Genomic DNA, 111,695 nt, shown 5'->3' with positions numbered 1-111,695 from the left:
ACCCCGGATCACACCCTGAGCTGAAGGCAGATGCTCAACCACTGAGCCACCCAGATGCCCCTTATTTTTATTTTTTACTTTTTAAAGATTTTTTTAAAAAAATTTTAAGTAATCTCTACACCCAATGCAGGACTCAAACTCACAATCCCGAGATTGAGAGTTGCATGCTCCTCCTACTGAGCCAGCCAGGTGCTCCTAGAAGTAAGATTTTTAAGTAAACTAGAACATCATGTTTAGTACATATAAAAACGGGATTTGAAAATTAACTGAGGTATGTAACCTAGTATCATAAATACCCGTTTAAATAACTTGGTAATGCTACCATAATTTGGAAAGTTATAAGATTAAGTTAATTAAGTTGTATTGCTTGGTATTACATTTCCTTAAAGATTTTTGTATGGCATATTGATTAATCCTTGTGAAATTATAAACATATATGCCTTTTTTTATCACTCCTGATGTCATTGGCATTTTACTTTGAACCACAATAATAGAGAATAACTATAGTTTAAGTGTATTCCTCTGACTTAGTATAAGATTTTGAGTATAAGGGATCCCTGGGTGGCTCAGTGGTTTAGCGCCTGCCTTTGGCCCGGGGCGCGATCCTGGAGTCTCGGGATCGAGTCCCACGTTGGGCTCCAGGCATGGAGCCTGCTTCTCCCTCCTTCTGTGTCTCTGCCTCTCTCTCTCTCTATGTCTATCATAAATAAATAAATAAATCTAAAAAAAAAAGATTTTGAGTATTAAAAAAAAAAAAAAAGATTTTGAGTATACATCCTTCCTGACTCTCTAATGCATCTAGTATCTAGAGGATTAGAAAGCATCCTGGGATTTGTCATTGTCCCTCCCCCCCCAGCCCCTGGGAAAATACTAGTGATCTTCAATTGTACATGTTTACTTCTTTTGCTTATTCTTTTGTTTCTTAAAAAAAAAAAAAAAAAAAAAAGCCCCCTGCGGTTGACACTTGCAAAGCTTTACTACTTGTAGATCATTATTGATTTTTTTTTTTTCGGAGAAGAGCTTAGCTGTAAGATATCTGTCTTTTGTTGCCACTTAAAAAAAATATTTAGCCAATTGGCATCTTCCTAATTAATATGTTTAATAATATCACACAGAAATGGTAGTTTCTTAGTGTCGGAAGTAATTAAGTTTTTACTTAAAAATATCAAGGGCGGGGATCCCTGGGTGGCGCAGCGGTTTGGCGCCTGCCTTTGGCCCAGGGCGCGATCCTGGAGACCCGGGATCGAATCCCACGTCGGGCTCCCGGTGCATGGAGCCTGCTTCTCCCTCCGTCTATGTCTCTGCCCCCCCCCCTCTCTCTCTCTCTCTGTGACTATCATAAATAAATAAATAAATAAATAAATAAATAAATAAATAAAATTAAAAAAAGGATCTGCCTTTAAAAAAAATATCAAGGGCTTGAAATGTATATGGGTTTAAAACTAGTGTATAAACAGATGTATGTGCACCACCATTTGTACTAAAAACAGCAAGAAGGTTCTGAGACAGCTAGAACGGGGTTAATGAGAATCAAAATCTGATTTAGAAGTTGGGGCATTTTGTTAAAAGTGATGTATTGGAGACATACTCGAATATAATTACTCCTTTTACCTGCCCTAATCTCTACAGCCAATGTGGGGCATCAAGCCCCATATTGGTCTGTCTGCTCAGCAGGGAGCCTGCTTCTCTTTCTCCCTCTTCATCCCCCTGCTTGTGTTCTCTCACGCTCTGTCAGATAAATAAATAAAATCTTAAAAAAAAATCTGTTCCAGTTGTAACATTGAGTTTTATATGGCTTCATCTAGTTTCATGGCTTCAAATACCACATTCTTATACATTCTATAAAATACAAATAGACAACTTCTATTTCTCCCTTGAACTCCAGACTCACGTATCCCCAATGTGGCATTAACCTCCTGGATATATAGTAGGCATTTATTTTTTTAAGATTTATTTATTCATTCATTCAGAGAGAGCGAAGAGAGAGGCAGAGACACAGGCGGAGGGAGAAGCCGGCTCCATGCAGGGAGCCCGACGTGGGACCTGATCCCGGGTCTCCAGGATCACACCCCAGGCTGCAGGCGGCGCTATACCGCTGCGCCACCGGGGTTGCCCTATAGTAGGCATTTCAAACATCACATCATTATACCAAATCCATTGATTTTCTCTCCATCCCCTGCCAAATTTGCTGCTTCGACCCCTTTCTCTACAAGATAACCACAACCCATAGCTCTCTTGAAAGCCTGAGAGTCATCTTTATGCTTCTCTTTCCCTCACAGTTCACAGCCAATTTATCAGTATTTGGAGAGCTGCCTCTGGAATGCATCCAGAATCTGACCACTTCTCAGTGTCTCCATGTTTGTTTGATTTTTAAAGATTTTTATTTATTTATTCATGAGAGAGAGAGGCAGAGACACCAGCAGAGGGAGGAGCAGGCTCCATGCAGGGAGCCTGACGTGGGACTTGATCCCCAGACCCAGGATCACACCCTGAGCCAAAGGAAGACGCTCAAGCTCAACCACTGAGCCACCCAGGTGTCCCCAGTGTCTCCATGTTTAAGTCATTAGTGGTTTCCTATTTCTCTGAGACTGAAACCCACACTTGTTACCTTTAGCCTACATACAAGCAAGGTAGAATGGTTCTGATATATGCTCTCCATTATGTCAGGCATCAGCCCCGTGCCTCTTTTGCCCTGGGCATGGATTGTACTGCTGCTACAGATGGGCAGGAAGGCACAGAGGAAGAACAGAAGCTCCTCAGTTTCTTTTTTTAAAATCAAATTTATTGAGATGAAATTTACATACAGTAAAATGTGCCAATTTTAAGTTTACAATTCAAAGAGTTTTGACAAATGTGTACATTCATGCATCAGCTGCCACAATTATAACCTAGAACTTTTCGGGGATGCCTCAGGGCTCAGTGGTTGAGTTTCTGTCTTTAGCTTAGGTTGTGATTCCAGAGTCCTGAATGAAGTCCTGAATCAGGCTCCCTTCATGGAGCCTGCTTCTCCCTCTGCCTATGTCACTGCCTCTCTCTCTCTATCTCTCATAAGTAAATAAGTAAATAAATATTTTAAAAAAGCACTCTACAACTCCTCTTCCTTAAGTATAAAGAAGTAAAATCGTAGAGGCATGTAAACTATGACAGCCTCTCTCTTAACTGCATTACAGCTTTGCATCAAAGCAGCACTTAACATTTCAGTATGTTCTGCTAGGTGAGTCATTCTCAATCTTAAGTGTACTTCAGAATCACCTAAGAAGCTTAAACATCCCAGTGCATAGGAGGCACTCCAGACCAAGTATATCAGAATATTGGTATGGAACACATGCATACGTGTGTGTATTTTTTTTTAAGATGTTATTTTTAGGTAATCTCCATACCTGGCCTGAGGCTTGAACGCGTCTCCCTGAGATCAAGAGTCACATGCTCTATAGACAGCCACCCAGATGCCCCATCATGTATTTTTTTTTAAAAGCTTCCAAGCTCAGGGAATGTTGAGAATCACTATAATTTTAGGAATATATTCTTAGCTCTTCTTCCTCTTCTCCACCAACTTAACTCCTACTCAATCTTCACATCTCACCTTAAAGGTCACATCCTCAGGGAACTCTTTCTAAACCTCTCCCTTATGCTGTAATCTCTCTCTCTCTCTCTCTTTTTTTTTTTTTTTTGTATTACATTTGCTTGTGTTTTTATGTCTATATCCCTCACTAACTTGTAAGCTCCCTGGATGTAGGACGGACATAACCCACACACACAACAATACATACCAATGGGACGCCTGGGTGGCTCAGCAGTTTGGCGCCTGCCTTAGGCCCAGGGCATGTTCCTGGGGTCTTGGGATCGAGTCCCACGTTGAGCTCCCCGCATGGAGCCTGCTTCTCCTTCTGCTGGTGTCTCTGCCCGCCGCCCCCCCCCCCCCGTTTCTCTCATAAATAAATAAATAAATAGATAGATAGATAAATAAATAAATAAAGCGTTTAAAACAAAAACAATACATATCAATGAATGAATTATAAATGAATGAAAGTGAATGGAGATGTTGGTAGCATCACTCAGCGCAGATTAAGGGGGACAGTATTATAGGTCGGGAATGCATATGGCGCCTCGGTAGCCCTTGGAGGAAAGACCTTCCCAGGGCCTGCAAAGCCAAGGCATCTTCCTCCACCGCACCAAAGCGCACAGACCTTCTAGGCGCTGCAGGGAAAACCCAGCCAAGGTCGCGCGCCTCTCGGCGCGGCCGGCGCAGTGCGGCCTCCAGCCCAGAGGGGGCGCTGTGGAGAGCCAGCAGCTTCCGGCCCGCTTGTCCCGTCTCTCTGCCGCGGCGCCCGCACGTCCTGTTTTCGTTGGCCGCTCTGGGATGGCCGCTGCAGCTGTCTTTGCTGCTCCCTCTTAGTGCTGCTACTCGCCGGGCTGGCCGAGGGCGGCGCGGCCTCCTTCTTTGTTCGGTTCTTCCGCACGTCGTCCCGAGGGGAGCCGCTGTCGGCGCGGGCGGCACCATGGGCCGCGAGTCACGGTGAGACGGCGCGCCTAGCGGCCGAGCGGCGGGCGGCGTCCTCCGGGTGGGGGAAGAGGCGGGAGTTGAGGTGGCGGCGGGACCAGGCCTGAGCCGGTGCAGCCCCACGTGCGGCCAGCGCGGCCCGGGGCCCCCGGAGGGGCAGGGGGGCCTCGGCCGAGAGAGTGGCTGTCCTTGGGCCGGTGACGGTCACTGGGTTCCCAGCACTGCCATGGCCCGTTGCAGCGCCTGGAGCGGAGCCGCCCCTCCCGGGGGTCAGTGATGGGCACCACGTCCCGCCATTCCCGCGGGGCCCACCGTAATCCCGCAGTCACTAGTGATCCCAGTTGAAGTTCTTAGCACTTCGCGTTTGCCACGTTTTCTGGGCGCCTGTTGCTGTCTATTTTAGTTCTTTGTGCGTGTCTCGTATTTTCCCAAGTCAGTCGAAAGGAGCCGAAGACTACATATTTTTACATCACCTACAACATTGAACACGACTAGCCTTTTAAGCAGGTTACAGTACATGCTTGTGGCATGGAGATTATTTCGCAGATAGATATCATATTTCTTTATTAGGTGTTTTCTATCCTATTAAAATTGTGGATTGGGGGGGAGGTCTTACTAGAATTATGGTATCTCTTCAAAACTTTAGATTGTTACGTGGTTTGGGACCTTGAGGCTTTTATCTTAGAGATGAATGTTTGCTGTGTATTTAGCAGTGAGTGAAAGGTCCTTTTTATCTGAGATATAAGTAATAAGTAAAGTAATAGTAGTTTATTGAACTACAGTGAACGTTCAGGGAAATGGACAAAGCTTAAGGATAGAGAGCGGGATGAAAATTTAACAAATCCATAGTCTGTGTAACCATCACCTGGATAAAGAGAATTTCTTTGTTTACAGAGAATCCCCGTGAAGATCTTCTAAAATTTCCTTGAAGGCATTGCTATTTATCTGGCTATGCAGACCAGGAACCTGGAAGTGATTATTTATTTGATTCATTTTTCTCTCTTAACTGTCTAAACCCAGTAAGATTCTACACTCTGTTTTCACTCTTGCTCTCCCTGACTTAATTCCAGCCCTAATCATTTAGTACTCAGAATGCTACACTTGCCTCAAATTATCTTCCTGTGATCTTGCTCTTCTAAAAATTCCTCACACTGCCGCCAGAGTGATACTTCTAGAATAAAGATTATGCCATTCCTCTCTTTTCATCTGCATTGATTCTCATTGACTCCAGGATGAAGTCAGACTCTTCAGCAGAGCCTTTAGGGCCCTTCTCAAGGAAGCCTCTTATAGCCCCCCCACCCCCCTTGTGCTCTAGGTTAATTCGAGAAGTTATGAAAGGCTCAGAGGTGGGATGGAGCAAGGTGTTAGAGAAATAAGAGCTAGTTTGCCTACATATATAGGTGTCATGAAGAAAAGTGGTAGGAGATAGGTTCTGGAAGGGAGTTGGGTCCAGAATGTGAGTGGATTGTAGATTTAGTTTTGAAGGTAAGAATTTGAGAGTCTTTGAAGGTTTTGAGTAAGAAATGTGTACGTATGTTAATATAATGTGGTCAGACCTCTGTTTTACAAAGATTACTGTAGCAGCAACGAGTAAAACATTTCAGGGAAAAGGGAATAGAAGTAAGAAGACAGAGATCTTCTAAAATGTCCTAACTAGAAAGCTCTGATGTGGAATAGTGACAGTGAGAACTCTGAGGAGTTGATAATAGTGTGCAGAGAATTTACAGAAGTGAAATTGGTGATACTTCATGTTCTATTAGTTGTGTAGAATGAGAAAAATACTGAAGGTAACTGATATTTTGAGCCTACTGACTGCAAGTTGGGATGATAAATGGCTTGGGGAGGCAAAGGTAGTAAGTTTGGGTTTTACACACTGAATTTCAGGTGCTTGAGGGATGATGTGGTGTGCTTATTCCCTAGCCATCTTATCCATGTTTATTGCTTTAAGTAACCTTTGTATACTGATGATTCCCTTCATCAACTCTGGACTCGCGTTGCAACTACCTACTTACATATCCATGGGAATGCCTAATATCCTGATTCCCACCCACCCCCCAACATGTGTTCCTTTAGGCTTCCCATCTTAATAAATAGCAATTTTATCTTTCTGCCCAGTCCAGCCACGTAGCTCAGAAACACTCATGAATTCTCCCTTGCTGTCACGCTTGGCATTGAATTAATCCTTAAATCAGGCAGTTCTAGTTTGAAAATCTCTAGATTTTGACACTTCCTAGAAACTCTCCACCTAACATTCGCATCCAATCCACCACTTTCTTACTTGGATGATTGTGTTAGCATTCTGCCTGTTTTCCCTGCTTCTGCCCTTGGCTTCAATTTGTTCTCCCCTCAGCAGCCAGACCAGTGCTTTAAAAATATTACTGAGGTAACATTACTTCTGCACTTAGAATCTTCGTAACTTCTCAACTTACTGAGAGTGAAAGAAAAAATCCTTAGAATCGCCTCTAAGGCTCTACAGGGCCTTCCATGTTTGGCTGCCCTACTGTATCTCTCACCTCATCACATGGCACTCTCTCTTGGTTGTTGAGCCTTAGCCACATCTGCCTTCCTTGAGCACACCAGTTTCTTGAGCACACCAGTCAAGCTTCCTCCTCAGGGACTTTGCATTTGCAGTACCTTTTGCCTGAAAAGTTTCTCTCCCCTGTATCTTCAAGGTTCCTTTTATTTTCTTCAAACCTCTGAAATATCTGTTGATTGGCAAGTTTTTCTCTTACCACCTGGTATAAAATAGCAAACCTCCTGTGCCCCATCGTCTCTCTCTTCATTTACTCTGATGTGTTTTTCTCCATAGCACCACATGATGTATTGTGTATTTATTGCTTTAGTTGTCTCTCATCTCTTCATTTACCAGAATGCAAGTTGCTTAGGGCCCTAAGGCAGGAGTTTGGTCTATTCTAAAATTTTTGCTGTTCTTGCTTCCTTTTCAGTATAGTTTTTTCCTGTCTACACAGACTGTAGATAGCTACAGGGGTCATTCCTTTCCCCAGATTTTAAGAGTTGATGAATAAAAAGTCATTTCAGTGTTTGTCTGTTAAGATCTTTCGGGGAAAATCTGAGTAATTAAATATAATAGAAGCTACCTGTGTTTGCTAAACTTAATCTTGAACTTAACATTCTAGCCACTATCGAAAGCGATCGGCATCAAGGGGGCGCTCTGGAAGTCGTTCTAGAAGTCGCTCACCCTCAGACAAAAGAAGTAAACGTGGAGATGACAGACGGTCTAGAAGCAGAGATAGAGATAGAAGGAGAGAGAGGTCTCGTAGCAGAGATAAAAGAAGATCTCGGTCAAGAGACCGGAAGCGCCTGAGGTAAGACTAGTTTCCTAAAAATGATAAAGTGGGCCTTCTCAGGTAAATCAGGCTTCTTCAAAAGTGGAATTTAGTGGCCCCTTTGTGGGCATTCTCCTTAAACCCAGTTCATCTGATGAGGTCCAAAGGTGATTTGCCTGAAGCAAAGACTATTAAACGGTGTTGTAAGTTTGGAAACGTTAGGCTATATTTCTTGTAATCCAAAGAGAATCCCCAGAGTCCCCTGAGAAAGGTTTTATTTTATTTTATTATTTTATTATTATTATTTTTTAAAGATTTATTTATTTATTTATTCATGAGAAACACAGACACACACACACACACACACACACACACAGAGAGGCAGAGACACAGGCAGAGGGAGAAGCAGGCTCCATGCCAGGAACCTGATGTGGGACTCGATCCCCGGTCTCCAGGATCACACCATGGGCTGCAGGCGGCGCTAAACCGCTGCGCCACTGGGGCTGCCCTGAGAAAGGTTTTAAAAACAAGTGAAAGGTAAGGTAATATGTCATCAGGGCTGTTCTGTTCTAATTCTGTCCCAAGAGAGCTGACCACTGTGTTCAGAACAGCCACTGTTCTGAGGCAACAGGAGAAGGAAAAGGGCAGAGTCATCTGCAATCCCTGTTTGCTGTTTAACACTTTAAAGAAAAATGGGGGGTCCCTGGGTGGCTCAGCAGTTTAGTGCCTGCCTTCAGCCCAGGTCCTGATCCTGGAGTCCCAGGGTCAAGTCCCGCATTGGGCTCCCTGCATGGGGCCTGCTTCTCCCTCTGCCTGTGTCCCTGCCTCTCTCTCTCTGTTTCTCATGAATGAAAAAATCTTAAAAAAAAAAAGAAAAGAAAAAAAAAAAAAAAGAAAAATGGCTTTTTTAAAGCTTTTTATTTTTAAGTAATTTCTTTACCCAACATGGGCTCAAACTTATAACCCTGAGATCAAGAATTGCATTCTCTACAGACTGAGCCAGCTAGGCCCACCCGGCCCACCTGGCCCACCCACCTCCCACTTTTTAATTTCTAAAAAAATTCTATTTATTTTTTTTAAAAGATTTTATTTTTAAGTAATGTCTGCACACAATGTGGTGCTTGAGCTTGCAACCTCAAAATGAAGAGTTGCATACTCTACCAACTGAACCAATCAGGCAACCCTGTTTGACACTGTTTTATTTATTTATTTTTTAAGATTTAAAAAAAATTTTATTTATTAGAGAGAGAGAGAGAGAGAAAGAAAGAAGCAGGCTCCATGCTGGGAGCCTGACGTGGGATTCCATCCCGGGTCTCCAGGATCACACCCTGGGCTGAAGGTGGCACTAAACAGCTAAGCCACCGGGGCTGCCCTTGGTAGTTTAAAAAACTATTTTAGATTTAAACAAAAGAACCTCCTAATTTTTATTTTACTTTCACTTGCTTACATATTCCTACGCATCGGTCAAGCAACTGTAACCTTTCTAGCTGTTGAAAACATTGTAAATAAAAATAATCTTCCTCACACCAAAAAATCATTTGATAAGTTTCTTATTATTATAATAGGAAATAAGACAAAGTTATACATGTGCTATGAACTGATCACAGAAAAAACTGTCTTTTTCAAACATCGGAAGAAGAAATTGAAAAGGTATTACAGGGTACTCAGGGAAAATACTCATTTATGAAAATGTGCATAGTGCTAACTTAGTTTTGTATCATGTGGTGCCAGGAACAGTTTCATAAAATTCATTCATGTACTTGTTAAGTGAAATTGATTTTTTGGGATTTGGTCTTTGACTTTCAGGAGTGAAAGTAGAATCACAAGAAGAGCAAGAAGGATTTTGAGATTATCTAAGTGAATTCTCCATATTATATAGATGAGGAAACTGTGACCCAGAGAGTTGATCTGCCCTGTGTCATCTCACTGTCAGCTCTAGAATAGAAATTGTTTCCTAGTCTTTTTTTTTTTTTTTTAAGATTTTATTTATTTATTCATGAGAGACACAGAGAGAGGCAGAGATACAGGCAGAGTGAGAAGCAGGCTCCATGCAGGGAGCCTGATGTGGGACTCGAACCCAGGACTCTAGGATCACACCTGAGCTGAAGGAGGCACCAAACTGCTAAGGCACTCAGGCATCCCTATCTCCTAGTCTTAATTTCTGTGATCTTTCCTTTTTTTTTTTAAGATTTTATTTATTCATGAGAGACACACAGAGGCAGAGACATAGAGGGAGAAGCAGGATTCACGCAGGAAGCTTGATGTGGAACTCGGTCCCAGGACCCCGGGATCACACCCTGAGCCAAAGGCAGACACTCACCCAGGCGCCCCTTCTGTGATCTTTCCATAGCCCCATTGTGCCCATCCTTATACTTAGGTTTTGGCTGACTGAAATTTGGATTTTCTACTATAGACCATAGATTTTAAAAAGATTTATTATCACAGATTTGCTGTTTTTCAACAAATACCATTTTGGCATTAGTATTGTCATTTTTTTCTTTAACCACTTGTAAGAATTGGCTTTACTTGTTCCTTGTTTATCTGACTTGATGGTTAATTGAAATCTCAGCCTTTAATAATGGTAATAGTTAAAAGGCTTCTTTCAATACGGGACAGAACCATTATCTGAAAGAAATTCTACTTGGTTCATAGAATGAATGAAAAGTGTCCTCCTTTTAGGCGTTCCAGAAGTAGAGAGAGAGACAGAAGTCGAGAGCGAAGAAGATCTCGAAGTCGAGACAGGAGACGCTCAAGGAGTAGAAGCCGAGGCCGGCGATCCAGATCCTCCAGTCCTGGCAATAAAAGCAAGAAAGCTGAGAATAGGTAATGTTATTGTTGGACCATATCTCTCCTGCAGTTTGGGAACTGACTCTTCCTTATTCTTTCCTTTTTTAAAAAATTTTATTATTTATGAGAGACAGAGAGAGGCAGGCAGAGACATAGGCAGAGGGAGAAGCAGGCTCTATGTGGGGAGCCCAATGTGGGACTCGATCCTGGGTCTCCAGGATCACGCCCTGGGCTGAAGGCAGACGCTCAACTGCTGAGCCACCCAGGAGTCCCTCCTTTTTTTTTTTTTTTTTTTTTTTTTAATCTTTATAGATAATTACTCATTTTGTCTCTTATGAACTGTTGGTTGAATTTTTAATTATAAAGCTTATAATTCTATTGAAAAGTACTAGGTTCAATTAGTTTTAACATTCATAATATATTCTTTTATTTAATATCTACTGTTAATGGTCAGGAATGTCTTGTTTTTTTTTTTTTAATATTTTTTTCTTTATTTATTTATGATAGTCACACAGAGAGAGAGAGAGAGGCAGAGACACAGGCAGAGGGAGAAGCAGGCTCCATGCACCGGGAGCCCGACGTGGGATTTGATCCTGGGTCTCCAGGACCGTGCCCTGGGCCAAAGGCAAGCGCCAAACCTCTGCGCCACCCAGGGATCCCAGGAATGTCTTGTATAAATATCTTTGTAGGAACTCTTTTTTCCTTTTTTTTTTAATTTTTGTTTTTTAAATATTTTATTTGTTTATTCATGAGAGACACAGAGAGAGAGAGGCAGAGACACAAGCAGAGGGAGAAGCAGGCTCCACGCAGGGAGCCCGATGTGGGACTTGATCCCGGGACTCCATCACGCCCTGGGCCGAAGGCAGATGCTCAATCGCTGAGCCACCCAGTTGTCCCTCTTTTTGCTTTAAAATGATGATCTTAGCATTTCTGATGTTGGTTGACAACTTTTTAACTCAGGATGTGCATTGCTGAATTGCTCTTCAGGATAGGTGTGAACTTTGCTTGTGTTAAGTTAAATGTACATGTTTCCTTAGGATGCTAGTACCATTCAATTTTGAGAGATATATATCTGTTAGACATAGTATGTTTATCCTTTATGTTTCTCTTTTCAGTGGTTTGTTCTTTGCCTGTTTCTAAAGTGGTGACATAGGATAGTTGATATAGGAGTTTGTTTCTGTTTTCTCTATATTCCTCTTATTAATCATGAGTTTTCCTCATGTCATTAATTTTATTTTATGAATTTTTTTTATTTTACCAAGATTGGTATAATAATGCTCACTGAGATTATTTTGAATTAAAAATAAAATATAATTCAGAAAAGTGAATGAAATAAATGTGCAATCTATTAAATAATTATAAACCAATATCCATGTAACCATTACCAAGGATAAGAAATACAACATGTATCTCCAGAAGCCCTCCATGTCCCTTCTCTAACTCAGCTCTCTACTACCCCAGATAAAACCACTCCTGACTTTTTTTTTTTTAATTTTTATTTATTTATGATAGTCACACACACGGGGGGGGGGGGGGGGCAGAGACATAGGCAGAGGGAGAAGCAGGCTCCATGCACCGGGAGCCCGACGTGGGATTCGATCCCGGGTCTCCAGAATCGTGCCCTGGGCCAAAGGCAGGCGCTAAACCGCTGTGCCACCCAGGGATCCCTCTGACTTTTATACTCATAATTTCTTAGTATTTTTTTTTATAGTTTTACACCTGTGTTTACATCTGGAAAAAGAATTGTTTAGATTTATATCTTTTTTAACATTACCTGAATAAGTCACATATTCTTTTGTATCTCTGTTGATTATTGTTTGAGACTTATCTGTGTTGCTTACAACAGTTTATTTTCATTGCTGAATGCTATTCTGTGGCATAAATATACCACTGTTTATCCATTCTACTGAGGTAGGTGTTTGGGTTAACTTTTTGGCTATTGTGAACATTTTTATATATGTGTCATAGTATACATGTGCATGAGTTTCCCTAAGGTGTATATATAGGAGTGAAATTATTTGGTCGTAGAATAAACACAGCTTCATTTTTTCTTTTTTTTTTTTATTTATAAATTTTTATTTATTTATGATAGTCACACAGAAAGAGAGAGAGAGGCAGAGACACAGGCAGAGGGAGAAGCAGGCTCCATGCACCAGGAACCCGACGTGGGATTCGATCCCAGGTCTCTAGGATCACGCCCTGGGCCAAAGGCAGGCGCCAAACCGCTGCGCCACCCAGGGATCCCTTTTCTTTTTTTTTTTAAGATTTTATTTGTTTGTATGAGAGAGAGAATGAGTGGGAAGGGTAAAGGGAGAGGGAGAAGCAGATTCCTGCTGAGCAGGGAGCCCAGTGGAGAGCTTGATCTCCTGGAATCATGACCCAAACCGAAGGGAGACACTTAACTGATTGAGCGACCCAGGTGCGCTCCCCCCCCCCTTTTTAAATTTATTTATTTGAGGGAGAGAGTGAGTGTGAGCACATGAGCAGGGGGAGGGACAGAGGGAGAAGAATAGAGACCCTAGTAGGCTCCCTGTTGAGTGCAGAGCTCAAAATGGGCTCCATCCCAGGAACCTGAGATCTTGGCCTGAGCTGAAATCAGGAGTCACTCACTCAACCAACTGAGCCACCCAAGCACCCCAACATACCTTCATTTTTACTGTGTAATCCCAAATGCTTTCCAAAGAGGGCATACTAATTGTACTCCAGTGAATAGTGTGAGACTTGTGTTGCTCCATACCCTTCCCAATATTTGGTATTGCCAGTCCTTTTAATTTTGTTAATTGGTTATACATGTTATACCAGTATTGTTGTGCTTTTAATCTGTATTTCTCTGATGACTAATGAGGTTGAACATCTCTTCATATGTTTATTGGTCATTCGGATTTCTTCTTTTCTGAAATATGTTAAAAATCTTTTGCTTCTTTTCCTGTTGTAGGAGGTTTTTGTTGTTTTAAAATACTCTGGTTGTTTGTCATTTGTATGAATGGCACGTATATTCTCTTACTCTGTGGCTTGTCTTGTCACTCTAATAATACTTCTGGTGAACAAAGACATATGAAAGAAGAAATATTTCTCAGTTCATGTTATGTATTTAGAAGAAAGTAGATATTAAAGCCTGACAAGGGCAGTATGAGAGAAGAAAATTAAAGTCTATAATTAATCTAAACATAAAAGTTATTATACCGAATCCAAAAATATATAAAGAAAATAACTATGAACTAGTTAGATTTATTCCAGGAATGGATGGTTGATTTAACATTAGAAAATAAATCTCTTTAGGGGTGCCTCGGTGGCTCAAGTTGGTTAAGCTCCTGCCTTCGGCTCTGATCATGATCCTAGGGTCCTGGGATCGAATTCTGCATCTGGGTTCCTGCTTTGCAGGGTGGTGTGTGTCTGTCTGCTTCTCTGTCCTGCCCCTCCTCTTGCTTGTGCTCTCTTTCAAATGAAGAAATAAAATCTTTAAAAAAAAAAATCAGTGTAATTCTTTATTAATAAGATTCAAGGTGTGCTCGCGTCAGCAGCACATATACTAAAATTGGAATAAGATTCAAGGAGAAAAGTCATGGTTATCTAAGTAGATTTAGAAAAAGCTTTTCTTATTAACTTCAAAATATATTCATGTTTAAAAGTTCTTAGTGTACACGAATAGAAAAGTGTTTCACAAACTGATTATAAAATTAGAAATGCAAAGGCATAAAGAATCTTAAAGAACAAGAGAGGAGGGCTACTAGATATTAAAACTTGTCATACAATTGTAGGAATTAAGTGTGGTTTTAGTAAGGATAGACAAATAGATCAGTGGAACCATATAAAGAGCCCAGAAACAGATCCCCACATACATGGTTATTTAATAAAAGACAGCAAAGAAAGCGTAATTAGTGGGAAAAAGTTCTTTCAATAAGAAGTACTTGGTGGGGGGGCACCTGGGTGGCTCAGTCGATTAAAAGTCATACTTGATATCAGTTCAGGTCTTGATCTCAGGGTTCTGAGTTCAAGCTCAGTGTGGAGCCTACTTTAAGAAAAAAGTGGTACTGGGGACATTTGCTACCATATAATGAAGTAGGATCACCTACCTCATTCTGTACAAAAAAGCAGGTTAAAGACCAAATTCAGGGATGCGTGGGTGGCTCAGTGGTTTAGTGTCTGCCTTCTGCTCAGGGTGTGATCCTGGAGTCCCAGGATGGAGTCCCACATTGGGCTTCCTGCATGGAGTCTGCTTCTCCCTCTGTCTGTCTCTGCCCCGCTCTCTGTCTCTCATGAATAAATAAATAAAATCTTTAAAAAAATAAAGACCAAACTTGATGGCATAATTGTAAACTATTTAGAAGTCTGTACTAGAAAATGTCTTCTTTACTTCTGGATGGCTTCATCAAATCTGGAAAGTGTAAAATGTACCAAATTTAAAGGGGGAGAAAAAAAAGACTGAATTGATTGCTTTCAAATTATTTTTTTTAAGATTTTTATTTATTTATTCATAGAGACACAGAGAGAGAGGCAGAGACACAGGCAGAGGGAGAAGCAGGCTCCATGCAGGCAGCCCGATGTGGGACTCGATCCTGGACCTCCAGGATCATACCCCAGGCCGCAGGCGGCACTAAACCGCTGCGCCACAGGGGCTGCCCAGAATTTTTTTTTTCTTATGAGATACCACACATAGGGGTGAAATGCAAGGCTTTGGGGGTTTTATTTTTAATTGTTTTATTTTTAAAGATTTATCTATTTATTCATGAGAGACACAGAGATAAAGAGACAGAGACACAGGCAGAGGTAGAAGTAGGCTCCCCACAGGGAGCTGATGCAGGACTCGATCCTGGATCCCAGGATCACGACCTGAGCTGAAGGCAGGCACCCAACCACTGAGCCACCCAGGCGTCCCATGCTGGGGTTTTAAACATTATATATTAAATTATCGTACAGAATGTTAATGTTTTCTTTTTTTTTATGATTTTATTTATTTGTTCATGACAGACAGACAGGCAGAGGCAGAAGCAGGCTCCATGCAAGGAGCCCAATGTGGGACTCAATCCCGGGACTCCAGGATTATGCCTTGAGCCAAAGGCAGGCACTAAACCGCTGAGCCACCCAGGGATCCCCAGAATGTTATTGTTATCATAAATTTCTTCATGTGTTAAATTTTACCTCTCAAATTTTTATGATATGTCTACTTTTTCTTGGCCAAATTGCCAAATACTTAATAATATTTGCAATTAATGTTATAGGATTAAATTTTCAACTTATTTCCAAGGTGATTATTAATATAAAAGTTAAGTTGACTCTTGGAAGTTTCTTACCTAAAAAGTAAAATGCAAGTCTTTAAATGTATTTTATTTTATTTTATTTTTTTTGAGAGAGACTTTGTGTATGTGAGCAGGGTATGGGAAGGGGCAGAGGGAAAGAGAATCTTAAGCAGGCTCCATGCTCAACACAGAGCCTGTCGTGGAGCTTGATCCCACTCTTCTGAGATCATAACCTGAGCTGAAATCAAGAATTGGACACTTAACTGACTGAGCCACCCAGGCGCCCTCTATAAATGTATTTTAAATGTGAATTTAAAGCACAAATAGATAATGTTTCTTTCTCTCTTTTTTGGTAGGTCTAGATCCAAAGAGAAAACAGATAGTGGGGAAAGTTCTAAAGAGAAGAAAAAGGACAAAGATGACAAGGAGGATGAAAAAGAAAAAGATGCTGGCGTATGTTTACTAACATGAATAATTGTATAGTATCAAATTTGTTTCTGTGATCACAAACTGTTGGGGTTTTATTATTGCTATTGATTTTATTATTTTATTTTATTTTGTTTTTTTTTAAGTAGGCCCTGCATCCAACATAGGGCTTGAGCTCACAACCCTGAGATCAAGAGCCATATGTTCTACCACCTGAGCCAGTTAGGTGCCCCTATATATTTTATTTTTATTTAATTTATTTTTTCTTAAAAGATTTTATTCTTTTATTTGAGAGAGAATGAGAGAACACAGCAAGGGGAGAAGCAGAGGAGGAGGGAGAAGCAGACTCCCTGCTGAGCAGGGAGCACAACGGGGGCTCCATTCCAGGACCTCAAGATAATGACCTGAGCCAAAGACAGATGTTTAACTGACTGAGCCATCTAGGTGCCCCATTTTTATTTTTAAAAAAACGATAACTTATAAAGAAAGAAACAGGTTAAGGAAAGAACAGTGAAAGCTGTTCCCATTAGAAAATTTTTTTCTCAAAAATCTTTCATGTCTATATACATTATCTGTTTTTACTTAACAAAATGTGACCGTAACATATATACTATGCTATACCTTGCTTTTGTTCTGTTTTTTTATTTATTTTTATTTATTTATTTTATTTTATTTTATTTTATTTTATTTTATTTTATTTTATTTTATTTTATTTTATTTTATTTTATTTTTATTTACTTATGATAGTCACAGAGAGAGAGAGAGAGAGAGAGAGAGAGAGAGAGGCAGAGACACAGGCAGAGGGAGAAGCAGGCTCCATGCACCGGGAGCCCGACGTGGGATTCGATCCCGGGTCTCCAGGATCGCGCCCTGGGCCAAAGGCAGGCGCCAAACCGCTGCGCCACCCAGGGATCCCCTTTTTTTTTTTTTTTTTTAAATTAAAAAATCTCTACTCCTGATGTAGGGCTCAAACTCAACCCCCAGATTAAGAGTTGAGGCTCCACTAACCCAGCCAGGTGCCCTGCTTTTGTTTATTTTTAAATTAACGCATTATTTTATCACCACATAAGGTCTGAAGAAGAATAAACAGCAGTAGACCCAGTATCCAACTTAAATAGATTGCCACACTGTTTTATTTATTATATGTTGGAGGTCTGTCCTCTGTAACTGCATAAATGATATAGCTCAATGTTTTTAATGTCTGCATAGTGTTCTATTGAAACAATGTAGAGAAATCACCTTTGATGGGATGGATATTTAGGTTGATTCCAGGCTTCGTTATGAATAGTACATGAATCCTTTTACGCATGTCTTTTGTGATTATAATATAGGTACATTGGTATCAGTGAAATGGCTTTATCAGTGTGTTGCGTTTGATGTTTTAAAAAATAGCATCAATTACCCTCTAAAAGATTTGTATACTTTTTAAGAGTTTATTTATTTATTTATTTTAAATTTTATTTATTAGTGAGAGACACAGAGAGAGAGAGGCAGAGACACAGGCAGAGGGAACAGCAGGCCCCATATAGGGAGGCTGATGTGGGGCTCGATCCCAGGACTCCAGGATCATGCCCTGAGCTAAAGGCAGGCGCTCAACTGCTGAGCCACCCAGGTGTCCCTTAAAGTTTGTTTATTTAAGTAATCTCTACGTGCAACGTGGGGACATTCAATGTGGGGCTAGGCTACTCTTGCCACCTCAAGATCAAGAGTCATGTGTTCTGACTGAGCCAGCCAGGTGCCTTAAGTTGTTTTTTTTTTTTTTTTTTTAATTAAGTTGGAAATTTTAATTCCAGGGTACTTAACATCCAATGTTATATTAGTTCCAAATCACCATTAAAATTGTGTGGTAGTGGGGATCCCTGGGTGGCTCAGCGGTTTGGTGCCTGCCTTTGGCCCAGGATGAGTCCCGGGATCTTGTCCCATGTCGGGCTCCGACATGGAGCCGGCTTCTCCCTCTGCCTGAGTCTCTGCCTCTTTCTTTCTCTCTCTCTATGTCTATCATGAATAAATAAATAAATAAAATCTTAAAAAAAAAAAAACTCAGGGGAAAAGCTTTAAAAAAAAAAATTGTGTGGTAGTGGATGCCTAGGTGGATCAGTGATTTAGTGCCTGCCTTTGGCCTGGGGTGTGATCCTGGAGTCCTGGGATTGAGTCCCACATAGGGCTTTCAACATGGAGCCGCCTTCTCCCTCTACCTCTGTCTCTGCTTCTCTCTCTCTTTCTCTCTCTGTGTCTCTCATGAATAAATAAATAAAATCTTTAAAAATAAAATTGTGAGGTAAATTTTCCTGTTTTTTTCATATATATTTTTTCATATCTATAATTATGGCATATGTAAATTATTTTTTAAAAATTTTATTTACTTGAGAGAGAGAGAGAGCAGAAGCTGGGGGAGGGTCAGAGGGAGAGGGACAAGTAGACTCCCCGTTGAGCACTGAGCCTGAAGCAGGGCTTGATCCCAGTACCCCAAGATCATGACCTGAATTGAAATCAGACACTTAACTGATCTAGCCACCCAGGTGTGCCAGCATATGTCAACTTTTTTTATTTCTATGATGCTTAATCATTAAGTTCCTGCTTATGGCTGTGAAAATGGTTTGTTGTCACCTTTTCAGAGTATTATTAATCATCTTGATAAGGTCTTTAGAATGGCTGTTTTTAGGAAACCTCCACCTAAAGACTAAAAGACCAAAACTTTTTAATCATGTTAATAAATCGCTTTCACTGACTCACTTATTTGTAATAGAAGATTTCTTTTTCGTGGAGGAAATTTTGGAGTTTAGAGGATTTAAAGTTGAGAATAACTAATAACTGGAATTTTGCTTGTTAATTTATCTAGTGTCTAGTTTGAGAAAGAAAGTGAATTCATGTGTGTATCTAGCTTTTAATTAAAATGTGATTAGTTTATTGTCTTTGAAGTCTGCTTTCTTAGTTGTAGATGCCTTTTTAAAAAGATTTTATCTATCTATCTATCTATCTATCTATCTATCTATCTATCTATCTATCTATGACACAAAGAGAGAGAGGCAGAGACACAGGCAGAGAGAGAAGCAGGCTCCATGCAGGGAGCCTGATGTGGGACTCGATCCCGGAACTACAGGATCACTCCCTGAGCTGAAGGCAGTAATCCCTGTTGTAGATGCTTTTTATTGTGATTTCATTTTGCTGGTATATTTTAAAAGATGTGTGATCTAAATCTGTTCTAATTTGAAGAATTTGTAAAAACATCTGTTTTCCCTTTTCCTTTTTTATAATTTGGACAATTTATTTGGAATGTCCCTGGAATAAAGTTAATCTTTTTTTCTCTGTATCTCTCATTTTCCCCCAAGAATTTTGATCAGAATAAGCTGGAAGAAGAAATGAGAAAGCGAAAAGAAAGAGTTGAAAAGTGGCGAGAAGAGCAACGTAAAAAGGCCATGGAAAACATAGGAGAACTGAAAAAGGAAATTGAAGAGATGAAACAAGGGAAAAAATGGAGTTTAGAAGATGATGATGGTATATTCATTTGTTAGACTAGTAGCCTATATAACAATTCATGTAGAATATTCTAGAAATATGAGTCATATTTCATGCTGGGAATTTTTAGGCCATTTTTTACTGTGCAAATATATAACATTTTAACCATTTTTAAACTTTATTTATTTATTTTTAAAGATTTTGTTTATTTATTCATGAGAGACACAGAGAGAGAGGCAGAGACATAGAGGGAGAAGCAGGCTTCCGGCAAGGAGCCTGATGCAGGACTCAATCCTGGGATCACGCCCCGAGCTGAAGGCAGACGCCCAACCACTGAGCCACCCAGGTTTCCCTAACCATTTTTTTAAAAAGATTTTATTTATTTGAGATAAGAACATGAGCAAGGGGGTGGGGCAGAGGGAGAGGGACAACAGAACTCCCTATTAAGCAAGGAGCCCGAAGTAGGGCTCGATCCTAGGGCCCTGAGATCATGATTTGAGCTGAAACCAAGAGTCAGAAACTCAACCAATTTAGCCACCCAGGTACCCAGATTTTAACCACTGTTAAGTGTATAATTTTTTGGCATTAAGTACATTCATGTTTTTTTCATCATCCATCACCACTGTCCATTTCCAGAACTTTTTCGTTACTCCAAACAGAAACTGTACCCAATAAAGATTTTTCTTTACTTTTTTTTAAGATTGTACTTAAAAAAAAAAAAAAAGATTTTATTTATTTATTCATGAGAGACACACAGAGAGAGAGAGAGGCAGAGACACAGGCAGAGGGAGAAGCCGGCTCCATGCAGGGAGCCCAGTGCGGGACCCGATCCCGGGACTCCAGGATCACACCCTGAGCCAGTGGTAGACACCAAACCACCAAGCCATCCAGGGATCCCTCAAGATTTAAAAAAATTTTTTAAATAATCTCTATACCTGATGTGGGGCTTGAACCTACAACCCTGATATCAAGAATCACATGCTCCACTGACTGAGCCAGCCAGGTGTCCCTGTACCCAATAAAAATCAATTCCCCATCTTGCCCTTCTCTCTACTTCCTATCTCTGGTAATATCTATTCTATGAATTTGCCTATTCCAGGTACCTCACATAAGTGTAGTCATACATTATTTCTGCTTTTGCATATGGACTTATTTTATTCACTGTTATGTCCTCACGGTTCTTCCATGTTGTAGCATGTATCAGCCTCTCATTCCTTCTTTATGGCTGAATCATAGTCCATTGTGTGTATAATACTACATTATGTATACCTTTTTTTCTGTTGGATATGTGGGTGGTTTCACCTTTTGACTTTTGTGAATAATGCTGCTATGAATATAGTGCAAATATCTCTTTGAATACCTGCTTTTGGTTCTTTTGGATATATACCTAGAAGTAGAATTACTGGATTCATATTGAGCTATTAAATCTCTTGTAATATTTATTAATATGTAAATTGTAGGTCAGCGTTCTATATTTTTTTTAAGATTTTATTTATTTATTCATGAGAGACACAGAGAGAGAGAGAGGCAGAGACACAGGCAGAGGGAGAAACAAGCTCCATGCAGGGAGCCTGACATGGGACTCGATCCTGGGATTCCAGGATCACGCCCTAGGCTGAAGGCCGGTGCTAAACCGCTGAGCCACCCAGGCTGCCCCTAGGGCAGTGTTCAATAAGGAATTACTGATTTTACTTTAGACTGGAGAGTTGGGTTCTTATGGGCATAGTCAATAAATAGCTTTTAATTTTTTACTACAAGTAAGAATGTTCGTAATGAAGGTAAATTAAGGGTATGTTTTTAGGTCCTTCCTGATTTTTCATAACTTGGAAGTATTTCCCTATCATATCTGATTTTGATTTTTAGGTTTTAGTGAAGTAGGCAAGTATGAAATTTTATAGGAAAATGGAAATTTGCTTCATTTTTCTGTGCAAAATACAGTGAATTTTTCAATTTTTGTGAAAATTTCACAGAGTGGTTTAAATAGATGAAGGAATTGTATTCTTAAGGGACAATGATGTCTTAGTTATGTGAAAAAAAGATTATCTTGAAATTAAAATGTGCTATTTTTTCCTGTGATTTTAAAAATAGGTAATTGAAAGAAAAGAAACCTATAACTTAGGAGTTTTTAGTCTTTTTTTCAGTTTACCTTATAGTTTATTATTATTACTACTTAACACTGATAATATGTTTTATTTAGAAACTCATAAATGTATTTGCACTGCAGTGTACCTGGGTTGATTGGAAGGGAGGTTGTTTGTGCAGTGAGAGAATCGGTAGTGGTGGGATGCAACCTGAGTATGAAGTATTTCCTTTGAAAACGTCTACAGAAAAGTGATTCTGCCATTTTAGATGATGAAGATGATCCTGCGGAAGCTGAAAAGGAAGGAAATGAAATGGAAGGTGAGGAGTTAGATCCATTAGATGCTTACATGGAAGAAGTAAAAGAAGAAGTAAAGAAGTTTAATATGAGAAGTGTGAAAGGTGGTGGGGGAAACGAAAAGGTAGGTCATTTTCTCTTATTTTTATTTTATTTTTTATTTTTTATTTTTTAAAAAAATTTTTATTTATTCATGAGAGACACACACACAGAGAGAGGCAGAGACACAGGCAGAGGGAGAAGCAGGCTCCATGCAGGGAGCCCGACTTGGGACCCGATCCCAGGTCTCCAGGATCATACCCCGGGCTGCAGGCAGTGCTAAACCACTGCGCCACCAGGGCTGCCCTTCTCTTATTTTTAAAGATTTATTCCTAATTGGGTAACTTGAATTATTGTAGTGACCTACTAGGGCTGGCTTGCCTAATTTTAGGAAATTATTTCCTCTTCCATCTCAGGAATGCCAGTACTTTTTCTCAGTACTGCAGATACTTGAGAGTTTTAGCTATAAGCATTCTTTGAGAATTAATTTTTTTTTTTAAGGATTTTATTTATGATAGAGAGAGAGAAAGCATGTATTGGTGGGGAGGGCCGGAAGGAGAGAGACAGGCAGATTCCCTGCTGAGTAGAGTCAGATGTGAGGCTTAATCCAAGGACCCCAAGATCATGACCTGAGCTAAAGGCCAAGGCTTAACTTACTGAGCCACCCAGGCACCCCTGAAAAGTCAGTCTTAACACCATCATCTTTATTTGGTATTTATGCTTGCTGTTGACTTCTCAGTAGGTCCTCTCCACATTTTTTCTTTTTTTTTTTTTTAAGATTTATTTATTCATTCATGAGAGACACACAGAGAGAGAGGGAGGCAAAGACACAGGCAGAGGGAGAAGCAGGCTCCATGCAGGGAGCCCGATGTGGGGCTTGATCCTGGGACTCCAGGACCAGTGGCCCAACCGCTGAGCCACCCAGGCGTCCCTTGTAGTAGTTTATTTTTTTATTTTTTTATTTTTTTTCCAATTTATTCATTAGAGACACACAGAGGCAGAGATGTAGACAGAGGGAGAAGCACGCTCCATGCAGGGATCCCGATTTAGGACTGAATCCTAGGACTTCAGGATCACACCCTGGGCCAAAGGCAGGTGCCAAACTGCTGAGCCACCCAGGCGTCCCCCTAGTAGTATTTTTTAAATGAACTATGTTACATAATTAGATTTTATATAAAATGATATAAAATGATAAAAAACTATTACACAGTATTAAATAAAAACTATATGCTATATAATGCAGTTACATTGCATTTTAAAATTTAAACAAATTCATAAAGAGAAAGCAGACTCCTTTTGTCTTTTTTTTTTTTTTTTTTAAGATTTTGTTTATTCATGAGAGACAGAGAGAGAGAGAGGTAGAGACACAGGCAGAGGGAGAAGCAGGCTCCATGCAGGGAGCCTGATGTGGGACTCAATCCCGAGTCTCTAGAATCATGCCCTGGGCTGAAGGCAGCGCTAAACTGCTGAGCCACCCGGGTTGCCCTCCTTTTGTCTTTTTTGTCACTTAAGTTAATTAAGTTAAGTTTTGTCACTTAACTAAATTAAGTTAATTTAGTAATTAAGGTAATTCAAATTATGAATTGTGATAGTTACTGTATTTCATTTGCACACAATTTGTTTTTCATTTTTACAAATACTTTATATATTCCTCTTTCATTTTAGAAGTCTGGGCCTACAGTCACCAAAGTTGTCACTGTTGTAACAACCAAAAAAGCAGTGGTAGATTCTGATAAGAAGAAAGGTGAACTGATGGAGAATGACCAGGATGCCATGGAGGTAATTCTTCATTAATTTTGACTTTGTTCATACTATACTAGAAGTTATTTATTAGAAAGCATTGATGGAGATGTACTTTCTAGTTACAGAAACTTCTGTTAAGAGGAATTCTTGCTATTCTCAACTGCTTTGTTGCTGAATATCCAGTGAATAGAACATTCTAGTATCTGACCTTTTTCTTCAGAAAAGAGGAAGCACTTTTTGCTTCCTCTCTGCCCCTCATCAGCTCACCTCAGGCATATAGGGTGGGAGAAGAAATAAAGTGACAGAATGAATTGAATTTCTTCCTATTAACCTGCATTATAAAGATTTGTGTGGAGAGAACTATATCAAAACTTCCTTAAAGCCATATTAGAAATATTTTGTCATTTTAGCTTTATGCTGTCATTAGGAGTTTCTGTGAGGGCCAAGAAAAAAGAATAAGTTGAAGAATTCAGAATGTAAATAAGTAAAAGCCAAAGAATATTTTCTAGGACAGGAGAATTTTCTTTATTTATTTATTTAAATTGTTTTTAAGAGATGAAGATTTTAAAATCTAGGAATATTGCCTCCCATAAGGTGAAATTAGTATTGGATTTAGCTTTTTACTTCTTTTTTAAATAGTATTCTTCAGAGGAGGAAGAAGTTGATCTTCAGACGGCTCTTACAGGCTATCAGACAAAACAGAGAAAGCTTCTAGAACCAGTGGACCATGGAAAAATTGAATATGAACCATTCAGAAAAAACTTTTATGTTGAAGTTCCAGAATTAGCAAAAATGTCTCAAGAAGGTAAAATCCTTTTATTAATGTATTGGCTGTTGTGGAATAGAGAGGGATATGCTTTGCTTTGCTCAGGAGGACTATGGATAGGTGTGTGTTGATGCACTAGCAGAGTCATTTGCATAGCTTACCTGAAGAAGTGAGAGAGGAAACTAGATCTCAAGAAGTCATTCTAGAGAGTATGAGCATCATCTCCAAAGATTCAGACCAGTCAAGAATCAGTGTAGCTTTGATTTTAAAAAATGAGAGTAATTAGTTTGGGTCATGTAGTTGAGATTTTTAGGGTTCAGAGTACTCTTCATTTGAAGTTACCAAATGAATTATTGTTAGTGTTTAACCTTCTAGGATATGAGCATTAGGAACCAATGTGAGTCTGTATAATACTGGTAGAATAAGGATAATCTGGGCAATTCTTGCTTGGAGAAAAACTGTATTACCTGCCAATCATTGTTTGTTATTGATGTTGCAATATAAGACATAATAAAAGCCATATTATAGAAATTGGAGTATTTCTTTTTGTTACCAGTTAGTGTAGCACTGATTGTATTAACCCTCCCTGAGCTGGTCAATACTTGGTCCTGTAGCTTTCTGCAGAGTTAATCTTCAGTAGCACTAAAAAAAAAGAATTGAAGATTCTTAATCTTACCATGCCTGAGTGAAAAGTAGAAGGCATTAATGGAACAATATTTAACAGTTTATAATCTGGATTTTGTTTTGTAGAGGTAAATGTATTTCGGTTGGAAATGGAGGGCATCACTGTCAAGGGAAAAGGTTGTCCCAAACCAATTAAATCTTGGGTCCAGTGTGGAATTTCCATGAAGATCTTAAATTCTCTCAAAAAGTAAGTGGTTAGCAATTATATACATATTTTTCTTTCTTTCCTTTCTTCCTTCCTTCTTTCCTTCCAGATTTTATTATTTATTTGAGAGATCACAAGAGGGAGCTCAAGAGTGGGGGGAGGGACTAAGGGAAAGGGTGAAGTAGACTTCCAGCTGAGCAGGGAGCCCAACATGAGGCTCAGTCCCAGGACTCTTGATCCAAGCTGAAGGTAGGCACTTAACCAACTAAGCAACTCAGGCACCCCATCTACATTTTTCTTTTTTTTTTTAAAAGGTATTTATTTATTTATTTATTTATTTATTTATTTATTTATTTATTTACTTACTTATTTATTTATTTATTTATTTATTTTTCATTCATTTATTTATTTATTTATGATAGTCACAAAGAGAGAGAGAGAGAGAGAGAGAGGCAGAGACACAGGCAGAGGGAGAAGCAGGCTCCATGCACCGGGAGCCCGACATGGGATTCGATCCCAGGTCTCCAGGATCGCACCCTGGGCCAAAGGCAGACGCTAAACCGCTGCGCCACCCAGGGATCCCTCATCTACATTTTTCAATGTCTTAGTATTCATAGTGGCTCTTTTATACAGTTAACTACATTACATTTTTATTCTTATAGGAAAACTTACTATTTTTTGTTTTTAAGATTTTATTTACTTATTCATGAGAGACACAGAAAGAGGCAGGCTCCCAGCGGGGAGCCCAATGCAGGACTCGATCCCAGGACCTCGGGATCATGACTCAAGCCAAAAGCAGATGTTCAACCACTGAGCCACCCAGGCATCCCTTACTATTTTTTTCTTAAATACCTTTATTGAGATAGCATATACCATGTTATGAAGTATACTCTCTCAATGTACAGTCCAATGATTTTTAGTATACCTACGGAGTTACACAGTCATCACCATAATCTAATATTAGAAAATGTCCTTATCCCAAAAAGAGGCCTATATCCATTCACTTCTCCCTTCTCTTTCTTTTTTTTTTTTTTTTTTTTTTACTGGGCTCCCCGGCGTGCCTGCCTGCTGGCCCGGCCCTGCTTTGCGGGAGCGGGGGGCAGGGGGGCCTCCCTTCTCTTTCCTAAGCAGCCACTAATCTGTCTCTAGATTTGTCTATTCTGGACGTTTCCTATAAATGGGATTGTACTAATGTAGTCTTTTGTCACCAGCTTATTTATTTATTTTTTTTAATATTTTATTATGCATGAAAGACAGACAGAGAGAGGCAGAGACAGGCAGAGGGAGAAGTAGGCTCCATGCAGGGAGCCCGATGTGGGACTTGATCCCGGGTCTCCAGGATCACGCCGTGGGCTGAAAGAGGTGCTAAACTGCTGAGCCACTTTGGCTGCCCAGTCACCAGCGTCTTTAACTTAGCATAACATTTTCAGTGTTTATCGGTGATGTAGAATGCTTTAATACTTTATTCCTTTTTGGCAAACAATATTTCATTGTTATGAATATACCACATTTGGACAACTTTATTTTGGGACTTTGGGAGATCCAGAGATCTCACTTTTTATCTTGTCTTCCTTTGGTTTGCTTTATAAGGCATGGCTATGAAAAGCCCACACCAATTCAGACCCAGGCGATTCCTGCTATAATGTCCGGACGAGATTTGATTGGTATTGCCAAGACAGGAAGTGGAAAGACCATTGCTTTTCTGTTACCCATGTTTAGACACATCATGGATCAGAGGTCATTAGAAGAAGGAGAGGGGCCAATAGGTAAAATTCTTTTCATTAAACTATTTCTTCAGGTAACAACTTTGTTGTCAGTTAATCAGAAAGACCTGATACTTTATAATGTTCTATTATATCAATAAAGATGTCTTTATGTACATTTCCTTTATAAATTTGGCACTTTGGGGCTGATTTCCCCTTACCAGCAGGTGGAGTGAGAATCTTCAGAGCTCTGGAGTGACATCTCAGAAGTACAAAAACAGCCTCTCCTGGCACAGCTCAATTTTTAAACTCTGACTCGGCAGGTAGACTCCTCGTGCATCTATCTGTTTATTTATATTGAGGTTTGTGCTTAGCGAGTATCATGGATCAATGAACTCAACGTAGAAGACTGTAGCGAAATATATTTTCTTTTTACTTTTGGTCTTAAAAGGCTATATAGTGCCAGCATTTCATTCCGGATTAGGTCTTCAGATTCATTTCTTCATTCATTTGGTAGAGATCTGTTTTGCACATTCAAGTAGGGTTTTGGAAATTTGTTCAGGTCCTTTCTTGGAAAAAGAGGGCACAACATATTCCTACTCTGTCTGTGCCCCTCAGACCAAGGTTGTTTCCAGAAGCCACGGTATGGCTCTGCAGCACAGTGAGTCACTTGATTATCTTTGCTCTGTGATTTGCAGTTGAGAATGATTTGCATTCTTTTCAACCAAGTATTTTCCTGATGACTGAGTGAGGCATTTAACTCTCATTTATCTTTTCTATAGCATGTTTTTAAAATCTACTTAAAATTATCATACACCACAATTTCTACTATTATAAAGCTTTTGAAATAGTTTTCAGAGGTCCATAAAACATGTGAAAACAAAAACAAACATTAGACTAAGAAATCTGAATGTTATTGCAGAGGTTAAATTTAACACTTTTAAAGCATAGCTTGTAGAATTTTGGTGGTTAGGCTTTTGACATATTTATCTTTTCAGCTGTCATCATGACTCCAACTCGAGAACTGGCTTTACAAATTACTAAAGAATGTAAGAAGTTTTCGAAGACCCTGGGACTTAGAGTGGTTTGTGTTTATGGAGGAACAGGAATCAGTGAGCAGGTAGTTATAAAAGGAACATTTGGTTTTTTCATTATTTAATAATGTAAATGTGATTTGTTTTAGTGTTTTGTATAGTCCTTGCTTTTATTTATTCATTCATTCATTCATTCATTTTATATTTTGCAGAGAGAATTGGGGAGGGGCAGAGGGAAAGGGAGAGAGAGAATCTTAAGCAGGCTCCATGCTCAGGATGGAGCATTTTGCGGGCCTCCATCTCATGACCCTGAGATCAAGACCTCAGCCAAAATCATGAGTTGGTTGCTTAATTGAGTAAGCCATGCAGGCACCCCCTTTGTATAGTGATTGCTTTTATTTGTTTATTTTTGTTTATTAATTTTTTAAAGGATTTTATATATTCATGAGAGAAGCAGAGATACAGGGAGAAGGGAAAGCAGGCTCCATGCAGGGAGCCTGATGTGGGACTCGATCCTGGTACTCTGGGATGATGCCCTGAGTCAAAGGCTCAGCCACTAAGCCACCCAGGTGTTCCATATACTGATTGCTTTTAAAATCTTAAAAAATAATGAGGTAGGAAAATAATAGGATGAATTATGCTAATGTTATATTTTAGGATCTTGAGTCTTTCTTTAAAAATATTTATTTTTTTTTAAATATTTAGTTTAGAGAGAGAAAGTTCAGGTGGGGAGGGGCACAAAGAGAGGGAGAATCTTTTTTTTTTTTTTTTTTTTAAGATTTATTTATTTATTTATGATAGAGAGAGAGGCAGAGACACAGGAGGAGGGAGAAGCAGGCTCCACGCCGGGAGCTCGATACGGGACTTGATCCCGGGACTCCAGGATCGCGCCCTGGGCCAAAGGCAGGCGCCAAACCTCCAAGCCACCAAGGGATCCCTGAGAGGGAAAATCTTAAACAGACTCTGCACTGAGCTCAGAGCCCACCGTGGGGCTCCATCTCATTTTCCTGAGATCATGACCTGGGCCGAAACCAAGTGTTGGACACTTAACTGACTGTGCCACCCAGGCGCCCAGGATTTTGAGTCTTTTTTTTTTTTTTTTTTTAAGATTTTCTTTCTTTATTCATGAGAGACACACAGAGAGAAGTAGAGACATAGACAGAGGGAGAAGCAGGCTCCCTGTGGGGAGTATGATGTTGGTACTCGATCCCAGGACCCCGGGATCATGCCCTGGGCTGAAGACAGATGCTCAACTACTGAGCCACCCAGGTGTCCCTTGTGTCATTTTTTTTTTCCTTGAGTCATTTTTATACCTTGTTTTTTCTGTTCCTCTTTGTCTTTCTTTGCTTTCTTTTTTTCATTTTACAGATAAAGAAAAGGCCAGAAAGGTTAGGTACATTGATCAAAGGTTTTAGGTTACAAATTAGTTTGTTCTAGACCGTAGGCCTTCTGCATTCTAGACCAGCATTTATTTTCTCTAATTCAAGTGACATCTTCAAAACGTAGTGATGAGGGCAGCCCTGGTGGCGCAGCAGTTTAGCGCCGCCTGCAGCCTGGGGTGTGATCCTGGAGACCCGGAATCGAGTCCCGTGTCGGGCTTCCTGCATGGGGCCTGCTTCTCCCTCTGCCTGTGTCTCTGCCTCTTTCTCTGTGTGTGTGTCTCTATGAATAAATAAACAAAATCTTAAAAAACAAAACAAAAACGTAGTGATGAGTGCTTTGTGTTATATTAGTTTTATCTGTATCCTTAAATAATTTCAGCCAGAATTATTTAATCATTCGTTTACTCTCTTTACTTTGACATTTCTTTTTTTTTTAATTTATTTTTAATTTTTTATTCATTTAAGAGAGAGATTGATAGTATGAGTGGGAGTGGAGGAGGGGCAAAAAGAGAGGGAGATGCAGACTCCCCGCTTGGTTGGAGAGCTCAGTCCCAGGACCCTGAGATCATGACCGTAGCCCAAGTCAGGCACTTAACTGAATGAGCCACTCAGGTTCCCCTCTCCAAGTGTTTCTTTTCTTTTCTTTTCTTTTCTTTTCTTTTCTTTTCTTTTCTTTTCTTTTCTTTTCTTTTCTTTTTTTTGTAAGATTTTATTTATTTATTCATGAGAGAGAGAGAGTCAGAGACACAGGCAGAGGGAGAAGCAGTCTCCATGCAGGGAGCCCGATGTGGGACTTGATCCCGAGTCTCCAGGATCACGCCCTGGGCTGAAGGCAGTGCTGAACCGCTGAACCACCCAGGCTGCCCCTCCAACTGTTTTCTAAAGAATGATAGTCATTAGATACTTCGCTATAACTAGAAGGAGGAAAAAAAAACAGGTTCTATGATCAAGTAAATTTTGGAAATATCACATTATGCAGTGTTAAAGTAGACTTTTTATTCTGCAGGACTTCTTAGTCTTTAATAATGAGTATGTTCTGTGATACTAGAAGAATGGGATAAATTGATATATATATATATTTTTAAGATTTTATTTATTTATTCACAAGAGACACAGAGAGAAAGAGGCAGAGACATAGGCATAGGGAGAAGCAGGCTCCTTGCAGGGAACCTGATGAATAATTCGATCCCAGGACCCCGGGATCACGCCCTGAGCCAGAGGCAGACACTCAACCACTGCGCCACTCGGGGTCCCTAAGTGATATTTGCTGAACTTATTTAAACGCAAAGTTCTTTCTGAGGAATATTTGCTGTTGTTGAGCACTTTATGTTTTCTAAGCTCGTCTTCCTTGGTTGTTTTGATGACATTTTATTGTAAGAAATAATATTTACAAAAATAACTTGATACATGCATGAATATTATATTTATATAGAAGCCAAAAAAAGTTTTATGATTTCTAACACATTCTCTTCTTTCCATTCTATTTCATTTTTAAAACCCTCGTTGCGACTTACATAATAATTCACTAGTGGAAGCAGCTCTCTACTGAAAATCATTGGTCTATATAATCGCTTTAAATACAACTCTCTCATGTTCCTTTCTTGATTTTGAGGAATCAGGTCAAATTAAAATTGGTAAAATTATCTGGTTTACATGGATTTGAAAGGTACAGCCCTGTGTGCTCATGTTGCCACTTCCTCTTCCTTCAGTAGTGCTCTAGCATTCCAAAGAACTGAGCAGGAAGCTTTGGGGTCTTTTAATCAGTCCTCACTGTCTTTACCTTATGGAGCTATACAAGGATCCTGGGCAGTATTTTCAGATCTGTTTAAATAAGAATTAGTGATAAATAGACTGTAATATTTAATCTTTTTCATTAGATTGCTGAGCTGAAAAGAGGTGCTGAAATTATTGTTTGCACACCTGGTCGAATGATTGACATGTTAGCAGCTAACAGTGGTAAGTCACGAGTGTTTTTTTTTGTTCTCATTTCTCCTTTTTGAATTCTGTACATTTTTTGTTAAATCAAAGCAGATACAAGAAATCACTAAAGTGGTTTTATATTTCTTCTTAAAGCTGTAATATCTTAAAATTTGTATTGCAACACATTTGTTGTTGTGAGCGTTCATATTGGAATTTAATTTACAACTTCTTTTGGGAACTAACTCCATCTGATCTTTTTAGCTCTTTAACATGGATTCTCAATCAAATTTTGGCCTAGCTTTGCTTTTAACAGGGGAGGGGTTTGGACTTTTTTTTTTTTTTTTTTTAAATTCTGAACTTTAGACTTTTTCCCCCACAGGAGCTAGTATTTTCTTATAATACTGGATAAATTAAGGTATTGCAGCTTCAAGAAATTTTATCTTTTATAAATATTGCATGTTTTTTAGCTCGTATGTTGTGCTTTGTTAAATTATTCCCTATCAAAACTGTTACTAAACTGTTGACATTATTTAACTTCTGTGGAGAAAGGCCCTTCAAGATTTATAGAACTGGGCTTCCGAGACGTAAGCCATCCAAGGTAGGTCATTTAATGCTGTTCCCAACCTTGCAGAACTAATGGGGGCTGCAGATGTTAGTGTGGAATACTTAAGTATTAGCATTTATTTTCGCTTCATTTCTTATTTTTTTTGAAGAAAATGCTTTCAAAGGTTTCCATTGCAGTATTCAGTATGTACATAATAGAGTATTAAAAACTGTGAGTAATGCATGTTTTTCATAGCATTCTGCTTGAATTTCTGTATACATTTACTTCTAATTCTCCGTGAAGTTGGCGAAGTGACATTGAAGTTGTTTGGTAAAATCAGTGTGCTTGTACAGTCTACAAAAAGTTTTGGGTTGAATGCTGATAAAATAATCCCTCGTTTTTTTCTCAATGCTGCATTGATTAAGTCTCCTGAAATTCATCTTGATTAATTTTACCTTTTTCCTTTATCTGTCTTTTGGTTTATATTGAATAACTATTTTATACATGTTTTTGCCAGGTGATTGATTCATCATTTGATAGAAATGCTTGTGTTAATCCTTTAGAAAGGCTTTCCTGTGTATGTATTTAGTAGTTTTCACTGGCTAAGAAACACTTTGCATCTTTTTAAACCAGTGGAAGCATTTAATAAAATTGAATTTGTTTATCTTTATATAGAAAAATGTATGTATGCAATACATTTGGTATTTAAAGTTTTTGTGTAGTACTTTAGTTACCTAATGATGTTGAATAGCTTCTCATTAATATCTTGACATGCCCGTTAGAAGCTTCTAACTGTATGGAAGTAGTTTATAAATTAATATAAAAAGGAGGTTTTCTGCATCTAAAATAGTTAGCACTGGAACTTGCTTTCCACACATACGCTGTAATCTCTAATATGTTTTTTCCTAGGTGATGCTGTCAGATAATGGCTGATGTGGCTCGATGCTTCATCTCAGTCTTAGTTTTATGATGTGTTTTGGAGAGGGCTGTTTTCTGAATTTTACAGGTCCTTCAGGCCCTATGATGGTATGCAAGAGACGAGTTTGACAAAATAAAGGGCCTCATATACCCATTGTCAGAAAGTACTTGCCATTAGATTAAGATCTTGTAGACCAAAGTTTCGTTTCACTGTTTAAACATACCTAACTTACCCCTCTGCTTAAGTCAGGCATTTTAGTTCCCTATACAGTTTTTTAAAGTTATTGGTAGTCATAAAATGAATTGTGACTGATTTTTAGTTTTCCTTTTGTCTTTATTTTTTTCCCTCATTTTAGGTCGTGTCACGAATCTTCGAAGAGTGACATATGTTGTTTTAGATGAAGCAGACAGAATGTTTGACATGGGTTTTGAACCACAGGTAATCATTAAATGTCTTAGTGTTTTGAACTGTAAAATAAACCTTGTAACTGCCATGAGAATGAAATGTTCATAAGGTGTTTGAGAACATATTGAATTGAAATAGATTTTTATGTTTTGAATTCATCTTAAAACTGGTTCAGAAAGTATTTGTGCAGGCTTTGCTTATTAGTCTTTTAAAGGTATCCGTGGTAAAATTAAAATTGGAGTGCTAATAGTAGAAGCTTAAGCTTTCATATTTTATAGTTTTTGTTAATGCTTTTAAATAAATTCCTTCAATTCATTCTTTTAATTTTCAGTATAGTACATGCTGTTTACATTCTCCAAATATAAAAACAAAGACCCAAGAGCATTTGTCTCTTTAGGTTTTCATGTTCCTCGTGCATTCTTTGCTCAGATACAAAATTTCAGTGATATAAACTTAGAGGGACACGTTAAGAGGTGGTATTTTTATTAATGAGATAAGGAATGCGAGTTATCAGTGTGCTATGGATGCCTCTCAAAATTTACTTTCAATCACAAACTGCATTAATTGAAATATGGGATATTAAAAAGGGACACAAAGTGATCTTTAGTCTTTTCAGTTTGTTTGGTCTCCAGAAATGCATTGCCTGTCACATAGTGACTGTATAGTGTTTAGATTTAGGAATAATCTAAATGAGAGATCTGGAGAGCACATAAGAGTAAAGAGGAGTGTAATGACCCCTGAACCATGTGAGAAATAGTTAAGGAAGTGAGGAATAATTAAGCTTGGAGTATAGGACTTAATAGCATCCTTTAACCCTTTGGTAAAAGTCTGTCACATGAAAGAATCATTGAGGAGTGGACCTAGGACCCGTTTGGGAAATTGTATGAAGCTGGGTCTGAGTATAATGTGAATAAGGGCTGGATAAACATTTGGACATGAAGCAGAGTACATTGTAGAAGGAGGGCAGATACTGAGTATGCTTTTCATCCATGAATTCAGATAGAGAGGCAGGGTGATCCATTTGTGGAAAGAAAGTAGAGGGCCTTGATGAATTTGATGATAGATGGGATCAGATCCCTTTAGTGTCTTTCCCAATCCCAGGAAATCTTAGACTTTATGGTAATATTTACAGTAGGTGTAAAAAAAAGTAGGTGTAGTAGTGATCGGGCCTTTATGGTCGATCAATTAAGTTTTGCCAGAGGGAGGTCAAAACATTTCCCATTGATATGCAGAGTGAATCATCCTTTGCCATTAGTGCTTACATCTTTCTAAGTACTCGAGGGAGAAATGCTGAGTAGTAGTTTATTTGTTGATCACTAAAAACCTTGAGAAGAAATTTTAGAGTAAGTTAATGATTATTTTGTGAGCTTGTAGTGTAGATTAAAAAAATGCTGGGTTTGGGTTCATTTCCACTATTTGAGTGTAAAGCAAGCAAGTAAAGGCACTCCAGTTTGAATCAAAGCTGGTTCTAATGAATGCACATGTGCATAATGGTCTTTATCTAAAGAAGAGTAGGCAGGCAGTATATCTTCACACATGATTTTGTACTGAAGAAAATAATGAAATTTGGGAACTAAATTAAATACATTCGCTGAATGTATATCTTTCTGAACAGTAAGTGTACATGTTGTGCAATGATATAGGCAGAAGGTACAGGACTCTACTTTTCTGTATTGACGTATGTAGGCTGGCAGGTCAAAAGACTTGAAGAAATCTTTGTGTATTGTTTTATTTTTTTTTTAATTTTTTATTTTTTTTGTGTGTATTGTTTTAAATTTAACACTTTCAAGCACCAAAACAAGAGTTTTTAGCATAAAGGATAAAAGGATAAGATGATAGGATTTCTCAAGAACACCACAAGTGGTACACAAGTTTACATCTATTTTAAACCTTATTATTTTTTTTAACTGACTAAAGAAAAACTTGTACTATCTAGTGGACATCATCCAAAGGGCAGCAACAGAATGTGAATAACTCCTTTCAGGTAAAACAAACAAACAAGCCTTCTTTTGGAACCAAAGACAGTGGAAGAGTAGATTGGGAATCCATTTGTTCTTGTATCTGAAATTGAAATCTATTAAAACTTAGCATCTGATAGGATATTAAAAAGTGTTTGGGTTTTTTTTTTTTTTTTTAAGATTTTATATTTGTATTCATGAGAGACACAGAGAGGGCAGAGAGAGACATAGACAGAAGGAGAGGAAGGCTCCCTGTGGGGAGTCTGATGTGAGGCTTGATCCTAGGGCCCTGGGATCACAACCTGAGCCAAAGGCAGACTCTCAACCATTGAGCCACCCAGGCATTCTTAAAAAGTGGTTTTCCATGAGAAATTGCCCACAGTTTCTGGGTTTGTTTGTTTAATTTAGTAGAAATAAAGAGTAAGAAGAAATTGATTAGATACAGAAGTTAATTGTTAGCTCGAGTTAGCCATAATGGGAGCTAGATATACATGATTTGGTGAAAGTATGTAAATAATATTCCTTTTAGTTATAAAATGTTATTATTGACATGTTCTTTTTTTATTGAGAAAGACAAGAATGTTTTAATTGGCCTAAATTTATTCATGCCTATGCCTAATACAAAGTGAAGGGAGCTAAAGATCCTGATGATATTTACTCTAGGTTTTTACTTTCTTTTTTCTTTTTTTAAATTTATTTATTTGAGAGAGAAAGCTCATGTATGCAGGAACAGGGCGGGAAGGGCAGAGGGAAAGAATCCCAAGCAAACTCCCTGCTGAGCACAGAGCCTGACTCAGGGCTCTATCCCACGACCCTAAGATCATGACCTGACCTGAAACCAAGAGTCAGAGGCCCAACCAACCAAGCCACCCAAGCGCCCCACCGAGTTTCACTTTCTTAAAAATACCAATCACATAGTAAAGTGAGACTGTAAATGTGCTTGTCAGTTGTACACTGCAAAGCACCATGTTTGCGTAAGTAATTTTAAGGAGCTCACTGTCTCATGAGAGATTATTGTAACTTTGAAGCTTTCTTCAAATTAACATCAAAAATAAGTCACTAGATGGATGATAAGACACTTCAGTGTCTGAGTCCTCTTTCTTCAGGCGACCGATGAAGGATTTGGTGCATAAGCAGTTACTGATGAATAAAATGGCTGCTCCTTAAGGAAATTGAGGCACTAAAAAAAGACAGAGTTTTGAAAGCTTATTGTTGAGTCTAATGTAATACTTAACATTAGAGGAAACATTCAGGTACATAATGACAGTTGACTACTCTCCCCCCAACACACACCAAGTTTTATTCCTATTTCATACTATACTCTAGTCCAGGGTAATTTTTACCAAACTACATATCAACATCTCAGGGACCCTATTCGTGATTTTAAAACTGGAATTGAGGGGCACCTGGGTGGCTCAGTGGTTGAGCGTCTGCGTTCGGCTAAGTTCGTGATCCCGAAGTCGTGGAATAGAGTCCTGCATGAGGTTTTCTGCAGGGAACCTGCTTTTCCCTCTTGCCTATGTCTCTGCCTCTCTCTCTCTGTGTCTCTCATGAATAAATACATAAAACCTTTAAAAATAAAAACTGGGATTGGGATATTTACATTGATGAGTAAATAAATCATTTACTTGGTAGCAAATTATTTTCTTGATGGTAAAGAAAAGCATTGCAGATCATCAGGAGAAATAGAAGACATATAATGTGTTAAGCTTTTAGAACATCTCTAAAAGGAGCGTATGCCAACAATCGAATTGAATTAGCAAAAAGTGAGAAAACTGCTACTTGGTAAACATAGTGACTTATTGGACTAATGAATTTAATTTTAGCTTATAAGTGTGAAAGGGGAAGTTTATGGACTTGGCAAATCACAGCTGACTTGAAGTATCTGTAGTATGAGAGAAGGAACATATTGAAAAGTTTCAGGAACAGCTTTTAATCAGTAGCTCCCAATCTGATAGCCAAGGCAATCAAAATGTATACCAGTCATCACTGAAAAAGTACATAATCATTAGAGTCATTCTACAGACATCTTCATGACCCTAAGCAGTAATAGATACTCAAAAGATAAATCTAAGCTCCCATGTGCAGTACATTGTTATAGGAAGCACAGGATTTGTAGCTTATTCAGGAAGGTTTCTGTGCACTATGACAAGAGGAGAGTTAGGTTTGCTTCTCCAGAAAACTTTAATCCTTTGATAGTGTCTTTCTGCATATAGTGAAAATTAAAGGTTATTTGTGAATATTCTAGGAAGGCAGGATGTGTATTACTCTTTGAAGAGATTTTCAAGGCCACAATGGGGCTTTAATATGAATTGTCTGTCTGGTCCTTGTTTCTACATCTATAAAATGAGAAGCTGAGGGACACCTAGGTGGCTAAGTCAGGCTGGGCATCTGCCTTTAGCTCGAGTCATGATCTCAGGGTTCTGGGAATGAGCACTACATCATGCTTTCGAGTCTGCTTCTCTCCCTGCTCCTTCCCCCACTTGTGCTTGTGCTCTTTCTGTCTCTCAAATAAATAAAATCTTTTTTTAAAAAATGAGAGGCTGAGACTAAATGAGCAGTCCTTTGACTTGTTTAGATAAGATACCTGAAAGTCACGATGCTTTGTAATGTCTTAAAAGATGGACACATTCAATACTATTATGTGAATTTGCAATGATACTACTGCCAAGTTCATATTATCAGACCAGGCATGGTTAATGATTCCTATTTTTTTCAGTAATATACTTTAGTCATTCTGAAAGGAATGTCATTTTATTTAGGAAATTAAAGAAAGGCATTGCTGATAAGATGACATAAGAACTAAGACCTCAGTAAAGTGAGAGGTTGAGCCAGGTGGGTATTTGGGAGAAAAGTGTTATAGGCAAAGAACCAGTACAAATGCCCTGACTTGGGAGCTTGCTTGGCCAGTGTCCCTGCAGTAGAGTAAAGGAGGGGGATTTTGGTAGGAAGAGAGTAGAAAATAAGTACAGAGAGAGGTTCTGATGGTGTGGTGAACATGTAAGACCCTATATGGCTGGGCTAGGAATTTGGATTTTAATTTGATGTGATGAGTTGCTATATTGGAAGGTTTTTTTGTTTTTTGGTTTGAACACACCACCCTGAGATCAAGACCTGAGCTGAGATCAAGAGTTGAATGCTCAACTGACTAAGCTATTCAGGCTTTTCTTTTTTTTTTTTTTTTTTAATTTTTATTTATTTATGATAGTCACAGAGAGAGAGAGAGGCAGAGACACAGGCAGAGGGAGAAGCAGGCTCCATGCACCGGGAGCCCGACGTGGGATTCGATCCCGGGTCTCCAGGATCACGCCCTGGGCCAAAGGCAGGCGCCAAACCGCTGCGCCACCCAGAGATCCCTATTCAGGCTTTTCTATATTGGAGGGTTTTGAACAGAGGAATCTGTCATGTAATTTTTTTACATTTTTAGTTTTCACAATTACATGTGCACATAGGTTAAATGGTGTCCCTCTGCTCCCTTCTCTTTAATCTCTTAGCTGATTTTTTTGGTATTCTACTTCTCTAAATGGTGTGCTTCTGTTTCTCCTTTTTATTTTTCTGTTTTTGATATCACTTACTGATTTCCCACAGGGGAACATAATTTCTGTTTTCCTTCTTCCTGTCACATTCTTGCATCATTTCTTCCCTTATTTTTCCAGTAGATTTTTGTTGCTGTCTTAATTGGATCAGTATATAACTTATGACAATCTAAATGTTATTCAGAGCTGGGCTCTGTTATTCAGAGCTGGGCATTATTTTTAATTTCCTCTATAACTTTTTGTTTTCTCTAGAGATAATCATCTTTTTATGTTTGTTGCCTAGGTTTCTTATATACTTAAAATTAATTAAATGCCAAACTCTGTAATATAAATCAAGTAGTTGAAACACACCAAGTTTTCTGTTTATTTCATCTTCCTTAAGGAATTTCTTTCTTCTTTTTTTTTTTTTTTTTAAGATTTTATTAATTTATTCATGACAGACACAGAGAGAGAGAGGCAGAGACACAGGCTGAGGGAGAAGCAGGCTCCATGCAGGGAGCCTGACGTGGGACTCGATTCCGGGTCTCCAGGATCAGGCCATGGGCTGAAGGCAGCGCTAAACCGCTAAGCCACCGGGACTGCCCAAGGAATTTCTTCAGAGCCTCTTTTTTTTTTTATCTTTTTTATTTTTTTTTATTTTTTATTTTTTTCTTCAGAGCCTCTTGACTTGCTCCAGTCATTCATGGTTTATTGTTCTTTATGCTTGACATACATCTGCCATCCTGGAATCCATCATTCTGAGGGTCCCCTTTGTTTCTCACTTGGTTAGGATCTCCAAAGTTCTATAATCCAAGAGTAAATCTTTTATTAATTAATTTTTTTAAATGGAACGCTTCATGAATTTCTGTGTCATCCTGTATCATTCCAATTTCTTTTTAGTATATGTATTAACTGAAGCAAGCACTTAAGTGATTCATTTTTATTTTTTAAGTTTATTTTTATTCAAGTATAATTAGCATACAGGGTTATATTAGTTTCAGTACTCACTGTTCAGTACAATATTCAGCAATTCTATACATCACTCAGTACTCATCATGGTAAGTGTATTCTTAATCCTCTTCACGTATTTCACCCATCCCCACACCCACGTACCCTCTAGTAACCACCAGTTTGTTTTCTGTATTTAAGAGTCTGCTTTTTTTTTTTTTAACTTTTTTTCTTTGTTTGTTTGTTTTGTTTCTTAAATTCCACATGTAAATGAAATCCTAGGTTATTTGTCTTTCTCTGACTGACTTCTTTCACTTAGCATTATACCCTGTAGGTTCATCCATGGTGTTTTTTTTTTGTTTTGTTTTGTTTTGTTTTGTTTTTTTAAGATTTTATTTATCTATTCGTGAGAGACAACAGAGAGAGAGGCAGAGACACAGGCAGAGAGAGAAGCAGGCTCCATGCAGGGAGCCCAATGCGGACCTCAATCCCGGGACTCCAGGATCACACCCTGGGCCAAAAGCACAAGCTAAAGCACTGAGCTACCCAGGTGTCCTGGTTTATCCATGTTGTTGCATATGGCAAGATTTCATTTAAATGGCTCATTTTTTCTTTTTTTTAAGGTTTAATTTATTTATTCATGTTATTTATTCATGAGAGATACAGAGAGAGAGAGAGAGCCAGAGAGCCAGGCAGAGGGAGAAGCAGGCTCCACGCAGGGAGCCCAACATGGGACTTGATCCTGGGACTCCAGGATCATGCCCCCAGGCCAAAGGCAGACAGATGCTCAACTGTTGAGCCACCCAGGGATCCCCTAAATGGCTCATTTCTAAAGATTGCCTTCTACCGACATAGGATTTGTGTCCTCCAAATTGATTTTCTATTTGCTTTGGTTTCTATATTCAGATCAGAGGCATTCTGTAGATGTCTGGGAATCTGTAGTTATCTACTTATCTTTAAGAGGTGGAGAAAAGGCAGCTTAAAATTCAAAGCTCTTTCTGCCAGAGCAGAACTTACTGACTACCTAAGTTTCGCTGTTGTGATCTGGCTGAGTCTTTCTTTTGGTTGGGGACTATCTTCTTCCTGTCTTCTTGGGCTGAGCAGACTGTCCCTGGAGAAATATTGGCTAGTCTCCGGCCAGAAATGTGAAGGCCTGTCTCTCGTTATGGGTTGAGAAAGAGGACTTGAGGGAGAGACGGGAGCCTCAGCGTCAAACATTATGTATTTACTAAATGCTTTTCTTCTTGGGATGTTATCCTTGCCTCATCCAGTCATGCTTTTTGGTTTATTCTCTCCAGAAGCTAAACCTTTAGGTTTTTGGCTAGGATGAGAGAAGGGCCCATTGCCTGGCTGAGTAGCAGTTACATAGAGGTTGGGTGATTTGATTGCTTCTTAAGCAGGCTTTGTATCAATTCTCCTTATTTTGAGACCCCACCTTTCATCTCCATGTAGGGAAAACAGCTTTGTTCTCAACTTTTCTTCACTGCTAACATGGGGCTCTGCTTCCTTGAGCTTGATTTATCTTTTACTGTCTTCATGATTTTGTTGCTTTTTGCTTGCTTTTTGTTTGTTTGTTTTGTTTTTTTAAGATTTTGTGTATTGGAAAGCATGCCTATGAACGAGGAGAGAGGCAGAGGTGGAAGAAGAGAATCTTAAGCAGGCTCCCTGCTGAGTGCAGAGCCCGATGCAGGGCTCCACCTTACAATCTTGAGCTCATGACTTGAGCTAAAATCAGGGCTCCACCTTACAATCTTGAGCTCATGACTTGAGCTAAAATCAATAGTTGGACGCTTAACCACCTGAGCCACCCAAGCACCCCTCCCATCTTTTATTTTTCTTTGTATGCCAGTACATTTGAAAGCTTTAAATTAAACAGACTCAAAAATAAGAACAGTGCAGTAGTCTTACATTCATTCTAGAAATCAATTTTTAATTTTCCCACAAGGAAACCACCAGTTCTGTTTCTCTTTTTTTTTTTTTAAGATTTATTTATTTATTTATGATGGAGAGAGAGAGGCAGAGACACAGGAGGAAGGAGAACAGTTCCTGTTTCTTATTAGCAAGTTCTACCAGATAGTCCAGGAATGAATAATTTTGTTCCTAATTATATTTTATTTCAAAGTATGAGGAAGGGTTAATATTCAACAATTAAAAAAATATTCAACAATTTATAAGATCATTGTAATCTTTTTAAAAACACTTTCTTTTTTTAAGATTTTATTTATTTGAGAGAGAACGCCTTGTGAGAAAGCACAAATAAGGGGGGAGGGGCGGAGGGAGAGGAAAAAGCAGACTACTTGCTGAGCAGGGAGCCAGATGTGGATACTGGGCTCAATCCCAAGACCCTGGGAACATGATCTAATAAGCAGAAGGCAGACTAGACTGACTGAGCCACCCAGGTGCTCCTCATTGTAATTTTTTATTTTTAAAGGGGCTCTCAGTCCTCATTCTATACCATAAAATTCCCCTATCTTAAATGTATAATGCAGTGGTTTTTGGTATACATACACATCTGTTCAGCTGTCACCACAGTCCGGTTTTAGAACATTGCCATCACCAGAAAGATGCCTTATACCTGTTTGTACTCGTTTCCTGTTGTACCCCAGCCTGAGGCAGCTGCTGATCTGATTTCTGGCTTCATAGATTTGCCTTTTCTGGGCATTTCTTTTCTTTTTTTTTTTTTTTTTTAAGATTTTATTATTTATTTATTCATGAAAGATGCAGAGACACAGGCAGAGGGAGAAGCAGGCTCCATGCAGGGAGCCTGACGTGGGACCTGATCCCAGGACTCCAGGATCAGGCCCTGGGCCGAAGGCGGTGCTAAACAACTGAGCCACCCGGGCTACCCTACCCGCCTTTTCTGGACATTTCATATAAAATTCAAGTGGTATACATCTAGCTTATTTTACTCAGCATAATGTATTTGAGGTTTGTCCATGTTATAGCATGTCTTTCATTCCTTTTGTGCTGAGTGGTTAGTATTGTCATATAGAAACATACCATATATTTATTCATGAAACATATTGGATTATTTCTGCCTTTTGGCTTTTACGAGTGGTGCTGCTGTGAACATTTGCATAAGACGTATATGCCTTTATTTCTATTGCATAGATACCAAGGGGTAGGATTTCTTTCATTTTTTTTAGAAGTTCTTTTTTTAAAATTTTTTTAAAGACTTTATTTGAGGGGATCCCTGGGTGGCTCAGCAGTCTAGCGCCTGCCTTTGGCCCAAGGTGTGATCCTAGAGTCCCGGGATTGAGCTCCACATCAGGCTCCCTGCATGGAGCCTGCTTCTCCCTCTGCCTGTGTCTCTGCCTGTCTCTCTGTGTCTCTCATGAATAAATAAGTAAAATCGTTAAAAAAAAAAAAAAAGACTTTGAGAGGTAGAAAGAATGTGAGGGGGGAGGGAGGCACAGGGGGAGAGAGAAAGAGAGAGAGAGAGAGAAAATCAGACTCCCTGATGAGCAGAGAACATGATGTGAGGCTCAATCCCAGCACCCTGGGATCATGACCTGAGCTGAAGGCAGATGCTTAACTGACTGAGCCACCCAGGTTCCGCCTAAGGGCTAGGATTTCTGAGTTGTGTGGCAATTTATGTTTGACTTTGTAAGGAACTGTCAGACTTTTCCATAGTGGCTATTTGATTTTATAGGCTAGTATAATATTGGTATCGAAATCAAAAAGTTAAGGTATAGTTTCATGTACAATGATACAAAAGCCTAAAAATTATATCACCCAATAGAGTAATGCTTAAAATAAACAATAAACCATACTGAAGTTGGTGTTCTTTTTTTTTTTTTTTTAATGATAGTCACAGAGAGAGAGAGAGAGAGAGAGGCAGAGACACAGGCAGAGGGAGAAGCAGGCTCCGTGCACCGGGAGCCCGACGTGGGATTCGATCCCGGGTCTCCAGGATCGCGCCCTGGGCCAAAGGCAGGCGCCAAACTGCTGCGCCACCCAGGGATCCCTGAAGTTGGTGTTCTTTAGATGTAAGGCTAGTTTAAGATTAGAAAAATCAAGTAAGGGACGCCTGGGTGGCTCCGTCATTTAAGTGTCCGACTCTTGGTTTTGGCTCAGGTCATGATCTCGTGGGCCCTGAGATTGAGTGTTTCATTGAGAGTCTGCTTGAAGATTCTCTCCCTCTGACCCTTCCCTCAGTTGTATGCCCTCTCTATGTCTAAGATACATAAGTACATCTTTTCTTTAAACAAAGAAAGATTAAGTAATATAATCCATCCTCTCAGAAGAGAGGAAAAAGCCATACATTATCTAAAATGTGGAAAAGGGGATCCCTGGGTGGCGCAGCGGTTTGGCGCCTGCCTTTGGCCCAGGGCGTGATCCTGGAGGCCCGGGATCGAATCCCACGTCGGGCTCCCGGTGCATGGAGCCCGCTTCTCCCTCTGCCTGTGTCTCTACCTCTCTCTCTCAATCTGTGACTATCATAAATAATAAATAAATAAATAAATAAATAAATAAATAAATAAATAAATAAATAAATAAATAAATAAATAAAATGTGGAAAAGGCGTTGATAACATTTTATGATTTAAAAATTCAACATAGACTAGTGAGGAACCTCCTTCCCTAATAAAAGGTATCTACAAAAAACTGTAGTAAATGTTATACTTAGCGGTAGAACTTTTAACATAAAAAAAGAAAGTAAGGGAGTACTTGGGTGGCTCAGTTGATTAAGCATCTGCTTTTCATTCAGGTCACGATTCCAGGGTCCTGGGACTGAGTCCAGCATCAGCCTCCATGCTCAGCAGGGAGCCCGCTTCTCCCTTTCCCTCTGTCTACCACTCCGCCAGCTCTTGCTCTCTTGCTCTCTCTGTCAAATAAATAAAATCTTAAAAAAAAAAGTAAAGTAGTTAACACCCATTCAACATTTTACTAGAACAGAAAGAGTATAATGTTTAAAAAGGAAGTAGCAAGTGTGATTTACAGATGCTGGGACTATTTTTGCAGAAGATTTAAAACAATCTACAGATAAGACTAAAGTTTCTGGGTACCAACTCAGTAAACAAAAGTCATTTACATTTCTTTTTTCAAGTTAGAAAATGTACTTTAAAAATAATTTACAGAAGCATGAAAAAATAAACCTGACAAAAGATATCTAAGATCTTTTGTAGAAAATTATGAAGATTTACTGGAAAACATTACAGAGGATTTGCAAAGTTATGTAAAGACCAAACAGTGAAGAGTAACCCTCCTGTGGAAGAGAAACAGGATAGTGTGCTTCTTAAAAATCTAGTTAATTCTTATTTTAGAATTATGTTTTCTTGGGTCTGGGTACCATTTAGTCAGAATGTTGTTATCATCTCCTATCTTATTTTCTTACTGTCTTCGCTGGTTTGTGCAATTTTTAAAAACAATCCCCGTACTGTTACCTTTTACAGCGTTTCTCAGGGGAATTGAAATAAATGTACGTGGTCAGCCAATGGTCTTTATCTGAGAGTACTGACACAAAAACCATCATTTTGGTTGCTGGATAGAGAATAGCTTGGGTAGGAGTAAAAGCCGGGAGATAGTTGGAATTAGCCAGCTCAGAGATGGTTGATGTTTAGGCCAAGAACCCAGATTTCCAAGTGCATTCGATAGGACTGTCTGTTTCATAGATTTCACATCGTTGATTGGAGTGAAGATCTGGTCTTAGAATTCTGTATGTTCCTGGCAAGACCTTCACCCTTCCCATTTTCCAGCCACTCACCACTATCTACCTTGAAATCATTATTGGGGCAGCCCAGGTGTCTTGGCGGTTTAGCACTGCCTTCAGCCCAGAGCCTGATTCTGGAGACCCGGGATCGCATCCCACATCAGGCTTCCTGTGTGGAGCCTGCTTCTCCCTCTGCCTGTGTCTCTGCCTCTTCTCTCTCTCTCCCTCTCTGTGTTCTTATGAATAAATAAAATCTTAAAAAAAGAAAAAAGAAATCATCATTATTAATGATTATTCGTTATTTCTATTTTTCTTGTTTATTCCAGTCATAATAAGACTCCTAGGATTTCTCCAGGGATCTATAGAGGTACCTATATCCTACTCCCTCAGCAATGTGTCCGCTTTAATTGTTCTCTTTGTTTCTGTTGCTCATATCAACCTCTGACACATAATATATATCTGTCTCTTCCTTAGAATAGAAACTCCCCGAAGACAAATTTTTATTTCTTTTTATTGAATATTCCAAGCACTTAGAGTGATGCTTGACACATAATAGTTGCTCAACAAAAATACGTTGAATAAGTGAAGGAACAGTGATACTAAGAGAAAATAGTTGTATTCCAGATAAAATTTTAAGATTAAGAATATTGATGGGATTCCTGGGTGGCGCAGTGGTTTGGCGCCTGCCTTTGGCCCAGGGCGCGATCCTGGAGACCTGGGATCGAATCCCGTGTCGGGCTCCCGCTGCATGGAGCCTGCTTCTCCCTCTGCCTGTGTCTCTGCCTCTCTCTCTCTCTCTCTCTCTGACTATCATAAATAAATAAATTAAAAAAAAAAGAATATTGAATTTGTGAATTAGGGGTGAGATGAGTGAAAGAGAGTAGTGACAGGTGGCTCTTCCATCTTTGCCCTAAATTTGTGGGTAACTCTAGATGCCATTCTTAGGAGGGGGAGATGAGTGGAACAATGAAAGGTAACAAGTTTCAAAGTCACTGAATAGATGTTCTCAAATTTTCCTTTTACTTGGTTTTGACATTGTATGGTTTTTGGAGACTATACTCACCATATTTATTTGCAAATATGTTCTCAGGTCATGCGCATTGTGGATAATGTCCGTCCTGATCGACAGACAGTTATGTTTTCAGCTACTTTTCCCAGAGCTATGGAGGCTTTGGCTCGCAGAATCCTGAGTAAACCCATTGAAGTGCAGGTTGGAGGCAGGAGTGTGGTTTGCTCAGATGTAGAGCAACAAGTGGTAGGTACAGTCTTTAGGAAATCCTCAATTCCCTGTGTGTTGTTTAGGCAATATATAATCCTTTGGGGATCATTGTGATGAAGGCACATAATTTCTAATGTTAAATAGGATACAGTTGCAGCCATTAATATTTTATCCGATAAACTTGAATATGCTGTTCCTTGGAACTGCATGTTTAAAATGCTCTTTTTAGTTCCTCCCACCAGAAGAGGTGGGGCTAGTGGATGGAAATGTTATATACCAATCTTACTCTTTAGTTAATAGGATATAAGGTCAAGAGGCAAGAGAGAACTAGATGATCGTTTGCCCACATTTGCAAGCCCCTTCTCTCAAAGTTAGAAATTTTTTTTGGTCTAACTGGTCTATCAGCTAAAATCAGTATTTTCCTACCCATCCCTAAGGATATAGCAACGGGTTCTCAGCCATTTGCCACAAATAAAATGAATATTTTTGTTTTAGAGATGTATTTGAATTTTTACTCCCTTAACATGGTGCAATTTGATATTTTCAGATTGTGATTGAAGAAGAAAAGAAATTCTTGAAGTTGCTTGAGCTTCTTGGCCATTATCAAGAATCAGGATCGGTTATTATATTTGTGGATAAGCAAGAACATGCTGATGGTCTTCTGAAAGATTTAATGAGAGCATCTTATCCTTGCATGTCTCTTCATGGAGGTAACGTTTAGTGAAATACTTGTTGAGTACTTAATTTGGTCAAGCACTATTGTGTTCTGAATGATAATATTTACTGTGTGCTGTAATGGAGAACCAGATTTTGTATTATCTTTCTTAGTTTTTATTCACAACAACTCTTTGGGAAGGGTAAGCATTATTGTTCCATCTTAGAGATAAAGAAAATAAGACAAAGGTACCTTGGTTTGATTAAATCATACAGCCATTAATCTGGGGAGAAAATGAACTTAAAATTTTCTGTTTTATGTTAAATTGTTTCCATTGTGTCATGCTACTTAGATGTTTTCATGATTGGCATTAGATCTTTAATTGAAAGTAACGTTTCATTTTGGTGTAACATCCCCATTGTTACATGTATGTGGGACTTATAATAGAACACTAAACATATGAAATAGAGACGATTTGAATCACCCTCATTAAGTGTTCTGGCGGTCTGTGAATTTGTAATGAACCACCCCAAAATTTAGTGGCAACTGTCATTTATTTATAAATCTGTACTTTGGATGGAACTCAGCACGTACTGTCTAGTTGCTGTTTCATGCTCTTATCTACTGGGATGGCTTAATTGAGACTGGGGATCTATTTCTAACTTGTCTTAACTTATATGGCTGGCAAGTTGGTACTGGCTTTTGACTGAGCTCTGTCAGGCTGTCGGCCAGGGGTCATGGCTTTTTCCTTTGCATACCTCTCTGTGGACTGCTTGGCTAGAAGGTAAGAATGAAAAGCTGACAGACCAGTTAAGGATGATACTGGGAATTGGCAGAACTTTCATTTTCTCCATACTCTGTAGGTCAGAATAGTGCCAAGAGTGGCCCAGATTCAAGGGAATGGAGGGATAGACTCCAGTTCTTGATGGGAGGGTCAGACCCTTTATAGAAGAGAATGTAGAATAGGCCATGCTTTTGCTGTCATCTTTGGGAAATAAAGTCTACCTTACCATGTGTCATTGTGGATGTAATTAAAAGGGCTTTGAGCATATGTATTTGGTTAGCTTTTAATGTTTGAAAGTGCCTCATATTTTCCTTTTTTTTTTGTTATTGGGATAAAATATACATTACATAAAATTTACCATTTTAGCTGTTTTCAAGTGTATAATTTGGTGGCATTAAGTATATTCACCATGCTGTGTAATACTACCATTCTCTACTTCCGGAAGTTTTTATCATCCCAAACACATACTCTACCTATTAAGTGATAACTTCATCTCCAACCCCACCCCCTAACCTAGGCAGGGAACCTCTATTCTACTTTTTCCATTCATGAATTTCCCTGTTGTAGGTACTTCACACAAATGGAATCATACAGTATTTGTCTTTATATGCCTGTTTTTTTCACTTAGCATAATTGTCTTTGAGGCTTATCAGTGTTTTATCATATATCAGAATTTTCAATTTTTTTAAATAAGTATTTTAATTCTAGCATAGTTAACATACATTGCTATATTACTTTCAGTTGTACAATATAGTGACATAGCAATTCTGTACATCACTCAGTGCTGGTCCTAAGTGTACTCTTAATCCCCATTACCTATTTCACCCATCCCTCTACCCACCTTTCCTCTGGTAACCCTCCGTTTGTTCTTTGTAGTTAAGAGCCTATTTCTTGGTTTGTTTATCTCCTTTTTTTTTCCTTTGTCCATTTGATTTGTTTCTCAAATTCCACGGGAGTAAAATCATATGGTATTTCTTTTTCTGAGTTATTTCATTTAGCATTTTACTTTCTGGGTTCATCCATGTTGTTGCAAACGGCAAGATATTCTTTTTTTGTGGCTGAATAATATTCCATTCCAATCACACCACATCTTTATCCGTTCATGTATTGATGGATACTTGTGCTATCTTCTAGGATTTTTCTGGTTTCAAGTCTCACATGTAGGTCTTTAATCCATTTTGAGTTTATTTTTAAGTATGGTGAAAGAAGATACTCCTTTTTTTTTTTTTAACATTAAAAAATACTCCATTGCATGCATATACCACATTTCTTTTATTCAGTCATCTCTTGATGGACTCTTGGGTTGTTCCTGCCTATTCGCTGCTGTGAATAATGCTATTTTGAACACTGGGTGTATGTTGAATTTCTTTGGGTATATACCTGCAAGTATTGCTGGGTCATATGGTAAGTCTATTTTTAACTTTTTTTTTTTTTTTAAAGATTTTATCTATTTATTCATGAGAGACAGAAAGAGAGAGAGAGAGAGAGAGGCAGAGACACAGGCAGAGGGAGAAGCAGGCTCCATGTAGGGAGCCCAACATGGAACTCGATCCCGGGACTCCAGGGTCACGCCCTGGCCTGGGCCAAAGGCAGGCACTAAACCACTGAGCCACCCAGGGATCCTCTAATTTTAACTTTTTAAGGAACCACCATACTTACTGTTCTTTACAGTAGTTGTACCATTTTGGATTTTCACTAGCAGTGCAGTAAGATTCCAGTTTATTCACTACCTGGCTAGCACTCATTGTTTTCTCTTATTTTGCTAGTAGATGTGAAGTAGTCTGTCATTGTGGTTTTGATTTGCATTTCCCTAATGACTGAGATTGAACATCTTTTTATGTGCTTATTTGGCTTTTGTATATATTCTTTGGAGTAATGTCTGTCCTAGGCTTTTGCCCATTTAAAATCAACTTTTTTTTTTTTTTCTCATTGCTGAGTTGTAGGATTTCTTTATTCTGGATAGCAGTCCCTTATCAGATGTACAATTTGCTTGTATTTTCTTATATTCAGTGGGTTGTCCTTTCACCCTTTGGATAGTATCCTTTGATGCACAAAAGTTTAAATTTTGAAGTTCAATTTATATATTTTTTCTTGGGGATGCCTGGGTGGCTCATCAGTTAAGCATCTGCCTTTGGCTTAGAGCGTGATCCTGGAGTCCTGGGATTGAGTTCCACATCGGGCTTTCTGCATGGAGCCTGCTTCTCCCTCTGCCTATGTCTTCTCTCTTCTCTGTGTTTCTCGTGAGTAAAAAAATAAAATCTTTAATATATATATTATGTATATTTTCTTTTTTGCCTCTCTTTTTTTTATTTTTAAGATTTTATTTGAGAGAGAAAAAGAGATAGCAGGGGATAGGCAAAAGGTGAGGGAATCTCAGGCAAACTGCATGCTGAATGATGAGCCCATTGCAAGGCTCAGTCTCATGACCCTGAGATCATGGCCTGAGCAAAATCAAGAGTCAGATATTTAACTGACTTAGCCACCCAGGCTCCCCTGTTGCATGTTCTTTTGGTGTTATATCCAAGAAACCATCGCCAATGCCAAGGTTATGAAAGTTTTCCCTATTGTTTTCTTCTGTGAGTTCTAACATTATAGCTGTTTTTAGTTAATTCATTTTGAGGTAACTTTTATGATGTATATAGGTCCAGCTGCATTCTTTTTAATGTTTGTATTCAGTATGCCAGCCCCTTTTGGTAAAAAGACTGTCTTTTTACCCATTGTAGAATCTTGGCACCTTCATCAAAATCATCTGACCATTTATCTGAGGGTTTATTTCTAAGCTCTCTATTTAATTATGTTGGTCTGTATGTTTGTCTTTTTTTTTTTTTTAAGATTTTATTTATTCATGAGAGACCCAGAGAGAGAGAGAGAGGCAGAGACACAGGCAGAGGGTGAAGCAGGCTCCACACAGGGAGCCTGATGCAGGACTCAGTCCCGTGACTCCAGGATCATGCCCTGGGCCGAAGGCAGGTGCTAAACCGCTGAGCCACCTAGGGATCCCATGTATATTTGTCTTACACCAATATCATTTCATTTTAGTTTTGATCTTTTTACATTTATTTTATTCATTTTTTATTTTTTAATAAACTTTATTCCCAATGTGGGGCTTGAACTCATGACCCAGAGATCAAGAGTTGACTCAGTGGGGAGCCTGCTTCTCCTTCCCCTGCTCCCCTTCTTGTGCTTTCTCTCTCTCTCTCTCTGTGAAATAAATAAAATCTTTTTTAAAAAAGTTGACTGTTCTACTGAAGGAGCTAGCCAGGCACCTGTTTACATTTCTTTTTTTTTTTTTTTAAGATTTTTATTTATTTATTCATGAGAGACACAGAGAGAGGCAGAGGCATAGGTAGAGGGAGAAGCAGGCTCCCCACAGGCAGCTCAATGTGGGACTCAATCCCAGTACCCTGGGATCACAACCTGAGCCAAAGGCAGTTGCCCCAGGTGCCCCTACATTTCTTTTTTTAATAAACTTTTTTTAGAGCAGTTTTAGGTTCACAGCAAAATTGAGCAGAAGTTAGAGTTCCTATATATCCCTTGCCCTACACATGCAAAACTTCTCTTCTGTTGCTATCCCACACCACAGAGGTACATTTCTTAAAATCGTTCAGACATAATTGTCACCCAAAGTCCATAGTTTACATTAGGATTCACTTTTTTTTTTTTTTTTTGTAAGATTTTATTTTTGAGAGACGCCTTGGGTGGCTCAGTGGTTGAGCGTCTGTCTGCCTTTGGCTCAGAGAGTGATCCCGGAATCCTGGGATTAAGTCCTACATTGGGCTCCCCTTTAGAGAGCCTGCTTCTCCCTCTGCCTATGTCTCTGCCTCTGTCTCTAATAAATAAATAAATAAAATCTTTAGAAAAAAAAAGATTTTATTTTTGAGTAATCTCTACACCTGATGGGGGGCTCAAACTCAGGTGGATAACCCCAAGATCAAGAGTTGGATAGTCTACTGACTGAGCTAGCCATGGGCCCCATTAGGATTCATTCTTGGTGTTATGAATTTTGTGGACTTGGACAAATTTATAATGACCTATATCTAGGAGTATAGTATCATAATGTATTATTACTCACATAGAAAATACTACCATAAAAGTCCTCTGTGCTCTGCCTGTTTATCCCTCTCTCTCCCTATCCCTTGGCTGCCACTAATCTTTTTACTTTCTCTACATTTTTGCCTTTTCTAGAATGTCCACATTTACATTTAGTCATTAGGATAAATAGGCAGTACTGACATACATTGATGTTTTTTATTTTAGCCCTGTTAATGTCATCATCCTGGAAATGTTTGGGTTGCCATTAGCTGCAAAGCTTTTAGTCTAGAACTTTGTCATACTCATTTGGAACATTGGGCTCGGCTTTCTTTCCCTGGATGATTTCTCCTCTGCCCTATGTTTAGTGGGTTTTTTTTTTGTTTTGTTTTGTACTTTTAAATTTAAATGTTTTTATTAACACAGGTATGTCTATGTAGATCTTGTGGCTCAAAGCAAATACTTCTGTTTATTGTGCATGTAAGATTTATGTTTTAGCTTAGACTTTTTTTTTTTCCAGTTAGTTTGTAGTGGAACAGTGCCTGACAACCACTGGTATGTTCTCATAAGAATATTTGTAAATGTAGGTCATACATTATGCACTTGTTTTTTTTTTTTTTTACTCAATGTGATGACTTTGATGTCCACTGAAGTTACTGGACTATTTATTTATTTTTATTGCCCAGCACTGTTTGTTGTGGATATACCAGTGTTTGTGTCCCTTCGTTTGCTGAAGGCTCATTTGGGTTTTTCCCAGTTTAAAATTTTTTTAAAATTTTATTTATTTTTAAAGATTTTATTTATTTATTTGAGCGAGAGCACGAGCGGGGAGAGAGACAGGGAGGGGTGAGAGAGAATCTTGGAGCAGACTCCCTGCCAAGTACAGAGCTGGACACGGGGTCAAGTTGAGGACCCAACATCATGACCTTAGCCAAAAACAAGAATTGGGCACTCAGCTAACAGCCACCTAGGCACACCCTGTGTTATTCCTCGTTTTTGCTAATAGGAATAGAGCTGTTACTGAATGTGCAACTACAGGTTTTTGTGTGGACATAGTTTTCATCGCTGTAGGGTAGATAACCAGGAATGGGATTGCTGGGTAAGTATGGTAAGTGTTTATCTAGGGGGGATCCCTGGGTGGCTCGGCGGTTTCGCGCCTGCCTTTGGCCCAGGGTACGATCCTGGAGTCCCGGGATCGAGTCCTGCGTCAGGCTCCCGGCATGGAGCCTGCTTCTCCCTCTGCCTGTGTCTCTGCCTCTCTCTCTCTCTCTCTCTCTCTCTCTCTCTCTCTCTCTGTGTCTATCATAAATAAATAAAAAAATAAATCTTTTTTTAAAAAAAGTGTTTATCTAGGTATGGTTTTCTTTGTTTTTATTCTACTCATGGTTCACTGAGCTTGTAGATTCTGTAAAATTTATGTTTTTAGGACATATTTGGGAAAATCTTGACTATAATTTCTTAAGGTTTTTTTTTTTCCTGTGCTATTTTTCTTTCCTTTTGAGACTCCATTATGTGTATGTTCAGCCCTTTAATACTGTCACATCTTTGATCCTTTATTCACTTTTGGTTTTTCTTTCTTTTTTTTTTTTTAAGATTTTATTCATTAATTCATGAGAAACACAGAGAGAGAGAGGCAGAGACACAGGCAGAAAGAGAAGCAGGCTCCCTGCAGGGAGCCCTATATGGGACTCGATCTCAGGACTCCAGGATGATGCCCTCAGCCAAAGGCAGGCGCTAAACTGCTGAGCCACCCATGCATCCCTTCACGTTGGTTTTTCAACCCTTTTTTCTCCCCTCCTTAATTAAGGTTGGATTGTTTCTTTGACTCCAATCTTCAAGTTCACTGTTTTCTTTTTGCCATCTGCTATTAAGTCTATCCAACTCTCTCTCTTGTATTTTCCTGTTTCTCTAATTAGATGTCCTGGGCATCTATTTAAGTTTGACTTCCCTCCTTGGCTTTCTAGGGCCTTTCCTCAAGCAAAATCTTTAAAATAAATAAATCAAATCCTTTAAACTCAGCGAGTGCCATTATTATTCTATATTATCAAAAATTCCAATTTCTGCTTATTTTTAGTCACTCTCTTGTACCTTCAGTTATTGTTTGTTTTTGTTTTTGTTTTAATACTTTCGCTAGAATTTATAGTTTTTATCTGTAGGCGGGTTGGTCCAATAAATAGCTTTTCCTACATTGAGGGAAATGTATGTTTTTTCTTTTTTTTTCTTTTTTTAAGATTTTATTCATTGATTTGAGAGAGAGAACAGGCATGAATGGGGGGAGGAGCAGAGGGAGAAGTGGGCTCCCCCGCTGAGTGAGAAGCCCAACCCAGGGCTTGATCCCAGGACCCTGAGATCATGACTTGAGCCGAAGGTGAATGCTTAACCGATTGAGCCACCCAGGCACCCCAAAAATGTGTTGTGCTGTTTTTATAAGTAAGGACATCCCCCCCGCAAATAATCCCTTGTCTGTACTTCTCTTCTCTTTGGTCAGAATTACATCACATGCTTATGCCTAAATCATTTATAACCAAGCAGAATGACTAAGGTACTCAAAGTGTTGTACTGGGACCCCTGAAAGTCTCTGAGAGCTTCAGGAGTTCATGAGATCACAAGTATTTGTGTAATAACCTCACTATGTGGTTTGCCTTTTCTACTTTAGTTCTGTTAGGAATGTATAGTGTTTTAAAAGCTTCATGGCATATTATATTTACACCAGACTGGATGCAGAGATAGGACATGCCAGCTATCCTCTACTAAGCCAGACATTAAAGAGATTTACAAAAATGTGAAACATCTTAATAAATTACTATTTTGGAAGGGTTATTTTTCACGAAATTTTTAAAATTTATAATATGTGCTTTATTTTTATTTTTAAATAGGTTAAAAAATACCTTAAATTATTTTCATTCTAGTTTCTTTTTTAAAGGATTTATTTATTTATTCATTCATTCATTTGACAGAGAGCACAAGCAGGGGGACAGGGACAGGGAAAAACAAACTTCCCCACTGAGAGTGGATCCTGACACAGGGCTTGATCCCAGGACCCTGAGATCATGAACTGAGCCAAAGCCAGATGCTTAACTGACTGAGCTACCCAGGTGCCCCAGTTCTAGTTTCTAATAAATTAAATATTGATAGAGATACTTATGTAGAGCTCTCGGGTTTAATCCTTATTAATTTTAAGACTTGAAAGGCATCCTTAGCACAGGAAGTTTGGGAGGGGTTCATTCACCTCCTAAAATGGAGACGCTCTTCTCTGGTTTGATATACATTGACCATGTGTTGGGTGAATTTTTGAACAAACTTGAGGTTATGTTTATTTTTAAAAAATTTTGTTTATAAAGATTTTATTTATTTATTCATGAAATACACGAGAGAGAGAGAGAGGCAGAGACACAGGCAGAGGGAGAAGCAGGCTCCATGCAGGGAGCCCGATGTGGGACTCGATCCGGGTCTCCAGGGTCACACCCTGGGCCAAAGGCAGGCACCAAACCGCTGAGCCACCCAGGGATTCCCGAGGTTATGTTTAAAAGGAAGAGGGTTAATTGCTGCTAGGCAAGTATCCCATATACTTAGCATATCATATTCATTTCACATAATAAAGCATGTGCAGTTGACTTAAGTAGTCAAGATACATTAGTCTAAAGTAAAAGTTTTTGTACTTTATAAATTTAATTTATATTAATACTGATTCCATTTTTCTTACAAGACTTTTGGGTTCAGTGTTGGATTCCACTTGTTTTGATATTAGATCCAAATACTTTCTTTAATTCGGTCTCTGAAGAGTACATTTAAATTTTAGGTAATAATATTAATTAACATTGATGCATATTTAGATGCTAAGGTATTCTCTGTATTTTAAACTCAGATCTTATGTGAACCCTTAGAGTATCTCCTGCTGCAGAAATGAATTTCAAGGTTTGAGAATTTACCCCATTCTGTTTTTTTTTTTTTTTTTAAGATATTACTTATTTATTCATGAGAGACATAGAGCAAGAGGCAGAGATACAGGCAGAGGGAGAGAAGCAGGTTCCCTGTAGGGAACCTGATGTGGGACTTAATCCCAGGACCCTGGGATCATGATGTGAGCCAATGGCAGTAGCTCAACCAGAGTCCCCCAGGCGCCCCTCCCCATTCCATTTTGTAATTACTAGAAATTTGCCATCATAAAATCAATTTGTGATCTGAATATCTTGTCATAGAACATTTTAGCATTTTAATTTTTTTTTATTTTATTTTAATTTATGATAGTCACAGAGACAGAGAGGCAGAGACACAGGCAGAGGGAGAAGCAGGCTCCATGCATCGGGAGCCCGACATGGGATTCGATCCCGGGTCTCCAAGATTGCGCCCTGGGCCAAAGGCAGGCGCCAAACCGCTGCGCCACCCAGGGATCCCCACATTTTAGCATTTTATGCCCTCCTTTATCACTCATCTGGAAGCTCTATGGGTACCATATTTAAAAGAGATCCAATTGGGTGTTTTTTAACCAGTGGATTTCAAACTGTATTTAAAAGGAATATAATCACCTAAGTATCTTAAAGTGCAGAACCGGATTCAGTAGTTTGGTTAGGATCGAGTTCTACATTTTAACAACATACCATGTGATGCTGTTTCTGGTCCTTGGACAGAAATAGTTAGCAAGGCTCTAATAACCCATAGGAGGAGAAGGATGTGAATCCTGTTAGTGTAGGCTAAGTATACCTGCCTTTTCTTCTTTTACCTCTTAAACAGGTATAGGTTAATGAATCAGAGATGGGGCTTCTGCAGTTACAACCTGTATACACAAGAAAGGGGGCAAAACAAGGGCAGATTTAGAAGATTCATAAATTAAATGAGTTAAAAGCAGTAGCCTTTGATCTTGCCATTAAATTCCCTTAATATTTTATTTTATCTATTGAGTTGGTGGACTTGTGGGCAGTATAAGTTGGATTTATTCTCTAATGTACATTTATACTTATTTCTGTGTCAGAGAAAATGAAAAATTTAATTTCATTGTGTGGTTTTATAACTTTTTTAAAATTTTCTTGCAGGCATTGATCAATATGACAGAGATAGCATCATAAATGACTTTAAGAATGGGACGTGCAAACTTCTCGTAGCTACTTCTGTTGCTGCCCGAGGTCTAGATGTGAAACATCTGATTCTTGTAGTAAATTACAGCTGCCCCAACCATTATGAGGATTATGTGCACAGAGCAGGACGGACTGGAAGAGCAGGCAATAAAGTAAAAAGAATTTTTTAAAGTTGATTTCATTACATTAAAATATATTTATATATATTAAATATATACAAATATAAATATATTAAAATATATTACATTAAAATATAGGTGTTTTTTTTTAAGATTATTAAGGAGTAGATAATAGGAGTTACCCAAACATTTTGAAAATGCTCAGTCATCAGAGTATGGGGACTAATTGATGTTCATCATTTCTATGTATAGTATTATTAAAATTATCAGATAACTAGCCATTCTGTTTTGGCAGATAGTGTTATGTCTTCTTTTAGGATTTTTTATTTTACACTACCTAAACATTTCTTCCTACACACCTACATGTATATAGTTTGGGATCTTTCATTACTATTTTTAAAATGTGGGATCATAAAATATACTCCACCCCGAAACTGTCACCCTTTATTTCATTACTTCCCTGTCCCACTCTGTACACTATATATATTACTTGCTGTTTTAACTCACTTATGGTCTGGTAAGTATATATAGTCTAACTCATTCTTTTTGAAGGTAGCAGAATATTCTGTTGTTGGAATCACTGATGATGATATATTTGATATTCCAACCCTGAATATTCATACTGAAGCAATAATATTAATAATAATAGGATATACTTATGGTTTATTGAATGCTAGATGCTGTTCCCTGTGATATACATATATTGTCTCACTTTATCCTCATAATTTCCATTTGAGGTAAATGATATTACCCCATTTAATAGATGAGAAAAGCTAAGGCACATGGAAATTAAATTAGTTGCCCAAGCTTGCATAGCTAATAAGTAGTGATGGCTTTTATTCTTTTAACCTGAGTTATTTTGTAGATTTAAGGAAGTGTATAAAGGGGCATGCAGTAAAAATTACAGCCTTTTTGGTCCACATACAGTCTTTGTCATATGGGTATGGGTGGGTATGTGGGGGTGTGTGTGGGTGGTGTGCAAACCTCAAAAAAGAAGCGATACCAGTCTTAGCTCATGGACAGTACAGAAGCAGGCCATGGGTCAAATGTGATAATTAGATATTCCTGAAAATACTCTATTAAGCCATGTTTTAAAATTTATAGCACTTCTCTGGTAGAGGCAGAGTATATTGTAGAGATGACTGTCTGATTATGGTGTGCTATTCCCCTACTCCCAACTCTAGCTTTTATCTTGCCTGAACCAAAAAGCTCCTGGAGACATGTGAAACCTTTAACTTTGGAGAACCCCAGGGAGATGATGTAACTGACTTCATTTCTGTATATAAAAAATTTTTGTATGTGTGTATGTATGTATATGTGTATATGTATGTGTATGTGAGTGTATGTATACATACATATATACACACACACAAATGTTTTTATATCTTTTATTGGTCTTAAAAACTATGTGGAGGAAAAATTATGTGGAAAGATACATCCCAGAAAATAAGTAGAAGTTAGTTGGGGTAGAGTGGTGTTGTAGGTAGTGTAGGAAAGGAGTGCAAACAAAGGGGAAAAATAATGTATTATATTAAAATTTATTTCTATGACAATGCAGTTTTGCATTTATGTAAAATCATATATTTCTACTTAGACATAAAGAAATTAGAAATTTTCTGGTTTCACATATATTTAGATATTAAACTTGGACATTTCACTTTGAGGGGTTAAAGAATTTAGTAGGACTCTTCTGTTTAAAATTATTTAATAATGAAGTGAGTCTTAAGAGGATTTATTAGGTGGGTCAGATTCTATCTTGTGATCTATGTTAGGGTCATGTTGTTAGTGTCTAATCTACTTTTCATCCTTCATTAGGGTTATGCATATACTTTTATCACAGAAGATCAAGCTCGCTATGCCGGTGACATAATTAAAGCGCTTGAATTATCAGGAACTGCAGTGCCTCCGGATCTGGAGAAACTTTGGAGTGATTTCAAAGATCAACAGAAAGCTGTAAGTTTTTTTAACTCCCATTTTTATACAGCTCATTATTGTGTTCTAAACTTCAAATATTTAATACTTGTAAACTTTGATAGAATTATTTTATCTCTTTAGAGAGGTGGGAAAAGGAGTGAAAACAAAATATTCTCTTTTTCTTCAACTCAGTGTTTGTATAATCTACATAGAGTTCTTTTTTTGTTGTTCACACACTAGATGAAGTGTTTTTTGTTATATTGGTGTGCACTACCTTGAAAAATATTTAATGACTCCTAAATTCCTGAACACTGAGGTTTGGTAGTATGAAATTAACTTTTTTGTTTTTCCTTGAAAGGAAGGGAAAATAATTAAAAAGAGTAGTGGGTTCTCTGGTAAGGGATTCAAGTTTGATGAAACAGAACAAGCTTTGGCTAACGAGAGGAAGAAGTTGCAAAAAGCGGCTCTTGGTCTGCAAGACTCAGATGATGAGGATGCTGCAGTTGATGTAAGTGTCGTTTTTCTAAGCCTCATTCTTCCCAGTTGAAGCATTTGTTGCTTTCGTTCTGGAGGTCTTAACATTTGCTTGTTGAGAAAGCCAGGTCTTGCAAGCCTTTCTGGTGTGTGCCCTTCCCAACCTTTTCTTTCTCTCTCTCACTCTCTCCCTTTTCTGTCTCTCTGTATATTCATGTATGCTCTACCCTATTTATGTATTTTCATAAAATGAAGCCATACTTGCCTTATAACCTTTACAACAGTCTTAAGTTGAAATCTACTCATTTTAGTAAATTCATTCTTGCTTTCTTTTTTTTTAATACATTTTTTTAAAGATGTATGTATTTGAGAGAGCAAGCAAATAGGAATGGCAGGAGAGGCAGGAGAGAATCTCCAGCATACCCCCTGTTGAGCACAGAGTCCAATGCAGGGCTTAATCTCATGACCCTGAGATCGTTCATGATCTGAACTGACTGAGCCATCTAGGTACTCCTAATTCTTACATTATTCTTTGATGGTTATATAATATTTTGTTATATGAATGTCCCACGGTTTAATGAATCTGACCCCTAATTTTCAATATGTGGGTCATTTCTACATATTCATATTTAGAATATAAATATACTTTATTATCATAAACTATACTTCAGTGCTTATCCTACATTTAATTTTGCACATTCATTCAGATTAAGTTTTGAGGTTAAGTGTGTGAATGGAATTGCTAGTCTAAAAGGTGTATCTGATTTGGTTCTCAAACATTGTTAGATTGTCCTCCAGCAAAGTGAATACCATTCTGCATCCCCTCTAGTAGTATGAAGAGTACCTGGCTCCCCATGTCTTTTCTTCCCCCGTGTCTTTAATAACATTAGTACTAATATATATTTTTTAAATTTTATTTATGTATTCATGAGAGACACACAGAGAGAGGCAGGGACATATGCAGAAAGAGAAACAGGCTCCCCATATGGAGCCCAATACTCTGAGATCATGCCCTGAACCGAAGGCAGATGCTTAACCACTGAGCCATAATATTTTTATTTTTTAAAACTTAATCAGGGATCCCTGGGTGGCGCAGCGGTTTAGCGCCTGCCTTTGGCCCAGGGCGCGATCCTGGAGACCCGGGATCGAATCCCACGTCGGGCTCCCGGTGCATGGAGCCTGCTTCTCCCTCTGCCTGTGTCTCTGCCTCTCTCTCTCTCTCTCTGTGTGTGTGTGTGACTATCATAAATAAAGAAAAATTTAAAAAAAAAAAATAAATAAAACTTAATCATTATAGAATATCCTCATTTACAGTAATACTCAGTGGGGCTCCTGGGTGGCTCAGTAGGTAGAGCATATGACTCTTGATCTTGGAATTGTGATTGCAAGCCCCACCCACATTGGGTGTAATAGAGCTTACTTAAAAAATAATGAGCAATTATTGTTAGCATTTTTTTGAGTGTTACTAAGTGCCATGCATTGTGTCAAATGCTTTACAGGGATTATTTCATTTACTTCTGCACATTATCCATAGAAGGTAGATACTCAAGAGTATTCTCATGTTATAATTGAGGAGACTAAGACTTAGGAGTATTAGTCTTTTCAGGTATACAAAGCAATTAATGGGATGAGCTGGGCTCTATACCTAATCCATTCTTATTTTAGAGCCCTTTTTTTTTTTATTTTTATTTATTTATGATAGTCACAGAGAGAGACAGAGAGGCAGAGACATAGGCAGAGGGAGAAGCAGGCTCAATGCACCGGGAGCCCAACATGGGATTCGATCCCGGGTCTCCAGGATCGCGCCCTGGGCCAAAGGCAGGCGCTAAACCGCTGCGCCACCCAGGGATCCCTAGAGCCCTTGTTCTTAGCTAATGGCATTATTTGTGACCCAGTGAAGAGGGACCCTGAGGACTCAGCAAATTCAGTGTTTCACAGAGTATTCTTTGGAACCCAAAGAAGCTTGAGCTTTAGCAAAGGATATTTTCATTATAAAATAATTTTGGAAAATCTTCCTAGTGTATACCACTAGTAGTGATATAAGCATATCAAAGTATATGTAAAGTCCTCAATTCAAGAAACTTGTTTAACTTTGTTTAACTCAGAAATCCTGGGGATCCCTGGGTGGCTCAGCGGTTTGGTGCCTGCCTTTGGCCCAGGGCACGATCCTGGAATCCCAGGATCGAGTCCCACATTGGGCTCCCGGCATGGAGCCTGCTTCTCCCTCCTCTTGTGTCTCTGCGCATCTCTCTCTCTCTCTCTCTCTCTCTCTCTCTCTCTGTCTATCATAAATAAATAAATTAATAAAAAAAAAAACTCAGAAGTCTTCCACATTTGATCATTGATCATAGTTGTGGTTTTGTGTTGTTTTTTGTTTTTTTAAGACTTTATTTATTCATGAGAGACAGAGAGAGAGAGAGAGAGAGAGAGAGGCAGAGACACAAGCAGAGGGAGAAGTAGGCGCCATGCAGGGAGCCTGACGTGGGACTCGATTCTGGGTCTCTAGGATCACACCTGGGCCGAAGGTGGTGCTAAGCCGCTGAGCCACCGGGACTTCACTGCTTTTTGTTTCTGTTTTTGTTTTTTACATATTCTATTAAACCTTAGCTCAGGACACAATTTTAGAATCAGGAATTCAATCTGATCTAGTCATTTGAGGAATTTGAGGCCCAGAAAAGGTATTTGGTCTACAACCACATTGGCTGTTAGGTACAAACAGCAGCAGACCCCAGATCTCTCACTAACCCTATGCCACTTCTTTCTAGTATACCATACTGGCTTAAAATTTAATTAGGTCAATGTTTTAGTTATTGGTTATGGTGTAACAAATCAATCCAAAACCTAGTAGTTTAAGACAAAAAACATTTATTTTCTTACATTTCCTTTAGGGTAGAAAATCAGGAGCAGTTTAGCCTGGTAGTTCTGGCTTAGGGTCTCATTGAGGTTGCAGTAAAGCTATTGTCCCAGGCCGTGGTCATCTGAGGGCTTGACTGATAGAGGATCATCTTCTTTTGAGATGGCTCACTCACTGTGCTGTTGGCAGAATACCTCTGTTCTTTCCTCTGCCTGTGTGTCCTCACAATATGGCAACTGGCTTCTCCCAAGGTGAGTCAGCTAAGAGAAGGGGCAAAGAGGAAGCCTTTAAAGCCTTTTATGACTAATGTCTGGAGTCACACTGGAGTTACTACTTTATTCTGTCTCTTAGAAATATATCACTAAGTCCAGCCTACATTCAAGGAGAGGCTCCACGTTTTGAAGGGGAAGAGTATTAAAGAATTTATGAACTTGCTTTGAAACACCTCAAGTTTTTGAGGGGAGGAGGAGCAGAGGGAGAAAGAGAGAATCTTAAGCATGATGCACACCAAGTGCACAACCTGACTCAGAGCTCGATCTCACAATCCTGAGGTGCATGATCCAAACAGAAATTAAGAGATGCTTTAACCGACTGAGCCCCCAAGCACCCCCAAAAATCCACCTCAGTTTTTTAATGTTACTTTGAACATTATTTCAAATCTCATTGTATTAAATATATCAATTCTTTCTCTGGTTAATTTTTTTAATATATATTTATTTTAGAGCATACGTATGAGTGGGGAGAAGGGCAGAGGGAGAGGTAGAGAAAGAATCTCAAATAGAATCAGCACTGGGCATGGAGCCCTATGTGGGGCTCAATCTCATGACCCTGAGATCATGACCTGAGCTGAAATCAAAAATCAGATGCTTGGACTAAGCCATCCAGGCACCCCATCTAATTAATTTTTAAAACCCTAAACAAGCTCTTCTCTGCATTTGAGATTTAGTAGATAAGTTCTTATTAGCCTAATTTAAGTATATAAAGGGATTTGCATCTCTTTAGTTGGCATTGTCAATAGTCATTGTTGGGCAAAAGGCATCCTTAAAAGATGCTTATAGATAGATATGTCCAGCCTCAAGATAACCCGGTGGCACTTGGACTCAAGTGGCTCCTGGAAGAGCTGAGGTATTCACGCTTTGTTCTTGCTTTGATGGGTAAACCAAACCTTACTTGTTTTCCTTTTTTGGCTCAAAGGAATAGTGCAATAAAGCCTTCTTTTCTGGGGGATCCCTGGGTGGCTCAGTGGTTTGGTGCCTGCCTTTGGCCCAGGCGTGATCCTGGAGTCCCGGGATTGGGTCCCGCATTGGGCTCCCTGCGTGGAGCCTGCTTCTCCCTCTGCCTATGTCTCTACCTCTGTGTGTGTGTCTCTTATGAATAAATAAATAAAATCTTAAAAAAAAAAAGGCTTCTTTCCTGATTCTGTTACCCAATTTTTTATTTGAGAGAGAGAGAGAGAGCATGAGTGAGGATGCACAGAGGGAGAGGGAGAAGACAACTCCCCATTGATCAGAGAACCGGATGTGGGCCTGGATCCCAGGATTGCGGGATCATGACTTTAGCTGAAGGCAGACACTTAACGGACTAAGCCACCCGGGTGCCCTGTTACCCTATTTTTAAGGCAAATCCATTTACACTTTAGAAGTTGGAAAGGATTTTGGGAGCCCCACCTTAGGATCATATACCATTCCCCCTCAAAGCTTGTTGACTATATTTTTAGTTGCCCACTGGCCTTGAGTTACTGCCCTTCTTCCAGCCTCTTTCACTGCAGTTTAATTTTGCCTCAACGCTTGAGCCCTGAAGCATCTCAGCTGCATTATGTTGGGTACTCTGTCTTGACAGCACATGGTCCTCAATTGCTGAACTGGCATGTATATTCTGGACCACTGAGGACTGTGTTCAGTAGATTCATGTGGCATTGTATCTCTGTTTTTTCTTTCTCTTTCTTTATCCTGCCATAGATAACTGATTTTTTAAAGTGTGTCATCCTCAATAATTACCTGGTCTATTTTCCTATTGATATGTGTGTTTGAATTAACATAAATACAACTGTCTAAATCCAGTCATTTGGTAGAAATATTCTTTATTAGTTTCTGTGGATATATCTAAATTGGTATTTTTAATCCAATTTTTATTAATCCTTTTTTTTTCTTGTTTAGATTGATGAACAAATTGAAAGCATGTTTAATTCAAAGAAGAGAGTTAAAGACATGGCTGCTCCTGGAACATCTAGCGTCCCTGCTCCAACTGCAGGAAATGCTGAGAAATTAGAAATTGCTAAGAGATTGGCTCTTAGAATCAATGCTCAGAAGAATTTGGGCATTGAGTCTCAGGTATTAAGTAATTTGTTCCGAGTTTTAGTATCTTTGTCAGCACAAGTGAACAGGTTGTTCTAGATGTTGAGTTAGCAGGAATTTAACATTAATCTAAATACAGAATTATTTAATTATTGCATATGGATGATTCCTCTAGTATGGTTAACGGAGATCTTTTTTGTTGTTGTTGTTTTTGTTTTTGTTTAACTGAAATCTTAATGCTTATTTTAGAATGCCCAACTGAAGCATGTTAGCTGTAGATACTTTTATAAAATAATATTCTGATTGATCTTACCAAAATCTTAAGGAAATAACTCCCTTTTCCTTTTTTTTTTTAAAGACTTTATTAATTAATTCATTCATTTATTAGAGCATGAACAGTGGGGAAGGACAGAAGGAGAGGGAGAAACAGACTCCCAGCTGAGCAGGGAGCCTGATTCAGGGTCAATCCCACGACCCTTGGATCATGACCTGAGTTAGAAGCAGAAGTTTAACTGACTTACCCAACCAGGCACCCCTGCCTTTTTCTTTCTTGACTTTTTTTTTTTTAAGATTTTATTTATTCATAAGAGAGAGAGAGAAAGGCAGAGACACGGGCAGAGGGAGAAGCAGGCTCTATGTAGGGACCCCCATGTGGAACTCGATCCTGGGTCTCCAGGATCAGACCCTGGGCTGAAGGCGGCGCTAAACCACTGAGCCACCAGAGCTGCCCCCCTACCCCCCTTTTTAAAGATTTTATTTATTCATGAGAGACACAGACATAGGCAGAGGGAGGAGCAAGCACCCTGATGGGACTTGATCCCAGGACCCCGAGATCACTTCTTGAGCCAAAGGCAGACACTCAGCCACTGAGCCACCAGGCATCCCACCATCTTTCTCTTGAGAGCTTTTTTATTAAGTTAATTTTTAACAAATTATTATCAGTTAATTTTTAACTAAGAGTAAACTTTCTAGCATTCCCAAATAATAGTTTGTTAATTTTAACAGTGCTTTGGAGATTTTGAGTGTTTGTGGATTTATAGGGCCCTCTCTCCAGTAGGCTGGATAGCTTCGGGAATAGCTGGAAGATCCAAACTAGATACTAGTACACTTGACTCAGTGAGGCAGCCACAGTCAAGGCTTAGAGTCTCCGGTTTCTGTGTTGTTTAGCCAGTGAGAATCATGTGTCTGCTATACTCAGGCCTGTACTTTCTCTAGAAACAGGGATTAATGTGCCTAATATAATATTCCCTGGGATTATTACTGCTAGTAACTCCTTATTTGTGACATCAAATAGCCTTATCTTCTCATTGTTAAAAAAGCTTGAGGTTTGAGTCATGTATTACCTACAAAATTCTGTCCACATTAGGCATATAGTCAAATTAAGTCCAAATTAGTGTAAAATAAAATTAGAAAGTCAGTCATTTACCATAATTTAATGAATATTGGCTTGGGCTATGGGGGAAGGAGGAGCTCAGTGGTGGTAGTGGACAAAGATTCTAATTTAGAGGAAACTCTTAGGAGCCACAAAATTATATAAATGATTTTAAATATATATTTTTAAAGATTTTATTTATTCATGAGAGACACAGAGACACAGGCAGAGGGAGAAGCAGGCTCCACGCAGGGAGACCAATGTGGGGCTCGATCCCAGGTCTCCAGGATCATGCCCTGGGCTGAAGGCGGCACTAAACCGCTGAGCCACCCGGGCTGCCCGATTTTAGATATATTTTACTATATTTGCTATCAACAGTTACCTAATTTTCTATGATCCAGTAGAATTTTTAATGATAGAGTTGAGTGTTCTTTAAGTGTTCTTTATTTTCCCATCAAAGTAAGGAAGATAGATTTATTATTAAACTATTAATATGTACTGCTAAATTGCACATGAGTAGGACTCCTATATTAGAAAGGTGGTTCTAGTTAGTGGCTTTCCAGAGAATAATTTGTGGTAGGATCGTTGATCTTGTCTCTGCCCTCATTTGAGATTTGACTGTAGGTCTTCTTTAACTGCAGGATGTGATGCAACAGGCTACCAATGCAATTCTCAGAGGTGGCACCATCCTGGCTCCCACTGTGTCTGCCAAAACCATTGCAGAGCAACTTGCTGAAAAGATCAATGCCAAGCTCAATTATGTGCCTTTGGAGAAACAAGAAGAGGAAAGACAGGATGGTGGACAAAATGAGTCTTTTAAGAGATATGAGGAAGAATTAGAGATCAATGACTTCCCACAGGCAAGTAACAGTTTTTTAAACCTTTTTAAAATCATGGAGTAAAAACTCTTGCTTCTTTAGGAACAAACATTTCTTCTTAAAAACCCATGAACATATATTTTTTTAAGATTTTATTTATTCATGAGACACACAGAAAGAAAGAGGCAGAGGGAGAAGCAGGCTCCATGCAGGGAGCCTGATGTGGGACTCGACTCAATCATGATGTGGGACTCAATCACAGTACTCCAGGATCATGCCCTGAGCCAAAGACATACACACTTAACCCCTGAGCCACCCAGGCGTCCCTCCATGAACATTTTAATAGCTACTCTTTATCTAGATGAGGAAGACAACAATAGAAGTTGTATTTCTATGAATATATTATAGGTGCATTAGGATCTAAATGATTTTATGTGAAGGTGTCAATTATATTCTTAATATTGACCGTAATATTATTTAGTCAACCTATTCTTTGTCAGTACACCAGGGATTTGTTCTATTGTAAAGTGATTTTTCCCCCCACCCTTTCTTTCATAGACTGCTAGATGGAAAGTTACCTCTAAGGAAGCTCTGCAAAGAATCAGTGAATATTCTGAAGCTGCAATTACAATCAGAGGAACGTATTTCCCACCTGGCAAAGAACCTAAGGAAGGAGAGCGGAAAATTTACTTGGCAATTGAAAGTATGTATTATTGGTTCTGTTGCCACCTTGAATTAGGTCAGAGTTGATACAGATGTAATAGAAATGGAGAGAATGTAAAGTCATTTCTAGAGAGGATAAAAATAACATGTATAAGAAAATAGTTCCATATATCATTTAAGGTCTTTATTTAGAAATTCAGGATTTATAGAAAGGTGAATGATCTTTATATAGAACTCTTTCAGTCTTGACAGTTCAGTCACATTAGAAAATCACTCTAAAAGAAAACATGTATTTTAAGGACTAATATGTTTATTTATTTATTTATTTTTAATAAATTAATTTTTATTGGTGTTCAATTTACCAACGTACACAATAACACCCAGTGCTCATCCCGTCAAGTGTCCCCCTCCGTGCCCGTCACCCATTCCCCCCCACCCCCTGCCCTCCTCCCCTTCCACCACCCCTAGTTCATTTCCCAGAGTTAGAAGTCTTTATGTTCTGTCTCCCTTTCTGATATCTCCCACACGGACTAATATGTTTATTATTCTAATAAGAATATTCTGGCCAGAGGTTAGGTTAGAAAGTAAATCAGTAAAAAAAAAAAAAAAAAAAAAAAGTAAATCAGTATATTAGTTCACTTAATGAATATTTATCCAAGCAAGTATTCCCTGTGAAATTATGCCCATAAAAGTTCTTGCATATCTTTAAAAAAATGAGAGGACAAATAATACCATAAGACAAAGTGTATGAGATATGTATTATCTAAGACTGATCAGATTTGCACTTTTTTTCCCCCCAGATTTATCTTAGAGACTGTGTGTGAGAAAGTGTGTACAAGTAGGGAGAGTGGCAGAGGGAGCAGAAAAGGGAGAGAAACTCAAGCAGACTCCTTGCTGAGTGTGGAGCCTGACATGGGGCTTGATTTCATGACCCTGACTGAGATTATGACCTGAACCTAAACCAAGAGTCGGACACATAACTGAGCCACCCAGGCACCCCAGTCAGATGTGCTTTATAACTTTATTTCACACATTCATGAATGAGTTTAACAGTTTCCTTTTTGATTTTCCCCCTAATGTAATATTCTCCTGCATAGTAGGACAACTTGAGATCAATGACTTTCCTTCATTTATATTTAATCTGAATATCTTTGTAATAGACTTAAAAGTGTAGACCAGCCACATCCTCTTCATATATTTAATGAACTAAATATTTTTTGGATACTGTTTTTGGAGCTGTGGAGAGGTTGATTCTATGTGTTCTGTACATTCAAAGTCTGCAAACATGGTGCTTTAAATGGCTGTGATGGCTGCCGAGAAGCCACTGTCATATCATGTATTACCTCAGGCACTGACCTAGTTACTTTGAGGTGCATACATCACTTCTGACAAAGAAGCCTTACCTCATCCCTCTTCACCACTCTGTAGCTCTTTACCTATTTGTTTTTCTTTACAGTACTCATCACATAGAAATTGTAGTATATTTTTATTTGTCTATGTCCCCCCTACTAGAGTTATAGGAATGTAGTGACTTTGTCGTCTGTTCTCTTCCCAAAGCAAATGGTTAAACACTTGATAAATTTTCTGAGTAATACATCTAATTAAGCCCTATAATCACTTGTCTTCAGAATACAAAGTATTATTTGACAGGCATATCCTCTATTTGATCTATTTAGAGCTGTACTGTCCAGGAGAATGCTCTATGATGGCTATGGAGCACTCAAAATATGGCCAGTGTGACTAAAATTTGTAAATTTAATTTTTTATTAATTAAAATTTTTGTAAAGGAATTCATTTTTTTATTTTTTTAAAGTAATTTCTACATCCATTGTGGGGCTCAAACTCCTGATGGCAAGATCAAGAGTTGCATGCTCCACTGACTCAGCCAGCCAGGACCCCCAATTTTTATTAATTTAAGTAGCCACATGCTTGGCTAGTGGCTACTGTAATGAATAGCTTTCCTCTAAAGTTTGTGTTTGGAAAGATCATTGGAAGGTATTTAGATCCATTGAAAGCGTATTGTAAATAAGATTTGTCTCTTAGTGACACAGTTTGTTCTTGTTATATTTTGGCATTTATTTAATTTTGTGAAGACTTTATAATTTTAGGGAAGTTCTTTACTGAATATAATCTACAGATGATTTACTTACGTGTTAGGATTTGATTCTTTCCAGGCCAAAACAAGGAATCCCACAGACATGACTAAAAATTGATTAGTGCTGTGCCTGTTTAGTCACTTTCCTTTGAATTGGTGACCTCAGTTGTTTTTGTGTGGCATCTTAACATAAAGACAAGAAGAGAAACACATGTGCAATGTATCCCATCTACCCCTACGTAGAAATTGTTTCCTGGCCCAAAGTGCGAGATGGGGTCAGAGTATGTTAAAGCACTGAAAAGTGCTGTTGCCAAGATTCTGCTGGTTAGGATGGTTTTTGCTTTTTCTTTAATCTTTCTTTTCTTTTCTTTTTTCTTTTCTTTCTTCTTTCCTTTTTCTTTAGTTTTTGCCTGATTGCTATAAACTTTTGATTAGCTTTTATAGTTCTCATACAGTTGATTTCAGGTTTTTGCAAGTTTATTCACTTTTTGTCAAAGAACAGGCTTTTGGAGTTCCAGGCTGCCGTTTTCACTGATGCCCTCTCACTATTGGACTTCTTAGGTTAATGATGAATTGTAGCAATGGGGAAATTCAGATGTACCCTTTGTATGTTCCATTTTATTCTCATTCTGCCATTATTTTATGCATATTTAAAAATTCATGCATATTTAAGATTTATGTATATTTTTAAATGATATACAAAAGATGTAGAGCTGGAACTGAGCAAATTGTCTATTTTTGTTTGTGATTGTGACTTTAAGTCAGGTTTTTAAATGCATCCTTTTATGTGTCCTGAAAGACTTTTATTCTGCCAATGACTGTGTGTTTCTAACAATGAGGATTGCTGGCAACTAGTTCTTTAAGGAGAAAAAATTACGCTGACATCTTTCTGTGCTTGGAACTGGACAGGTCTTTCCTATTCCAGTGTTCGTTAGGAGGACGTACAGGATGGAGACACAGTGTCATCCAGTGGAATCTGATGATAAAACACTTGGTATACATGCAATCATACTTTTAGTTTCGGCTTGAATATCATGGGTGTCATTTAAGCAAAGCCAATATTTTTTTAAATGCCTGCCTTACAAAGAGCTGAATCAGAGAGAGATATGATTGTTTGCTTTGAAAAAGGATCCTTTATGTAGTTTTTGAGTTTAAAGGTAATTATGTTTAGTATAGTATAAATATATCAGAGTTCATCTTACATATAATTTTATCAGAACTTATCTCCTCTACTGCCAAGTGAAGTGAGAAGCCCATAGCTTCTGCTTAACTTTTGCAGTCACTTCGAATGCTGGTCATTTCTTTCCATTGTCAATTTGTACTTAGGAAATAACCTCTAATTTTTATGATCTAAGCCAGCTTTTTTCTCCCCCTCTGTAACAAGACAATCTTGTCAAAAATGAATCTTTAGAATTCTAGAGCCATAGTGATGCTAAAAAGTGGAGATTAGTAATTAAAATGATCCAAAGCTTGGAGATTTTCATAGATGATTAGTTTTTTAAAGGATTTTTTTTTCTTAGTTTTTGAAACGCCAGCCAAATCAACTGAACTCTAATAGGATGAAAACAGGTGTTGGAAGGAGCCTAGTGTCATCTGTTTCTAGTTCTGTAATTGGAGGGACCCTACTGCCTGGCTCCTTGGAGACTCTGTGTGGCTCAGCGGTTTCAGGCCTCCCACCAGGCAGCGGGAAGGAGAACAGGAAGGACTTATGTGCCTAGCCATCCTGTATAATTTATGGCTTGTTTTGTGACCCTCTCTTTTTACTAGTGGAGAATCCCTTAAAAGCAGCCAGAGTTGTTTTAGGACCAATGAAAGGAAATGCCTCTTTTCCATGGCAGCTTATAAACATATGTAACCTATTACCTAAAGAAGCTTTATAAGTCAAAACTTTAAACTGGTCCAAATGGTCAGGCACTAACTTAAGTAGGAAAATTACTTTTCTACTTGAATTTAGGTGAGAGTGTCATTTTCTTTCTTTTTAAAATAGCACAGAATATCAGCAAGCTTCACACCAGTTCATGCCAAGTGTAGCATATTTTCCTCCTGAATTTCATTTTCTTTGTAATTTTTAGTCTGGCTTTGCTCTTGATTCTACTCTTTTGTTTATTTTCATCCACCTCTCTTCTCTTCCAGCACCCACAGCTTTAGAATGTGTGGTTGCTGGCTGGTGGAGGTGTAGGATTTAGATTAGATACGTTGCTATGTCTTCACCCATATTCCCGGCTCTTTCTTTCCTATTGTCAAACTGTTTCTTCTTTCTCCTCCCCTTTCTCTCCTTCTCCCTTCCTTTCCTCTCTCTAGGGTCAAAAAAGGTCGTTCACCTCTAATAAGGGGAATTCTTGTAGCTTGTTTTCCTCTTTTGGTTTTCTTACATAGAATGATAAATATATAGTTCTCTACATTGCATCCCTAGTTCTCCTTATATTCTTTAACATTTCACTCCTCATCCTTTAATTTCTAATTTATTGGTCCAGCTCTTTCATTTTTATGTGTGCACAGTGCTACCTATTGTTTTTATTTTTATTTTGTTTATTCACTTTTTTGGGAGAGAGAATTTTAAGCAGACTCCACACCAACACAGAACCTGACATGGGGCTCAGTCTTATAACCCTGAGATCATGGTCCATGCCGAAATCAAGTGGGACAATTAACCGACTGAGCCACCCAACTGCCCTCCCTTTTGAAAAAACTTTCATTTCTTTGTTTTTATTATTATTTTGTGTGTGTGCTACCTACCTAGACTTACACCTGCTCCCTGGCCTTGTCCCTTGGCTTCAGATCCCTTCACACGACCACCCTTCATAGCTCTCTCTCGTGTCCATGTCTCCTTTACTTCTGGTTCATATTTCCATTGGCCTTACTGATATTTCCAACTAGATGTCACATGAGCACCTCAATTATAGCAATATCAGAAGTGAATTTCATACACCATTACTGCTGATAATACCTGTTTTTGGATTTGGTATCTTCCTTATTACTTTATTTATCTCTCAACTCTTAGTCACTTAACTCTGCCTAGAGAAGTGAGGGAGAGGTTTTTGTAAGAGTGATATTTAAAAGTCATTCTAACAGACTTATTTCCTATCTTCTCATTATGTTGTAATATCTTTACAAGTTTGTTTTTCTCATAGTCTGCAAGATCATAAAGAGCATGAATCAGTTCTTTGTATAATGAATCTTTAACACTGTATCATATATGATAGGTGCTTAATGTTTCTTGAATTTAATAACTATGGATGAATGTGTCCAGAGTGCTTCATCCTCTTGGCTATCTTACTAATGTTCTTTTACACTCTTTTCCAACCACACTATACTTCTTTTCAGGAATTAAGCATGCCTTTTTTTTTTTTCTTTTAAAGGTTTATTTATTTATTTATTTGAGAGTGAGAGAGCATGAGAGGGAGAAGGGAAAGTAGGGAAGGGGAGGGAGAAGCAGACTTCCTGCTGAGTGGGAGACCTGATGCAGGCTCAATCCCAGGACCCTGATAATCATGACTTGAGCCAAAGGCAAACACTTAACTGACTGAGCCACTCAGGCACACATAAGCATGCCTTTCATTAATTTGTACTGCTGCACGTGGGATTCCCTTTGCAAAATATTCCGTGGCATAACTTCTTCAATGTGGCTAGTTCTCCATCTTAAGGAATATAATAAATGCCCAATAAATATTTGTTAAATAAATGAACCAAGGAATTTATATATGTATTTTTATGATTATATTTATTCATGACAGACAAGGAGAGAGGCAGAGACATAGGTAGAGGGAGAAGCAGGCTCCCTCTGGGGAGCCTGATGCGGGACTCAATCCCAGGACCTGGGATCGTGCCCTGAGCCAAAGACAAACACTCAGCCACTCAGGCACCCAGGCATCTCAAGGAGTTTATATTTCTCTTCAACTTTTTCTTAGTCTCTTTTAGACAAAGTGCTAATCATCTTTTCTTTGGTCTTTTTTTTTTTTAAAGATTTTATTTATTTATTCATGATAGACATAGATAGAGGGAGAGGCAGAGACACAGGCAGAGGGAGAAGCAGGCTCTATGCAGGGAGCCCGACGTGGGACTCGATCCCGGGTCTCCAGGATCAGGCCCTGGGCCAAAGGCAGGCACTCAACCGCTGCGCCACCCAGGGATCCCTTCTTTGGTCTTTTTAATCATACCAAGAACTCTTTTTTTTTTTTTTTTTTTTTAAGATTGATTTATTTATTTGAGAGAGAGAGAATCTCAAGCGTACTCCACCCTGAGCTTAGAGCAGGATGCGGGGCTCAATCTCACGACCCTGATACCATGACCTGAATCGAAACAAGAGTTGATCACTTAAGTGACTATGCCACCTAGGTGCCCTATACCAAGAATTCTTAACACTACATGTAATGTGATCTCACTGGTTACATTTGAAACTCTACAAGTAATTGGAACAATAATGTGGATGACATTCTACCAAGTTCTGAAAGGCTATCTTGCCAGGTAGTACAGTGTTTCTAAAAGTCATCTATAGTATTTCCTACTGGATCTCCATGACATGGATAAACATCCAGTGTAATTCTAGTAATACGAATAATGTTTTCTTCTTACTCACCAGGTGCCAATGAACTGGCTGTGCAGAAAGCAAAGGCAGAAATCACCAGGCTTATAAAAGAAGAACTGATTCGGCTGGTGAGTGAAAACCTCAAGGACTTATTTATTTGTTTTAGTAAATATTTTATTGAATTATAATATAAATTCAAAAAAGTACACAATTCTAAAACATACAGGTTGATGAATTTTCACAAAGGATGCCCCATGATGTGATAACTACCCAGATCAAGAAACATGGTACAATACCAGCATTCCAAAAACCTGTCTCATGCTCTTCCTGTCACTTTTCATTTCCCCCAAATGTAATGGTATTCTGACTTTTAACCTGGTAGATTAGTTGCACCTATTTTTGAACTCCATATAAGTGAGATACATTACTGTATACTCTTTTGTATCTAGTTTCTTTTTCTTTTTTTATAATAAATTTATTTTTTATTGGTGTTCAATTTGCCACCTCACAGAATAACACCCAGTGCTCATCCCGTCAAGTGCCCCCCTCAGTGGTATCTAGTTTCTTTGACTCAGCATTACTTGGAGGAACTCCATATTGTTGCTTGTAGCAGTAGTTCATTGTCTTTCACAGCTGTGTAGTATTTAATTTGTGAATATACCCACAATTTTTGTATTGACTTTGGAGCTATTTTGCTTTTTTGTTTTTACGAGTAACACTTCTGTGAGCGTTCTTTAAAAAAAAAAAAAAAAAAAGATTTATTTATTTATTTAAGAGCGAGAGAGGGTGCCGGTGACAGGGGCAGAGGGAAAGGGAGAGATAGTCTTAAGCTGACTCCATGCTGTGCATGGAACGAAATGGGGCATGATCTCACAACCCTGAGATCACAGCGTGAGCCAAAATCAAGAGTCAGATGCTTAACCAACTGTGCCACCCAGGGTTCTCTTTTCTGAGAATTCTTTCATGTCTCCTTTGTACATACAAGTATGCTTTTCTCTTGGTTATATGCCTTGGAATAGAATTGCTAATTATAGGTGGATATAGTTAGCTTTACATAAATTTCGCTAAATAATTTTCCAAAGTTGTTATGACTTGGAAAAGACATTGTTTTATAGACCACCATGCCAAAGAAAGTGAACACATTCCAGTGTTTTTTTTTTTTTTTTTTAAGGCTTATTTATTTACCTTAGAGAGAGAGAGTACACTCTAGCAAGGGAAGGGGCAGAAGGAGATAAGCAGACTCCCAGCTGAGTGTGAAGCCCGCCGAGGGGCTTGATCCCACAATCCTGAGATCATGACCTGAGCCAAAATCAAGAATCCAAATGATTAACCAACTGAGCTGAGCCTCCCATTTGCCCCCAACCCTGTGTCTTTAGTGCCAGTCGAAGCTTGTAAACTTCCTATAATATGTGTTTTGGGTGAGGACCCTTTGAAAGGAGGCTTTGTCCTTTCTCTACAAATGTTTTTTGTTTTTTTTCTTCAGAAATTCCCCTTACGGAACTTCCCTTGAGGGGATAAAAAGTTTAAAGAATAAAAGATACACAAAACAGAAAGGAAGAAGAAAAACCTTTTTTTCCCCCTTTTCTTTTGAAAAACAGTCTTTTAATCAATTTCTTTTTAGACTGTCTCACCAAGGAGTGATAGAAAAAGAACCTTGATGCCACCACCATTAATTGATTCAAAGCTGTTGTACAACAGTAGTCACATGAACACAAAGATGATTGATTATTAAAGAGTTTTTTCTTCCTTGGTATAATAATACTGACATTTTCTGTTCTAAATATCTGATAATGCTAGGCATTTGGAAAAGAAATTTATTTGACATGTATTCCTTTTTTTTCCTTTGCTTTTTCTGACCATGTATCTTTTTTTTCTGTTCCAGCAAAATTCATACCAACCAACAAATAAAGGAAGATACAAAGTCTTATAAAACATCTAGAAAAAACTTTTTACCTGTGCTGGTCTGTGACACATGTGGCATTTGTTGTCTCCAGTTTACAATGTATTGTATATTAACATTTTTAAAATTCTGTCTTGCTGATTTTTTTAAATACATGAAACCAGTATTTGCTAAAGAAATCTTCTCAGTAAGTACCACCAGAATTATCAAACTGTATTTAAAACAGGCCTGTTTTCAGAGTATGATATCCTTTAATGTAAGCTTTAAATATCAATATTTTAAATATCTGGATAATATTCCAGAAGTTTAAAAAATGGAAATATTTGGACTTTCTATTGACAGTAATAAAGTACACAAGTCACTAAGGAGCTCTTCACCTTATCCTCTTGAAATGAAATTCTGATCATCTTTTCAAAAAAAGGTAAAATTCTCTAATTTGTGTCTCCCCTTGAGCTTAAATTGTACTTGACTCAGTGGAACAATATGAACTGGATATAAGAATGTTATAATAGAATTTTTACAAAATATTTCAGTTTTTGTTTCAATTTTAATCATCATAAATGGGCAATAGTTGGACTGCTTTTTGGTTTTGTAAAATTAAAGATTTGTAGTATAAGAGTTTTTGCATTTCTTTACACTGCAAAGAGCTTTAGTATTTACTCCTTTTAGGTTCCCCTCACAACCTCTAGCTCTGTGTCTAGCTACTGACTCTTTTTTAATCTTCCCTAAAAGAAAGTGATTTGTAGCCTATAAATATTAATGTTTCCTCTCTCCTCTGAAGCGTTTGTTTATACATCTGTACATAAAAATACACTGCTAATTTTAATCCACATTTTCTCCAGCATTATTGAGTAGGTCATGAACTTTCTTTCTTAAAAATTTTCAAGCATAATGGTACCTGTGTTGTAGACTTAGATTTAAAGCATCTCTCGGTGAAATCTAGTTCACAAGGAGTCATAAATTATATCTTTGACCCCCTCAGATATATTTCCTGAATATTCTAATTTAAATTGTTATAATTGGATCACCCAGTATTCTTTTCAAGACTGCTGGTGTATTAGAACTTTGTATTGTTGTCATTTCTTGAAAAAATAAAATTTCTAGGAATTAAATAGATATTTCTTAAGTTAAGAGATATAGAAGTTTCTGAATATTCTTAGAATTTTTTAAAAAGATAAAGCTTACTAAAATATTAATTGTACAATAAGTGGTTAAAATGACAAGGGGTATCAATCATTATTTCTTCAATATAGTTATTCTTATTGAAAAACTAAGATGAATATAACTGGGAAATACTCTTGGATCCCTTCCATATCTACTTTCTTTCTTAGGAGAAGAAAACAGACAAAACACAAGTAACTAGAGAACCAAATAAACCATTTACTCTAAAGTGCAGGCATCTTGGGTTCCTTTCTCCCCCCTTCCCCCAGTTTATTTATTTGCTTATTTTTATTACCTCTGGATAGTTTGGTTCTTTTGATAGAATATGTGGCAGTCTCACATTGGTGACAATTGGTGCTCCCTTCAGCCTCTGGATCACTTTGAGATTCAGAGTTTTACATCATTTTAGCATTACTACCTTTATGTTTGTATATCTGGTTGTAATAAACCACTGATAGTATTTTGTCCTGAAGTGAAACACATTTCTCTGTTACTACATTTTTTAGTGTCACACTGACTCTTTGATTTTTAAAATTTGAATGATGTACAGACTAATTTCTTTTTTTAATGCAGTATCAATATTTGCTCATGTTTTCTAAATTCCTTATAAAATAAAGTTAATTCAACCTACACTTTCTTAAAATCATCTCTGCTGAAATGTTTTATGCTGTTTTCTCTAATTTGGTTTACATTGGTAGGCATGTGAGAGAAGTACTGTACTCTCCGTATCTTTATTTGAAAATTTGAACAACCTTACCACCGAGAATTTACAGTTCTTTCCAAAAATATCTTTCTGAAGAAGGCTTGTAGTCTTAGATTATGTTTGTGTTTGGCACAATACAGGCTATAGGTAAAATAATAGTTCATTTGACAGTTGGCACTTCACCACAGTGCACTCATTTTACAAAATGGAAGTATAGAATTTACCAAAGATGGCTAAGTTCCTTCCAAGTCCTTGTAGACGCTTTATTATTTGATATGTTTCATTTCTTCTTAGCTTTGTCAGTGTACAAATGGTGGTCAGCTAGTAGCACTGTACACCAGAGACTGCAGTCCTTCGTCTGAGGCAGGCAGCCCCTACATGTGAAGTGTTTGGTTTGTTTGAGCAGAATCAGCCCTTTAGTACCTGGTGTTTATAAATCCTATAAAGCCAGTTGTGAGATCTGCTTCTAAATAGCATATCAGCACTTTAAGGATCACAAGCTAGAAAGCAAAGACTCCAAAATTGTAATTTAGCTTACCCTATGATGTCTTCCTTTTCTTCATTAAACCAGCTAAAATTCTTTAGTGACAGATAACATAGTGCTTAAGATAGGAACTAGGGGGAAAATGGCATTTGAATTCTAGGGCAAAAAGCTACATTTGGTTTAGTAAAATGTTCTCTTTTGGTGTTTTATTGATGATGGATGCTAAGCTCTTATAGCAGGCAAGAGTTCTAAGTAACTAGCCCAGTGTGATCCTTGAGATCAAATGCTTCCTCAGATTTGAATCTGGAGCTACTAGTTCTTTACAGTTTGGTACATAGTTTTATTTAAGAATTGGAATTGGTTGGCATTTTTTTATGCCTTCTGCTTCTGGCATGAAAAGCTTAAGATGGCTGTGTAAATATAAAGACAAAGAGTAAATGAATATGTGTAGAGGGGATGTCTTAGCTTTTTATTCAGTTTAGGTGATGTAATCTTCAGAAAACCTTAATAAAATCTCACTTGAGTGGGCTGTTTGGCTTAGGAATATAATCAACAGCTTACTGTTTAATGTTAGGCAAGCTCTCCAGAGCTAAAGATGGCTACATTTCCCTCCCTAGTTAAAGATTCCCTAGTGTTCTCAATTGCAAGTATTTGAAGTTCTTTTTTTTTTTTTCCCTCCCTCCTATATCAACGTATACTTTTCCTGAGGCAGGAATCCAAGTAGAAATGTGAAGAAAAACTGTAAACAATTTCTTTGCAAAATCCCTGCAGAATCAGTGATCTCACCTCTATGGTACATTCTGGCTTAGCTGGTATTTATGTATTTGTAAGTGCATACTATCAAATCTTATATGACTGGAGAGGAATTTTTTTTCTCTTTTTAAGATTTTATTTTTAAATAATCTCTTCACTCAGTGTGGGGCTTGAATTCACAACCCAAAGATCAAGAGTTGTATGCTCCACTGACTGAGCCAGCCAGGCGCCCCAAGGAATTTACTTTTGATTATTTTTCTTGACCTTATTCTTTTCCTAATACGGCTTCGGCTTATAGTTGTTCATGATTTTGAAGCTCTAGCCTTTAAAAAGAAATTCTAGCTTTGCATTACCTTGGGAGGGAAAAAAAGTGAAATAAAAAAATAAAGTTTTAACAACCCTTTGGAAATCTGGAGCTCAGTATTATCCTTTCAGATATTATTACGATTACTGTAGAAGCTAGAGTTTCAGAATGAAAAAAATTCCTAACCATTTTTGATATATGGAAATACCTGATAGTCCATGTTTTGAATATTATACTCTTTTCACAGTTCTAGCTATTATGGAATAAAGAATATGTGAGGATTCAGTATGAAAAATGGGCTTTGTCCATAGAAAAAGCATATCATTTTAACTTGGCACTTGGTAGTAGATTAATAGTCTGTCAACTCTTCTTAGCACTCAGCAGCCTTGGATTTAAAGTGTCCATGGCCTTTATTTCTGAATTCCTAGTAATCTATTAGGTCCCTGGGTCCAGCAGTTCAAGGATCTTTGAAGGCAGTATTTTCTCTCTGTGCTTTTGCCTGTGGAAGTCTTCTGGAAGCTGAGACCCCCAGAACTATACTGTTGACTTTTGCAAAGAGTCCTTTCTATTTCCCAAGTCGGCCCAGGGCCCAAGTTACCAATTTGGAAAGCTTGATGGAAAGAGCAGAGGAGTGAATGCCTAGGAGCTTCAAAGAGAACACAGGTTCCTTTATTTAAGGGTGTCCTGGGGTCTTTATGATTCTGTGATACACGTTCAAGTTTGAAAACTAATTACTCTCTTTTGTTCTCGGGTCAGTTTGACTGCCTGCGATCTACCTCAGTGGTCTCCAAAGTGGGGCACATGTGTAGTAAGCCATTTGGAAAGCAGGAAAAATATACTAGAGCTATTTATGTTACTTTTTTTTTAAGATTTTATTTATTTATTTATTCATGAGAGACAGAGAAGCAGAGACATAGGCAGAAGCAGGCCCCATGCAGGGAGCCTGATGTGGCACTCCATCCCAGGTCTCCAGGATCACGCCCTGGGCTGAAGGCGGCACTAAACCACTAAGCCACCTGGGCTGCCCTATTTATGTTACTTTTTAACTCATCCTTTAAGATACTTATTTGAGAAGGCGAGAGAGCTCCTGTGAGGTAGCTGTGGGAGGGGCAGAGGGAAAGGGAGGAGAATCCTCAAGCCAACTCTCCAGTGAGTGCAGAGCTGATCCCAGGATCCTGAGATCAAGAGCCAGTCCCCATGTGACTGAGCTACCCAGGCACCCCATCCTTTAAATTTTTTTCAGTAGCTTTTATAATATGTTGTTTTATGACATACTGTGTTTAAATATATTGGTTACAATAGTGGTAAAATAGTTTATGCACATAATTTTAAATAAATTTTTCTATATTGGGGATACTTGAACAACCTTATTAGGCAGGTTGCTTAAGTGCTTTAAAATGTTTGCTTTTATTTTTTTTTAAATTTTTATTTATTTATGATAATCACACACACACACACACACAGAGGCAGAGACACAGGCAGAGGGAGAAGCAGGCTCCGTGCACCGGGAGCCCGACGTGGGATTCGATCCCGGGTCTCCAGGATCGCGCCCTGGGCCAAAGGCAGGCGCCAAACCGCTGCGCCACCCAGGGATCCCAAAATGTTTGCTTTTAAAGCATGTAAAGATAGGGCCTGGCATATGGTAAGCATCCAGAAAGTGTCAGTACTATTTTTTTTTTTTTTTTTATGATAGTCACAGAGGGAGAGAGAGAGAGAGGCGCAGAGACATAGGCAGAGGGAGAAGCAGGCTCCATGCACCGGGAGCCTGATGTGGGATTCGATCCTGGGTCTCCAGGATTGCGCCCTGGGCCAAAGGCAGGCGCCAAACCGCTGCGCCACCCAGGGATCCCTAGTACTATTAATCATTATAGTGGGTTTGGGTTTCTTTATGCTGTCTTTCAGCATTGCTGTTACTTTCAGTATTGCTATAAGCTCTGTACCTAGCAAGGACAGTCCATGGCTACTGATAAACTAAATCTAGAAAGTGAGATTCATTTTTTCTGTGTCTATCTTTCAGTTCAAGTGAAAGTGTTTAGGAATACTTGTTGCCTCAGTTCAATGGTCTTTAGAGGCAGCCAGCTCCCAGCTCTAGACAAATACTCCTTTTATAGCCTTCCTTTTGCATGTGTACAATCACCATTTATCATTCAAAAACTTAGTAGCTGGTGGTCTGTCCATCTGATCTGGCCTGCCCTGAGCCAGGCTGAAGCTGTTGGAGAAGGAATGAAGAATGTTGGATCAAGTCCAAATTATATTTCTTGGATATACATTTCTGAGGAAGAAATGTTGGTTGATAAGTTAAAGAGTGTGACATTTAAAAGTGTGCTCTTGTTGCCCATAAAGTGATAATAAACGGCTCTGCTCTTGAAAAAAAAACTTAACATTCAGGACTAGCTTTATGTTTTGCGTGTACTATATAGTATCTCATTAAAGCCAACCTGAGATGATTCTCAGAAAACAACAGATTACTGTATTTAACACTATATTCTAACTATCAACTTGATTTTTTTGTCTGCCTCACCAGAATGTAAACTCCCTGAGGTCAGGGACCATATTAGTCCCGTATCCTCAGGACTTTGCATTCAGTAAATACATGTTGAATTGATTAGTTGCTTGTCCAGTCATATAGTTAGTTAAGTGGTAGAACTGGATTTAAATCCACCTCTGTCTTTACCCATTAACTCATTTAATTTCTTATCCCTGCAAGGATGACTTTGTCTTCATTTCACACATACAGAAACTTCTGGAAAGAGCAATGACTTGCCCAAGGAACCACAGGAGATAAATGGCAGAGAGGCATTCAAACCCAGGATGTCTGACTTCATCTGTTATTCTGGCTACCTCTCCACTGGGCCAGCAAATCATTTGACCTTATTAAGACAAAAGTTTTTGGGTTTGGGTTTGTTTTTTTTTTTTTTTTTTATGATTTTATTTATCTATGAAAGACAGAGAGGCAGAGACACAGGCAGAGGAAGAAGCAGGCTCCCTGCAGGAAGCCTGATGTGGGACTCTATCCCAGGATCTCAGGATCACAATCTGAGCCAAAGGCAGACACTCAACCACAAAGCCACCCAGGTGCCCCAAAAGTTTCTGTTTCTAAAATGGTTTTATGTACAAATGCCATTTCAGAGAAAAATACAGAGTTACAGATCTGGAATAGTCATAGTATGGAAGTGTTACAGTGCATTCTCAAATTCCACTTCAAGAATAAAAAAAAGGACTTGAGTAGAGAAAACCAATTTTAATGTTTTTTTTGGAAGGCTCTTTAACATGTCCTCACATCCGTGTACGTATTTTAGCTGTCTTCTACATTTTCCTTCTGTATATGCACAGTATGGTATAATCAGTCCCATTTTGTAGTATTTTATGGAAGTAATGAATCAGATTATTTAAAATCTTGTTAGGACACTGCCTGCCAGAAAATGAACAGGCTAGGTTTTTTTGTTTTTGTTTTGTTTTGAAAGGTTTTATTTATTTATTCATGAGAGACAGAGGCAGAGAGACAAACAGGTCCCCTGCCAGAACCTGATGCGGGACTCCATCCCAGAACCTCGCGATCATGACCTGAGCCAAAGGCGGACGCTCAACCACTGAGCCAACCAGGTGCCCCGGGTCTGGCCTGTACTGTATTTGGTTTTGTTTTCCTGTTGCTCCTCCTTTCTTTCCTACTGGCAGCATTGCCTGGACAAATGCTGTGCTCAAGGCAGAAATCAGTGCTAAGAATTACCCCCCCAGTCTCCATTGCATAGGCAAAAAAGAGAAACACTGTCCCTAGCCTCTTCGCACTAATAAAGTGTTTTCCCCTGGACTGCCTTCCCAATTCTGGCTCCTACCCTTTCTAGCATATTCGAATTCACAGGGGGAAGACCTGGGGAAACCGATCCCCTTCTGCTAAATGGCTTGTATGGGGTGACTGATATGCTAGACATTTCACAAACTACATAAGGGGGGGGGGGGGTTGTAAGTAAACTACTTCTAGTCCCATCCCTTCTTGTGATGGTGTCATGAAGAATATGGCAATTCTTAGGTTTATAGGTATAAAAACTTTAAAAGTTATACCATGTTCTACAAAATGCGGCCTTTCATTAACACTGATCCTAGGCCCGAGGGTCCAAATACCTTGTATTTGAATATTCCCCATCTTGTTGGCAGGTGGAGGTCTCCTCCTACCTATCCATAACCAGTAAAAGGCAGAACCTGAGTCCTTCTAACATGCTTTGGACACTACATGACACAATCAGGCATTAATTTACCAACAGCAATCAAAGGCACACTTTCTGGAACAAGACAGCTGGATTCAAATCCTGACTCCCATCATTTATTAGTCTTGTAATCTGAGAAGTGGGGTCAAGTAGGAGTTCCAACATCACAGAATCGAGCTAAAAATCAATCCTGTAAAGAAGTTACTCCCGCTTCCGGTGGGTCTCCGGCCCTTCCGCGGCGCCGGGTCTGCCCCGACGCGCGAGCTGCCCCGGCCCAGGCCCCGGCCCAGGCCCCGCCCCCTGCCCGGCCCCGCCACGCGCAAGCGCAGTCGCGCTCCGCCAGCCACCCCTCCCAAGGCTTGCGTGCTGGCCGTCGGCGGGAGACTGGGTCTCGCGATGTGCGTCTGCGTGTGCGTGCGCGGTCCTTGCGAGCTCGCGCACGCCTCCCCTCGCAGTCCTGGGCTGTGGCGGCCTCTTCCTCCTGCGTTTGAGGCAGGACCCTGAGAGGTGGCCGCGGCGAGAGCTGAGAGTCAGCGTCCAGTTCGCCGCCAGCGGCCTCGCTGCCTGCCCCTCTGACTTGGGCTCTTCGCGCAGTGCCGAGGCTGCGGGCTGTGGGAGGGGAGCGGGGCCGGCGGGAGCTTCCCAGCTGATGGGCAACCCCTGGGCGCGCTGAGGGGCCGAGCTACCAGCGGCTGAGGTAGGTGGGCGCGCGGGGTTTTGTCAGTCTGGCTCCGAGCGGAGTCGGGGCGGCGGGAGCTCGTGGAGAAAGGCGAGGAGGCGGCCAGGACGGGAGTGGCCCAGCCCGCGGGTGCGGAGAGGTCTCCGACCCACGTCTGAGGAGGGGCTCTGGCCCAGCCCGCCGCGGGAGGAGGAGGGGCCCCGGACGTAGCCTGCTCGTCCCTCGGCGTGGAGCCATTATTGGGGGGAAATGCCTCCTGCGGCGGGGGGGGGGGAGGGGTCACCCTTTCTTTTCTTCGAGAGGTCTAAATTAGCCGTCCTCCGTGCTCCCCGTGTTAGATTAAAGCCTGCCGGCTTCGAGATAGACGTCTAGATTGAGTGGCCTGTGGACTTCTGCAGCTCGCACAACTCCCAAGTGCACGGATAGCGGGCTCTGAATCTTGCTTCTTGGAGATTACACGACTCTTTCTCTAGTGTGGGCGTGTATCTTCTGCAAAGTTTTTATTGCTAATACATTAATAATCTCTTTTGGTTACAACAGGTAATGCATTTCCAAAAGGCTCTTGTCAAATAAGGATTCTGGCCCCGGGGAAACTGCGCGTGGGGCACAATTAAGGGGTAGAAAGAAGACAAAGAAGGCCGTTATTTATGATCTGTCCTGGTATCAAAACTTTCCGTGGTGGGACTGGATGCATAGCTTCTGGCATTCGTCTTGGCCTTTGCTGAGTAGACTTTGAGTGATGTGGGTCACAAATGGACTTTGGTTTGGAATTATTAAAAAAAAAAAAAAAGATTCTATGTAATCGTTACAACCCAAACCAACCTGAAAAAAATCTTTGAGAATTACGTGATGTTTAGATCTTTGGAAGAGAGCAAAACTTGGATTTCGTGAAAGGAAGATTTTCTGCATGTTTAGAAAGCTTCAGGAATGCTTTGTGAAGTTACTAAAAATAGTTTTAGTTCTTTTTGTTGGCAGTAATGAGTGCCACATTCAAGAGAAGAGAGGAATTGCTTCATAAAGAATGGCTCACCCAAGGACTTTTGGGTTTAAACGCAGTAAAAGAGCTTTGAGCATTGCAAGTTTTAGTGTGTGTGTGTGTGTGTGTGCGTGTGTGTGTGTGTGTGTTTTAAGGTTTATTTATTTTAGCGGATGGGGGAGGCTATGGGAGCGGCAGGGCAGGAGGAGAGAGAATCCCAAACGGACTCCCCGCTGAGCTTGGAGCCGGACGCGGGGGCTCAATCCCACGACCCAAGCGGAAATCAAGAGTCAGTCTCAACCCACTGAGCCACGCAGGCGCCCCAGTGTGTGGTTTAAAAATCCTGATTTAGTCTTAGTTAAAATATGTCGAAGCTCTTAGTTGACTCCCATATATATATAAGATGAACCATCTTTAAGGTAATTAATCTTTGAGAGTCTACGCTTTGTTACATAACTCTTGGCTTTCTTTCAGTCCAAACTTTATAGAAATGTATTCATTCTGACTCTCTTAAGAAATGTGGCCTGCATACTTTGAACTCTGTACTGTATTGTGGGAAGAGTCTTACAAGAAGGAACAGTAGGCTGACAAGCCCTGAAGTAGGAGTAGGAGACATTATTAAGAGTAGGATTAATTAATGCCTGTGTATGTAAATAGTACTTACAAACATTCATATCCTGTGTGTGTGTTGTGTGTGTGCAGATTATGATGCACACAAGGATCTAATGGTGTTGATTCCCATCTTAAAAGGTTGGAATTTGAATATAGAAAGGATTGGTTTTAGCTCTGTTTCCTTATTAACTACAGAAGTGACTGTCATGGTGAATTTCTTTTCCAACTCTTTTTTGTTTGTTTAAGAGAGAGCTGGCTCAGGCCTATGGGTGAGCAGAGTAGGGAGGGACAGAGGGAAAGAGAATCTAAGTTCCACACTAGTGTGGAGCCCCACTTGGGGCTCAGTCTCGCCCCTGTGGTCATGACCCTAGTGAAATCAAGAGTTGGACACTTTAACCAGCTGAGCCACCCAGGTGCCCCTCTTTTCCAGCTTTTTTTTTTTTTTTTTTTTAAGATTTTATTTATTCACAAGAGACACACAGAGAGAGGCAGAGACATAGGCAGAGGGAGAAGCAGTCTCCATGCAGGGAGCCCAATGTGGGACTCCATGCAGGACTCTATCCCTGGACTCCAGGATCACGCCCTGAGCCGAAGGCAGGGAGCCACGCAGACGTCCCTCTTTTCTGGCTTCTTAATCAGTTATTGAGTAAACAAAATGCTGATTTTTTTGACAGCAGGGAAGGAAAACACAAAATATAGATAGAAGACTAGCCCTTAGCAATGATCTTTAAGTCAGTGTATCATTGTTTTTCCATTGGAATAAACAACTTTACTCCTGTTTTGTGTCCTAGAGCTTAGCATAGTGTTTTGCATGGAGTTGGCTCTCGACAAATGTGAGCTGTGTCAGAAGTAAATTAACATAATACAAACCAAATGCCTAAATTCCTAGAGAATATTAAAGGAATTGGTGAGAGGTGCTTTTTTTTTTCCAAGTTACAGGTCTACTTTTTATTTATTTATTTTTTCATAGAGAGGCAGAGACACAGGCAGAGAGAGAAGCAGGGTCCATGCGGGGAGCCTGACGCGGGACTCTATCCTGGCTCTCTGGGATCACACCCTGGACTGAAGGCGACGCTAAACCGCTGAGCCACCCGGGCTGCCCTACAAGTCTACTTTTTAAGTAGTGTATTTTTTTTCAGTGTTTGTTCGTATCTGAGTAGAAGATACATGGCAGCATCTTGCCTTTAAAAGCTTAATGTAATATAAACTGAGACTCGGTATCTCTGTATTAGCTGAGTGCTAATGTATCGTGAATGTTCTGCTACACTAAGAGAAGGTAAAGTTAAGGGAAGTAAGGTCCAGAAGAAAGGTTTAGTAAATTAATGATAGGAACTGAAAAAGCATGAAATGTAAAGCACTGAAATAGACTGTAGGAAGAAATGTTTTTTTCCTTTACTGTCCGTGCTACTTGTGGAAGGGAACTTGTACCTTTCTACCTCTTTTTTACTAGAGCTTTCTTTGCAGCAGAGGAATTTGTGAATAATAAAATTGAAAAGGGCATCACTTTTTCTCTTAAAATCTTCTCAGAGGTCTGTTTCTCTCTTTTTTTTTTTTTTTGCATGTTGTCTCTAGTTCAACCTTATTGGCAATAAACTAATATTTTGATTCCTGCCTAATTCCTGTTTATATTTCTGAATTAGTTTATAACTTGAAGGGGGAAAGGAATGTGGTTAGTTCCTTCACAAATTCCAACATTAGCTTTTCTTGAATATGGAAAACAAAGCTGTTTGATTTTGTAGATATTATCAACAGAAAGGTTTTGTGGATTTTTGGAGAGAGGAGCTAAAGACATGAATAGAAACTTAAACAGGAGGTTTTTTTTTTTTTAAGATTTTATTTATTTATTCATGAGAGACACAGAATGAGAGGCAGAGACACAGGCAGAGGGAGAAGCAGGCTCCTCGCGGGGATACCGATGCGGGACTCATCCCAGGTCTCCAGGGTCACGCCCTGGGCTGAAGGTGGCGCTAAACCTCTGAGCCACCTGGGCTGCCCAGAATTTTTTTTTTTTTTTAAAGATTTTATTTATTTATTCATAAGAGACACACAGAGAGAGGCAGGCTCCATGCAGGGAGCCCTATGTGGAACTCGATCCTGGGACTACAGGATCACGTCCTGGGCCAAAGGCAGACAACTCAACCACTGAGCCACCCAGCATCCCTAAACAGGAATATTTTAAAGTGGGTCTTATGTTTTCATTTTAGTAGAGCTGGGTGATTCTCATGGTAGGGGTTGAGTTTTGCCCTCCAGGAGATATTTAGCAACATATGGAGAAACTTTAGATTGTCAAATTGGGAGGGAGAAGAAGAGAATGTAGCTACTGACATCTAGTGGGTAGAAGCTAGGGATGTTCATAAGCATCTTAAAATACACCAGACACCCACTCCCCCCAAGAATTGTTTGACTCAGATGATAATGCTATTATTGAGAAACCCTGATGTATTTGTAGATTACATTGAAATTGTTGATCTGATGTCAGGTTACCTGAATTCCTTTTTGGCTTTACCATTTCCTAATGAGTGCCATTGTCAGGTTGCTAAAAATCTCTCAGTTTCTGTAAAATAGGTCTAATAATAGTATGTTCCTTATAGAGTTGTGTGGATTAAGTCAGATAATATGCAAAGTCCCAAGCTTATTACCTGGCACATAGTAAATGTTCAAAGACTTAACTTTCAGCTCATATTACTACATGTGGAACACATTTTGATGCTCTCTCTTAATTTCTGAGCTGAAATTAGAATTTGAGCTGGTGAAGTGATTAATAACCTATTTCTTATTATATCCTTAGGGACTGAGTGAAGAATTGCTCCTTTTAATATTTGTGTTTAACTCAATCTTGTTTTACAAGACTTCAGCCATAAACAAGTAGCTTTTTATTATAGATATTCTTTCTTTATAGTTAAGACTTTTTTTTTTTTTTAAGATTTTATCTATTTATTCATGAGAGACCACAGAGAGGCAGAGACACAGGCAGAGGGAGAAGCAGGCTCCCTGTGGGGAGCCTGATCTGGGACTTGATCCTGAACCCAGGATCATACCCTGAGCTGAAGGCAGACACTCAGCCACCGAGCCACTCGGGCATCCCTATAGTTAAGATCTTAAGATAGTTGGCAAATAGCTTTGTATGTGTTGATTTTCAGGAATTATTTAGTAATTTAACAATTCAATTCTATGACTTGATTTTCATTTCCTTTTACCTTTATAACAGGTTTTGGTGCAATTTTACATATATGGTATAGGCAAACATTAACAACTTGGGGGCTAGATCTTACTATATACATCTGTGACTTTTTCTAAAACTGAATTAGAACCCGTATCTTTATACCTTATTGAAATATAATACTGTAGTGTCACCAAACTCATTCTCTATGTGTCTAGATAATATGGCTGTTTAGGGCTGGCTTGTTTTGGTGGTGATTGTAATACATACTTTATAAAGAGAAAAAAATCACAGGGATGTCTTCACAGACAAAACAGAGACTGGTCTGTTCATTAGTCACAGGGCTCTTTTAAGGGAAGAAAATCCACACATGTTTATAATCAAGGAGGAAGCAGTATTGTACATTCAACTTTCTGTCTTGATAACCATACCTTCAAAATAGGAAGTATTTTATTGTTACCCATATTTTTGTAGTATAATTCTCACTTGTATAAGAACTCATTTTAGCTAATGGAAACCTCTGTTCACCCTTTATATTAGTACTTCCTCCTATTTAGATAGATTGGGGTTTTTTGTTTTTTGTTTTGACTGATTAGTTAATTTTTTAAAAAAGATTTTCTGTATTCATGACAGATGTAGAGGCAGAGACACAGGCAGAGGGAGAAGCAGGCTCCCTGTGGAGATCCTGATACAGAACTCAATCCCAGGACCATGGGATCACGACCTGAGCCAAAGGTAGACGCTCAACCACTGAGTCCCCCAGGTGCCCCTGATTGGTTAATTTAAAGGGAGTCAGTACCTTGAGAGATTGTGTTCTTTGCTTGGCACATTCAGTGCTTTATAAAGTGTAGTACACTGAGAATTCTTTGTTTTTAAAGATTTATTTAATTTAGAGGAAGCATGCATGTGTGCGAGTTTAGGAAGGGGCAGAGGAAAAGAATCTTCAAGCAGACTCCCTGCTGAGTGCAGTGATAGAACCCATGAAATCATGACTTTAGCCACAACTAAGAGTACGATCCTTAACTGACTGAGTCACCTAGGTGTCCCTTTACTAAAGATTCCATATTAATAATAAATTATAAGGGCAGCCCAGGTGGTTCAGCGGTTTAGCGCCGCCTTCAGCCCAGGCAGTGATCCTGGAGACCCGGGATCGAGTCCCACGTCCGGCTCCCTGCATGGAGCCTGCTCCTCCCTCTGCCTGTGTCTCTACCTCTCTCTCTCTCTGTCTCTCATGAATGAATAAATAAAATCTTTAAATAATAATAATAATAAGTTATAATAAGGAGGAAGTGTCCACCTTGTGGCAGCTGTGGCCAGATCAGAAGTGTATGTATGTAAGAAATAGAATAAAAGGCCAAAAGAAGACGTTCTAAGAATGTTAAGCAAATGAAAAAAAAATATTGTTACTAAGAGTTCTTGTGTTTGTTGTTATCCTTTTAAGGTTTCATGATCTAGAAGAGCCTATAACATGTAAGATTTATTCTGTACTTTATCCACTTTTCTAGTTCCTAAGCAGAAGACATGGCTACTAATGTAGTATAACAGTTGAGGTATCTTGTGTGAAGTAAGTCCATATCCTTGATTAAGTTGAGGAAAACAAGTATCTCTGAATCTGTTGATGTGTGTTTGTTTATAAGTGGTCTAGAGTCTTGCCTGTCAGCATAATTTTTTTTTTCTGTCTGTAATTTTAGATAGCCTGTATAGTTTTCGGAAGATGGGCTATTTTCCCACTGAATGCTGTCTTACAGGTATATATTTGTATTTTATTTTTGGTAGAAAATGATGCATCCTGTTGCCAGCAGTAATCCGGCTTTCTGTGGCCCTGGCAAGCCTTCCTGCCTCAATGAAGATGCCATGAGAGCTGCTGATCAGTTTGACATATATTCCTCCCAGCAAAGCAAATATAGCCACACAGTCAGCCACAAACCAATGGCTTGTCAGAGGCAAGACCCGTTAAATGAAACACACTTGCAGACTACAAGTGGCAGAAGTCTAGAGATAAAAGATGAACTAAAGAAAAAGAAAAATCTCAACCGATCTGGAAAACGTGGCCGACCTTCAGGAACCACCAAATCCGCAGGGTACCGTACCAGCACAGGCCGACCCCTGGGAACCACCAAAGCAGCTGGATTTAAGACAAGTCCAGGCAGACCTTTGGGTACAACTAAAGCTGCGGGATACAAAGTAAGCCCAGGGAGACCTCCAGGTAGCATTAAAGCTCTGTCCCGTCTTGCTGATCTTGGTTATGGCTGTGGCACCGCTGCTTTTCCTTACCCTATGATGCACAGCAGAGCAGTTCATGGGGTAGAGGAAACCAGCAGCGAAGTCAAACCACCCAATGAGTGAATGAGGCAGGAAAGGAGGGCCAGGTTTAGAAGGAAGATTGTGAATAATCCCAAAGCTTCTTGGATTTATTTTGACATACATAATTTTATGGCCTGGGCTTTCCAAATTGTTTCCCCATTTGATTTGTTTTCTTTTGCTCAGAAACTGCCATATGCTGACAGATGCACTCAGGGCATGAGCAGTGGCATTGTATTTGTATATAGGTTCAAGTGTAACACCTAACTAAATCATTTTTGCTTTTCTTTTAGAGTTCTGGTTGTGTCTCATATTTCATTACTCCTTTGGGCCATTCTAAATAGATGCTTTATGTACTAAACAACTGAAACCATTATACCTGTTAGTTTGTGAAGTAAACCTACAGTATAATAAAGGTAATATCCAAGGTATTTTTAACTGATGGAACAAAGCAAACTAATGATTCAGGATTACTTGAGGTAATGGCTGTGAGTTTTTGTAACATTTATTTTCATGAGACAAGACTCAGATATTTGTATGCTTTGGCATTTACATAGAACTTCAGATGTTAAAAATCTTACTTTTGTTCTAGGTTTAAGCAGCAGAATCTTATTTATTTTATTTTATTGATTTACATGGTGTTAATTGATTTAACCCTTATTTCTAAAAACTCTTTAGTGTTTGCCTTTCAACAATGATATGTTGTGTATTTCTTAATTGCCTAAGAGCATATATACCAAACACTACAAACAATTCATATTTACAGAAAAATTCAGCTTTTTAATAAAAACTGCACATTACATTTTTGGTGAAATATGCATTCTGAGAATAGCATACTTAATAGAAAAAGAAACATTCTTAAGGTCTGCATGTAGCTGTAGTCACTACAATTTGCCTTTCATATATTTAGTTTTAAAGCATTATGCTTAAAACATTTATTAATGTTCATTTATTAAAAATGTTTTTTAGTTTCTTCCCTGAGAAATTGTCCCATTACATTAGCACTTACTGTGGTTTCAGGTTTATATCTGCCAAAGGACGCAAATCAAGTGGTAGAGTCTAAAACTGTTATAAATAAACTGCAATTGTCTGTCAGAACCCAAATATTAAGGAATACATAGGAATACCATCTATGCATGCATCATGTAAAAAAAATATGTTGATAAGTTTCATTGAAATTTAATTGTGGCTCCAGTGAGACCACTTATCTAAAAGAAAATTTTTCCAACGTCTGCTTTAGAAGCAATATAGAAAAAAAAGGTATTGGGTAGATATGGATGGTAGGGACAGAGAAAAATCACTCTTCTCCCCTTTCTGAAAGTAATAGTCTTTGTTAATAGACATTGTATTTATTCTGAGTTTGTTCTAAATAAAATAAACTATTACAAACTTCAGATTTGAAAAACAATTCCACTCAAATCATGGAATTTTAAATGCCTTTGAGATTATAGTATAGATTTGCAGGACCCAAAAACTTTTAAAATAATTAAAATTTTAGAAGGGCACACATTGTGTTGTTGGGCTTGCTCTCAGTTAATGCAAACTCTGATTGCAAATGGATGTCATGTTTCGTACCTTTTTTATTAGGAAAAAAGCAGCAAGCCTTCAGGTGTTCCAGTGATGCCTGACACAATGAGCTGGACTTATGCTGCTCTTTACAGTTAGAGGTGTTGCATTGTAGGGACTGTGTGTGCACTGGCATCTAAGACAGTGACCTCAACAATTTTAGCTTTGCACAAACCATAGAGAACAATATTGGATGACTATATAATCAGTTGTAACATTCTGGCAGCTAAATTGCTACAAGAGTTTCTCCTTGCAGAAGCTCAAAATACAAAACTTTGAATAATTTACTCAGAACAGTATAACTTCTGACACACACAAATGCTTACATCTTTATTCATATATTCGTGTATCCACTTTTAATATTTATGTGTCATTTAGTTGTTTCTCAAGATGATGTTCAGCAGTTGGCTACTTAGAAATATACTTAGAAGTCCTCTTCTGAGTTCCTGAAAACAGTTGTTTAATTAAATGTTATACTGCAAGGTAATATAACTGTCAAGGATTTGGTGTCCTGTTGTTTTTATACTGTGTCCATTTGACATTTCCTTTCAGTTTATTTTCATTCCTGATTTTGTTGTACATACCCTTCCCTTTCTCTCTTCCCTTTGCTTCATTTATTCCCCTCCTCTTTCCCCATCCTCCAGCACATCTACTCAGTGGTGCTGTGCTGTGTGTCAGAAGATAAAGCAGGTGTATTATTGTATAATGAATTTTGTATACATGTTACTGAAATGGTGAAATCAGCTAAAGGAATTCTGTTCATAACCGTGTTTATTAATATCAGGAGCTATGTCCCAGGATAAAAAAAGGGGGACAAATGGCTACAGTTGTGAATGGTTAACAGTGTTTAGAAAGCTGAATTTTCTGTTCATGTAAGTGTTTACCTGGAGTATTAGATCTGTATGGTGGTGAGCATCTCCTGATTCCACTTCCTTTTCTCCTTGTGAACAGTTTATTGGTGCCATGCTGAAGAGAAAGACATCTAAGTGATAACATGAAGTCTTAAAATATAAAATATTTTTACTTCTCTATAAAGACTACATTGTGCATCTTTTGTAACACTGTCTCGTCATGATAAACACTGAAATAGCATGTTAAAAAATTGCCTATACTTTAATATAATCAGTTGGGGAAAACTGGCCTTTTCCTCCAATTGTATGATTGTTTCTTAAAAGGTAAATTGCTAATTTTATATTGTAGAATTCTGTTCTTCACATAATAGGTCTCACTATTCTGCATTAAAACTGTTGGTCAGAAAATGATCTATTCAAGTAAGTTTGCTTTACTTTTTTTCTTTGAAAACTATTTTAACATGCCTTATTTATTATCATGTTAACAAATAAGCAGTAATACAAATGAAATTTTCATTTTTTGACAGATAAAACCTTGCATAACTAATCTTTGGTATGGGATGATTTTGATACTATCTTTGGAGTTTTGCACTGGATATTAAAAAATACTGGCACAATGTATTGGAAGAAAACAAGTATCTGATTAATTTTTAATATTTGGGGACATTTTTAAAATCAGTATTCAGTTAGACTGAAATATTCTTTATATTTTTTATTTACTTTTTAAAGGAAACATCTGTTGAAGTAATAAAAGTAATCTTCATTCCAGACTGATGTTTGTGTGAATTTACATGTATATTTTCATGAAGTAATAGAGTTTCTTTGAGTCAAGGAGGAAAAAACAATTATCTGGACCCATTTGTTAGGTTAAAGGTGATCCATCCAGTGTAAGAACAACCAGTGTATGAGCTAAAAAAAAACAAAACCCCTTCTCCTTTATATTCTAAGAAGCTTTAAAAGAATAATTCAGGGGATGTTGGCAATACCTGCTGCTCTGTCAGTCATTGTCTCTATATGCAGTAAAATTTTATCCCTCTATAACGTAAACCTTCACAACAGTTCAAAATGTTTTTTTCCTTGGACATAAAATATTTAGATGCTATTATATTTTTGTTTTTATTATGGCTTAACTATATGCTATTAAACTCTAGGATGTATCTAAATCTTTCCTTTGCTTTTCCCTCCACCTCCTCCCAAGTAGGTAAATCTGTACTTTCACAATGTATTTAATTTTTGGGAAATTTAATGCTGTAGTAAATCAAGTGTGTGATTTATAGTAATCAGACCACTTTGATTCTTTAAGTTTCACAATTTCCTTTTTCCACAGATAATTACAGAGAAAATAATTACCAAGTAACTGATATAAGCACGCTGTCCTCTGCTGTAAAAAGTCCAAATAGATACTGTGTATGTTTTTATGTCCATGAACTTGAGCTACTCGTGTGCAATTATGTGTATGGGAATGGAGTAGTGTTCATGATTTGTATCTACATCATCATATGGATGTATATTTATTAATAAAGTCATTACTTTAAAACCAACAATGTTTACTGCTTTATTAGCACAATATTTGTGAAGTAGAGGAATGGCAAGTAGTAAACCTTTATCATGACTGGATCTTGTATTTTCTTGGCTTTCTGAAATCTCTCCTGTAGTTTGTTTTTCTTAAAATATTTACATAACTGCAATTTAAAATCCTAACTTATAAACAAATCTCACGTTGTTTGCTTTTTCTTTTTCTTTTCTTTTTTTTTTTTTTTTTTTTTTTTGCTTTTTCTTCCCATTATTAAAATGCAGCAGGCTACTAGTTCTGCCAAAGGCTTATATTTAAATTTGAGTATGGTTGATCTTTTTAGTTTAAAAATTTCAGGGGCCCCTGGGTGGCTCACTCTTGGTTTCCACTCAGGTCATGATTTCAGGGTCATGGAATTGAGGCCCCTGTTGGGCTCTGCCATCAGCTCAGAGTTTGCTTGTCCCTCTCCCTCTGCTTCCCCCTCCTGCCCCCACTCACTCACTTGTGCACTCTCTCAAATAAGTAAATAAAATATTTCCCAACAAATTCAGGCATTAAACATGGCTAATTTGTTGTTTTAATGTGGGTTTGTTTTTGTGTTTTGATAGAGAAGCTTGCACAGGGAGCAGAGGAATGGGGTGGGTAAGGGTAGAGGAAGAGGGAGAAAGAGAATCTCAGCAGGCTGCATGCCCAATGTTGGGCTCATCTTATGACCCTGAGATCATGCCCTGAGCCATAGTCACTTAACTGACTGAGCCACCATCCAGGCACCCCTGTTTTAATATTAACCTTAGGAAGAACAGAATGTGCATAATTGTAGTTGTTAAATATTGGAGCTATAAAAGGAAAACACTTTCCCCTAATTTTTTGAACATAATTTTTTGAACCTTTTTTATTTTCTCCAAAGCCTGTGCAGGTCGCCTAGACAGAGGTTTACAAACTAAGGCCCACTGTCTATTCTTGTAATTAAAGTTTTATGGGGGATCCCTGGGTGGTGCAGTAGTTTAGTGCCTGCCTTTGGCCCAGGGTGCGATCCTGGAGACCCGGGCTCGAGTCCCACGTCGGGCTCCCGGTGCATGGAGCCTGCTTCTCCCTCTGCCTGTCTCTGTCTCTGTCTCTGTCTCTCCCTGTGTGTGTGTGTGTGTGTGTGTGTGTGTGTGTGTGTGTGTGTGTGTGTGTGTGTGACTATCATAAATAAATAAAAATTAAAAAAAGATTTATTAAAGTTTTATGGAAATAGCCATTCTCATTTATTAAAGATTGTCTATGGCTGCTTTATTGGCAGAGCTGAGAAGTTCTGACAGAAGATCAGCAAGGCATAAAATACTTAATGATTCCCTTATGGGAAAGTTTGCTGACCTCTCATTTAGCAGGATAAATTGGAGTAGGAAACAGAATCAAAACCTGAAAAAAGATGGTTTTTATGCTTTTGAATAGTTGTAAATATTCTTCAGATTATACCTAAAAGCATTTTTATGTGTGCTTTTCCTCAAATTATTGAAGTACTTTGACTTCTACGTGAGAATGTGCTGTTGATTATAGGTTTCCTGTTGCTAATCTAAGGATGAGATCTATACTGTCATAGTACCAGACCATTCTCTGTGGCTCAAAGGATTAGTTATTTACAATGTCTTTACCACATTTTCTGTAGGTTTTTACATAGAGTTTTATAATAAAAACTTATTCATTATAATTAAACTTGCCAAAATTCTCACTCTGGCAATTGTCAGAGAGCAAATCAGTATCCTGTTTGGTTGAAAAGCCAGCCAATTGAAGATTTGTAGGTTGAAAAGAAGGCAATCTTCATTTACCACCTAGAATTCATGCATTGAATATTATTGACATACTTGTGGTTTTGATCCCATTAGTCACCAGTGGTGTGTGAGAATCACGAACAACTTTTGGAAATATAAATGAATTGACACTTGATAGTTTTATGACAACAGAAAAGCATGAATTTTAGAACAAATACATAGAATGTTATACTTTTCGGTGAGAATGTCCTACTAGAATGAAAGTAGGCCTGCTGCACAGGGCACCTGGGTGGCTTAGTGTTTGAGTGTCTGTCTTTGGCTCAGGTGGTGTTCCCCGGGTCCTGGGATCAAGTTCAGCATTGGACTCCCCGCAGGGAGCCTGCCTCTCCCTCTGCCTGTGTCTTTCATGAATGAATAAATAATAGGTTAACAAAAAAAAGGTCTGCTACCATACATTTTCCTTTCTCAGTACCCAGATGTCTTTGTTCTGAGTTTATGAGAATTTCATTCTCAATATCAGTACTTTCAAGATGTGCATCATGGGTATCTCATCAAGTACATGGGAATGTTAGTGCCTGATTTTTGCAAGAGCATTAGAGTAGTAGAGGTGAAGTAACACACAAATGCTTGGGGTAAGCTGTTCGCAAACATAGAATACACTACAACGTGGCCTTTTTGGTGATAACCATTATAAAAAGTCACCCTTAAAGAAATTTGTTGCTTCAAAATTAATGCCAACCATAAATCCTTTCTGAAAATGAAAACGCAAAACCCCCATTGGAATGAAAGTAGAATAGGGTACAGTGGTAATGGCTTCAATATAGTACTTGGCATAAATAAACACTTTACATGTTTTCATTAAATCACTGCAGTTTTGGGATGCCTGGGTGGCTCAGCGGTTGAGCGCCTGCCTTCTGCTCAGGGTGTTATCCTGGAGTCCCGGGATCCAGTCCCGCATCAGACTCTCTACAAGGAGCTTGCTCCTCCCTCTGCGTGTGTCTTTTTTTTTTTTTTTCTGCGTGTGTCTTTATCTCTGTGTGTGTCTCATGAAAAACTAAAACCTTTAAAAAAAAAAAAACACTGCAGTTTTATTGAATGGTATCAAAGGAATACCCCTTTTCCTGGTAGGAAAACTTGAATCCCATGGAAGAAAAGTTTACCCAGAATTACACACCCAGTAAGTGGTAGTCAGCTCTTAACCACTATCTTCTCCCCATTGGAAAAAAAAATTTAATGGGGTTCTGCTTTTAGTAGGTATTTTTGTTACCGGCCCTGAGACAAATGTCACTTTGCAAAATTAATATATTCATTTTGTCTTCATGCCAGTGGCTCTTCTGAGAATCTAGGGACTCTGAAGTAGCTTCTAAGCAAGGAGAGTGACTGGAAAAGTTAGACTTCCTTTTTCTCTAATTTGTCTTTTTCATTACTTTTAAAATCTTTAGTCTTTTCTGTTAGGTGTTTATTGCCATATGAGGTAGGCATGGTTTTGAAAGTATAGTCTGTCCATTTTGTTTTTGAGCTTCCTGGTACTGATTAGTGACTGCTAAGAAGTTAGTATGTGATATATTGTCTATCATCTATCCCTTTAAGGTTAGGCTAGCTTTTCCTGGGGTAAGAAGTTGTGTGTAGAGGCGCCTGACTGGCTCAGTTGGTTGAGCGTGTGACTTAGTCTCAGGATCGTGATTTCAAGCCCCATGTTGGGCATGGAGCCTACTTAAAAAAGAATTATAGAGTGGCAGTCATACCTGTTGCTGCCTTTCAGCTCCTTGTGATCTGTCACAACAGTTTCTTTTCCCTGGTCATTTTTGTGTTGATTTTATTTGCTAACTTTAATATGCCTCAAATAACATTTTAATCCTTTCTCATCAAAGAAAAAAATATATTTTAAAGATTTTATTTATTTGACAGAGTTCACAATCAGGCCAAGAGGTAGAAGCAGGCTCCCTGCTGAGCAAGGAGGTCATGGGATCATGACCTGAGCCAAAGGCAGATGCTTAACTGACCCGAGACTTCCAGGTGCCCCTCAAGGAAAATATTTTTAATTCGTTTTGAAAAATCCTAGTTTCTATATTTATATGACCCTTGGTTCATAATAATGCTGTTTTTGATACTGGAAATTTTAATCTTTATTAGGTTAATGTCTTTCTGAATATCTGAAGTTTCCCATTTCATCTGCCTATCTGCATGTATCCTATGTATCAGGGTTCACAGTGATAGTTTTTTTTTTTAAGACTGTTTACTTTTTTAAGGATTTATTTTATTTTTTTTTTAAGATTTTATTTATTCATGAGAGACACAGAGAGAGGCATAGACTCAGGCAGAGGGAGAAGCAGGCCCCACGCAGGGAGCCTGACCTGGGACTTGATCCCTGGTCTCCAGGATCACGCCCCGGGCTTCAGGCGGCGCTAAACCGCTGAGCCACCTGGGCTGCCAAGGATTTTTTTTTAAGCTCAACTCCATACCCATTATGGGGCTTGAATTCACAACCCCAAGATCAAGAGTCATGTGTTCTTTTGACTGAGCCGGCCAGGCACCCCTCCAGTAATGATAGTTGTAACAGGGAGCCCAAAATGCAGTGGTTCTGATAGAGGTAGCGTACTCCTCACCACATAAATGTCTTGTGTAGTCTTTCAAAGACCTGGTCTCCAAGAGACTTTTGCCATTTTCAGAAGATGGTTTCCAAGATTACTCTTTATTTTAGCTGGCCTGAAGGGAAGGGCCCTTTAGGTAAGTTGTGTCACTTCTCATGGTTTTTTGTTTTTTGTTTTTAATAAATTAATTTTTATTGGTGTTCAATTTACCCACATACAGAATAACACCCAGTGCTCATCCCGTCAAGTGTACCCCTCAGTGCCCGTCACCCATTCACCTCCACCCCCCGCCCTCCTCCCCCTCCACCACCCCTAGTTCATTTCCCAGAGTTAGAAGTCTTTATGTTCTGTCTCCCTTTCTGATATTTCTCACACATTTCTTCTCCCTTCCCTTATATTCCCTTTCACTATTATTCATATTCCCCAAATGAATGAGGACATACACTGTTTGTCCTTCTCCGGTTACTGTGGCCAAGTTCAAAAAGGGTGTTGCCTGAGTTCTCCTCTGGGATTTTGATGGAATCTTGTCTCACATTTAGATCTTTCATCTATTTTGAGTTTATCTTTGTGTATGGTGCAAGAGAGTGGTCCAGTTTCATTCTTCTGCATGTGGATGTCCAATTTTCCCAGCACCATTTATTGAAGAGACTGTCTTTCTTCCAGTGGATCGTCTTTCCTCCTTTATCGAATATTAGTTGACCATAAAGTTCAGGGTCCACTTCTGGGTTCTCTGTTCTGTTCCATTGATCTATGTGTCTGTTTCTGTGCCAGTACCACACTGTCTTGATGAACACAGCTTTGTAGTACAACCTGAAATCTGGCATTGTGATGCCCCCAGATATGGTTTTCTTTTTTTAAAATTCCCCTGGCTGTTTGGCGTCTTTTCTGATTCCACACAAATCTTAAAATAATTTGTTCTAAGTCTCTGAAGAAAGTCCATGGTATTTTGATAGGGATTGCATTATACGTGTAAATTGCCCTGGGTAACATTGACATTTTCACAATATTAATTCTGCCAATCCATGAGCATGGAATATTTTTCCATCTCTTTGTGTCTTCCTCAATTTCTTTCAGAAGTGTTCTATAGTTTTTAGGGTATATTTTGAGAACCATTTGAATGGTAAATGGTTCTCCACCCTTTTATTTTCAGGTTGTAGGTGTCCTTCTGTCTAAAATGAGTCTCTTGTAGACAGCAAATAGATGGGTCCTACTTTTTTATCCAGTCTGAAACCCTGTGCCTTTTGATGGGGTCATTAAGCCCGTTCACGTTCAGAGTTACTATTGACAGATATGAGTTTAGTGTCATCATGATATCTATTCAGTCCTTGTTTTTGTGGATTGTTCCACTGAACTTCTTCTTAAAGGGGAATTTTAAGAGTCCCCCTTAAAATTTCTTGCAGAGCTGGTTTGGAGGTCACATATTCTTTCAGTTCCTGCCTGTCTTGGAAGCTCTTTATCTCTCCTTCCATTTTGAATGAGAGCCTTGCTGGATAAAGTATTCTTGGTTGCATGTTCTTCTCATTTAGGACCCTGAATATGTCCTGCCAGCCCTTTCTGGCCTGCCAGGTCTCTGTGGAGAGGTCTGCTGTTACCCTAATATTCCTCCCCATGAAAGTCAGGGACTTCTTGTCTCTTGTTGCTTTAAGGATCTTCTCTTTATCTTTGGAATTTGCAAGCTTCACTATTAAATGTCGAGGTGTTGAACGGTTTTTATTGATTTTAGGGGGGGATCTCTCTATTTCCTGGATCTGAATGCCTGTTTCCCTTCCCAGATTGGGAAAGTTTTCAGCTAGGATTTGTTCAAATACATATTCTGGCCCTCTGTCCCTTTCGGCGCCCTCGGGAACCCCAATTAAACGTAGGTTTTTCTTCCTTAGACTGTCACTTATTTCCCTTAATCTGTCTTCATGGTCCCTTAATTGTTTGTCTCTTTTTTCCTCAGTTTCCCTCTTTGCCATTAACTTGTCTTCTATGTCACTCACTCGTTCTTCCACCTTGTTAACCCTCGTCGTTAGGACTTCTAGTTTGGATTGCATCTCATTCAATTGATTTTTAATTTCTGCCTGATTGGATCTAAATTCTGCAGTCATGAAGTCTCATGAGTCCTTAATGCTTTTTTCTAGAGCCACCAGTAGCTGTAGAATAGTCCTTCTGAATTGGCTTTCTGACATTGAAATCCAGATTTTGTAACTCTGTGGGAGAGAGGGCTGTTTCTGATTCTTTCTTTTGAGGTGAGGTTTTCCTTCTAGTCATTTTGGTCAGTGCAGAGTGGCCAAAAACAAGTTGTATTGGAACACGGGGGAGTATCACTGGTCCGTCCAGCTGGTCTTCTGGGGGAGGGGCCTGCTGTGCTGATTTTCAGGTGTTAGCACTTGGGGGAGCTGCTCTGCCCCTGTCTGCTGCCGGGCTCAGCGGGGGTTGTTTACCCCGTGGGGCCCCAGGAGGAACAGCCGCAGTTGCTATGGCAACTCTGGAAGCCTGGATTCAGCCTCCGCAGGAACTACGGGGCTCGGGGCTCTCGGCTCTCCGTCCGCAGGGCCTGGAGGCTCCGGGGCGGGGCCGCTGATCTGCTCAGCTCGGGGCAGGAGCGTCCTCGCTGTCCTGGGCCCTCCCGGCCTCTGCCTGTCCCGGGGGAGGCCGGATCCTGGGCTGTGTCCCGGCGCCCTGTGCTCCGGGGCCTGCGCTGGTGGATTCGCGCTCCCGCCCTGCAACTCCCTCCCTGGAGCCGCTCCCGAGCCCCTCCGAGCTGCTCCGGTCGGTCCCTCCGTGCGCGCTGCAGCCCTTAGGGAGCTCGGCGCACTCTCCCGGGGCGCAGGTGTCTGTTAGTGTCCCCGGGAGCCCGAGGGCATCCCCGCCCTCCTGGGTCCTGCTCTAACTCCCTGCGAGCCCCTTTCCGCCTGCCCGGGAAGGTTGGTGCAGCTCCTGCTCCTCCGGGACGGGGCTCTCCTGTCCTGGGGACACTCGCCCCGGCCTCAGCCCGGCTCCTCGCGGGGCCCCTCCCCCTCGGAGGCCTTTTGTTCCTTTATTTCTTTTTCCCCGTCTTCCTACCTGGATAGAAGCGCGGACTCTTCTCACTGTAGCATTCCAGCTGGTCTCTCTTTACATCTCAGGCCGAATTCGTAAATTTTCAGGATGGTTTGAAGGTTATCTAGGTAATTTGGTGGGGACAGGTGATTTGGGGACCCTGCTCTTCCGCCATCTTGCCCCTCCCCCTCTCATGGTTTTTTGACTAAAGGTTGGTCACATGACTGCCTGTGGCTTGCAAGAGGCACTGAGAAGTCTAGTTCACCCTTGGGCAGCCACAATCAGTTACAGATGGAGAGAACGGTTTTAGTGGCAATCTTTACCATGTCCCTCTGGGTAAGGGTTGTGGGCTCCAGTTGGAGTAGAATGAAGAAGCAAAATCCTACAGATTACATGAAACCATACGAATGTTTCTGACGCTAATTTAAATCATTGCCTAGGTGTTATTTTTTTTTTGAACAATTGTTATTCATTAAAGATTCTGAGTGTCATCTTTGGGCCAAACACTATTATGAGTGCGCTAGATGACTGGTTTGCAGTCTAATGGAAGGTTCAGTCAAGTAAACAGACAATTATACAATATAATTAACGCTATTTCTGGAGTAAATGAGGGAGGAGGCTATAAGAATATCCCAAACAAAATGACATTTAAGCTAATAAGCACTGAAAGATGAGGCAGATTGATGTGTGGAAGAGGGGAGAGCATTGGAGATGGAAAGAAAACACAAAAGCCTGGAAAGCGTGATATTCTCCAAAAACAAATAATTATATGGTGAGTGATGGTGGTGAACAAGGGTTGAGAAGGGGAAATGGAATGGACCTGATTATAGAAGGGTCTACAAAATCATTTTAAAGAGTTTCTATTTTGAGGACAGTGGTGAGCCATTGGAAGGTTTTTAAGTAAAGGAATGATTTATATTTGTGGTTTAGGTGGCTTGGAGGAGAGATGAGAGGCAGGCACAGTGGTAAAGTCTCATTTGGGTGAGATGCTAAGATAAGAATTGGGCAGTGGGGAAGAGAGAGGGGACAGATTATGATCTGAGACACAGTTGATAAAACCTAGTGTCAGTATTAAGGGAAAAAGAGGAATCAAAGATAATGGTGGGGAGGAGTACCTGGTTGGCTCAGTCAGTGGATTATGTGACTTAATCTCAGGCTAGCAAATTCAAACCCTATATTGGGCATAAAGATGTGATTTAAAACTAAAAATATTTTTAAAATAAAGATAGTATTAACTAGACTAGGAAAATGGGAGTGTGCGCACATTGGGGAGAGGTTGTTAGATGGAAGCTACCCAAGCCAAGTATGACAATTAAGATGGCCTCTGCCTACATCAAAGGGTTGTTATTTCTAGAATAACCCCAAATCTACCCCTCTGTGGATGAAAGTAAATACTGGTTGTATAGCTGATGGAGGATGTGAAGCAAAAAGGAACTTTTTTTTTTTAAATTGAGGCATATTGACATACATTATATTAGTCTCAGGTGAACAACATGATTCAATATTTGTATATATTGCAAAATGATCTCTATAAATCTAGTTAACACCTGTCACCATACATAGTTACATGATTTTTCTTGGGATGAGAACTTTTAAAATCTCTCTTAGCAAGTTTCAAATATGCAACATAGGGATCCCTGGGTGGCTCAGAGGTTTAGTGCCTGCCTTGGGCCCAAGGCATAATCCTGGAGCCCCGGGATTGAGTCCCACATCAGGCTCCCTGCATGGGGCCTGCTTCTCCCTCTGCCTGTGTCTCTGTGTCTCCCGTGAATAAATAAATAAAATATTTTTAAAAAACCCCAAATATGCAAAACAGTAGTAACTATAGTCCCTGTGTTGTACATTACATCCCTATGATTGATTGATTGATTTTTGTAACTGATCCTTTTCACCCATTTTGCCCACTTCCCGCCTGCCTCTGGCAACCAATGATCCATTCTCTGTATCTATGAGTTTATTTTTTTCTTGTTTTAGATTCTGTATATAAGTTAAATCATATGGTATTTGTATTCCTCTGTCTGACTTGTTTCACATAGCATAATGCCCTCAAGTTCCATCCATCTTGTCAAAAATGGCAAGATTTACTTTTTTATGACTTAAAAATATTCCTCTGTGCGCATGTGCGCGTGTACATGTACATGTGTGTGCAAACTATATTTTCTTTATCTGTTCATCCACTGATGGCCTCTTGGATTGCTTTCATATCCTTATTATTGTAATTAATGTTGCAATGAGCACGGGGGTGCATATGCTTTTCTGTATTAGTGTTAATCATTTCCTTTGATAATTACCCAGAAGTAGAATTGTTGAATCCTTTTTTTTAAAAGGAAACTTTTTTTTTAAGATTTTATTTATTTATTCATGAGAGACACACACACACACAGAGAGAGAGAGAGAGAGAGAGAGAGAGAGAGAGAGAGAGGCAGAGACACAGGCAGAGGGAGAAGCAGCTCCATGCAGGGAGCCTGACGTGGGACTCAATCCTGGGTCTCCAGGATCACGCCCTGGACTGAAGATGGCACTAGACCACTGAGCCACCACCTGGGCTGCCTGAATTGTTGAATCCCATAGTAGTTCTAAGTTTAATTTTTTGAGGAATCCCTGCACTGTTTTCCATAGGGTCTGCACCAATTTATATAATCACCAAGAGTGCACAAGGGTTTCCTTTTCTCCACATCTTCACCAAACACTTGTTATTTCTTATCTTTTTGATAATAGCCAACTGTTATATAATTCTGACAGTTGTGGGAACTAGAACATAGAAAATTTGTTAATATTTTAGGTAAGACAAAAAATTGTTTTTAAAGATTTATTTATTAATGAAAGGCACAGGCTGAGAGAGAGGCAGAGACACAGGCAGAAGGAGAAGCAGGCTCCCTGCAGGGAACCCAGTGCGGGACTCGATCTCTGACTCCGGGATCACAACCTGAGCTGAAGGCTGGCGCTCAACCGCTGAGCCACCCAGGCATCCTAAGACAAATATTTTATTAGTTGTTTTCTCTGGCTTAATAAATTCAGTAAATCTTAGTAACTATTGAGCATCTCTGTAGTGTGGCAGCTCACATACTGAACAAATCCCCACCCTTAAGGAGCTCATAGTAGAAAACATATGCCTTATTATGTAGAACTTAATTAAGCCATGCGATGGCAATTTTATTCATCCCAAACTGATATTTTAACATGCTTTATCTGTCATGTTAGCTAGTTGATTTTAGTACAAAGACAGTGAAATGACAGCCCATTTGCCTAGTCCTAAGCTTTAGGCTAGTTTCTAGATGAATTTCACAAAAGAAAACTGAGAGTGACTGGCCGACTTGGTCTGTAGAGCATGTGACTCTTGATCTTGGGGTTGGGCATTCGAGCCTCATATTGGGAGTAGAGATTACTTTTTTCTTTATAAAGATTTTATTTATTTATTCATGAGATAGAGAGAGAGGCAGACATAGAGGAAGAAGCAGGTTTCCTGCAGGGAGCCTGATGTGGGACCCCAGGACCCTGGGATCATAATCTGAGCCAAAGGCAGACACTCAACCACTGAGCCATCCATGTGCCCCAGAGTTGTGAGATCGAGCCCCACATTGGTTCTGTGCTGGCATATGGAGCCTGCTTAAGAGTCTCTCTCTCCCTTTCCATCTGCCCCTGCCCCAGCTCGTGCTCCATCTCTCAAAATAATAAATGAGTAAATCAAATCTTTTGAAAAAAGAAAACTACTTATAAGCTTGTGATGATGTTGTCTTTATATAAGGTTGGGAGTTACTTATGTAACTATTGTGCTCCCTCTGTCATACAAAGAAGTAAGAACTATAAAGTGTTATGCATCCTCAGTAAGCCAGGTACAAAGTTAGCTGATGACTGAAACTGATTATGGTGTTTTGGAGTAACCAACTGAACTACCATCACAAAAACACTAAAAGTCATTATAAACATTTTGTGTAAAAATTTTTATTTCAGAAATTTCAAACATAAAATTAAGCAAAAAGAGAGTATATAGGGGTGCCTGGGTGGTTCAGTCAGTTAAGCATCTGCCTTCTGCTCAGGTCATGAGCTCAGGGTCCTGGGATCAAGCCTCACATTGGACTCCCTGCTCCGCGGGGAGCCTGCTTCTTCCTCTCCTCCCTGCTGCTCCCCCTGCTTGTGTTCTATGTCAAATGATTGTATAAAATCTTAAAAACAACAACAAAGGGACACCTGGGTGGCTCAGTGGTTGAGCATCTGCCTTCGGCTCAGGACGTGATCCCGGAGTTCCCAGATCGAGTCCCATGTTGGGCTTCTGCATGGAGCCTGCTTCTCCCTCTGCCTATGTCACTGCCTCTCTCTATATATATATATCTCATGAATAAATAAATAAATAAATAATCTTAAAAAAACCCAAAACTAAACAAACAAAAAACCAACAACAAAGTGAATATACATTCACTTTGAAATGTAATTGAAATGAAAGCCCCTGGGGCATTTGAATGGCTCAGTTGATTCAGTGTCCAATTCTTGGTTTCAGCTCAGGTCATGATCTCAGAGTCATGAGATTGAGCCCCGTGTCCGGCTCTGTGCTGTGCCCAGTGTGGAGTCTGCTGGAGATTATCTTCCTCTGCTCCTCCACTGCTTATGCTCTAAAATAAAAATAAATAAAATCTTTTAAAAAGCATCCCATGCAAAAAATAAAATTAAAAAACAAGAAATAAACTCAAATAAATAAAAACAGCACAGGCTATTCCTTTTTTTTTTTTTTAATAATCTCTACACCCAGTGTGGGGCTTGAATGCACAACCTGGAGATCAAAAGTAGTATGCTTTACCAACTGAGCCAGCCAAGCACCCCTGCAACTCCTGAGAAGAGAGATATAAATAATTTAGAACAAAAGGGTGGAGGTAGGGCAAATCTGTTTTTTTTTTTTTTTTTTGCTTGAGGCGGGGCATCCATCTTCTCTTATCCTCAGACTTCGCTGCTTTTAGTTCTGATACTTGAACTTGCATCATTCGTCCTCCAGTTCTTGGGTCTTTTTTTTTTATTTTTTATTTATTTATGACAGTCACAGAGAGAGAGAGAGAGAGACGCAAAGACACAGGCAGAGGGAGAAGCAGGCTCCATGCACCGGGAGCCCGACGTGGGATCCGATCCCGGGTCTCCAGGATCGCGCCCCGGGCCAAAGACAGGCGCCAAACCACTGCGCCACCCGGGGACCCCCGTTCTTGGGTCTTTCAACTGGGATTTACACCATTGGCTCCCCTGGTTCTCAGGCTTATGGACTCAGACTGAATTCTATCACCAACTTTTCTGGTTCTCTGGCTTGCAGATGGCAGATCTTGGGATTTCTAGGCCTCCTTAATCTCATGAGCCATTCCTATAATAAGTCTTCTCTCTTTTCTTTCTTTTTTTTTAAGTTTTTATTTATTTATGAGGGACATACAGAGAGAGGCAGAGACACAGGCAGAGGGAGCAGCAGGTTCCCTGTGGGGAGCCCACTGTGGGACTTGATCCCAGGACTCTGGGATCATGACCTGAGCCAAAGGCAGATGCTCAACGACTGAGTCACCCTGTCCCTCTTTTCTCTTTTTTAAATATTTTATTTATTTATTCATGAGAGAGAGAGAGAGAGAGAGAGAGGCAGAGACAGGAGGAGGGAGAAGCAGGCTCCATGCGGGGAGCCTGATGCGGGACTCAATCCTGGGACTCCAGGACTGTGCCCTGGGCCAAAGGCAGCGCTAAACCGCTGAGCCACCCAGGGATCTCTATCTCTTTTCTATTGGTTCTATTTCTCTGGAGAACCTTGACTAATACAGCTACCATAATCATTCATTAAGTGAAAAGCTGAAGAGGAATTTTATTTTATTTTATTTTTTATTTTTTATTTTTTTTTGAAGAGAAATTTTTAAAATGGATGAATCAGGCAAAGGACACCTGAATCCACAGACCAATTTTATTTTATTTTATTTTAATAAATTAATTTTTATTGGTGTTCAATTTACCAACATACAGAATAACACCCAGTGCTCATCCCGTCAAGTGTCCCCCTCAGTGCCCGTCACCCATTCACCCCCACCCCCCGCCCTCCTCCCCTTCCACCATCCCTAGTTCATTTCCCAGAGTTAGGAGTCTTTATGTTCTGTCTCCCTTTCTGATATTTCCCACACATTTCTTCTCCCTTCCCTTATATTCCCCTTCACTATTATTCATATTCCCCAAATGAATGAGAACATGCACTGTTTGTCCTTCTCCGATTGACTTACTTCACTCAGCATAATACCCTCCAGTTCCATCCACGTCGAAGCAAATGGTGGGTATTTGTCGTTTCTAATGGCTGAGTAATATTCCATTGTATACATAAACCACATCTTCTTTATCCATTCATCTTTCGATGGACACCGAGGCTCCTTCCACAGTTTGGCTATTGTGGACATGGCTGCTAGAAACATCGGGGTGCAGGTGTTCCGGCGTTTCATTGCATCTGAATCTTTGGGGTAAATCCCTAACAGTGCAATTGCTGGGTCGTAGGGCAGGTACAGACCAATTTTAATACCATAGCAAGAGACAACTAGTTATTATGGGCAAACTAATATGATGCAGCAGGAAATACAAAATACCACCTAAACTGACTAAAACATCAAATTGGAATTTCCTCACACCTGTAGATCTCATTACCAGTTTACAGAATATACAGAGTTTAAAGAATTTAAAATAACACCATGTGGATACAATCAACAAAAAACAAAAGTTAGGGGGAAATGACCTAATTTCAACAAATAAATTACAAGGAGTAAGAAAGGGAAGTGGAACCCACAAGAGAGACTTAAGAGACACATCAACTGAATGCAACTGGGGGCCTTATTTTGATGTTGATTCCAACATTTATGTGACAACAAGTCATAAAATATTAGCAAACCAAATCTAGCAATATACAAAGGGAATTCTGTACCATGACAAACCTGGGTTTATTTCAGAAATGCAAGACTAGTTTAGCATTTAAAAAAAAATCTATTAATGTGGGGCTCCTGGGTGGCTCAGTTGGTTAAGCACCTGCCTGCGGCTCAGGTTATGATCCCAAGGTGGTGGGATCCAGCCCTGCATGGGCCTCCCTGCTCTGCAGGGAGTCTGCTTCTCCCTCTCCCACTGTCCCTGCATGTGCTCTCCTTCCCTCCTTCTCTCTCTCTCTCTCTCTCTCTCTCTCTCTGTCAAATAAGTAAATAATCTTTTAAAAAATCTATAATGTGGGACGCCTGGGTGGCTCAGTGGTTGAGCGTCTGCCTTCGGCTTGGGACATGATCCCAGAGTTCTGGGATTGAGTCCCGCATCGGGTTTCTATATGGAGCCTGCTCTCCTCCCTCTGCCTGTATCTCTGCCTCTCTCTGTGTCTCTTATGAGTAAATAAATAAAATCTTTAAAAAATATGTTAATGTGATATACCACATTTATAGAATAAAGTAGAATAAACCATTTATACAGTAATGTCAAACAAGTCATATCAGTAAGTACAGAAAAAGCATTTTACAAAAATCCAATGCCCATTCATGATTTTTTTTTAAGTTCTCAAAAAAGTGAGAAAAGAGAACCTTCTTAATCTGTAAAAGGCCATGTGGTTTATGTATCATAAACATACAGCTGACATCATACTTAATGATGAAGACTGACAGAATGCCTTCCCCCCCAACATCAGGAACAAGGCAATAATGTCCATTCAGACTATTTCTATCCAATAATATATGGAAAGTTCTACCAGTGCAGTCCACAATAAAATGAGATTCAAAGTATATAGTTTGGAAGAAAAGAACAACTGCCTTTTTTCACAGATAATATGATCTCAAATGCAGAAAATCTTACGGAAGCCACCCAAAAAACTTCCCAAAATAAGTGAGTTTAGCAAGCTTGCAAGATACAAGATCAAAATGGATTTGGGGGCAGCCCTGGTGGCCCAGCGGTTTAGCACTGCCTTCGGCCCGGGGTGTGATCCTGGAGACCCGGGATCAAGTCCCACATCGGGCTCCCTGCATGGAGCCTGCTTCTCCCTCTGCCTCTCTCTCTCTTTCTGTCATGAATAAATAAATAAAATCTTTTAAAAAATGGATTTTGATGGACTGTGTTTCTATATACTGGCAACGAAACAACACTAAAATGAGATAAAGAAAGCAATACCATCTATAATATCATCAAAAACAATAACATAGGGGCACCTGTGTGGCTCAGTGGGTTAAGTTTCTGCCTTTGGCTCAGGAAATGATCCTAGGGGCCTGGGATCGAGCCCTGCATTGGGACTTACTCATCAAGGAGTCTGCTTCTCCCTCTGCCTCTTCCCCTGCTCCCACTCATGCTCTCTCTCTCTCAAATAAATATATAAAATATTTAACAAATAAACTAAAACCCCAATAACATAACTAGGAATAAATTCAACAGAAGTAGTTTAGGTTCTGTACACTGAAAACTATAAAACAATGCTGAAAGAAATCAAGGAAAACCTAAATATATAGACAAATATACCATGTTCTTGGATTAAAATATTGTTATGATTGCACATCTTTCCAAACAGATGAATACATATAGGGGTGCCTGGGTGGCTCAGTCCGTTAAGCAAAGGGAGGAGAATTCGAAGCAGACTCCGCACTGAGCTTGAGGCTCAACATGGGGCTGGATTCCACTACCCTGAGATTAGGACATGAGCTTAAACAAAGAGTAGGATGCTTAACCAACTGCACCACCCAGGCAACCCTTGGTTTGGATTTCTTTATTTTTATTATTTTTAAAAGATTTTATTTATTTGACAGAAGGAGAGAGTGAACACAAGCAGCGGGAGCAGCAGACACAGGGAGAGGGAGAAGCAGGCTCCCCATGGAGCAGGGAGCCTGATGCAGGGCTCAATC

General features: G+C 39.2%; 2 protein-coding genes across 3 annotated transcripts; both read left to right on the top strand.

Moving 5' to 3' along the window:
- Nucleotides 1-4,347: 4,347 nt before the first annotated feature.
- On the top strand, nucleotides 4,348-78,019 carry DDX46 (DEAD-box helicase 46). Its single transcript, XM_055302262.1, has 23 exons — nucleotides 4,348-4,516; nucleotides 7,639-7,827; nucleotides 10,468-10,611; nucleotides 16,169-16,265; nucleotides 19,568-19,733; nucleotides 22,044-22,195; nucleotides 23,776-23,889; nucleotides 24,493-24,658; nucleotides 25,370-25,490; nucleotides 27,039-27,214; nucleotides 28,150-28,271; nucleotides 31,445-31,523; nucleotides 33,306-33,388; nucleotides 46,519-46,683; nucleotides 47,195-47,357; nucleotides 57,146-57,339; nucleotides 59,122-59,259; nucleotides 59,579-59,728; nucleotides 64,705-64,878; nucleotides 66,856-67,074; nucleotides 67,591-67,735; nucleotides 74,370-74,443; nucleotides 76,198-78,019. The coding sequence occupies exons 1-23, from the start codon at nucleotides 4,500-4,502 to the stop codon at nucleotides 76,243-76,245; spliced, it is 3,096 nt and encodes a 1,031-aa protein (XP_055158237.1). The 5' UTR covers nucleotides 4,348-4,499; the 3' UTR covers nucleotides 76,246-78,019.
- A 6,183-nt stretch (nucleotides 78,020-84,202) lies between these two features.
- CUNH5orf24 (chromosome unknown C5orf24 homolog) lies at nucleotides 84,203-95,511 on the top strand. Of its 2 annotated transcripts, XM_055302596.1 has the most exons (3): nucleotides 84,203-84,519; nucleotides 89,883-89,984; nucleotides 91,026-95,511. In XM_055302596.1, exons 2-3 carry the CDS (start codon nucleotides 89,961-89,963, stop codon nucleotides 91,593-91,595), a joined length of 594 nt encoding a protein of 197 aa, XP_055158571.1. In that variant the 5' UTR covers nucleotides 84,203-84,519; nucleotides 89,883-89,960; the 3' UTR covers nucleotides 91,596-95,511. The 2 variants fall into 2 exon arrangements, with proteins under 2 accessions (XP_055158571.1, XP_055158572.1); XM_055302597.1 differs by lacking the exon at nucleotides 89,883-89,984 and having other exon boundaries at nucleotides 84,204-84,519.
- Nucleotides 95,512-111,695: the final 16,184 nt, after the last annotated feature.

Source organism: Nyctereutes procyonoides, unplaced genomic scaffold (assembly GCF_905146905.1).
Source record: "Nyctereutes procyonoides isolate TBG_1078 unplaced genomic scaffold, NYPRO_anot_genome, whole genome shotgun sequence".
NCBI classification, from domain to species: domain Eukaryota; kingdom Metazoa; phylum Chordata; class Mammalia; order Carnivora; family Canidae; genus Nyctereutes; species Nyctereutes procyonoides.
The sequence above is the reverse complement of the archived record's forward strand: the minus strand, read 5'-3'. Positions and strand labels throughout refer to the sequence as shown.

Excerpts from the sequence above, each read along its gene's own strand:
- DDX46 (XM_055302262.1), top strand. Across the intron at positions 31,524-33,305 it reads CATGTTAGCAGCTAACAGTG|GTCGTGTCACGAATCTTCGA; the intron begins GTAAGTCACGAG and ends CCCTCATTTTAG. Across the intron at positions 47,358-57,145 it reads TTGCATGTCTCTTCATGGAG|GCATTGATCAATATGACAGA; the intron begins GTAACGTTTAGT and ends ATTTTCTTGCAG.
- CUNH5orf24 (XM_055302596.1), top strand. The coding sequence starts at position 89,961 with ATGGGATCACGACCTGAGCCAAAG. Across the intron at positions 89,985-91,025 it reads GATCACGACCTGAGCCAAAG|AAAATGATGCATCCTGTTGC; the intron begins GTAGACGCTCAA and ends TATTTTTGGTAG.